The sequence below is a fragment of the Marmota monax genome, unplaced genomic scaffold (genome assembly GCF_021218885.2).
Source record: "Marmota monax isolate L192 unplaced genomic scaffold, Marmota_monax_Labrador192_F-V1.1 WCK01_AAM20220418_F8-fsc00066, whole genome shotgun sequence".
Lineage (NCBI taxonomy): Eukaryota > Metazoa > Chordata > Mammalia > Rodentia > Sciuridae > Marmota > Marmota monax.
This window is the reverse complement of record NW_026692805.1, coordinates 4,324,907-4,469,085: the sequence shown is the minus strand read 5'-3', so window position 1 is coordinate 4,469,085 and position 144,179 is coordinate 4,324,907. Positions and strand designations below refer to the sequence as shown.

Sequence of the window (144,179 nt, the reverse complement as noted above, 5' to 3'; positions counted from 1 at the left end):
TTGGGCCCCGGAGCATTGGGCCCCCCTGTCCATTTTTTGGCAACGGAGCCTGATGCCTTTCTCCACGATATCGTGGATAAACACCTGGTCCTTGTTCATTTTTTGATAATGGAGTACCCTCTATGGTGGTTTGAGAACGGCATTCATTAGTCCAATGTCTCCCTCCACGGCATCATGGGCAAACACCTGGTATTCCACTCCTTTGATACCTAGTTTTGTTAAACCCTCCTCCAATGGGGCAATTCCTTTTAAAATGTCCTGTTTGTTCACAATTGTAGCATGTTCTTGGCCTGGCATCTAAAGCCTTTTTACTGCAGCTGCCACAATTTGCCCTTGTTCATTAATGTCTCTGGCATCTAAAGCCTGTTTTACTGCAGCTGCCACGACTTGCTCTTGTTCATTAATGTCTCTACATAATTTAATATATGTGTTTAAATCTTCATGTTTCCATGGTCTAATGATATCTCTGTACCAACAATTCGCTTGCTCATAAGCCAGGTGTTTTAGTAATGGCATTGCTTGTTCTGTATTCCCAAAAACTCTGGTAGCTGTTTGAATAAGCCTATCTACAAATTCAGCATAAGGTTCATTAGCTCCTTGTATTACCTTAGATAATTGACCTTGTAAACCTCCATGTCCTTGTAAAGTCTTCCATGCCTTAATTGCATCTACAGCAATTTGTGCATATACACCAGGATCATATGCAATTTGTTGCTGCTGATCCTCATAAGGTCCCTTTCCTAACAACATATCTAGATTTCTCTGAGGATAACCAGCTGCTGCATTTCGCCTAGCCGTCTCCTTGCAAAATTCCTCATTGGCAACCTTCCATAACAGGTATTGTCCTCCATTTAGCACAGCTTTACACATATTAGCCCAATCTGCTGGCGTCATGTTCAAGTTGTTAATGGATTCGACCATGCTTACAGTGAAGGGTGCTTGAGGACCATAGGTTGTTACAGCCTCTTTTAGCTGCTTCACTGTTTTGAAATTTAAAACATGGTAAACTCGCTGCCCTCCTGCCTCAAATACAGGGCATGTTAATATTTGAGATCTTGTCTCAGGATCCCAACTATCAACTGCGGGGGTTGGGGGCCTCCCAGCATATGGAGGTGGCCTTGTTAGTTGGACATTTTCGTCCTCTGGTGATAGAAAGGTGTTAGTAGCAGTCTCCTGTAGAGGTGGTGCTGTTGGTTGGACACTTACACCCTCTGGTGATAGAAAGGTGTTAGTAGCAGTCTCCTGTTGTAACTTTCCCCCTGATGGCTTTTTCTGTTTTACACTTTCTTTCTCTGTCTGACTAGCTTGAGAGGCCTTCTCTTTTACTTGAATTTTTTCCTCTGTCTGACTAGTTCGAGAGACCTTCTCTTTTACTTGAATCTTTTCCTCTGTCTGACTAACTTGAGAGACCTTCTCTTTTACTTGAATCAATATGTCTTCTCCTTCCTCTACCATTGTCTGAACTGAAGGCTTTGAACTAAGCAAACAAGATATGAACGTCCACAATGGCAATGTGCCAACTGGCAGAGTCCCTGGGCTTTTCTTTTCTATTCTTTTAAATCTTCACCATGATGGTTCCATTGTGATATATTTAACAACTCCTCCTTAAAAAGCCGTGGGCTACATTTTTGTATTGTATCAACGTATGCCCTGACTGCTCTTGATTTTACTGGGATGCCTCCTTCCTCTAACAATTTACTTAACACTCTTTTGGTTTGTTTTTTACTAATTTCTGATCCCATATTTCTACTATAATACAACCCAACAAGATAACACCAAACAAAACCGTGATAGAATGAAATAAAAATGGAACAACAAAAAATCATTATAACCTTTCTCCCTATCTGTTCCTCAGATGCAAATAGTTTTTCCTCAGATGTGAGCGGTTTTTCTTCCATCTCACTCATCTCCAGGGACAGGCAACTTAAAACAAAAGTGAAGCAAAACAAAAGAGGAATCTTAAAATGGCTACCCATCCTCTCGCCCTGCCCTCAGGGGCGAGCAGTTTACCTTATCACTTACCCTCAGTCGCTCCCCGTGCGGGCCACCAAGTGCCGCAGTCTGGCTGGGCACAATCAGGAGCCACTTGTCAAAAGAAACTAACTTTATTTTTAGAACCACACACACCAAACAAAACAGCCTCTCAGGAAAAACCCTCAGAGCCCCAACTGCCACCACCAGCTTTCCACAAGCCTCTCTCTCCAACAACACAAACCTCTCTCTCCAACAAGCCTCTCTTCACCTCCCCAATCCTCCTGCTCTTGAGGCCGATTGGCTAGGTCATGTGGGCGGAGCCAAAAAAGTCCCCCAATGAGCAGCTCCGTGGTCTGAAAGGGCAGGGAAACAGCCCAATGAGCATCACCGCAGAGGAGCCAATCAGCTAGATGTTGCTGGGGCCACTGTGAGCCAATCATCAGCCGGCAGCTGGAAGTTTGCTGGCAGCTGGAAGTTTGCTGGTGCCCCTTCGGCTGTGGCTCTCAACATTATATAGTAGAAATTAAATCCCCCCTTATCCCTACATGTTAAGAACCTTTTTGTATCCTTCCACAAACTGTGTATGCCAGTGTGAGTTTTTGTGTTTTATGGAATTTGAAGTCATACTCTTTTTCCACAGCTTTTTTCATCAATATAATTTTAGCATATTTACATATCAGCATATAAAATTTGCGTCTTTTAAAAAATGTGAATAATATCTACAGTGTTCCTTTTAATGGTAGCATAACCTTCCAAGATAAGAAAATTTCATAATTTACTTAGTATTTTTCCTACTAATAGGTATTTAGATTGTTTCCAGCTATTTATTTTTATTACAAAAACATTATAATAAACATTCCTGAGTGTGTCAAATGTATATCTTTATATATTTGAAAGTATATGTTTTAAATGTTGTGGCAAGGGTATACTTTTTAATATTTCAAACAACTCAAGCCACACGTTATTTCTATGAATGGTCCTTGAGAACTGGATATATAGAAAGAAAAATAATGTCATTTGGAATTAAAGTAAGGCACCAAAATGAGAACCAATGGGTCTTTTAAAACAGGCAGAATATATTCAATGATGATAGTGTCAGACTTTAGTGGAATGAAATGCAGATGGGAAATAATTTACCCCTGCCCCAAGCCTCTAGCTAGAGAACCCATTTTCCCTTTAAGTAGTTATTTAAACTGTTACCATGCTAAATGAAGTAAGCTAGTCCCCCCCAAAATTAAAGGTTGAATGTTTTCTCTGATAGAATAAGATATACTCCATACTGTATGATTATATCAAAATGTATTCAGGTGTCATGTCAAAGAACCAATACATTTAAAAAATGTTTTATCAAATATTGAATGGATCAACAATTTAAAACTATACATAGTGTTTACTAATAAAATTATAACATATAATTGAATGATCAATTTATAATTCTAATAGTCAAGTAAAATATTTCTGCTTGATTCCTTCAAACTAGAAAATTTCATCTCAAGATTAGACCACATTTACTCTGAAAAGCCATCTTCTCTGAGTCATACTGTTCTAAGAACTGAGTGTTTCTTCTAATGGAGGATTGTGGATCATTTAAGTCTACACCTACTGCTGATAGTGGTTTTTAGTCTAACACCAGGACATGAAGACATCAAAACCTCCCAGAAATGAAACAGTGGATATTATATGTATCAATATGCTGTAAAGGTAGTTTGACTATAGATAGGACCAAATGAAATTTCATTATAGTCAACAAATTAGTATTCTGGATCCTAGTTATTCACCAATTTCATGCATCAGAATAAAACTTTTCCTTTCATATACCCAATGGTTAATAGTAAGAGAACATGAGATTTAGTGGAAATCTAGATAGCCAAATGACTTTTAGCCTTTGTGGATAAAAATAGCTTGTGGATAAAAATAGCTTATGTTTGAGTCCTATTATGGTCTTGGTGCACCTATTAGTGCTTAGTTTGTATTATTTCATTTACTTGTCATAAGAACATTATAAGCCCCATTCTACATACTAGAAAGTATGGAAAAGCTGGGCCTGGTGAATCACTGGCAAACATCACGGCTAGTATTCACACCCAGGTAATCTCTTTAACCATTTAGTTTCTCTCTACCATTTCACTAGAATGAGGCTTTGTTAGCTGCTAGGCAGGAAATTTTAGTGTCAAATACCTATGCTTGAGGGGGCAGAAGCTGCTGCCCTCCATGATGGATACTTCTATCTCTTCAAGTTGTTTTAATCATTTTAAATCAGAGAAAGCTACCCAGCCCATCTTCTAGGTGACCTAGAGTAAACTTTGTTCTTTATACTCTCATAGCACTAAAAATTCTTTCCCTGGAAGGCTTTTCTGTCTGCCATTTTTAAACATGTCATGTATGAAGTAGCAAAAACCTTGAACTGTACACATGTTGGCATGTGTACACACCTCTGCACAGGATGATAAGTCTCTCCAGTGTGAATATGCTTAAGTCTCCACAATAAAATCCATTGCCTCTTTTCTCCTAGGGGGATAGTGCTTGGGAATGCCCCAGTTCTCTCCCTACTTGTATCTTGCTACGATACAAACCTTTCTTCACTCTTATCTCCTGGTTGTGCTTATTGACTTCACACTCACCAAGAGATGAACCCATTGGATTTGGTTAAGGTTTTGTTTGGTTGTAAATTTCTGGAACCTTGGGTTCCATATCTTTTCCTCCTTTGCTCACTTCAAAAAACAGTCTTCAATTAGTCATAAGTTCCTCCCACCTCTCTGAGAGGAGGACTTGAGCAAAGGTAGATGATTCTACATATGTGTCAGTGAAAATTGTGTCAATCTTGCCTTTTTGCATGAGTTTTCATTTTTTTGCTGAAAGCCAGATAACTATATCTGGTAACAGGAACGAAGGTAATCAGGTTTTTTCCTGTGAGGTACTATGTTCATGTGGAGGAACTGGACTATGTTTGATGTTGTTGTTGCTCTACCAGGACACGTAGTGGTTTTGTCTAGGTTTTAGTTTTTGGCTTTTGGTGTTTTTCCCCTACCCTTATTGTCATTGAGCTTCCTTAAGAACCCCTTCTTAAATAAAGTCTGTCCTGCAGCTCTCTAAATTGTAATGCTCTATTGTTTTACTGAAGCTCTGTTGATGTGGTGGTAAGGCACTGGGGAATCTCTGACCTGTGACCATCAGAATTTCTTAGCATTCTCTCCCTTTCCCTTGATGTGAGAAAGCTAGAGGGGGCTTAAACTGTCTAATTGCCTTCCCTGAGTGAGATAAGGCTGTATTAAAGTAGTAAAAGTTTCTTTGAGAGTAGGCCTTCATTGAGAAAAAACTCTTGAAATCTATTTTAAAATGGTTATGGGTATATCCAAAATGCTTACTTGCCCCTTCCTCCTGCCTGAAACAACAGGGAATTTTTATTTGACCTTCACAGTGAGATCCTGGTGAGGTTCCAGGAGTTGAAACTCAGGAAGGTTTGAGGAAGCCCAAACCTAAGACTAGGGCCCCAGGAGTTTTTAACTTTCAAGCCAGTCCATACTCAGCCACTAGCAATTTCCAATTATCATTTTGGTGTTCCTAGTCCAGATGTTCCTGGACTTACAACAGGGATACATTCTAATAAACCCATCATAAACTGAAAATGGTGTATGTAAAGTAAGAATTTAATGTATTTAACATCATAGTAGCCTATCCTATGTGCCCAGAACACTTAAACTAGCTGTAATTGGGCCCTATGAGGGGCTGGGGTTGTAGCTCAGTGGTAGAGCGCTTGCCTAGCATATATGAGGCACTGGATTTGATTCTTAGCACTGCATATAAACAAATAAAATAAAATAAAGGTCCATTGACAACTAAATATATAAATATATATACATATATAATATTATATTACATACATATAATATATATTATATGAATAAAAGTATTATTTATATATATATATATATATATATATATATATATATATATATATATATATATAAATGTGGAAACATTTGAAAAAAAATTGGGCACTATGAGAGAGTTCATGTTCATATTACTAATCTTAGAAAATATCAAAATTCAAAATGAATTGAAGACCTTGATGTAAGAATTGAAACTCTAAATCTACTGAAAGAAAACATAATGGAAACACTTCAAGGTATTGTGCAGGCAATGATTTTCTGGACAGGATTCAAAAACACAGGAAATAAAACCAAAAATTAACAAATTGGATTAAATTTTTTAAAAAAGCTTTACACAGCAAAGAAAACATTCAAAAGAGGGAAGAAATAACCTACATAATAGGAAAAAAATCTTTTCCAGCTATTTATCTGACAGAGGGTTAATATCCAGAATATATAAAGATTTAAAAAACTAAAATCAATTCAATTAAAAATCTGCAAATGATCTGAGTAGACACATTTCAGAGTAAGAAATATAAATAGCCAACCAATGTATGAAAAAATGTTTAATACATTTAGCCATCAGGGAAAACAAATTAAGACTATATTGAGATACTATCTTAGCCTAGTTAGAATAGCTGTCCTCAAACAAACAAATGAACAAAAAATAACATTCTGGTAAGGCTGCGGAGATAAGGGAACTCTTACACACTTTTGATGGGAGTTTAAATTAGTAGAGCCACTATGGTGAACAATATGGAGATTCCTCAAAAAACTAAAAAATAGAATAACCCTGTAGTCTGGCTGTCCCACTTCAGAGAGTATATCCAAAGGAAATGAAACCCTCATACAAAAGAGATACCTGCATGCCCCTGTTCATTGTGGCACTATTCACAATAGCTACCATATAGAATCAGCCTAAGTGCCCATCAACAGATGAATGGGTAAAGAAAATATGATCTCTATACACAATGGAGTATTAGTCATCCAAATCCTGTCATTTTCAGCAAAATGAATGAAACTGGAGGACATGATGTGAAAATACAAGTGCTATATGATCTCTTTCTTATATAGAAACTAAAAGTTGAAAAAAGTCAATCTAAAAGTAGAATAGGGATTAGTAACATATGACCACTGCACACTGTATATATATATGAAAATATTACCCTGAATCCCGTTAATATGTACAATTAATATGTGGAACTAAAAATAATAAGAAATTCAAAGTATGGTTTCTGCTGAATGCATATTGCTTTCACATCATGATAAACTCAAACATTCCTAAGATGAACTATCATAATTCAGGAATTTCTGTACCTAGTTATTACAGCAACTTCTAATTCTTTTTTTTTATTATTTTTTAATACTAAGGCACTAAGCCACTGAGCCACATCCCCATCCCTTTTTAGTTTTATTTTGAGACAGGGTCTCACTAAGTTCTTAGGGCCTCACTAAGTTGCTGAGGCTGGCTTTGAACTTGTGATTCTCCTGATCCTCCTGCCTCAGGTTCCTGAGTTGCTGGGATTACAAGCGTGTCCCATAGCACCCAGCTTAGTTACTTCTATTTCTAATAAGATATAATCCTCTGTGTAATATAACTATCTTTCCAACTTTTGAGGCAGTGGATTGCCCTGTACCTTCTGTTTTCTGAAGGATCTAAGAAGAAATGTTGATTTTCAGTTTGTTCAACTTTTTTTTTTTTCTGGTAAGTAAATAGTGACAACTTCCAATCTCTTTTCCTCTGAGGATATGGTAAGGACGAACACATAATTTCACAAAATTTAGAAAGTATATTAGTCCACTGTAGTCCCCAGAACAAAGTACTGCATTGTTTATAAATAATATAAATTTATTTCTGACAATTGTGAAGTTTGGGAAGTCCATGATCAAGCCACCAACAGATTCTGTGTCTGATAAAGACTCACTCTAACTTCACAGAAGGCTCCTCTTGCTGTGTCCTATTGGAGAAGGGTACTGATCCCATTCACTACTTAAAAAACCTCACCTCTTAATACCACCACAATGGGATTAGGTTGCAACAAGAATCTTGGACAAATTAAGATCATAGCAGGTAGTATCTTCAAACTTGTTTTTATTTTTTTACAAATGGGAAGTCCTGTCATTTTGCTAATAATACATAGAGAGGAAATCTTGCCATCAAAATGATGGTTCTTAATTTTGACTGCATATTTGGAAAATTTTTAAATTTTTTATTATTTATTTATTTAAATGTTGATGCCTAGCACTGCTTCCTCCTGACCCATTCTGCGAGTGCACACGCGCATGCACACACACACACACTCAGCTTCCCACATGTAATCAGAGTTAAGAACCATGCCACAGAACAAGGGTTCTCAACCTTCAGCATGCATCTCAGAACCATCCAGAAGACTTGTTAAAATTCAGATTGCTAACCCCCAACCCCAGGATTTCTAACTCACTGGAGCTGAGGCAGAGTCTAAGTATTTGCATTTCTGACAAGTTACCAGATGAGACTAATGTTCCTAACATTTGACCAGACATTTGGAACCACTACTATGGGAGATCAAAACAAGTGATCACAGGATTTGATATTCATGGTCTGCTAATTTTCCTTGGAAAATGAGACAACATAGCTTCCAATTTTTCCTGCTAACTCCCTGGTTGACTAGTTTAGAATACTTAATCTTGGGCCCTCTTTTGCTTTCCCTTTTTTGGGGGGGGTGAGGAGGGGTGTACTGGGGATTGAACTCAGGGGCGCGCAATCCCTGAGCCCTATTTTGTATTTTATTTGGGGATAGGTCTCACGGAGTTGCTTAGTGCCTCACCATTGCTAAAGCTGGCTTTGAATTCAGGATCCTCCTGCCTCAGCCTCCTGAGCCACTGGGATTACAGATGTGTTCCACCTCACCCAGCTCCTGCTTTTACTTTCAGGATATTAAATTTTTCTCTTTCAGGGCTCTATCTGTGGGCAGCTTTTCTTTGCACACTACCTAACTTTTCCTTTGGGTGATCATATATATTCACATAGTGTAGATCCCATCTAAATGCTGATCACTCACAACTCTGTTACTCCAGCTGTATTTCTCTTTTAAACTATGTATTCAGCTCCACTATGATGTTCCCCAAGAACTTACATTCAGCTTGTCTGAAAATGGAATGTGTTTCTGCTCTAATGTTCCCTTTCTTTGTGAATAACACCAAGATGTACCCTATTTTTCAAACCAGAAAAAATCTGCATGTCAACCTTGATTTCTCTTCCTTACCCCTCACTCCAATTGAACCCCAAGGCCTACCAGTGCTATCCTAAATATCTCTCAAATCCATTTCATTCCATCTATGCCCATGCCACTGTCTACTTCATACCATTTCTGAAGAAATGCTCCAAAGAGATGATCTAATTTTGTAAATATAAAACTGGAACCCTGTCATGGGTGAGTAGCAATACAAACTCATTCAATTCTTCTCAGATGATCCATGAACCAGCACCTTCCAGGATGCTAATGTGAGAGAGGTTCCTAACTTGACCTATCATGTCCTCCCCTGCGGGGGCTGACTATTCTGGGGAAGGGGTGGGGCAGGCCCAACAGAGGTTCCTTTATGTGAATGACTGAGGAAGCTCCTGGGAAAGAATTCATTTGAAGAAAAGACACACAGAAAAGTACAGAGTCAGGTAGGGAATCTGCCTCAGTAACCAAAACTTTAATTATTGAGAGAAGGGAAATACTAAATATGGCAGATGACTGTTACTCTCAACCTCATAGCTCTATGAACTTAGGTTCTACATAGATGTTGAATCTACAGGTAAATTAACTAGAACCATGTGCCAGTTCTTAAACACCAGACCTACCCCCCTAGTGTGTTTTGTGACAGTAGGCTTTGTGGTGGGGCGAGAATGATATACAGAGCTTGGACGACTGCAAGGCTGTATAACAAAATACCATACATTGGGTGGCTTACAAAACCCAGAAATTTATACATTTCTTACAGTTCTGGCATCTGGGAAGTCCACAATCGAGGTGCCCACCAATTCAGTATCTGGCGAGGGCCCATCTTCTGGTTCATGGTGCCTTCTCATTGTGTCCTTACATAGTGGGAGGCGAAAGACAATTCTCTATGATCCCTTTGATAGCAACACTAATCCCATTCATGAGGGCTCTGTCCTCATGATCTAATCACTGTCTAGTAGCCCACCGCTTCCTAATATCATCACATCAGGGGCTAAGTTTTAACGCATAAATTTGGGGGGACCCAAATATCCAGACTATGGCAGAAATCCCTTATGTTAGATTCTCTTTATTTGAACAACTGGAACAGTTAGTTTCTTAACCAAACTCCAACTGATATAAAGCATTTCACTAAAATCACAATAAAACATCATGACACAGAAAGTACTTCTTTGGCTCTCGTCTATGATATTGCAGCACATGATAGGAAAAGAGGCCTTCTGTATCTCATGGTTAACTATGCATCTCTGTGGTGAGCCGCTTCTGCCGTTTCTGCAGACTATGGTCGCCATTACAAGATGGTGCTGGCTCCGCTGTGGTCTGTGACAAACAACTCCTTATTTGGGAGAGTTGGCGCATGGTTTTTCACCACCCTATGAGAAAGCTCCACGTGGCAGCTTCGCATTGGGGCTTGAGATGCTTTATTAAGGCTGGGAGGGGCATCCGAGGGGGGAGAAGAAGAAATATTAAGGGCCTGAATAAACTGCTGAAAGAAGATTCCTGAGTTGCGTCTTCCTTGCGGGCAAGGGGTCGCAACACATCTCCATACTGTAGAGGAAAGGACAGTGTCCATTTATATCCACATAGAACAGTAGTGCAAAGAGAACACACAGAGCAAAAGAGATTGAAATCATACATCATGAATTCCCTTATTGATCTGGGTTAAAAAAAAACCAGATTTGTTATAATCTTACCTGAGACAGTCTAGGAACTCCCAGAAACTCACAAGATCCTACATAACTTGGATGCTGTATTAGCAAGTGACAGATCCATTGAAATTGGATTACTATAGTTAGACATAGATGAGTTTTAAATTTTAGTATTAAAAGCCATAGCCTTGCCAGGCACAGTAGTGCACGTGGCTAAGAAGGCTGAGGCAGGAAAATCACGAGTTCAAAGCCAGGCTCAGCAAGGCCCTAAGCAACTCAGCAAGACCCTGTCCCTAAATAAAACATAAAAAAGGGCTGAGGATGTGGCTTTTGGTTAAGAGCCTCTGGGTTCAATCCCTGGTTTTAAAAAAAAAGCCATAGCCTTTCAAATAGGAGCTATTAAATATCATCTCTTATTTTTGTCTCCATATTTTTGCCATCTGAATATCCTTATTAACCACTTATCAAGTTGTTTCATTTAATCACGAATTAACAAAGTAGTTCAATTATCATAGTTTAGAGATCTGATCTGCATAGAAGGATCCACTGTAGAAGAGAACCAAGACTTCAAGCATGGGAAGTCTCACTATCTTTTCAGTGCTCTTGGCTCTGTGGGAAGCAAGCAGCATTCAAACTTTACCATTTTTTTCTGTCCCTTCCAAGAAGCCCTTTCTTCCTCAACCTGCTTGGGTCTTTTTAAGGGGTCCCGGATGTTCAAAATGTTGATAAGTGGTTTTTGCAACTGTGCTTCCTTAGTTTCTCCTTTATGAAAGATTAAATCCTCTGTTTCTAAAAAAATGGTTTGACTTTTTCATGAGTGTTGACTTAGGAAGCCAGTGAGTGTGTATGTTGTCTCCCCATCAGCCATTAACCACCTCCCCCAGTTCTCAAACTATGCACTGAGGTGTCCTGGGGCCAACATAGAGAACTCACAGAAGCAATGTGGGATATTTTAAATTTCAAGACAAACAAATTACATTTGTGGGACACTGCATGAACTACTATTACTAGGTTGCTTGCACTTGACTATGTAATGTAAGGAACAAAAGACCCATTTAATGTTACTTTCTATCTAGGGCACCATGAAAATAGTACTGAGGAATTAGGGGCACTGTGAACAGATGACATTTGGGAACTTCTGCATTACCCACTTCACAACAACTCTTATGTTTCTGTGTGGATCCATGTAAGTATGGGACACTCAATTTACCCCCAGATTTTAGAGATGATGCATGGGATCAAGCTAAATTAATCAGCACAGTCTATCCTCCTCCTGATAAGAAGTGAACTTATTAGAAATGATTGTGTGACTTGTTAAAATATGAAAATGTGATCCAATTCAGCCAAACCAGAGTAAATGCTGGAATGATCTCAATCCACCAATCTCTCTCTCTCTTTCTCTTCCACTCCATGTGTCTCTCTTTCTGCCTGAAAAAGCATGTAGTTATTGGATATATTAACAAACAACTAACAAAATGAGATGTTAACAAAACGAGAGCCAGCCTTTGAATGAAGTTGACACTGCATAAGTCGAGAGTGACAAAAACTGAAAGATAAGCTCTGCCTGAAGCCTGATATTTTTTTCACTCATGTGTATTACACTTAATATTATCGCTTATGTAATTTTCCATCAGTTGGAAACTCACAGGAGTTCTCTTATGTTATGGTTTTTAGTCAGATATATGTTGCAAGTATCTTTATATTTTTCTTACCTTATCACATTAACTAAGATCGCTACTACAGGCTCTAATATAAATGGTGGAAAAGGGCATATTTACCCCATTTCTAATCTCAGAAAGCTTTCAGTAATTCACCATTAAGTATGATGCTTGTTATAAGGGTTTTTTTGTTTGTTTTTTTAAATGCTTATTAGATTAATGAAATTCTCTTTTATTCCTATTGTTGTCATGAATGGGTTTTGAATGTTATCAGATGCATTTTCTGTTATCTATTGAAATAATTGTATCATTTTTTTCCTTTTTTTCTGTTAATGGAGTAAATTACATGAATTGATTTTCAAATGCTATATGAGCTCTGCTGTCCTCTAAACTCTACATACTTTAGTTTTTTATACTAACTGAATTTGACTAGCTATTATATGGTTTAGACATAATTTTCCTATAATGTTCTTGAAAGATTTTGAATTGTAGTATCAAGATTATTTTAGTCTCACAAAAGAATCATACTATGCCCTCTTTTTCTATGCTTTAGAAGAATTTGTTTATTGATGAAAAGTCTTACAAATTTTGGAAGACTTCACCAGTGAAGACATCTGAGTTGGGGTTTTATTCTGGGAAGATTTGTGGTAATAGACTTAATTATTTAATACACACAGACAAATATGTATATGTATATATATATATATATATATATATATATATGTGTGTGTGTGTGTGTGTTATGTATATAAAGATTGAATTCTTATATCGATTAAAGAATTTTAAATACACATATATTCAGATTATGAATTTATTTTTTGTTGGCTCTGGTAAGTTCTATTTTCTGAGAATTTGGTAATTTCATCAGAACTGGCAGATTTTTATGGTACATAGTTGTTTAGATTAGGGATGTCTATTTTTTATTCCTAATGTTTTAATTGGTGTATGATCTTGAATTTTTATTATTATTATTATTGAGGATTGAACCTAGGGCCTCACATAGGTTAGGCCAGTACTTTCACACTGGATTATATCCCCAGCCTGTGTATGTATGCTCTTTTTTAAAAAAAAAAAAAACGTGATTAGTTTTCATCATTTTATTCAATTGATTTGACTCTTGGATTTATTATTTTTTCATCTTTTTAATTTACCAAGGCTTGACATGCTTTTCTTTTTCTAGTTTCTTAGGGTTTTTAGCTTAAAACATTTCTTCGAAGCATTTTTATTTATTTTTTTCTTTTTTTAGTTGTAGATGGACACATACCTTTATTTGTTTTTATTTTTATGTGGTGCCAGGGATCGAATCCAGTGCCTCACGCATGCTAGGCAAGCACTCTACAACTGAGCCACAATCCCATCCCCTGAAGCATTTTTATTTTCTCATAAATGTATTAAAGATGTAGTTTCCCACTAAAGTTTTAGCATCAAGCCATGAGTTTTGATAAGTTATGTTTTCATTATAATTAAGTTCAAAATATTTTATTTTTTTGCACTTTTCTATACATTATTTAGTAGTGTGATTTTTTGTTATTGTTTATTGACATAGATTTAGGTTCAATATCAATTTCTAACTGAATTCCATTGTAGTAAAAAAAATATTGTAAACAATTTTGGTATTTTCATATTTGCTGAGACATCCCTTATGACTCAATATATGGTTGGATTTGGTAAATGTTCCATGCATATTTGAAAATAATGTGATTTTTATCATTTTTGCTATGTTAATTATGGCAGGCTTCTTAATTGCATTTAGATTTTCTACAGTCTTACTAAGGTTGAACTTGCTTGCTCTGTCAGCTACTTAGAGGAATGTGTTAAAAACCCTGCATGATTATTTAACCAAATTATGTTATGTGAATATATAACAATAAATCCTACTATTATGTATAATTATAACCCACCAAAAAGAAATGGAGTATCTGACAAAAAAATTTCTTTCTTTAGTGCTACTAATTTCTTTTCTTTTTTTTTTTTTAGTGCTACTAATTTCTGATGTATATATTTTGAACCTCTTTGAGTGCACATAGATTTAGAGTTTTAATATTTCCTTGTGGATGGAACTTGTGAATGGACCTTGTTATATTTTAAGATGTCTGTCTTTTTTATCTCTTGCTTCTTGTTGTAAATTCTATTCATCTAATATTAGTATAAGTAAAGCAGCTATTTTCAGTACTTTTACTTTCAACCTATGCTCTTATATTTAAGTATATCTTTTGTAATTGGAATATAATTGGTCTAATAGTCCTGGCCTTCTATTTGAAATATTTAGTTCACTTAACATTAACTTATAATTACTGATAATGCTGGATTTAAATATCTTCTCTTTCTGTTTTTTTTCTATTTGATCAACCTGTGTTATATTGTTCTTTGTTGTTCACTTTTATATTAATCAGTCTTATTATCTGGCTTTATCTGTTAATTTTTTAGTTATTCACTTTTTGACTCTTCTTTGACTATCCTAGAAATTGGAACTCATGTTCTCGATTATTATAACCCAAACTAAATTATTGTCTTTAATGCTTTCCAGATAATACTAAGACCTAATATCTTTTTAATTCCATTTATCCCCTTCTGCTTTTTATTTTTATATGCATTTAATTCTTCATAGAGTTTAACTCTGTAAGACATATCACCAACACCACACCATCCTCATTGTGTAAGTCAATATTCAATTATATTAATCCAAAATATTTCTTTGTTCTCTTGATTGTCAAGACTTTGTTGTTGTTGTTGTTGTTGTTTGGTGGTTTCATCTTGTGACTATTTTCTTTTTCCTCTGAAGAATCCCTATATTTCTTGAACTTCTGGTCTACTGACAAGAATTTATCTCGGGGTCAGTTTTTATTTTTTCTGAAAGGTCTTCATTTAACTTTATTTTTAAGACCTTTGCGGGGGCACAGGTCTAGAATAGCAGTTGTTATCTTTTAGCACTCTTAGTTATGTCACACTATTGTTTCTTGTTTTTTGTTATTTCTGTTGAGTAATTGTCAACAGAATCTGTCCATCATTTGAAGGTAGAGGGTTTTTTTTGTGGTTGCTTTCAAGACTTTTCCCATTGGGACTAGGAATTGAACCCAGGGGCCCTTTACCACTGAGCCACATTCCCAGCTCTTTTTAGTTTTTATTTTGAGACACGGTCTTACTAAATTGCCCAGGCTGGTCTCAGACTTGCAATTCTGCCTCAGCCTCTCCACTTGCTGGGTTTACAGGTGTGAATGCTGGGCTGGTTTTTTTTTTTTTTTAATTTTTTTTAAGTTTTCTTCTGATGTTCCAGGAATATTTATACCTCTTCATACATTTCCTTCTTAAGTTTGCAGAGCTTAATGGTATATGTCTTTTGCCTTTCATCTTTTGGAATAGTCATTTCTCTCTTCAACTATTGCTTCAGTTTTGTTCTCCCCTCCTGCTCCTTCTGAGATTCCAATTTCATGTTTTGGTCCAGACATTTGCACTTTGCTATACATATATTTCACACTTTTTCTTTGTCTTCCATTCTTTTTTTTTTCCTTACTCTGTTCCTCAGTATTGATGCCTGACAACGACCTGAGTTTTTTCACAACTTGAATCTTGCAGATATAACTCATTGTTAAATCTACATGTTGAGTGTTTTATTTCAGTTCTTGCCTTCTTGAGTATTGATTTCTTTCCTTTTTTTCCCATTTCACTGAACACAGTAAGAATAATTATTTCAAAATTTTTGTCTGCTAAGTCCAATCACTAAATCATAAAGGTGATTTTACTGTCTTGATTTCTGATCGTATGATCATTCTCTTGTCATCTGAAGTAGCTTTTTTACTGAGTTCTGGACATAATACATGAAAGCAAAATCATAGTGGCTCCAGGTCATATCATCTTTCTCTAGAGAAGTTTCGCCTTTTCCTTTCTGGGTAGACAGAATGAAGACTGGTCACATAAATAAAATCAGATGCTAGACTTTGTTCACCCGGGGTCAGGCTCTACTGTCTTCTCCAAAGCTGGAGTGTGCTCACAGGAGTTTCTCCTTCTGACCAGTTTTTAATTTTATTATTATTTTTTCTGCTCAATCAGAAACATATATTTTCTTTTCTGAGACTTTGTTCTTAGTTTCTCACTTCCTGCAGCTTCACAACTTAGCAAATCTCCCAGGCATAATCTACAATGTGCCAACTCTAGTGCTTTTTACTCACCCCTTTCCAATCAATACTAGCCCTTCAAATCTCTAATTTTCTATTTCCAAAACTGCAAAACCACCCCAAACGCTGCTGATGTCACTCTTCCCTATCAGCCCTCTGGCCAGGGAGTCCTCAGATTTTAGGACCCAGAATTGCCAGATGCACCTAGGATAAAGGTAGCTGCAGATTCTCAGCTATTCCCTTCCATGGTTGGCTTTTCTACAGAATCTTGAATTCCCTTCTTGATGGCTTCAGTAGATTTGGTGATCTACTGGATTGAAGTAGATGTTTTATGTATCTTTTGTGTACAGCTTTTTCCATGTTTTTTCCCCTCAGTGGTTGCATTGGTCTACTCTAAGCGACTCTAACATATCCTAAAATGGAAGCTGATTTTTCACATTACACACTGTCACTTAAGAGAACTCAGTGTGTTTCTGAGTAAGGTCAGTTAACACTATTAAATACTAAGTACTATATGGCAGACACATTATAAGTAATCCAAAAGGGGTCTAGAAGTAATTCTTCAAGGAAAGATTGTAATATTTTTTAATGTTTATAATTCAAAGAAGTCCTTTTAAAAATGTTTTTGAAATTATAAATCATGTCAGAAAATCTCTTTATGTTACAGGAAGCAGATGCTACTCAATATACAGAAAACATGTTCTCTCTTTTCCACCACGTAGTACCTCCTAGGCTTAGGAACAGGGAAACATCTGACCAGTTGCAGAAAGATAAAGAAGTCAGCTGACTCATAAGGATAGTTGTATTTCTAATGACCAGTACAGAAAATGCAGTATGAGGCTTTGCTGTCCTTATTAAGGAGGAACTAAAAAAATTAAAATCTGTCTATATTACAAGACCAAATTTTCAGGGAAGCTAAATTCCTGAATATAGATATCAAAAGAATAAAATGATATTTTACACTTAAGTCTTAAGTGTAGGTATTAAAGGTTAGAATAAGCTGTTTTTAGTACATGTAAGCAGCTGGAGAAATATATGGGAAATTTCCAATTTGTCAAGAAGTTTATCTAAATATAATGGAGTACATGACTCATACACTCCTGTTCTTAATACCCCAAACACACAGTAATATCATTTTACTCTTTTTCGGTACCAGAAATAAAACCCAGATCCTTGCACATGCTAAGCACACACTTCATTGCAACCCTCACACATTTATATTTAAAGTCAAGGTAATGTAAGGCTCTGGAACAATCCTGGGCCTGTTAGCAGAAAAGAAGGAATATGAGGTTGGTAAATCATCAACCTAATATCCAGTCAGTGAACTGAAGTCCCACTCTGAAGCTCCTGTCACTCACTCCCACGTGCCTCTTCCAGTCATGGATCCTTCTTTAACATTCAGAAGCCCTTTACGACTTCCTTTCCTGGATTTATCCTTCCCCAGCTCCTCTGCTACTGCTCAAACTCCAGCCTATACTAACCTGTACATGGCCCTCCATATCCACAGGTTCTTACCCACAGATTCACCCAGCCACAGACTGAAAATACTCAAAAAAATAGTTGCATCTGTACTGAACATATGTAGATTTTTTTTTCTTATCATTATTCTCTAAATAATAGAGTATAACAACTATTTAAGGAGTATTTACATTGTATTAATTATTATGGGTAGTCAGAGATGATTTAAAGTTAACAGGAGGATATGCATAAGTTATAGGCAAATACCATGCCACTTTATATAAGGGACTTGAGTACATGTGGATTTTATCTGCAGGGCTTCCTGGAACCAATCCCCAGAAGATACTAAGGAACAATTACCCTTGCAATTCTAGAAATGTGATATATATATATATATATATATATATATATATATATATATATATATATAGATAGATAGATATATATATATATATATCTCCATGCCTTTGTTTTTTTGGTGTCTTTCTCCTTGGATCATATCTTATTTTATCCAGCCTCTTTGCTCTTCTTTTCCCTTTCTTTCTGTTTATGGTAATCTTAATTATTTTTAGCACTCTCTCCCATGCTTTCTCTCCTATTAAATATTACCAATCCCAGCCAGATTTGACCTGTTCTTCCTTTAAACTGCTGTAATACTTTGCTTATCTCTCCCTTTCAAGATTTTTAGTATAATCTGCTTTGAAGAAAAATTGTTTGTGTTATCCCTCTTTTTAGACAGTCAGTTCTTTAAGGAACATAACTGTGACTTTTTTAAACCCATGGGTGGGCTCACCAAAATCTTGCAAATGCCCTTCAGTCAATAAACACTTATTCAATTATATACATGATATGTGGCTCCCTTAGGCAGTTTTATAACATGGATATCTGTTTTCTTCCAGGCCAGGTAGACCATATCCCTTGAATTTTCACCTTTCTTTAAACACTCATTTGCAAAAAAAAAAAAAAAAAAAAAAAAAAACTTTGCAAACTATAAATATGGCAAGGGATAATATTCAGAATAAATAGGATCGAATGAATCAACAGTGAAAAATCCAAACCTGAAAAATAGACAGTAGATCTAAATAGATATTTCTCAAAAGGAGACATGCAAATGATTTACAAATATATGAAAAAAATCCTCAACATCACTAATAGTCAAGGCAATGCAAATTAAAACCTCAATAAGATATCTAATAACCTTTTTCTAGATATTGCTATTATCAAAAACACAAAAGATAGTGTCAAAGAGAATATAAAAAGGGAACACTTACATACTGGTAGTGGTAATGTGAATTAGTACAGCCATTATGGAAAACAGTATGGAGGTGCCTAAAAATTAAAAATAGATATACCATATGATCCACCAATTTCAATACTAGGTATACATACCAAGGAAGCATCTTCTCTCCCTTGTTTATTGCAACACCATTCACAATAGCCAAGGAGTAGAAACAACCTAAGTGTTCACCAACTGATGCATGGATAAAGAAAATGTATATTTACACATGGAATACTATTCAGCCATAAAAAATATGAAATCATAGTATTTGCAACAACATGAGTAGAACTGAAATTCATTATGTTAAATGAAATAAACCAGCATAGAAAGACAAGTTTTACATGATCTCACTCTTATCCAGAATCTGCATAATAGAAAGACTATAGATAATGATAATGTACTATATATTTCCAAATGTTAAAAAATGATATATTTAAGGATATAGATTTTCTGACTTAAGTTTTATATAATGTATATATGTATTGAAATATCACAGGGATATATATATATATATATATATATACACATGTATTTTCACCCAAGATAATGTCTGTTTTTTGTTTTCTTTTATCTTTTATTGATTTTATTTTTTTTAATACACGACAGCAGTGGAATGCATTACAATTCTTATTACACATATAGAGCACGATTTCTTATATCTTTGTATATAAAGTATGTTCACACCAATTCATGCCTTTATACATGTACTTTGTTGTTTTTTGCATTAAAATTCTTAATACACATATATACCACAATTTTTCATATCTTTGTTTGTATATAAAGTATGTTGACACCCAATTCGAGTCTTCATACATGTACTTTAATAATGATGTCCATCACATTGCACCATCTTTGCTAATCCCCTGCCCCTCCCTTTCCCTCCCACACCTCTGCCCTATCTAGAATTCATCTATTCCTCCCATGCTCCCCCTCCCTACCCCACTATGAGTCAGCCTCCTTATATCACAGAAAACATTCGCAATAATCTCTGTTCTGATTATGCAAAGTCAACATCTAAATTCTGAACAGTTTTGCCTATACTCAAGGGAAGGACCCAAAGATAATGGGAACCCTTTTAGAATTCTGCCTGTTATATCCTTCTCCCATTTTTGTGTCTTTTTTGTATGTCTTACTGAAATGATATCCAAAGTGTGATCCCTGAACTATCAGCATCAGCATCATCTGAAATACAAATTCTCAGGCTCCACTCCAGGTCTCTTATGTTGGGAATTCTGGAAGCCCAGCAATCTATTTTAACAAGCCCTCTGGGTGATTTAAAGCACGTCAAAGTTTAAGAACCACAGCCTCACTCATTGGTCTTTTATTTTAGTGCTATACCATTAGTGATTTCTTTATTTGCTGACTTGATTAAAGACAAAAAGAAGCATTACCTTATTCTACTAGCTGTCTTAATCCTCAACTAATGAGGAACTCAGAAGGAACATAGATTTCCAAATTTGTCATGCGGGGGGCTCTCCCATATTGACAGTCACTCCCTGACAAGCCCCTCTTTCACCCTCTTATCCTTGTTTTCATTTGCATTGCAAGAGGAAGTACAGTAGTAATCCTGTGTATAATAAGCTAACTGGATTAATTGGGTGATTCTTTGCCCAGCCCTTCCTAACTCTTTACCCCCTTTTAGTATCTGAATGATTGTCCTGACTCTGGGTTTACTGTCCTTTTCATTGTTATTGTTGTTAATGTTGTCGTGTAGAAATAAATGGATAATTTTCATGTAGTAATATGATATCTCCTAAAACTTATATTAGTTGATTAATCTCAAACATTAGCACTGAAATTATATAAAAACTGTGCGGGGGGAGAGAGAGGTAGATAGATAGATATCTGACTACAGCTAACTAGAACTGATTCCTTGGTTATAATATAGACATTGGAGTATAAGATAACCCTTTATTTCTTGCTCTCCATGGAATAGGAAGTTAGATATAACCACTACATGTGTTTGATACACAATGAAATATATGATATGGTTGAGTTTCTGCCTAACTGAATTTCACGATGCTTTCATGAAATTTTAACCACATAAATTAACCTACCTCCAACCTGAAGTTTTCCAAATCAAGAAACATTTTAAAAATCAAATGTAAATTTCCTGCATTTTATTTTTAGAAAAAACTTTGCAAAATTGGCTGACCAGCACATTTGTATAAAAAGAAATCTACTTTAACATCAACTTTCCTGTTCTCAGTATTTTACAACCAAAGTTTTCATGAGGATAGAGCTGTCTGGATATTCTGACCTACAAGATGGTGCTTAACAAGAACTTGTTGAGTACATGTACTTTTTCTATCATTTTATTAGCAAGGTCTCCCCATAGTGGAAGAGAGGGGATAAAGTTGATTGAATTGCCTGAGCAATGTCCTCTATGACAAACAAGGACCATTGGCTGTTTAAGTAAAAACCAATTTTTAGCAGAACATGTGCTAGATCTTAGTAATAACTCAATCATCTTGATTTTATGCTAAACTAAATATACAAAAATTGGTCTAGCTCCTCCCCTTGTAACCAGGGGTTTCCTAATGCAAGTATCTCTTCCCCAGAACATGGATGTGTATCTAGAGGAAAGACATTTTATGTACTTTCTATGTTCATGTTTGTTTTCAATCAAACTCAATGAAAGCAGTTAATTCATGTGGTGCTTTTGGCAATAATCAGCCCCCACCAGGTTGTTGGCAGACAGGAGCTATCTGAGCCTGGTAGTCAGCTGGTGAAAAGCAATGGCAAGACAAAAGCCAAGTGAGGAGAGCAGCTAGGAACTCTGGGAAGGACTCTTGTCTTGCCCTTTCCCTTCAGAGGACAGAAGCTGTATGTTGGTTCCAGAACGTAAGGTAAAAGAATACTCCAGATGTGGGCTATGTTAATCCTAGAATTCTTGTGACTGTAATTAGAAATGTTTTAAAAATAAATCCAATGTGAATTGTGGAATAGGCAGTCAATGTCCTTACTAGCCTTATAGAAAAACTAGTACATTTTTTTTTCTTTTCAGTTTAAGGAACTACAAACTTCTAGTACCATAAACAATGGTGACCTCCAAATGGCAAGTGTAGCTTCAGCACAATCTACCTGAAATCTACAGTTTCCACAGGGATGCACAAACTTTCAAATTTCACATGCATTAGACAAATGGAAATGAGGCTATATAATATATATTGTTTCCAGAAACATAGAACAATTGGAAGTATACGTGACACAAGTAGCATTAAAGTATAGAAGAAGGAAAGGATATTAATTTAGAGTCAAACTTGTTTGCAATTAGGAAAAAATAGAACCCTCCACTTCTGAGTGGCCTTTCCCCCAGTTTTTTTAATTGCCCTGATTCTGCTCTATCCCACAGAAGATAGTGTCCAGCTTGGGTATCCTGTTACACATGAGGAAAGAGCTCTCAGACTCTGAAAATGTCCCCTCCCCCACCAGTGTTGTTCTGTTCTTTTAAATATGTATTTTCATAAATTTCCTATCTAAGGCTCAAAAGAGAAAAAAATGAATCTTTTTAAGTAGCCAGTTTCATATCAATCACTGGTAATTTTTTTTAATTTACTTTTTTCCACCTTTTTTTATTGGTGCATTATGCTTGTACATACTGATGGGATTTGTGGTGACATATTCATACACGTTCACAATACACAATGTAACAATATCATTTGGCCAATATCACTCCCTGGCACTTTCCCCTTCCTTACCCACTTCCTGCTCCTTGGTCCCTTTCCTTTACCAGTAATTTTTTTTTTTTTTTTTAACAATTGGCTGATTGCCTGCCTTGAGACCTGTCTCTTCCTGTGGCCTGGGTTTGTGCACGTGGATGACCAGCAAAGTCTCTTTAGTCCATCTTCCTCCCCTTTCCTACAGAATCAATGAACTTCTCCATGATTCCCTGGTTTTCATTCAACTTCTTTGTTTTTTCTTTAGCTTTGCCCTCTTTCCTTTTCACCCTCTTTGTGAATTATCTCATTCTTAATATCCCTGCTTAGTTCTTTTGCTTTTGGGAATGAGAATTAACTTCCTAACATTAGGTGTTTTGTTTTTGAAGAGCAAATTCTACTCTTTAAACCCTGATATTGGAATCACTTAATGTGGTTCTAAAACCAGTTTCTTAAACTTAGAAGTACGTCTGATGAAGTTACCCACTAAAGATGAGTCTTTTAAAACTGTGATTTTTAAAACTTTTATTACATAAAGTAGCACATAAATCTATTTATACACTTGGAAATTAAAAAAAAAAAAAACTAAAGTCTTATTGTTAAAAACATACCCTGCCTATCCCTTTTTACCCCTGAAACTGACTACCCAGAGGCAGCCAAGTTCAACTATTTCAGCTGTCTCATCATATTTTTAAATAATATTTACTATACTGTTTCTTGGTTTATGAATTTTAACAATGTCAACTTGGTATTAGGGTGGGTTAGGCTGTTGGTGTCTTTATTCCCCATTCCCATCTGCCCGATAGTTAGTTCTTAACATTTGGCTAAATTTGAAGTCATTGCAATTTGGACTTTATACAGCTTTCATTGCTCATTCAGATAGTATACTTTATTTCCTTTGTTGGCACAATTTTTCTTTCTTTCTGGAATTAATAATTGTCTTCTTTATAGTTACATTTGCTTAGTTTCTGTGTCTCTATCACTGAATTTTTTTCTGAATGCTGGAACGTATCTGTCATACAACTAAAAGTAATAAAAGCTAAGTACAGCAAATCAGCCTGTTCCATTTTCCTTGTCTTTGGAGAGTTCTCTCCCACAGTTTTCAATCCTCTTGCTCAACTACAGACTTACTATCCAGGGATACTGCACAGCTGTCATACTGGAACATTCTTTCACTGTATCCTGAGAATTTCCTTTGTGTCCTACATCTTCAGTTTCTTGTATCTTGAGACTTCCTTTTTCTTTAAAAACTTCCTCTTTTTAGTGAAGCACCTTCTCTAGTAGTTTCCTGAGAAACAGCATTCAGAGGAGGCGATTTTTTGAGCCTTTGAATATGACAGAATATTAAAATGAATTGATAACATTTCTGGGTATGGTATTTTACATTCAAAATGACTTAGCTTTAACATTTCAAAGAGGCTTGTCTGTTGCCTTGTAGTTCCCTGTATCGCTTTTGGGAAGTTTGATGTTTTTGTCATGTGTGTGTGTGTGTGTGTGTGTGTGTTAGCAGTTTTTCTTTGCTAGTCTGTTCCCTTTGGGAAGTTTTCAGGATGTTCCATTCTTTTTGGTGTTCCTAAACTTCACTGTTGATGTGTCCTGGCACGGGTTTTTCCTTGTTCATTATAGTAGCCTCTTTCAACCTGGAAACATGTCCTTGAATTTTAGCATTTGAAAAAAATACATTTTTTTATTCTTTCCTCTGTCCATTTTCTCTCTTCTCTCTAGGCCTTGCAAATAATTTCAGCTTCTTATCATATCTTTATAGAGCTCTTTAGATCAGAAGGCTTATTTAGGGTGAATAGTTTTCTTGATTACTTATCTTTATGGAGAGAGAAGCCTGGAGGAAGAAACCAACCCAAATAATGATTCATCTTACCCCTACTCAGTGTTTTCCTACATAAATCTTGCTTTTATAATATTTATAAGTGAGGAAATTCCTGTTGGTTTTACTTCCTTTTATAGCTGTTAATATTTTTAAATTGCAACAATATTAATGAAATTGGTTATTAATAATAATGGCTCCTAGTACGGCTGTCACTGTGGGTCAAGATCTTTATTGTGAATTCAGGATCATGATAAAAGTTATCTCTTAGTATTATTTTGAATATTAAATAAGTGATAGCACAAAGCATTGTGAGCAAATAATATCATGATATATACTATATAGTATTTATGTGATATATATACTGCATATAATCAGTGTTGAATAAACCATAGTTATTTTTATTACTATTTATGATCTCATTTTAGTCCCATTTTGTAGGACTAGTACTGTCCTCATTTTAGAGATGAGGAAATTGAGGCCCAAAGAGACTAAATTACCTTTAAGGTGATACAGCTAGCAAGTAGGTAGCAGAGCTGGAATGCCTTTGCTAACTGAAGAACAAGCTCTTTCTACCACTAATGAGGGTGGTTCTGTCTTTCTTGCTATGCCATTTTTTTTTCCCAAAGGACAATGGTGTGTACAGTCAACACAGGATTGCCTCAATACAGGACATCATGGACTTTCTTGAACAAAAAAAGCACATAGAAAATACTCTGTCCTGAGTAAGTTAAATACTTGCTGTATGGAAACAGAAGCTGGAACAATATATTTTCAACCTGTGTTAATTCATGGCATCATGGAAAGATCAGAGTTTGGCTAAGTGAAAGCTGTGGTGGCTTTCAGTCAGGGGTATGGGGAAAGCATTGCTAATTGACATATGCAGCATGTGTTGAAACAAGCAAGACATGTTGTCTTTGCCAGAAAAAGTAAACAGATTGGCTATCTGTGTGCTTTAGGACATTTTCCCAAAAGAAACAGTTTTGTTTGTGATTATACAGGCAGGAAATACATTTTGCCCATCAGCCACACAAAGTTCTGTCTCTTGCAGCTCTCCTGAAATGTCCTCACATGGTGACCAAGAGCTGTGAGTGCCAAATACCTTCCAGTTCCTCAGACCTTACCTTGAAAGAACCAGCTTCTTCTGCTGAGGAGTGTGAATGCTGGGCAGAGCTGGTACAATAGGTTTCACCTCTGATTTTGGAACTGCAGTATGCTCTTTTTTTGACAATCTCGGACACACTTTGGATAGGTCCAATAGAGACAACATTTAAACTAGAAATAATAACACAGATTAGCTTGAATAGAAAGCTAATTGGTATTTTTCACCATTTTAAATCTTTTAAAATTTTTGATAAATGGACAAAAGAAGAAGCAGTGAGGAAGTTGGTAGACTGTTAGTCTCCTGGCTCTGAGCATATGTCATAGAAAGGAAGCCACCCAGGACAAACATTCTAAGATTTTGAGAGTATGGAAATAGAATGAAGCAAAAATACACAACAAAAACTTAAAATACTGCTCATCTTTTTCTTCTGTCTCATCCCTTTGCCTTTGAAAATATAGTTCCTCAAGACTACTTTTGTGTTTTTGAGACCAGTAAACAACTGAGTCAGGAAACCACAGAATCGAATTAAAAAACAAACAAACAAAAAGTCTGTCATTTCCCATGGTATATTCTAATTCTTCTTGTCCCTTAGGATTTACATTAATGTAAATGGACTGATCAGATCAGTCAGATTAAGTGATTGGGTCAGAACCAGAGGGAAGAGAAGGTGATAACTCAGTTTGGGTGCCTCCAATGAATCTCACACACCTAGGCCCTTTCCAGATGTTTTCTTTTAATTCTTCAAACTCAGTGACAGATTCATTTTTGTTCTCATTTTATTGGTGAGAAAAACAAGTCATTTAAGACTTTCCAAAGGCTACATAGCATAGGGGACAAGCTAGAATAAAACTTACTCTTGAGGTGACTTTTGCATCTATACTCTTTTTACTATACCATACCATACACACAAGGACAGACGCACATGTATGCCCCTGATGCAGACTGGCTGGCTTCAGAGAGGTAGTATAAAGTCATGAGAAAGAAATAGATGCAAACCCAATTCAGACCTTGGCTCTGTTAGTTACTAAGTGTGGGGCTGTGGACCAATAATTGAACTTAACCTCTGTTTCTCAGTTTCTTCCACTGTATGATGGGAGCAAATCATAGCTTACCTCAGAATCTTATTGCAATTTATAAGTGAGTTTTATATGAGAAATATTTTAAATAATGCCTGCACAGGGAAACAGTCAATGAACAAAAGTAATTTCTAAAAATCGCACATAGGGAGAGAGGTACTACAAGATGACTTAGGGAGAGTAGATACTGAAACACTGGGGCGAGACAGTCTCAGTTTTTAGTCAATTTCATTTTAAATATGATTGGTTGCCATGTTTATTTATTAAAGAGAAATGACATCCATTTCAAAAAACTTGAAAACTTTAAATGTGGGCAGAATTGTTGGCAGTAAGTTCATTGCAGGTCTCAATAAGACATGGCCACTATAGTGGAAGTTGTGGGTGGGGGGACTCCATAAATGCCACATTTATAAGGACCGACTGTAGTGGCAGTGTAGGAATTTAGGCTTCTAACTGGAAGAAAAATTTTAATACCTGAACTAATTAATTAATTAGTTTGACAACACACCTAGGTGAATAATTCTGAAGCCATCCAATGGCTGTAACCTTTACGCACCATCTTTTCATAGAGCTGGAGATTTCTCTCCATCTACTCCCTTGCTAGCCTGTGTGAGGGACAGTAAAGAGGAAAGGAAGTAGGAGATTTGGGGAAAGAGAGACAAGAGCTTAAAAGTCCAGAACAAGCTTTCTCAGATGGCCTGAACCAGGGAGCAAAGAATTCAGTGACAATGCAGGGAGCAAAGAATTCACCTCCCCACTGGCCCTGTTGCGCTTGCATGAATGTAGAGCAAGACCACGCTGCAATTGGGACCTGATTAGGAACACTGTGTCTCACGCGGATGTGGACTTGGGGTCATGGGAGTTGGATTCCTAGCTTAGCTCCTGGCTTTATGATAGCCAGGCACGGCATGTGAACTATCTGAGCTTCCAAACATCAGGGCAGTAACATCCATAGTTACTTTCACTCTTCACATCTTATTACTCTGTTCTAGGATTCTTTTGCTCCTTGGGCCTGGAATTAATCTGGTGCATCCAAGAAAGCATCTGGTTCTACAAAGATATACAGGCGACATCCCAAGAGCCAGCAGCCACCCATCATTGCTCCTAATTGCTTCTGTCAGTTCCAGGTGGCGTGTTCTCCCCCCCAGGACAATCTGTCCCTCGCAGCCAGTTCAAGAGCGAGCAGCACTGCCTTGGAAGACATGGGGGAGGGATGTTTTCACCTTGACCTTCCTGCTCCCTTCTGGCATGTCTCCATTCCCATCCCTTCCAACTGTTACTCCTCTTCCTCTTCCTCATCCAAGAGGCAAGTAGAATCAAAGGCAAATAGAGGAAGACCCTCCAGCAATTCCTTTTCACTGTGATTTATTACGTTACACAATAGTTTTCCAAGTCCCAGTGACCCCCCAGGTCAGGAAAACTGGCTGAATTCCTCACAGAAAAATAAAATATGAAGAAAAATGCAATCCCTAAGGTAGGCAGGGGGGATAAAAAGAACTTTCCATTTTCAATTTTAAATGTCAAACAGTCATTCTAGTTTTTAATGTAGAGCAAATAATTGTTATTTGTTGAAATTCTGCTTCAAATAGCAGTCATGTTAAGTCTTTTTTGAAGAAATTATTTGGGAAATGTATTTAACTTACTCTACTTAAAATTCACACTAGGATAACAATTTTAAGTACAATGAAATGCCATTTTAATAATTCCATGTAATATTGTAGTGATGGATAGCTACTTTAGATTTACATGCCAGTTATGTAAATAGCCATAAGTGGTTTTTCATTATCCTAAATGGTGAGTAGTTGAAGATATTAATGTAAGTGCAATGCAGGCATAACATTTACAGTTTATTAAACTAAAAGGATGCTAATCAATTAATATATTTAAACAATGCCCATGGGAAAAATAAATTGATTTGCTAAGATTAAAAAAATTGTGTTTTAGCGTTAAAAATAAGTCAATTAAGGGTGAGAACATACAAGTATAACTTCAGATGATTAGTTTGACCTTAAGAAATAACTCTTTTTAGGAGTTCCCAGTGGGTAGACTGGCAATTGCTTATCTCCTGTGCATAGACAAGACCAAGATGCTTCCTCATTGTGGAAGTCCTGGTGTTAGTCAGATCTCCATCATGTAATAAAATACCTAAAGGGAAAAAACTTATTTTGGCACATTGCTTTGGTCCTGTGACAAAGCAGCACACCATGGCAGGAGCACATGTCAGAGAAAATCACTCACCTCATGAGCTGGGAACCAAGGAGAGGAAGAAGAAGAAACCTGGGTCCCACAGTCCCTTTCCAGGGCATGCCCCCAGTGACCTAAGGCACCCCTACTAGACTCTACATCTCAAAGGTTCCTCCCTGGAGCATCACTTGGCTTGACCAAGCTTTAACACATGGACCTTTGGGGGGACATTTAAGATAAAAATTATAGCAGCAGTAAAAGTCAAAGTTCATATATCGGCATCTAGACTCTACACTGTATTTCTTTGTATTTTTTAAAAAGACTTTCCCACCAAAACTTTGACATCAGAAAGAATGACATTAAAGTAGTAATTTAGCCATGAGCAGCAACACAACCTTTCAAAATCATATTTGTGAAACAATATGAAATTGTATTGACCTCTCTGCTGTAAAAAGTTTGAAGTAGTTATTTATGTTAATTACAGTGACAAATGATAAGGTGCATTTAAAAAAATAATTCTATTTTTTTCTCACTACTAATTTTTCAAAGGAATGCAGGATGGGTTTATAAATTGTCTTGACCAGATATAGTCAACAAGAAATCAATATTTTCCCTTGGGGGAATCAATCTGTACTTTTAAATATGATTTCTATTGGTTAATTTACATGAAACATATATTTCCAGTTAATTTCTATAGCTATGTTTTAGCTTATTTGGAAGTTAATAACTTTTCTTGGAAAGGAAGAAGTATACATTAGGATACCAAATTTGTTTAAATGGTCATCCACAATTCATCTTTAATTGCATTATTTTATGATTCTATAATAAGAAAACTAAAAATAAATAAAGCATTATGTATTTGTTTTTATAAACCACCTTTATAAATCATTCCCTTTTTGTGCTTTTTATATTATCAACTTTAATTTTAGGCACATTATAATGTGTCTACATCAAACTGGTAGAACATATTTAATTTGATGCCACTTAAAAAAATAAAAGTTATATGGGATTTTAAGTTTTAAAATATTTCTCTCAGAGCAGGGTGCACTCATGTATACTTGTAGTCCCAGATGGTTGAGAGGTTGAAGCAGGAGAATTATTTGAACCCTGGAGTTCAAGGCCAGCCTGGGCAATATGTCTTTAAAACAGAATAAAAATTAATAAAAAATATTTCTCTCAAGGTAAACATTATACATATATGAAATTCATTTATTCAATATTGATTTAATAAATAGCCACTGAAAACTTATTCAATATAAACCACTGGGCTAAGTCATAGTGGGCTTACAAAAAGGAATAAAATATAGCCCCTGATTTATGTATAACATATTTGTTATGTTAATTACTTTGCTGTTATAACAGAGATGCAAAATGCAGTGGCTTAAATCAGATAGACGTGTATTTTTTCCTCTATAACAATCCTTAGGTGAGTGTGTCCAAGTTGGTGGGAGTCTACTTCACCCCAAACTACAGAAAGTGGTTTTAAGTGAAGACTACTGTACTCATATTTCAATGGACAGAATGGGTCAAATGATCATATTTCAAGAGACACTTGTAATTTTAGTCTTCTTGTATGTCTAGAGTAAGAGCAAAATGGTTAGTGAATATATAGCATTGTAAGTTTGTACCACAATTCAAAAATTTTTGAAAACTAAAAATAGAACATTTGTCTTTAGTCTCTAGATGGAAACTAATAAGAATTAAGTTCATTTGTCTTCTAATTTCTTTACATACTTTAAAATTTTTATCATGTATGGATTATATTATAATTTATATTCTTATTTTTTACTAAATAGTACTATATATTTTTTCTGTCATTAAAAAGTTCAGCTCCTATCTCTGCAGCATATCAAGTTGGGCAAATTTGGAGGAGTTTCTAGTCCTTAGATTTGTTTGTCTGTTTTTAATTATAAAATGACCATGCAAATGATATCTACTAAACAGGGCCATTTTGAAGGCTGGAGATTATTCACCACATTGCATAGTGTAGGGCTTAACACAGTAGGCACAGAGTGATTTAATCACTACAGTTTTATAATGTTTGTTGTGGTCTGGACCTGGAATGTCCTCCCAAAAGCTCATGTGTTAAGATTGGTCCCCGGTGCAGCAATGTTCCTAGGTGGGACTTTTGTGCGTAATTGGATCATGAAGGCTTTGACCACATCAGTGGATTAATCCATTAATACCTGAATGGACAACTGGGAGGTGATGGAAGCTGCAGGTGAGTGGGGCATGGCTGGAGGATGTAGACCACTGCTGGTGTGGCCTTGGGGTCTATCCCTTCCTATGGCCCCTGCCTGCCTGCTGATTCTTGGCTACCATAAGCTGAGCAGCTTTTCTCCACTATTCTATCTCACCTTCCGCCATGCTCTTCTGCCTCATCTCAGACCCAAAGCCATGGAGCCAGCCGACCTTAGACTGAAACCTCAGGCCATGAACCCAAATAAACTTTCCTACTCCAAGTTGTGTCAGGTATTTTGGTCACAGTGACAAAAAGCTGACTAACACAATGCTTTAATATTTTACCTAGTCTTTTGTTTTAAAAGAACTTTATTTTTAGAGAAGTTTCAGTTTCACAGAAAAACAGAGAGGTGCAGAGATTTTCCACATCCTCCTACCCTCACCTGTGCACAGCCTCCCCCATTATCAACATCTCCCACCAGAGTGAGACATTTGTTACCATTGATGAAATCACAAGGACCCACATTATCCAGTCTTCTTGTGATAATAGAATTAAACACTGTTTGGAGAAGAAAGCTTATTCTTCCAGGTGAAGTAGAGTGTAAATTATTCTTGTGAAAATGTGTCTTAGCCTGGCTTCTCCAGAAAGCAGAGGCAAGACAAAAGATTTAAGCTCATCAGGGTATACACCCCCAGGGGCACAGTCAGAGGCAAGATCACACACAGCAGGGAAGCAGAGACTCCTCCAGGTATTATCTAGTTGGTTGCTGCTTTATGCTTTATGCAGCTTATACATCTGTTCTACAAGACTGTTCTCTGAGAATATGTATGAACAGCATCTTAAGGAGTCAATCCCGATGGTGGAAGTGGAGGGATTTTACCCACTGGCTTTCACGGGGTAAAGTTTCATCTCACTGGGGGTCCACTCCACATGACTCAGTGCCTAATGTGTCTGTCCCAGGGTGTGTCATTCCTGGGTATCAGGCAGAGCTCTAGACAGATCCCAGGCAGAGCCAGTGCAGGACAGTCTGCAGAGCTGGACTGGAACTGGAGCCAGAGAGGTGAAACTGAGAGCCTCTCACCTGATCTCAAGGGAATGTGAACTTGGAATAAGTTCACATCTTTACATTACGCAGCTTTACATTCTGGAACATGGTGATAACATTTGCAGAGGGAGTTGTCCCATTTACTCCTAAAAGCATGTTGTTTACATTCTCTTTGGTTTGCTTCCCTTAGGAATAAATTAGGAAAAAAAATGTGTATTATGAAGAAGGGAGAGCAAGAGCCATCAACTTAATGAAGAAAGACTGTCTCCCAGTGTTACCACTAGTCTTTGTGAGGTAGCTTCACCCAGTTAAAGGGAAAATGCAGATGATTTGATACCATTTTTAAGGCAAAATATTTGCTACTGTCTTTAAAGGAGAGAGCTCATTCATTCCTTGGCAAAGGCACATAGGGATTAGAGGGTTAGTCAGCCTCCTTTGGCTTCTCCCAAGTCCCTTCTGATCAGCCTCAAGGCAGCTTCTATTCTTCTTGGATGCTTATTAAGATCCCTTAGAATTCCCTCCATAACCTTCTTATTCAAAAAATAGGTTGAGAATGGACTCTTCCAAACTACACCATTTTCCTCACCACTCCCTAAAACTCATAGGTACTGCTTTAAGCAACTCCCGTGACACATAGAAAGTGATTTGCCCCATATTTTGACATGCTCTGAGTCTGAAAGTTAGTTATAGGTGATCATTTTGCACTGAAGAAGATGGTCTCTATGGGCCTAGTTTTCCTCTCCTGCTCAAAGGACTTTTATTGGGAACCAAGTTTCTGGCCTGTGATGCTGAGCCGTACACAGGGGTTTTAATACGTGTAGCCCAAGGTCCCAGTTATTTGTCATGATGATTATTCTGAGCTTCAGGTTGGTCCTTGTCTAACTAACAGAGTTGCTATGTGCCCTTTGGAGGTACCATACCTTTGGAGGTATCTTACTCTGATCTTCCACCTAGATATACTCCTATTATTATATAATATCAAATTTCTCCATGAATTGCCATTGCAATTGGCAATTCATTTGTGTGCACCACCATTATTATTTGCTGTACTGAGTCTGTTTTGTAGTATTTAGTGACCTTCAGCAGGAGTTCAGCATTCTTGGCAGGCATTTCTCTACTTGGCCACAGAGGAACCCTGACTTTTCTGGATTCTTCCAAGAGAGGAGAATGCAACCGCAGCAGCTGGGCATATGAAAATAACTGGGAACAAAATAGACACAAATTCAGAAAAAAAATACTGAAAAAGACTTCCTGTAAAAGCGGTTTTCTTTTGACCCTAAATATGGTGTAGAATTCAGTGATAAGTTGGCTACCACATGACTATTTTGAAGAGGCAGAAAATCAGAGGTAGGTGGACATGTGATTTCAGATTTCAAACACAGATGATAGAATTCTCTCAGTTTTGCCCTCAGATCCAGGCAGGTGATTGATACTACAGTTTAAAATATATGGATATATAAAGCAGAATAGTCATCTAACTTAGCTCCCTTCATGATGAACCACAAATAAAACTTTAGGACTTCTTGCTCAAAAAAAAAAAAAATGAACCTAGTGGGTGGATGATGTCAGTATCTAAATTTCTGTTAATAATTTCAGAGTGTACTTTTTTCATATTTTTTTAAAAAAATAAGTTTCATCAATTGGAAGACCAAAGCTCAATGGGATACACAAAGTCTTTGAGTAAGCATTCCAAAAAAATGAACGTCTCCTTCTGGCATAGATTGTTCTCTCTTCAGCATTCCTAGTTGACACAGCCACAATTCTTCAGTTATATGTTCTCTTACCCGTGAGACTCCCGGGAAGTCCCATCCAAAACATTCATGTTGCTACATTACCATAAAAGTCTGCCCTGTGAGTACAATTGCAAAAGAAAAACAAACGGACTTCATTTAAACAAATAGCAGCTCTCCCCATCTGAGTTGAAGAAAATGCACCGTACACTCTGCTTGCTGAAGCGTGAGTCTTATGGAAAGGATGTTGACTTCCGAAGTGAGGAGAGCCTCACCACAGTGTACAGAGACTCCCATGGGTCTTTCTTGCTTTTTTAATTTTTTACCTTGGTATTTTAATGCATTTTTTTAAAATCTCAACTCTGAAGCTGTCTTTGAGATCAGGGGAAATATTTAAACATTTATGCCTTCAGTTCATGATTCAGAGATTTATTTATAAGACCGTTGATTTTGGGACACCCAACTCTTGCATTTAAGCTGCTTAAGTGAGTCATGTTTGTGGGAGGTAATTACTACCAGAAAGTACAACTAACTTGTAAGCTTCTCTTTAAAATGTCCACTTGCAATCTACAATTACTTCAAATAACAGGCTACCAGGACCTGTGCTGTGTTTTACGGCTGTATATATTTATTATGAGTGCATTAGGCAATACCCAAACATACTTTTGTCACAGAGGGGTTTTTGTAGGAGAATTGAGGCCCTTTATTAGTATCAGTATAGATTTCTGTGGATGTAGGATTGACAAGGTATAATCTCAAGGTATCCCTTCTATTATAGGGAACAAAGCCCTGAGAACAGCTGGCTCAAAAGAATAATAATGGATTCTGGTTGGTGGAAAAATATATATAATTTGTGTATCATTAAAGATCAGATTCAATCACTGAAATTATAGCAAACAGTTACCTCTTTAACACCTCAGTGTGTCTCCCAGGCTGCCCCTATGTCCTCCTGGGAGGGTCCTTGATTCTCCACTTAGCAATGAATGAAACCCATCAGACCAGTAGCAGAGCAGGTAGCCTTTTATGGGTCAAAACCCAGAGTCTCTGAGAACATTCTGAAGTTAAAATAATCCATGACTCCTTCTATACCAATCAGTGCTTTAAATTCCACAAATAAGATGTCTATAAAGATGGTGTTGTAGAAAGGAGAAAGACAAGGAGGGAATTTGATGCTTGGTGTCACTGAAAATAAGGCACCGCCATTTTCAGGGACTGGTGAAAGCACCAGAAAGGTAAAGCTGGAATTTCTAATGACAACTCTGGCCACTTGATGATCTTAACCTGCTTTTGACTTGCCATTTCTTAACACAACCCTGCAGTGATACTGAGGTCTTCCACTCATCTCTAAAGTTCTGTTACCTGCTGAACCAAACACACCCCCTTCTTTGTTACTATTGAGACAACCAACTGCATAATCATGCCTCTTAGGCCGCTGTGTTCCAACTGTCTTCTTGGACCTGCCACATTCATTCAGTCATCACTCATTTACTCATCACTTATTCAGTAAGTGTTTACCAAGTGTCTTCAGTGTGTCAGTTGTTGTCCTAGGTGCTGGAACACATCTGTGAACAAACCCCAGTCCCTGTCTTTGAGGATAATACTGCCTGGCTGGGGAGACAGCCACAAAAGGTGCCAACTTCAGGAATATATGGTAAATGCACTTATCTAGTAAATATGTGCTGTGGCATGAAATTCATCTGGAAAAATAAGAGACCCAGAGTAGCTAAAGCAATCCTTAGCAGAAAGAGTGAAGCAGGTGGCATCACTATACCAGACCTTAAACTATACTACAGAGCACTAGTAACAAAAACAGCATGGTATTGGCACCAAAACATACTGGTAGACCAGTGGTATAGAATGGAGGACACAGAGACTAACCCACAAAATTACAATTATCTTATATTAGACAAAGGTGCCCAAAACATGCACTGGAGAAAAGATCGCATCTTCAACAAATTGTACTGGGAAAACTGGAAATCCATATGCAACAAAATGAAATGAAACCCCTATCTCTCACCATGCACAAAACTTAACTCAAAATGGATCAAGGACCTAGGAATTAAACCAGAGACTCTGTGTCTAATAGAAGAAAAAGTAGGCCCTAATCTTTATCATGTGGGATTAGGCCCCAACTTCCTTAATAAGACTCCTATAGTGAAAGAATTAAAACCAAGAATCAATAAATGGGATGGAATCAAACTAAAAAGTTTCTTCTCAGCAAAAGAAACAATCTGTGAGGTGAACAGAGAGCCTATATCCTGGGAGCAAATTTTTACCTCTCACACATCAGAGAGAGCACTAATCTCTAGGGTATATAAAGAATTCAAAAAGCTAATAACTCAAAAAAACAAATAACCAAATCAACAAATGGGCCAACAGACACTTCTCGAAAGAGGATATACAAATATATGAAAAAATGCTCAGATCTCTAGCAATCAGAGAAATGCAAATCAAAACTACTCTAAGATACCATCTCACTCCAGTCAGAATGACAGCCATTATGAAGTCAAACAACAATAAGTGTTGATGAGGATGTGGGGGAAAAGGCACATCATAAATTGCTGGTGGGACTGCAAACTGGTGCAGCCAATATGGAAAGCAGTATGGAGATTCCTTGGAAATCTGGGAATGGATCCACCATTTGACCCAGCTATCCCTCTCCTTGGACTATACTCAAAGGACTTAAACACAGCATACTACAGGGACACAGTCACATCAATGTTTATAGTAGCACAATTCACAATAGCTAAACTGTGGAGCCAACCTAGATGCCCTTCAGTGGATGAATGGATAAAAAAATGTGGCATATATACACAATATAATTTTATTTAGCAATAAAAGAGAATAAAATCATGGCATTTGCAGGTAAATGGATGGCATTGGAGAAGATAATGCGAAGTGAAGTTAGCCAATCCCAGAAAACCAAATGCCAATGTTTTCTCTGATATAAGGAGGCTGACTCATAGTGGGGTAGGAAGAGGGAGCATGGGAGGAATAGATGAACTCTAGATAGGGAAGAGGGGTGGGAGGGAAAGGGAGGGGGCAGGGGATTAGCAAGGATGGTGGAATGTGATGGACATCATTATCCAAAGTACATGTATGAAGATATGAATTGGGTGTCAACATACTTTATATACAAACAAAGATATGAAAAATTGTGGTATATATGTGTAATAAGAATTGTGATGCATTCCACTGTCATGTACTAAAAGAAATAAAATCAATTTTTAAAAAAGTAAGTGCTGTGGAATCACAACAGAAAGGCACTATACCTGGCCTTGGGGAGGTGCAAACACTTCCAAGTAGTGCCTGTGTTTAAGCAAGTCTCTAAAGGAAAAGTAGAAGATGATTAAGAGACCTAAGAGGGAAGAGAAGGTAAGGAGACAGGACAAAATACTCTATGCAGAAGAAAAAGAATGGGCCAAACTCTGTGAGAATCATGAAAATTTAGTTCAGAAAAATATGATTATTTCATAGATGGAGCAATAACACAATAATCATACAATGATGATGGAGGAGGGAGGACAGGTGGAGACTAGAGCATGAAAGACCTTATCTGCCATGCTAAGTAGTATTCTGACTGGAATTGGCACCTGTTGAAGGATGTACCCTACATGTCATGTTTCTATTAGAGCAGCCACCTACAGATGCTTCATATACTTTATCTAAGCATCTAAGCTTAATCCTGAACCAGTTGGTATGCCCCCAATCATTTGGCCAGCTTTACTCTTGAATCTTTCCACAATTAACCTGGGCTGTGTCTAGAACAAGAGCAGTTTGCATCCTCTGTTTGTACTATTACCCAATTTGTTTTGCCTTTGTTTGAGATGTATACTGCCCCTCAATATCTGTGGTCCATCTGGGCGCACCATATACTGCTGACTCTCCCATCTTATATAATTTTCATGGAAATATCTCTTTTTCTCTATTTTAAGTCAAACTAAGGTTTGGAACATAAAAATATATGAACTCCATCATTAACTCAACACATACTTAAGAAACTATATATTAGGAAATATTCCAAGCAATATAGTAATGACCCAAAAGTCTCTACCCTTATGGAGGGACATTTTAGAAGAAGAATACCAAAAAATAAACAATATATCACACAATCATTATATAAAAATATAATGATTATTATGTAGAAAACTTCAGGGACTCTCTAGAGTGTGACATTTTGTAGAGGATATACATACTCATACACACACGCATATATATACAAATACATATATGCATGCATATACATGCATACATTTATACATATATGCATGTATATACATACTTGTATAAACAGACACAAAATATAGATACAGGCTATACAGGTTATTTTACTCTGAGTATGTATCAGTAAGTTCTTTAATGACTTCAGATTTCAAAAATTAGAGAATTCATATAACTAGTTTGAAGTCATAAGTAATGTCACAAGTTTCAAGACTCAGGAATTTTTCTGATTTTTAGTTTATCAAATTCAGTGTGTAATTTTATTTTTAGCCTTACAGTGTGATAAATGTGATTTTGTAATAATCTAATTTATAGTCTGATTGCTCCTGGTTTAAAATAATGTGATTCAGTATATACCTAAATTAACATTTTGCTTTAAGAAAAGAATAAATGCTTTCCTATTTGTATTTTATCTTAGTTTCTCATTTGGAATTGAAATTGGAAGGACATTATTGTCATAATCTTGTGTGCATAGTAAGTATTTTGACATAAATTAACAGAAGTTCTATATTATATGCTGAATAAGAGATTAAAAAAGGGAATGGAAGAGCACTGTTTAGATATACTGCAGTTGAGATTTTCCAGAATTGTAAGATGGCATGAATCTTCATATTAAAAGTACAGTAGTAATATGCAGAATGACTAAGTTTATAACATAGTGAAATTGAATATTAGGAACAAACAGAAAAATCTTAAAACCTATCAGAGACAAAATACAGATTCTATGCAAAGGGGCCCTCAATAGATTGTCATCAGACTTGTCATTATTTCAATAGATGGAAGAGGACAGTAATGTGCTTAAGAACTCAGAGAAATCAACTTCAATTTAGAATTCTGTACCCATCAAAACTACAAAACAAAGACATTTTCATAATTACACAGTCTTAAATGATTAACCAATTATAGGTTCTCATTGGAGAATTACTTTAAAATAGGAGGAAGCTATAGAGAAAGTATGGAATCTAAGATTACAGTGAACATAGACATCGATAGAAATAAAAGTCAATTAACTACTGATTAATTACTGTTATATAATTTTGGTGTAATACTACCTTTAATCTTAATGATCAAATTGATAAAAACTACAGCTCTAAATAACAACTTGAAATGCTTAACAGGAAGAGGTTAAAATCCTGAACAATTTTAAATTTTGCTTAAAAATTTATAGGTAGGAATTTATCTTAAGATTTAATTGTGATCGCCAAAAGAATAGCATCAAGGAGACAGCAGTGATGCAGTGAGAGGAAGTCAGGACCGCCACAGGTCGCTGTCCTCTGGCTTGGGTTAGAGGCTTAGAATGGGGCCAGTGGCCTGAAGTAGCCAGTGGGGAGGAATCAGCTGGAAATTTAAAATTTTTTTGAGGCAACATTGATTTCTACCATGGGTTTGTCACCCTCTACTCCTGCTGTTCCTGTTCAGACCTCAAATGATTCAGATCATCAGATAGCATCCTCAAATTCAGGATGGCTGATGCATGAAGGGAAAATGAAAGGTTGTAGGAAGAGCACAGAACCCTCTGGCCCAGCCTCTGAGAGCAAAGCATACTCTGCCTGCCCTCCAAGATCCTGCCTATGAGTACATACAGGGTCCCATTGCCAGCTCTGCTGCTAAGAATAAGGAGAACATGAATCCTTCAAATCTGATACCACCACCTAACCAAACACCAGCTCCAGATCAACCCTTTGCACTGTCTACCGTCAGAGAGGAGTCATCCACTCCATGAGCAGATTCAGAGAAAACACGGGTTTATCCTTCCTAACAGATGCTCAGGAATGCAATGATAAGGAAAGAGTGGAAGTGGAAGGATGAGGATACTAATCAGAAAGATACATGTAATACCATCAGAATTCACAGTCAGAACAATGCACAGGCGTGGAGGGAGATTTTGAAGTGTCCTTGTGGTCCATTGTTGATCTGATTTGAAGGGAAAGCAAAAGACTATTCACCAAAGGCAAGAATTTGTTCCTGGATGGAGTATGAGTTGCCTTTCGACAGGCATGATTGGATCATCGACGTTTGTGGCATACAAGTTACATATGTGATTGAGTAGTACCAGGGGGGGCCAAGTCATTAAGGACTACCCGTTCGCCGTCCTGGATGGCCACCCCACCTTGGATTTGCTTTCAGCAGTATGGGACAGAATGAAGACTGCTTGGTGGCACTGGGTATCATAAGCACTGTTTTGTTTGTTATGCAAAGCTTAAACTATTTTGTTTCTGAGAGATACATTGAACCATTTTCCCAAAACTGAATTGCACTCATGATGTAAAGGGAACTTGAAGTGGGTAATCACACTTCGTCCTTCACTTAGCCAAGGAACCATGCTCTGTTTAGTCTTGAGGTGCATTTTGCAGTTTATAGCAGATTGTTTTAAGTTTTCTTCCCATTTGGTGTAAGTAAGAGGGATTCCTCAGTTTGACCTTTAACTGCAATATTGCCTGTGTATTCATCTAGAAAACTGAGGTGAGGAAAGCTGCGTTTTTCTTACTGATTTCTCAGGAAATTTGAGAGGTAAAACCTAAAGTCAGTGTGATACTCCTGAGCTTTTACCTGGCCAAATCTTTTAACTAAAATAGTTTATTATAAATAAGCAATATCTTTGTAAAAATAGATCATCATTTCTGAAGTCCCTACAATTTAGTAGTGACACTGAACAAGATGCAAAGCCACACCCTTGTATTCAGCAAGACTAAGGTGTGACTTGGTTCTCTAAATTCTCATTAATATGCATTTTTCATACTGGGAACTTGTTAAAAAAAAGTTTCAACCCATCATGAGGTTCTGATGCATATTCTTTGAAACATATATTTTCATTTTAAAAATATTTCTGTTCTGATATATAACTCTGCTCCCTCAAAACAGTTCTCCTCATTGTCCCTGGTATTTCAGCTTATCCCAATGTTGAGTCCCATTCCCTCTTCCATTGGGAACTCCCCCCACCCCTATTGGCCTAACCCAAATTTAAAAGCCTGGCTCAAGTCACAGTACCAGTGATTATATTTTGCTGAGTATTAATATTTACAAGAAGAATATTTTCTGAGATGTAGTATGTTTGCATCAATTCATTGTCTCAATTTTTATGTTTTAAGGAGGCTCTAAGATTATTGTTGAAATTCTTGTATCAATAACCCCAAAACTGGTTGTTCTAATTATACCAGCATGTTACAAATGACTGTTTTTTTAAACTGTTAATAATATTAAATCCTTTAATTTATCCTAAAAAAAAACACAAAAAAATACAACAACAACAAAAATAATGGCATCTATCGATTCCTAATTGAAAGACAAGGAGAAGAAAAAGAAAGATCAAAAACTTTTTTCAATCCAATAGAAAATAGCAAAGGAGAAAAGTGCAAAGGATACAGTATTAAAATTGTAACTGTTAGCAATATATACAGTATGTCAGCAATCATAATAAATATGCGTGGATTAAACTAGGAGCTGGCAAAGGACCAACTTTTCTTTAAAAGTTGATTATAAATATTTTAGGCATTTTAAATCACATACAGTTTTTGCAACCCTTTAAAAATGTAAAAACCATTCTTTGCTTGCAGGCCATATAAACACTGGTTTCAGGCCAGATTTGGCCTATGGGAGTAATTGGTCAACCTCTGGATTAAACTTTTAAAAGAAAAAAATTTCCAGGTTGATTTTTTTTTAAAGTGAACTATGTACTTCTCACAAAAGAAGAGGAGAAAATATATAAAAATTATAATGAAAAGTGGGAAATGATACATATGACCTTATTAACCAAAGGAAAGTTAGACTTCTTGGGTTGGTTCTCCCAAAAGCACAAATTGGGAAAACAATGCAAGGGCAGATAGTTTATTCAAAAGGTGATCCCAGGAAACACCAGCAGGAAAGTGGAGACGTGATAAAAGGAAGGGAAGAAAGTCAGTTAGAGATGTGTTATCAAGCCAGCTACCACTGTGGAAACGGGTGCTTAGTCCCACTGAGGAACATTGGGAGACTGAGGAGAACATGCCTCAGGGTATCCACTGGCAGCACAATGAAGCTTGAGTGTTTATCAATCAGTTACTTAAGTTACTTATTGTTCTCTTCTGCGATACTATAGAATGTACCCTTGCCTACAAGTAATGGGTTCCAGTCATTTTTTTCTATTATAAAACATAAAATTAATAAGCTTTATCTAATAGTTTTACATAGAAGACTGTGTCTGCACTCATAGAAAATATATATTCTTTTCAAGAACCATAAAATACTTTAAAATATTGGTCATGAATTAAATAATGAAGTAAAACAATAAGTTTTAAGGAATTGTTAAATATAGAAAATTTTTATGACAAGAATAAGTTTAGCTTCAAATCAACCATGAAAGGTCAGGAAACATGTTTGGAAACTTAAATTGTTAAAGAAGAAATCATACTAGAAACTACACTTAACACTAAACAGCAATGAATGCACTACATAAGAAACAACTAAAGTTAGAGGTTAATTTACAACACAAAATGCCTTTTTAAGAAATAAAATATATTGCCAGGCCCAGTAGCACACACCTGTAATCCCAGTGCCTTAGGAGGCTGAGACAGGAGGATCAAGAGTTCAAAGTCAGCCTAGGCAAAAGTGAGGCACTAAGCAACTCAGTGAGACCCTGCCTCTAAATAAAATACAAAATAGGGCTGGGGATGTGACTCAGCAGTCAAGTGCCCCTGAGTTCAATCCCTGGTACACACACACACACACACACAAAAAAAAACAAGAAATAAAATATATTAAAAATAAGTGATTGGATTATCCTATTTTGTCCCATTATTCCAGATGTGAAACACCTATAAAAACTTAGAAGTAGTACATATAATTATATAATATGATATGATTATACAATAAGAACAATAATATAATATGACAAATATATTAACTAATATAATTATATATAAGCTCTAGATTGTGATTTCTAACATATTTTAATAAAACACTGTCAATTTTATTGAAATATTACCAGAATTGAAAACTTGGGGCTTAATGGGTTAAAAATCTAGAAAATGGAAGAGCAAGCAAGTCCAAGAAATGTAGGAGAAGAGAACTCATAAAGAATAGAAATTAATTAAATAAAAGCAAAGGAATAGAAGAGGGTATAAACAAAACCAAAACCCATTATCTGAAAACAATGAATAAAAAAGATCATGAAATTGAGAAGGAGAGAGGAGGGGTCGGAAAGGGGAGGAAATGTAGAATGAATTTTTAAAAACCATGCTAGGGGCATGTATAAATATACCACAAGGAATTCCACATTTATGTATAAGTAGAAAGAACCAATCAAAAATAAATCAGTAGCAGAAGAAGAATGGGGAGAGAAAGGAGGGGAAGTAAGAGGGAGGAAATGTGAACTGAAATCCAATTCCATGCATGTATGATTTTCTTGGGATGAATCCAACTACTATGATATTCTAATAAAAAAGTTAAATTAATAAACCAGTAACTTGCAACAACTTTTAAAAATCACCAAAAAAGACAAAAGGCACACATTTCTAGTAATAGCATCCAAATAGGTGAATCTAATGGAGAAAATTATGTTGTATGCATTATAAATGTCCAAATGAATCTCACTATTAGGATAACGATAATGCATTAATAAAAACATTAATAAAGGGGGATTTACTGCAGTCTTCTTTTAAGTCAAAAAAAGATTACTTATGAACAAATTTAAGCTCCAAACTTAAAAATATAGATAAAATAAATTATTTATTTAAAATTGTATCACAAAAGTTAATGAAAAATTGGAGAACACAAATTGTCTAATAGTTGGTAAAGAAATTAGATCAGTGATTAAAACTGTCTTTTCCACCCAAAATTTACCAGGCACTAATGATTTTACTGCCATGTTTTACTTTCAAGTTACAGATAATCTCTGACTTATATACATTATTTCAGGGAATGGGAAAATAGGAAAATCCATATAGCTTCAAACTAAGTGTAATCTTGAGATCAGAAAAAAATACAACTATAGACTCATTTTGTTGATAAACCCAAATATGATGCATTCTTAATCAACATTTACATTTAGAATGCACTACATTTGGGCTTCAAAAATTGTGTATGTTCATGTTGGGTTCCTCGCAGGAAAGGAAAAATGGTTTCAGGCAGGGATTCCAATATACTACCTTATGAAATTAACAAGAATGTTATTATTACCCCAGTAACTCCAGAAAAAGTGTTTGATTAAAAACTCATAATTCATTATCATTTTTTAAAAATAGTCATTTTTTAGTTGTACACAATATCTTTATTTTATTTATTTATTTTTATGTGGTACTGAGGATTGAACCCAGGCCTCCTATGTGCTAGGCAAGTGCTCTACCACTGAGCCACAACCCCAGCTCTCATGATTTTTTAAGAAATCAACTAACTAGGGATAGAAGTGAACTTTTCTTAACTGAGATTTACAGCCTAAAGTAATCATGTTTATTGACAGGACTTGATCATCAAAGTCAAGGAGAAGATATATTTTATATCACCACTGTACTCAATAATGCACTAGGTGTTCTACTCTTAATGCACAATCGAATAAAACAAAAACCTAAGCAGTATGAAAACTGGGAAGAAATGTGAGGCATATTTATATATACACAAAATCTAAGAGATAATATTACTTCTGATAATGAAACAATATAAAATGTAAAGATCAGTTTGTGAGGTGGTTCATATTTTTGGATATAAAGCTGAACATAATCAATAAAACTCCAAACAATCAGGAAAGTAATACAAAAACCAGACTTTTTATAACAATCACAAAAACAGTAAATCCCCTAAGGATAAATCCAATGAAAATGTACGAGATAATTTAAAAGAATATAAAGTATCATTAAAATGAAGAAAATCCCAAATAAATGAAGAAATTCTGAATAAAAATATGTTTTTGGATAAGAAGGCTCAGTAAAGCAAATATAAACATTATCTCCAAATTGATTTGTAAATTAAATGCAGTTCCATTTTAAAGTCCATAAGAATTTTATGTAGAACTTGAAAAATATCCTTAATATTCATGTTAGACAAAAGGAAAAGAATAGCCAATTTGTTTTAAGAGTTGAACTAGGTGAAGAAGGAATCAATAATTTTTGTAAAATTACAGTAATCAATACAGTGTAATTTTGGCATTGAAACAGGCAATATGACAAGCAGAACACAATACAAATCTCAGTCCTTGGATAGAGGGAAAGTTAAGGTTTATTTGTATTATAGATCGGCAATGTAATCAAACTATGGAAGAATGATTAATTATCCATGTGAAAAAAATAACATTTAATTTTTACCTCATTTCCCAGGCTGGATTCAAAACTAAATGTGTACAGCAATATTTCAAAAAACTTTGAAAATAGCACAGGAGAACATCCTTAAGACACAAGGGTGGGCAGAGAGAAAGTTCTTAATATATGAAAGAAGTTAAGGAAAGAATTGATAAATTTAGGTTCATTAAAATGTAAAAGTAGAATTCATCCAAATTCTAGATAGGGAAGAGGGGTGGGAGGGAAAAGGAGGGGACAGGGGATTAGCAAGGGCAGTGGAATGTGGTGGACTTCATTATCCAAAGTACATGTATGAAGACTCCAATTAGGTGGCAACCTACTTTATATATAAACAGAGATATGAAAAACTATGGTATATATGTGTAATAAGAATTGTAATGCAAAAAAAATCCCCAAAGTACATATATAAAGGCATGAATTGGCGTGAACAGACTCTATATACAAAGATATGAAAATATGTAATAAGAATTGTAATGTATTCCACTGTCATGTATTTAAAAAAATAAAATCAACAAAACTAAAAAAAGAGAATGGTGTGACTCTACTTTGTGTTCAACCAGAGACATGAAAAATTGTGCTCCATTTGTGTAATATGAATTGATTTGCTTTCTGCTATCATATATAACAAATTAGAATAAATAAAAAAAATTAAAAAGAAAAAATGTGAAACTATAAAAAGGTAATATAAATAACATTGAGGTAAAGCATAAAGCTATTTACAATGTACATACCTGACAAAGGATTAATTGCTAATGTATATAATGACGGCCTACAAATTAACAAAGAAATAGCTCAATAAAAACTAAGCAAAGTTATGTTGGATGACAGCTTATAAAAGAGAATTGCCTAAAAACTAGTAAACATATGAAAAATGGTTTAAATTTTCTGGTTGTCAGAGATATTTAAAATAATAGTAAGCTCTTACTCACATCATGAGATTAGAAAAGTATTCAAAGCCTGAAAATACCAAATGGTGTCTTGAATGTGAAGTAAGGAGAGTTCTCAAATATTTCTGTTGGAGACGTTCATTTATACAAAATATTTGGAGAATAGTTTGACAATATCTAATAAAGACAAAACTATAGAGGCTAGGGTTCTAGCTCAGTTGTAGAGTGCTTGCCTAGAACATGTGAGGCACTAGGTTTGATCCTCAGCACCACATAAAAATAAATAAAATAAAAATATTGTGTTCATCTACAACTAAAAAATAATTTTTGAAAAGACAAAACTATCTATTGATGCACTAACATGCATCAGCATTAAGCCCTAGACAGGGATCCTTACTAGAGGAACATTTTCAGACTGTCATGCAAGGGAATTTTCATAGGAATGTTCATTGTAGTGGTTCTAGTAATGGTAAAAATCTCAAACCATTTGAATGTCAATCAAGAGAAGAATACACAAACTGTGATACATGCAAGCAAAAATGAATATTATATGACTTAAAATGAATTGGAGCCATAGGTATCAATATGGACTGACATAAAAAATCATAATATAGAAGGAAAAAGTTGTGAAATGATATGTAAATATGATGCCATTTATATAAAGTTAATCTTTCAAAATGATGATGCTGCCTATTATGGAGATCCCCACATATGTAGTATATCAGCTCATTTTGTGTTGCTATAACAAAATACCTGATGCTGGGTAACTTATGGAATAAAGAGTTTTATTTGGTTCAGGATTCTGGTGTCCAAAGGGTGTAAACAGGACAATGCTGACATTCTGGTAAGGACCCCTTTGGCTGTGTCATAACATGGTAGAAAAGCAGAAAAGGAAACAGCTGTGTAAAGAAGACAAGAACCTGGAGCAGCACACTTTATAATAATCTGCTCTCAAGATAAGCATTAATTCACTCATGCTCATAGGGTGGAACCCCCTAATTACCTTTCACTGGGTCCACCACCTCAACACTGCTCTACAGAGGACCAAGCTTCCACCACATGAGCCTTTTGGGGACAAACCACATTTAAACTATAGGACACAGTAAAGTACAAAAATTTACGTGGAACACCAAATGATTGAGAGCAACTATCATTCAGAGAAGAGAGAAGTGCATAGGATCCAGGGAGGATTCTAGGGAATGACAACTTACTTATCTGTGATATTTAAAACTTTTGTTATCAAAGACACTATCAACAGAGCAAAAAGGAAACATAGAATGAAAAGAAATATTTGCAAAAAATGTATTTGATAAGTGATTAATACCAAAGTATATAAAGAACTCTTGAACCCCCCCCCAAAAAAAAAAAACACCAAAAAAACCTTGATTCAAGAAAGACAAAGAACTTAAGGAGTTATTTTTCCAATGAAGATTTACAAATGACAATAAACACATGAAAAGATGCACAACATCCCTAGTCAATATGGAAATGCAAATCAAAACCATAATAAGATACCACCTCATACCCATGTGGATGACTGCTATTAAAAATTAGAAAATATCAAGTGTTATCAAGGATTTGCAGTCATTGGAAGCCTTATGCACTGTTGGTGAAATGTAAAGAATACAGCCACAGTCGGTAAAAAGTATGGTGATTAAAAAAAAAAAATACCACACAATCCAGGAATTCTGCCTCTGAGTGTATGTCCGCAAAGGATTGAAAACAGATTCATGAAGAGACATTTGTCACTCATATTTGTTGCAGCATTATTTAGAATGACTTGTACATGGAGGCAAACCAGATATCCATTGAGAGATGAGTGGATATGCAAAATGTGGTGTATACATATGATGGAATACCACACAGAATCCAAGAATCAAGGAGGAAGGGATTTCTAATGTATACTGCAACACGGGTGAGTCTGGAGGACATTATGATATGTGAAAACAGCCAGTCACAAAGAGACAGATACTGGCATACCTTGAGTAGTCAAAAACATAGACACAGAAAGAAGAATAGTGTTTATCAGGGACTGACAGGAGCAAGGGAATGAGCAGTTATTGTTTAATGAGTCTAGAGTTTCAGTTTTGCAAGATGAAACAAAGTCTGGAGGTAAGTAGTAGTAGTGATGGTTGCCACCAACTACAACAATACAAATTCACTTAATACCAATAGATTCTATTCTGGGAAAAAAATGGTTAAGATGGTAAATTTTATATGTGTATTTTACCACAATAAAGAAAACTGGGGAAATAAACTAAAGGTATAAGGGCCAAGGAAGTTTTGAATGTATGCAAGAGATTAGTTGAAGCAATGGGCCATGGAATCCAAGACGCATTAGGTAAGTGCCAAAAAATGGGAGCGAGGCATGGAGAGGTGAGTTAATACACAGCAAGTGAACAGAGAGCAGGCAAGCTGGACAGACAGATGGGAGAGGTTTGAAGTGGTGACAGTTTGGAGTGAGCATTATCATCCACTTAGTGAGATGCCGTGATGCTTTCCCATTTCAAAAGGTAGTTCTAGTTCATGCATTTCAGTATAGTAGTCCATTTTATAGATGTACCATAATTAAGCCAATCCCTTACAGATTGGTAAATATGTATGTGTGTATAGGCAGGTAGATAGATTAGTGTTATTTTAAATCATAGTAAGAAATACTCCAGCTTATTTAATAATGAATTATAATCCTCACAGAAATTCTCACCAAGAAGTTTTTGGCCTTCTTAAGACCAGTGGAAGAACCTCAAGACCAAAGCCACCAACTGTTGCCCTCTCTAAGGAGAAGCACAACGGTAACTACCCTTGAGGTGGACATCCTGGAACTTGTCTGCACGCACAATCATATAGGGACAAGAGCTCAGGTCATTCCAACTTATCCATTAATGTAGATGGTTTACTTAATGCAACAAAAATTACTGAGCAGTCTTCCTGTGAAAAGAACTCTCTCAGGAACTGGAAATGTAAAAATGCTCTTGAATATAGTGTGCATAATTAGATGCATACATAAATCTTATAATAGAGAGTAAAAAGCAGAAGCAGATTTTCCATGAAGTGAATGGAGCTCAAGTAACAGTGTCCCTCACTTAATATGGGCTCCTTTCAATGCTCAGGGGGAACCCTAGAAATATATTTATGTAGTCATACATTTTTGTAACATTTGCATAATCGAGATTATTTTTTTTAAAAATTGCAATTAGTTAAACTGCTGTCTTTCGCCAGTGACTTTCCTAGTGTTGGAATGCCCACGGACATTTTTGAGTTCTAGCAAAGAAGTTGTATTGAAAGTCACTTTGATTGAGCTTATTGAAATATATATATATATATATATATATATATATATATATATATGGCTCATAGATATTTCATTGTCAAATAAAGTTATTAACAAAGGCAAAAATAAGTAAGTGTAGGAGGACACACAGGGTTTGAAGTGTATGGGGCCAGAAGCTAGTCTGTTGAAAATCCTTCTAATCAGTCACATAAAACTAAACAGAGAGTTTGGTTCCCATGAGCATCTGATTAAAACAGAAGTCACTGAAGTCAGGAACAACACTGTCTAAACAGTAATACATGCACTGTACATATTTTTTTACTTTGTTAGTAATTCTGCAAAATAGGTTTTCAGGGTAAAATCTTGTGGCAGTACTACAAAGAGTAAGTACCTCTGTTCCATGAATTGTATGCTTTATTCATCCCAATTACAAGCAATAAGAAAATTATGGACAATCCTTACATAATATGAATTATCTTTCCAACTTCTAAACAAAAAATACTACCATTAAAGGCCAAAGGTATGGTGGTGCATGCCTGTAATCCCAGTGGCTCAGGAGGTTGAGGCAAAGTCAGCCTGAATAACTTAGCAAAGTTCTAAGCAACTTCATGAGACCCTGTCTCAGAATAAAAATAAGAAAAGCATGGGGGATGTGACTTAGTGGTTAAGTGCCCCTGAGTTCAATTTCTAGTACAAAAAAAAATAATACTGTTAAGTAACTGTGATGGGTAGTTAATTTTATTTTTCTAGAGTGTATATTTTTTATATTTTAACTTTTTAAAACTTCATTTTTGTTGTAATTCTTATTATAAATAAATATCCATCTTCATATCTATTTTGGTATCAATCACTTCAATTATTTCTCCTAAAGAGGTTTTCCCTAACTGCTTCAGCTTCAGGCCCCACAGAGTCTGTATGTACCCCATACAAAGTAATGATTGGAACAAGAGAGAAACACATGGGGTGAGGGGTGGGGGCAATAGGAGTTCTAAGAAGGAAGAAATTATCAACAACAATGATGATCAAGGAAAGGTTTCGGCTAAGCTATGATCCACTGGAAAATTTTTAATTCAGAGATATGGTGAATGATTTTTTAAATGAAGAAAGTAATTCTTCATAACTTAAATTTCTATACCTGGAACTACCCAAATTATCTCAGTTTGTTATTGACAAATCCTCTTTTCTGCAGTTACATCCTTTCTGATACAATTTCTAACATCCTTGTCTGCTGATATCTTGCAGACATAGGTTCACATAACAAACAAGTGTGAAGCTGATGGGTGTTCTCCTATCAAACCAGGAGAAATAAGACACTGTGTAATGCAGTCCAGACCCTATTACACGAGTTATGTGGAGACAAACAAACTTCCTTTCCCACTCTTCAATTATGGTAGAATTGGTGAGTTGGAGTCAGAGAACATCCTATTTTTAAGTTTAATGCTGGACTTACCTTCATTCATTCATGAGAATTCATGAGAAGGAATCAATCAAATATTACATTTAGGGGCCAAGAAGAGTTTCTCCTGTGAAGCAGTATTGCCTAAGTTCCATTATGTTACAGCAATAACTTGTACGGTTGTGTGTGTGTGTGTGTGTGTGTGTGTGTTAGAGAGAAAGAGGAAGAAAGAAAAAAAAAGGGAGAGAGAGGGAAAGAGAGACAGAGACACACAGAGAGAGAGAGAGAGACAGAGACAGAGACAGAGAGACAGGACTGAGAGACAGATTGAAACCAATCATGCCCTGAGAAGCGGGGTGGTCTCCAAAGGAAGTGATGGTGCTCCGCGTCTGCAGTTACTTCCTTCCCCATCTGGGACTACTACTCTGTTAGCAGGCTCACCCTCCCGGGGTCTGCTGACTCATTGGGCAGTTCAAGGGGCCCTGGACTTGGATGACTCAGCATTGAGTAAGCTTATTACCAACCAAGCTGACCTCAGCTGGGAAGAGAGCATCAGGAGGAGCAGGGTCAGTGCTGGGGATCTGAAAAACAAGACTGGAGACAGGTGGGAACAACTGAGGAGTTGCTCAGTCATGAACGGAAGAGCTGAGAGCCATAACTCCTAGAGCTGGGAATACAGGAGCAGTCAATCCTGAGAAGGACAGCCTGATTGCCAGGGTGGATACTCTAGGGCCTGCCAAATATCAGCAGTGCCCTTGTCATCTGACCAGTCGTGGCTAACCTCAGATAGAGTGACTGGGCTTCCGCTTGGTGCTCATGACTGAGCTCCTGCTTTCCACTCACTCCTGACTTGGTGTTCCAGGCGTCTCAAGATTGCTGGCAGAACTCTGGATTTCTGAGGCTAGCATGTCCCATGTCACCTCTTTCCAGCCAGGGATTGTTGTATGTTATCCTGCCTAGACTCCTATACCTGTGTTTTGCCAGCCTCTCCAGGCTTCCTCTACTTGAATAACTTCAGATGGAAACAGAACACACACAGTTAACAAACCTTTCCAAGTGTCAAACTCTGTGTACAGACTGTAATATTCACTATTAATGCAATTTTTTCTTTTACAACTCTCCTCTAAGACAGGTATAATTAGCCATTTTACAGGTTAAGGAAACAGACTAAGAGGCTGTACCTTAATAGGTCACACAAATGCCCATCTTTGCTCTGGTTTTATTCCTTTGTATCCTGCATTCATGAAATGTGATTTTCTTGCCATTCTTCAGAACTGGGGATAATAATATTTAAAGGATAATTTCAAGAATTAAATAAAATCCTTAATATGGAAATGCCTAGCATGTGGTAAATACTTAGCAAATAGCAAAATTTCAAAAAATTCATCCTATCCTGTCTTCTGTTTAGAATATCTGGCTCCCCTGATGGAATCTGGGCCTGGTACATGTCTAATACAGCACCAGGGTACATAGTATGTTATAGTAAATGTTGGATGGAATAATTAATAAAGTATCAATGGAAGCATTAACTTTCACTTAAAGGGTCTGCAAGTGTATCTCAGTGAAGTGCCCACTTAGCATGCACAAGGCCCTGAGTTCATTCTCGAATACACACAAACACATACACACACACATACATACACACACACACACACACCATTTAGGATTTGTGAAAAACCTGTTTGGGGTCTATTATTCCAGATCTTCTCTTTTGCTAGATTTATCTGCAATTGAATCTCTTCAGTTCACCAACCTCCCCCACAGCCCCACACCCCCTGTCTACAAGAACACACGTCTCTGTTTTGCATGTGCCTGGCTGAGGCATCTCAGGCTCTCCCAGCTTGCCAGTACCTTTACCTTCCAAGCCACAACCCTGAGATTCTGGACTAAGGAGGCCAGGGTGAGTCGACGCTTATGTGAAGTTAACACTCCACTGCAGTGTGGTTAGTTCTGGGCTGAGTGAGCCTACCTGCTAGGTCAGCACGTTTTCAAATAATTGAGCAGTCTACTGAGAGCCTGCAGTGGGAATCACAGCAAAAGCTTTGGAGAGAAGTCCAAGTTAGAAGTCTATAGATGCTTTCCCTCTAGCCAACAGTTCCATTAAGGAGATTCATTTTAGTGCTTTGGATGTGTGAAGATTTCAGTTCAGTCATGGCACATCCAGTCATTATTCAATCCTCAGATTCACTTCAGTCAGCAGGTTCAAAGGAAATTCAGAAGGAAAATCCCAGGGAAAAGGAAACTCAGGACCCTGCTCCAACTATTTTGAGCATCTATTAGAAATCACAAGAATGATACCTGACATTCATGGCAAAAATTGTCTCTAGATCTCGGTCAATTTCCAAAATTAAGGCTCTTAGAAAAAGATAAAGTCCACAGGATAAAAGTTCTTGAAGTATAGAGGATGTAGTGACCTAGAATATTCCATGCTTCTAAAGGCCTTTTGTCCCATGGCTAGAACTACCTAGTGACTACCTGGAGACTCACCTCTGTCCCGGGCTCTATGATCAATTCCATTTTGGCCCAGGGAGAATGTAGGAAGACTTTAGGTGTCCATGTGGAGCTTCAGCATGGAGTCAGCTCCGCTGTAGTGCCTACATTGATCATGACTCCCGAATCTGGCAAGTGTATTCTTACCTTATTCTTTTCAGTCAGGTCTCACTTTGTGACTCAGAAGTTCCAGACCTGCATCCTTCCCTTACTCTTGCACATTGTTTTCAGAACTAGAAGCTAGCCTTGCTATCACAAGAACTTGCAAACAACAGGCACCTCGGTTGCTTTTTGAGTGTAAAGTTAATTTAGCTCACTCTCTGCTGAAATTCTCTAGGGCACACCTCTCTAATTCATTGCATCAGCCATGTTTTGCAATTCAGTCTGCTCAGATCTGATCTTGAGAGAATAGAGTTGGGTAGATTAACTCATTCATGTCCAACATCTCCATCTGAAGATAGAATCATGCACATGGGTGACAACTGCTAGGGCAGCAGTATTTACAGAAATCCTAGAAATATCACTGAGCATGAAAGAGATCCCCATTTCTGCCTCTGAACTGAAACCTACCAACCATCCCCAAAAGCTTGGCTTCCAGTACCACGTGTATTCATTCACATCAACCTTCCAAAACCTTGGTGCGATCTCATATGCCTGCATTTCAAAGAACTCCCAATTAAAGATCTTAAACTGCTGTGAAGCAGTAAAAATTTCCCTAAACAATAACTGTACAGAGGATCACTTCTAAGAGTGAGATTTTTGTTATTTCATTTCAGGCATTCTAAATTAAGCCCTGGAGAAACATTTTACTGCTAATAAATAATAGGCTTGTTGTAATATGCATTATTGCTGAGATAATAGGCTACATCAATATCTATTCATGTTATTGTAACTGGGAAATAAGAACTGAGAATACTATTCTATTTCCCAGGATTGAGAAAAAACAAATGTTAATTCTAATACTGTCATGTTTGGTTTAAATTATCTACTCTAAAATATAGACATGTATTCACTTTCAATATAATGAATTCATTTGTTACTCAGGCACATTTGGTTTTTATCAAATTTCTTTCTAAAATAATTTTATATGGTAGGACACAGAGGAACAAAATGGTCCAAGACTTAGCAGTTGATATATAACACACTGAAACTCATTAAAAGAGAATATTGGTAAAATCCTACATTTCAAAAAAGGTGCTATATAATAAACTCTAAATTATATATCTTCAAGACTTAAAAAAATCTTAGCTCAGAGTCTTATGTATGTTTCTTCCCTGGTAGGTTAACATTTCAGAATGTGTTGATTTTAAAAATTTAAATCTTCCAGATGCACACCAATTTTTAACAAATATTAACAATTCTTCAGGTGGAAACTGTCTCTGACTTTAAGGTTTGAGTTTTAATCTGCAAGAAGGATTGCTGAAAAGTTAACCATTTTTCTCCTGTAGCTATTTTAAAGCTTAATTTTAAAAAGGCATTTATTATAAAATAAATTCAGGTAGTATGGGGATTATAAAATAATTGCTTTGGGAGAATCTAAAGCTGCTCCAAACCTTTTGTTCCCAATTTCACAACTATTTAAAGCTGTGCTACTGAGTAGATACTAACAGGAAGTGAATTAGCCATAAACAGTCAATGAAAAGAAAACAGTTTAGTAAAATCATTTTAAATCCAAGCTAACACTTGGTGTGACCACAGATAGTCCAGTGAAATTCATGCCTAAGATATATAATTTATACACTAACTTTAAAAAAAAACTATGTTCTAGAGTTAAAAAGGACCTTGAGTTTGCAGAACATTGTAAGGATGGAATGAGAAATGTATTAATAAGTAGAAAAATCATTCTACAAGTTTTGGAGTTTATTTTCAAAACTTAGAGTAAAATTTGACTTCTGTAGCTGACTGAGGCTCCCACTGAAACATCTGAAAATTGAGGGAATTGATTTTTAAAAAATTGAATCTTCCAGATGGATGCTAATTTTTAACAAATATTATCAATATCAACTCAACAAATATTATCAACCAATATCCCAGAGAAAAAGGATATTGAAGAAAATTTATCATTAAGTTTCTCTGTAAACCATTTAATGAATCTTAGGCTGTGAAAGACAAAAGCTAGGAAACTAAACAGAAACAACTGAAACACAGTGGGATTTTTGACAGTCTCATAGAGAGAGAGAGAGAGAGAGAGAGAGAGAGAGAGAGAGAGAGAGAGAGAGAGATTGGATTTCAGAAACTACCAGAGAAGTTGAGAATAAAAATACTCATTTTTTTAAAATTTAGGATTCTTGGAGCCTATATAATCCCCTTGGTTTTCCTTCTTAGATCAAGAATGAAAAAAAGATCTCTAATTAATTGCCACTGTTACTGAATATTGTAGTAGAAGTCCTAGCCAGTACAATAAGACAAGAAAAAAGATAGAATGGTTAGAAAGAAAGAAACTGTAATCATGCTTAGAGAATTCAAAATAATGTATAGACTATTCTCATTTTATACTATAAAACAAATTTAGGTCAGGCTCCTGCTACAATGGAGTGTGTTAAAATTCCTCTCTGCCAAAAATTTTACTAGAATGCATTTTTAAACTGTATGTTTGCAGCCGTCAGGAATGTTTGTATTTTAAAAAACAACTAACACTGGTTTTTAAAAAGGCATTATTGGTTCATAAATAAATGAATTTAATAAGAGCATTAGATAAAAGTTCAATACAAATATCTTTGGAAGTTAGGGGTGTTGCTCAGTGGTAGAGTACTTGTCTAGCTCATGTGAGGCCCTCGGCTCAACTCCCAGTATTGCAAACAAGAAAGAGAGAGAAAAAGAAATAGAGAGGAGATCTTTTGTATGTATATATACTAGCAAAATAACTTTAAAATAAAAAATACCATATATAATAGCATCATAAATTATCAGTATGTAGCATTTCATCTCATGAAAAATGTACAAGACTTCTATGCAGAAAATTACAAAACATGGAAATAAATTGAAGAAGAGCTAAATAACTGTATGCTATAGTCATAGATTACAAGACTAATATTATTAAGATTTCAAGTCCTTACAAATTAATCTATAAGCTAAATGTAATCTCAGTCAAAATATCAGCAGATTTTTTTCTGGGGAGGGAAGTGAAAATAAAAAACTGACTCTAAAATTTATATGAAAATACAAAATTCCAGAAATGTACAAGATATTCTTGAATAAAAGCTAACTTGAATAACTTATACTACTGTGTGTTAATACTAGTACAAGATGATAGTAATTAATTACTATGTTATTTTCACAAGAAGAGATAAACTGAGAAATAAGTCAGCAAACAAGCAAACAAATCACAATTGATAAATAGGACTACATAAAATTAAAAAACTGTGGGTTTAATAGGATTAAGAGGATGAAAAGGAAAGCCAAGAAGATGACTTTTGCAACACATATAACCTAAAAAAGAAAACTCTTAAAAAAGAGAGAGAGATGGCCAATATATAATTGGCAAAATACATAAATAAGAACTTCATATAAGAAGATGGCAAATAGACATTGCACAGATGCTCAAAGTTAATTAGTTATCATTTAATGAATAAGTAACCACTACATATCTGCCAGAATGGCTGAAGCAAAACTAGACTAACAATATTAGATTTTAGCAAGGTTGCAGACTCATATACTGCTAGTGGGTGTGTAAATCAGTAACAGTCACTTTTTTTTGATAAATAGGACTATATCAAATGGTGTAACAATAAAAGCAGAATAAATCATGATCCAGTAATTTCACCTCTTGAAAAGATTAGGATAATAATACCTAGCAAGAGTAATAAAATGGACTTGAGCCATATCATAAGAATAAGAAGATATCACTTAAGCTATTTAAGAAGCTATTTCATTATGAAAGAATCTTATACCAAAATTTTTGAAAATTGAGATCAAAAGGCACATTTCTAAAAACACCACAACTTTTCAAAACTCACATCAGAAGAAGTAGAACATCAGAATAGTCCTATAATTAGTGAAGGTGTTGAATCTTTAATTTAAAAGTTCCACACAAACAAAACTCTGAGTCTACATAGGATCACCAGTAAATTCTATCAAACATTTTTTTTTAATTTTGAGCAACTGACAGAATTAAGAAAGAATATATTTGACTTATTTGGTGCTACATCGTTCTCTTTTAAGGCAGAAGGCACTGTAACCTTGGAATAGGGAGAAGAAATTGGACTCTAGAATGAAAAATAATTATGTAGTCATGATAATATGAACACTGTTAACTGAACTAAAATGTTTGAACCAATCCATAGGCAAACCTTGAAATACTTAAGTATGGCTAGAGATAAAATGTGCATTTCACTAGGTTTGACAATGTAAAATAAGATCTATCAAAGGTAGGAGTTAAAAATCATGGGAGAAGGTAGAGACAATATTTTCATGTTACACAGTAAGAAATCAAGACACACTGTTGAAAGTTTATGGAACAGGAAATGGAAGTTTAGAAATAGTGTTTTAATTCAGAAAGGTAATAAAAAGGGAGGAATAAAAACAACTTTAAAACTATCAAATACCTAGAAAGGAGGAAAAGGGGATCAAATAGTATAAATGAGTTAATTCATCATTTGTCATAGCAGAAGTTCAATGGAGTAAGAAGTTCAATGAGTAAGACCTTACTTTTTTATTTGGTGAGGTAGAGTTAATCCAGAAAAAAAAAAAAAACAGAAAAGGTTAAAATTATTTGTTTCTGATGAAAGGACTATAGGTAGGAAAGGGAATATTGGAGGACTATTTTGTATTGGTTCTTTTTAAAATTTTTTTTAATTTTATTTTTTAGGTGTAGATGGACACAACACAATGCCTTTATTTTTTATGTGGTGCTGAGGATCTAACCCAGGTCCCTCCCGTGCTAGGCGAGTTCTCTACCGCTGAGCCACAATCCCAGTCCTGTATTGGTTCTTTTTTAAAAATATTTTTAAATTATAAATAGATCTTTTATTTGATTTACTTATTTATATTGGTGCTGAGGATCAAACCCTGGACCTCACACATGCCAGGCAAGTGCCCTACCACTGAGCCACAACTCCAGCCCCTTATATTGGCTCTTTTCAGTTATATATGACAGTAGAATTTGTTTTGATATAATAATGAAAGCATGGAATACAGCATGTTCTAGTTCAGACACCAGTACCTTTCCTTCACCTTCCCTTTCCCTAAATGGCAGAAAGATCAGTAGAGGGAAGGGAGCAGGGGGTGAGGGACTATAAATTTTTAATATTAACACTTTCTCTATTATGAATTTTAAATAATATAATTATGTTACAATAAAGTTAAATAAAAAAACATTAAACTGGCATGAGAATAAATAGAGAAAGAAATAAAAGAACCTAACTTATGTCAAAATCTCACATATGAAGATAAAAGACATCAAACAACAATTTAGAAAAGAAGGAATTTTAAAATAAATGCTGGAACACCTTTTGTCTGCTAGGATAGACTTGCTTTGATCTCAAATCCAGGTGATTAATGAAATAAAGGTAACAATAAAACCATGAAAAACTAGAAGTAAACAAATGTGTCTTCTTATTTCTTCTTGGAGAAGAAGCTTTCAAGCATAGAAGATATAAAAAAAAAGTTTTCAAAGGAAATATTTGACAATATAAAAATGGAAAGCCTTGCTATTTGCAAAAGCCAATCTAAATTGGGCTAATGGGAAATAAGTAATTGTGGGGAAATAGTTATAGTAATAAGAGAAAAGCCTACTATTTGTTAACATATTCATTCGAATTAATAATACAACATAAATTACAGATTGTTTTATCTGTAAAACTTAAGAGAATGTTTGAATAGAAACCACGAGGTTTGAATCTAGTACCTTCACATAAGGATGGTCGGCATCAACTTGAAACTTCTTAGGAAGCAATTGTCAATATGCATTATAACCTCATAAAGGTCTGTAACTTTTAATTTCATGTCTGGAAATTGGTCTTACAGGCAAAAATCAGAAATTATTAACAAAGATTTATATATTTAAAACAAAATGTCTAAACATGGAGAGAGATGGCTAGTAAAATAGTCACACTCACACATTCAGCAAGTATTTATTGAGCTTTTATTGAGCCTGGCACTCTTCCAGACAGTGGTAATGAAATAATGAACAGACAGACAAAACTTCATTCTCTTATTGAACTTCCACTTTAACAATATTTGACAGTGGAGGAAATGCTTCAAAATAAACAGAAATATGTCATAATCTCAATTATGCAAAACAGTAGGCAAAGAGATATACCAAGTATATATACCCTGATATACCAGTATAGCAAGTTTTAACAGAGTATTTCTCTACAGGGTGAGTTGCGTGATATTACTTTTCCTGCTAGCACTTAGTATTTTCCAACTTTTCTATCATGAGCATTGTGTTAGCTTTTCATTACTGTGATTAAAATACCTGAGGAGAGAAGGAAAGTTAATGTGGGCTCATGGTTTTGTAGGTTTAGTCCATAGTTGTCAGAGGCCATGGCTCTGGGACCGAGGGGAGGTTTCAGAACATCATGGCAGAATGAAGTAGCTGGTGGCCAGGAAGCAGAAAGAGAGAAGGGAGAAGAGGCCCCAAAGAAGATGAACCCTTCCAGAACACTCCCCAGTGACCCACCTCCTCCAGCCATGCCCCACTTGCCTACTGTTACCACCTAATTAGTCCATTCAAACTAGGATGAACTGATTAGGTTGCAGCTCTCACAATCCAATTATTTTAACTCTAAACATTCCTGCATTTATTAACATAGGAGCTTCTGGGAACACTCACATCCAACCCTTAAAAAGTATATATATTTTAGCAATTAGAAAAAGATGCAAATATGCATATATGTATGTATACTTACAGGATGACCATGACAGTTAAATGAAATAAAGTGTAAGTGCTTGGCAAAGAGTAAATTTTCAATAAATGTCAGTTTCCTCTCATTTTCAATTTTAAGATTGATTTTGTCCCTTGCTGTTCTCCCTTTTTATTATGGATGGCTTGGTCTCTTGCCATCACACTTTTTGCATTTCTTTGCAGTGAGTATATTTAAACTTTTAATCAAAATTACCATGCTTTTTATTAATAGGTTGCCTATTATTTTTAGAGAATTACAGTTGCTTTAAATAGTTCAGACCTGTAGGAGAGAGATCTTTAGGTAAAAGAACTTGCTAGAACACCTCAGATCATTCCATGGAAAGAGTCACTTTCTTTACCAAGGAAATTGATCAATGCTGTGTTTCTATGGTTACTATTCTTCCTTTATTAATGCAAAAAGTTTCCAGTTTTACTCTCCTAAATAAAAATGAGGAGATATGCTGATCTCTAATGGCACTAGTGGACCACTGACGTTTTCTAGGTTCTGGTTACTTAATGTGCTATTCTTCCTACAGTGTGGTTAATACTGTGTCAGACTTGACACATAAACTTCAATTTTCAAGGCATTACCAAGAAATGATAAAATTACATGGCTGGCAGGAACTTGCCATTATAGAATATGTCATATATGGGGGTATTTTAGCTTTATTTAGACTACAGCCTGTAGATTGCTTGTATACACAAAGCATTTAAAGTAGAGTCACTCTTTTGGACCTGAACCAATTTCCTAAGACATTTGTTTATTGCAAGCTCCTAAGGAGATGCATTATGTTGCAGCCTGGAATTCTTGATTCAGATCAGCTTCACCTCTCATCTACTCACATACTAGTTACCTGATAATTTTAATGGCGAACTGATTGGCACATTGGGAGAAACTAACAAGAGTCTGCAGGGCTAACCATTATATTTACATGCTGGTTAGGGAGTTGGTTCTCAGGCAGAGAACAATTGAGGAATGGTGTCAGGACAGCATGAAATGCTGCACCTGGAAACTGTCCTGGCCCAGCACACAAGGCTAGGTAAGCACTGGCAAGACAGGTAAAGTTGGTTTTGAAAGGAATCTCAAAAAATATTCACTAAAATGTGTATTTAAAGTTGTTCATTTTGATTGAGCACAATGTGCCTGTTGTGTGTTGCTCTCTTAATCCAGAAAAATCCATATGATGTGGGTGTGTAGTATCTCAAATTTATCTCAGATTCACTGAGTCACTAATTTGTGCCCAACTCCTGCTTTCTCTTCACAGGTTACTGGCCTTTTGAGCCTGGGGCACCCCAAGAACACCATCAAAGGTCTCCGTATTGACAAGTGAATTACACTTTCAGAGACCATGATGGGGAAAAAAATCACCATATAACCAGAAATAGTTTGTAAATATAGTAAAACATACAGTAGCGAGTTTATAAAACTGGATATTTACAAAATCCCTTACCTTAGAAGTATGACACATATCTTTTTTCTTCTGTCTTCTCTTAACCAGCAAACACTAACCACTTGCCTCATGTGCATTTGTACACTTTTACATTTGCTCTGAGAAGGATCTAAAGTTGATCACTGTTTTTTAAAAAAGGTGGCACAGTGCTATCATTCCAGTAAATTAGGTGTGATTTTTCACACACCTCCAGCTAAATGGAGCTGGAATCACATGGGAGCAAAACCTTATATTAACTTTTTTTGCCAAAAATTTCAAGGAAATAATATTTTTTTAAAAAAAAAAATTAATCATAAAATCCATAGCAAAAGAGCAGTGAAGATTTCATTAAGTGTTGGAACTTTGTGGATGTGAAATAAAGTCAATGTTATGAGCTTTGTGTTTTATTTACATTTTAATCTTTATTAGTTTCCCATAGAGAGAAAGTTCACAACATTGCTGGACTCCTAAGAATCACTTTTTTTTTAAAGAAAGAAAAAGACCAGAGTCATAGCAGCATATTCTTCATAGTAGCAAAAACTTGGAAATAACTCCAATGCCCATCAGCAGAGCACTAAATAAAAACTATGATATATTAATGAGATCAAATACTCCACAGAAATAAAACAAAACTATTGTTATATGTAATAACATGTGTGCATTTCACTGGCCTAATGTTGAGAGAAAGAAACAAACCAAAGGTGGCATATTACGTGATGCCATTTATATGAAGTTCAAGTACAGGCAAAACCAGTCTATACTGGTGAAAACCAGGCTACCAGTGTCCAGAAATCAGCAGCCAGTTTAAGGGCACTTCTTTTGAAAATGATCTATCTTTTTCCTTTGGCTGCTTTTAAGATCCTCAGTTTTTCCTTGGTTTTAATGTGACTTTTCAAAAATGTATCCTGGTTGAAATTCATTTGGCTTCCAGTATCTAAAGTTGATGTCTCTCAATGGCTCTTCGCTTGAGTAGTGCCTCTTCCACGTTCTCTATATTATCTCTCCCTGAAATTCAGATTGGCACATGTCAAACCTTCTTTCTTCACCCCCCCCCCACCCCTTGTCTCTGAGCCTCTTCACATTTCTTATCCTTCTTTTCTTCATTTCCCCATTTTTCTTTTCTTTTTTCTTTATTCACTTTGGATTTGTCTTCCATCTAGTTTTTTTTTTCATCACCAGACATGTCTAATTTGCCACCAAAAAAAAAGTAGAGTTTTTTTTTAATTTCAATTATTATATTCACTTCAAATATGTTACATGAGTTATTCTGTGTCTGATATTTTCTACATCTGAAGTATTTATGAGTTTGTGTCTGTTTGTTTCTGGTGAATTTTGCCCATGATGTCTTTTCTTGAGTGTTTTGGGAATTTTGCCTGATTGTTCTGGAAAGCTAACTGTGTGGGAATTCTTTGAGGACTGAGGAGAACTTGAATTCCCCTAGAGATTTGTCCCTGCTTCTCAGTGTCACCAAACTGCAGCCACTGTAAATTAAAGTTTCAGCCCAAATTTTTCTGTTACCCTGTACCAGGTAAGGATGAATTTAGACTTGTGCTTACAAATTCTCTAGGGGAGGACAAAGATTTATGCTTCCCACCCTCAGTTCAAAGTGGAGACAGGTAAGTTTCATTTCTGACTCCTGAAGAGTTTGCTCTTCCTTCCTCCTTACCTTGACTATAGCCTTTAGGATTCCAGATACTAGGGGTCCTCTTACTAGACTGTCCCCTCAGGGGCAGACCTCAGCTGTCCTCTGAACCTTGTGCAGTTATCCGAGCAGAAATAATATCTCCAGGTTCAGCCACACCTTGAGGACATAAGTGGGATTTGGTATTCTCCTACCACCCAGGATTCCTGTGGGGTTCTGCACATGCCTTAATTTAGAGCCAGCTCAGTAATGCATTTAAATCAGTGGGAGTGTTTTCAAAGTTAATCTGGGTTTTAATTTTTAGTTCAGAGGATCATTCAGAGTATATTGTCAGCCATATCTCTCTGGAAATGGAGTACTAAAGTGTCTGTCAAATGCTAAGCCTAGAGTTTCTATAGTGCCCTAATTTGATTACTTCATAGTTTTATGAAGAAAAGTGATGCTTTTTTTTTAACCTAACATAAAGAGGTTTATTAGGCAGATGACCAAGACTTATTGGGGGGATGTTTGTGTGGTAGAGGCTTCAATTATATTGGAATTCCATCCTTCACATTTTAAATCAGTCTAAACATTCTTCACTATTTATGTTGTTGGAGCAGTAGGCAGCTTGGAATGGGTTTTATAATGCAATCATTCTTCCAAATGCATAACATGGCATCAGTCCGAAAAATAGTCACCATCTCCAAAATGAGCAAAATGAGGCCAAATTCTGCTGTAGCAGTCTGACCTGTGGGTACATGATCTATTGATTTATAGGGATGAATGAAGTTTGTTTTTTAAATTATCTTTTCTTCCTCTCCCTCCTATTTCTTTTTTTTTTTTTTTTTTTTTTTACCCTTTGGTAGTCCCTCAACACTCTTCTCCCCTGTCCCCTGTCCCTAAGCAACTTAATCCATTTTCTTTTTTTTTTTTTTTATTTTAATATTTATTTATTTTTTTTAGTTATCGGCAGACACAACAGCTTTGTTGGTATGTGGTGCTGAGGATCGAACCCGGGCCGCACGCATGCCAGACGAGCGCGCTACCGCTTGAGCCACATCCCCAGCCCCCTCCCTCCTATTTCTTATTTCTTACTTCCTTCCACAGTATATTTTTATGAAAGTCACAGATTTGGCCTGAAACATTCCGATCGCTAGAAGAAAACATAGGGTCAACACTCCATCGTATAGGTGCTAGCACAGACTGCCTTAACGAGACCCCAAAAGCACAAGAAATAAAATGAACCATCAATAAGTGGGATGCCATTAAACTAAAAAGCTTTTACATAGCTAAAAAAAGATGATTAAGAGAGTGAAGAGAAAGCCTACAGAACAGAATAAAATCTTGGCCAGCTACTCCTCTGAGAGGGGATTAATATCCAGACTATACAAAGAATTCAAAAAACAAATAACCCAATCAATAAATAGGCAGACGAATTAAACAGAAACTTCTCAATAAAAGAAACATGAAAGGACAATAAATACAAGAAAAAATGTTCAACATCTCTAGCATTAAGGGAAATACAAATCAAAACTACACTAAGATTCTATCTCACTCCAGTCAGAATGGCAAAGATCAAGAATACAGACAAAAATAAATGCTGGTGAGGTTGTGGGGAAAAAAGCACACTTGTACATTGTTAGTGGGACTGCAGACCAGTGTAACCCTCTGAAAATGAGTTTGGAGATTCCTCAAAAAACTAGGGATGGAACCACCATATAACCCAGCCATGTCACTCCTGGGTATTTTCCCAAAAGATCTAAAATCAGCATACTATAGTGACACAGCCACCTCAATGTTTATAGCAGCAAAATTCACAATAGCCAAATGATGGAATCAAACCAGATGAATGAATTAAGAAATTGTGGTATATACATACATTGGAGTTCTACTCAGCCATCTAAAGGAGTGAAATTATGGCATTTGCCAGTAAATGGATAGAAATGGAGAATATCATGCTAAGCGAAATTAGCCAAACTCAGAAACTCAAGGGTCAAATGTTTTCTCCTACATGTGGAAGCTAGAGTAAAATAAAGGAAAGGTGAAGGAAGGACAAGATTACATAAAGAACCAGGACGGTGGTGCACACCTGTAATCCCAGCAGCTCAGGAGGCTGAGGCAGGAGAATCCAGGGTTCAAAGCTAGGTTTGATTTATGGGGATAGACGAAGTTTGTTCTGTAAATTATCCTTTTTACAAAAAGTGAGGCACTAAGCAATTCAGTGAGACCCTGTCTCTAAATAAAATACAAAAGAGGGCTGGGGATGTGGCTCAGCGGTGGAGTGCTCCTGAGTTTAGTTCCTAGGTAGACCCCCCTCAAAAAAAGATTACATAAGGAACCAATCAAATATAAATTAATAGATGATAGGAATGAACTTTAGCAGAGGAGGGAGAAAGAGGAGGAATTTGGAGGGAAAAGAGGGGATCATGAACTGAAAATCGATTTTCATACATGTATGACTGTCAGGATAAACCCAACTACTCATATAACTACTAATCTCTAATTAAAAGAGAGAGAGAGAGAGAGAGAGAGAGAGAGAGAGAGAGAGAGAGAGAGAGGAAAAAAAGAATCGCTGGTTTGGAAATTTAGAGATCAATAACAGCATTCATAAGTGAATCAAACTAAAGCAACATATCCAAGATAGTTGTTTTCCAGAATTAGAATTTTCTCTTTTGTAAGGAATTGGTTTCTAAACAGTTATTCTGTAATTATAAGTCTGACAGGCAATTGGATTAGAAAAAATGAAAAACAAGTATTTTATAATACTTCTCTTTAAATGCAAAGTGAAATGTGGGACACAATTAATGTTACTATTTTAGATGTTTTTTCTTTTTTATTCTTCTGAATACCTATGAACTCACTATTAACCCACTACTTATTTCTTGTGTTCTAGCTTAATGAACAATGAGATTCTATTATCATCAATGCTCTGTGGGCAGTGGTAAAACAAATGCTCTGAGATAAGTGCAGCCTAATTCTCTGAGAATTATTTCAATGTTTCCTAAAAATTCCTCATTTGAAAAAGACAGGTCTTACATATTCCTCTTTATTGTAGCACAACAGCAGGTGAAATAAATGTGTGTCCTCTCTGGGATCAGACTTCCCTGTTGTATCTGTACCAATGTGCACTTTACCTTTAAAGAGGTAAGCTTGTGGCTTAAATTGTGAGGCTGGCAGGCTAGGAAACTTAGTTGTTTTCTTTTCTCTGGAAATGATCACAAAGTCATTGTGTAGAACAAATGCCTTAGCTTTTGTCATTTGAATAACTATCCTTGAGAATAAAAGGCAATACCTCTTCAGAGTCTCAAGATGTCAGTGAATTTTCTGTTTTAATTTTCTGTTTTAATTCACCAGCATTGAAAAAAATTGTAATGACTGACTTTCTCATGAGTAAGAATCCTACTAAGAACAAGCATTTAAGGAGCATTTATTTACCTCTATTCATAAGAATTTACTCTTTTTTTAAAAGAAAAAAATCTTCACAAAAACCTTAAGAGGCAGCTGTTATCCTCATCTTACACAGGAGGAATTGAAGAAAGAGAGGTTAAGGATGTGTAGTTTGTAATCTTAAGATGGGAGGGACCTGCATTCCCACCTCCTGTCCCTTGACATGAGCTAGTTTGTAAACGCCCTGACAGTGAATCCTTGGGCTCAGTCTGAGAACTTTTGGAGACCAGATGGTTTGGAATGTGTAGGAATCTCACATTGGGGGCAAGTGATGTGTCTCTGGTGGGAGGCTGCAACAGGCCCAATCAGGGGACTCTGAACACAGGAAGGAGCCTGACTCCTGACTGCGCCCCCCTAACCTTCCCCACCCACCAATGATGGAAATGGTGTAGTGGACTGAGTTGTGTTTTGGTTGTTCTTTTGCATTAACTTTCTTTCAGTCAAGCACTGAAAGAACTCGGGGCCTTGTAAGTTCACCCCAGGAAGACAGGTAGTAATCAGGCAGAGAGGAAAGGTTTCCAAGAGCACTGATCAGTCTGGAATTGACCCTGATCTGCTGTGACCTTCTCTGAAGCACTGATAAACTGAGCCCTTGCCTGCCCACTCCCAGCCTGCCTCACCCACCTAAGGGCTACCTGACCCGAGCGGCTGTCCTCACTGCTTATTGTTTGTGTCCCTCCCCCCCCCACCCCGCAGTGCCCATGGGGGCTGAAATTGTCACCTAAATGGAGTGGGGGGGGGGGGCTGCATAAAAGCCGAATACTGGCCCTGTAAGCATCCTGACCAGGAGCTTCGGTGTATCAACCCCCTGTTTACTTTTTTCCCCAGGCACTGTCTCCCAGCAGCTCTCAGACATCTGTGTCATTTCCAGGGATTAGGCACTAAGCAGATTCACTGCAAGGCAATAATCACGGAAAAGAAAGTGAAAATGTCCTTGATTAAAAGCACTAAGAAACTCTCCGTTCTTCTTTTTACAAGTCTTTTGGGTTTGTTATCTTCTGCTGTAGATAAGAATTCCTGCAGCAACCAGCAGCCAGGGGGCCAGGGTTCCCCTTTAGAAGGTTTACCTTAAAGGATGGAACATTTTGAATATGTCAACTTTACTGCTTTTGGCACAGAGCACTAGTTCTCTCCGAAATGTAAACTGGAGGTTGTGACTCTAAAAAAAAGAAAAAAAATTAAAAAAAAAAATTTTTACCTCTGAGCAAGAATCTGCAGTTGATATGTGCTAAGGTGATAGCTTCCATAGGACTTTCTCTGTCAATTTATTAATGTCAGTCTTCAAGTTTTATTACGTTCTGTTTGCCCATGATGCTATCCCACGTGACAGTTTTGTCATCCATCTGGAAAAAAGATGCCAGGGTTTTTCTTTGGGGATAAACTAATTTGTAAACTACTTGCCTTAGACAATCACACAAGTAGTTGCCAATAAGCCATGGCAAAGAAATGGTTGATAGAAATGCTTGAATTAACTGAATGCTCTGGAAAAGAAATTTGGCATCACTGTTTGTACCAATTTTCAAAGCATAGGAGCTCCAGACATAGCAAACCTGTGCCCAAAATCATGCAATCATGCATTGATAGGATCAGGAAATATTTGAGGAGCTTGCTGTGAAAGGCAGTTCTTTTTGTACATGCATATAGCTGTAGAAGTGGGTCAATGCAATGAGGTAAATGACTGCTCAGAACCTAATGGTGACTATCAAGAAATAATTATTTGATGAAGGAGGAATTTTAGGAAGCTTTGAGAAAGGTGATCAGTCATCTTAGATTTTATAATAGCCAAGAACAGGATGTAGTGTGCAAAGGAATAAGCTGCTATAGTTTGGACCCAGGTGTTAAAGATTTTGTCCCTAACATGGCTCTATTAGAAGAGGTGGAAACTTCAAGAGATGAAGCCTAGTAGGAAGTCTTTAGGTCACAGGGAGTTTGCCTTCAAAGGGAATTATGGGATCTGGTCTCTTCCTCTTTCTTTTGTGCTCTGGCCATGAAGTGAGCAGCTTTGTTCTGCCAAGTGCTCCCTCCTTGATATTCCACCTTGAGAAAAGCCTGAGAGCAACGGGGCCAGCCAATCATGAACCAAAAACCTCCCACACTGTGAGGAAAATATAAAATTGTCTCTTTTATTTCAGGGATTTTTTTAATAGTGGTAGAAAGTTGACTAATTATGCAAGCTACCCTTGGGAATAAGGTGGGGAGTCAGAGCCTGGGAACTGAATGATGGGAGGAGGGTAGGAATATCCCAGGTCCCAAGGAAAGGCTGGAGAAGAAGTTGTGGAGCAGTCAGTGTCCCACGGAGCATCCTATAAGGAAAACCATGGAAACCTGAGTAGTTGTTGGGACCTGTATGTGAGCCAGGCTCCAGAAGCTGAGGACTGAAGAGTGGAGGACAGGGCCAGTTCCATCCCAGATGAGCATAGACACTTGTGCGTGGGCTCTCTCGTGTCCACCGAGGAGGTCCACGGAGCAGGGTAGAGGAGAGTGTGGCTATAGAGTCACTATTCAAGACCTCCAGAGACCAAGTAGGAAGCAGGTTTGATTTTACTGTGCAGTTAACATGTACATATACTCAGTCAGTAGCTACGCAGATTATAGGCAGCCACCAATACAGTTTCTGGCCAACTGTCCTTGCAGCGACCAATTGAGGAATGGGCCATGGAGCAAGCACAGGGACTCCAACACATGGCCTCATGCCCAGGGCTGTGCCTACTGAGTAAGCAGTTTGCCGTCCACACGCCTAGCACAGGCGAGTGGCTTTTACGCCCTTAGCATATACCATGTAGGCAGTACTCCATGCACTTGTCCCACACACTTGGATGGATTCCAAGAAAGAAATGCAAGCATGAGGCCAAATTGGGCAAAGAGTGCAATGAGTGAAAGGGGTATTGCCCAGATAAACTGACTTGATGTAGAGGTGTAGGGCATAAGCATGTACTGAAGGAGTGCACAGTAGGGGCAGATGCACAAGTGACCATAAACACAGTTGATCTCTGGGACACGGAGGAGTCAGGTTGACTCAGGGTAGAGGTTTGGTACACGTTATGCTGTTGCCTGAAATGCTCCCTACCAGATGGCAAGGGCTTCAGGTGGGAGCTGTGCAACTTCTACCGCTGAAATAGGTCAGCAGAAGGGGCAGAGAACCAGGCAAATCATTACACAGGAAAGAACACACTCACAGCTAAGGAAGGGATCACAAAAACTCAAAGGTCTAGAGAGACCAGGTGGTAAAGAAAAGGCATGCAGTAGGGAGATATGACAGAAAATAGGAAGAAATGGGATCAGATGAGGGGCTTAGATTCAAAATTCTTTAACATTTCAGCCAAATCAAGTCTTGTGCAAGCTGGGATCAGACTCAGGCTGTGGACTAAAGTACACAGCTCCTAGTAGTCTTCAGTGGCCCCAAAATGTAGGAAAAGAGAATTCAAAGATTCAAAACAAAGATGGCAGACTCCAATAGCAGAAGCCCTGAAAGAGGAAGTTCAGGAGAAGCCCTTAACCAAGTATTTACAATATAACCACAAATTGGAGAGAGAAAAACCAGAAGGGAAGATACCTAAGTGAACCATACGACTGCAGAAAGAGCTCATCTATGAGTTCATTTGCCAATGGGCACACAAAAATGATGCAAGTCAGGCAAACTGACAAAGGTGGAATATAACAAAAGAGTGGCATAAACCTGCAAAAGTCAAAGTAGAATGGTAAACTGGAACGAGACTTGCAAAGATGTTGAAGGCAAAAAACAAAACAAAAACCCAGACTTTTATAAGAGTAAGAAAAAGAAAGGGATAGAAACTTTGTAGGCCCAAGAGTACTGATAACAGAAGATCTAGAAAACAGATAAAAATAGAAACTACAATCCCTATTTCACTTTTTTCTTTAGATTTAGCAGAATATTCTTCACATTTAGCATGGAGATACAGACTCCCACACTGTCGAGCAGGACATAGCCTAAAATAGGTAAGGATCTGCCAAGGCACAACAACATGCCAGCTCACACTTTCCAGGAGCACCAGAGCGGCTGTGTAGTGCCCCATGCCCCACCCTCAAGCTTACCTCTAACCAGACATCTGGGCTTTGCATGAGAATGAGCGAAGGAGATGAGAAGTTCCCCTGAACATGGACCTAGGCAGTGGCCAAGTCCCAGAACCATTCTGCACCTCTCCAATCTTGGAGCCTCTCCTTTTCAAGCCCTGCCCAGCTGTGGCCCCTTTGTGGCTTTGCTCCATTAGTTCATAGGTCACAAGTGTGAGGTCTGGCACTTGCCAGTTCTATGGAGGAACTATGGGCAGCACAGTGTGGTACAGCCACCTTCAACTTTGGCTGCCCATCAGCTTGGTGGTGGAGCTTGCAAAAGGTACCAAGGATGGTCTGCCACCCACACATTGAAACACAGTCTCTGGGATGAGGTGTGGGCCCAAATCTTTTTATTCTAATACGTAGTCAGGGATGGAAACTATGAGGATGTTTTAGAAAACTCAGGGTTTTAGAAAAGGCACTTTGCTATATTTTCCATTCATGTGACTTTAGGAAAGTTGTTTAGGCTTTCTCTGCCACTTTCCCCATCTTAAAAATGGATAAGAATGATGACTTTGACTATAGTAAGAGGTTGTTGTGAGATTACCTGAGATAACATCTGTGAAAGTCATTTGTGAATTGCATAATGTTTACTATTATAATTGTTACAAGTGCCTTAGAACTTGGAAAGAAAGAGAGAGAAAGGCCTCCAGAGAAGGGCATTGCTGAGCATACGCAGCCTTGTCCCAATCATGATACGTTTCGAACACCCAATTGAAATATTAAAGGTCTGTGAAGGTAACTTAAAGAAATTTAATTGTACAAAAATATGGGGTATATATACAATGAGTCATCCAGGAACATTTACATCTCCTTTATGGAAAAGATGTTAAACTTATTCTATTGTTTTTAGATGGTGAATCTTTCTAGAATGAGCATAGAATATTAACTACGCCATTTCCTCTGATAGCTAAGTACACCAAAAAAGCTCTCCAATGTGGCAGGACACTTAGGATTTTATGACCAGTGTAACTTTGTGTCTAAATATGAGGGACATCTTGGTTAAAAGCTTCTAATATTTCATGTTTCTTTCTGTTGAATTTGGACTCAGCTAAAGTTTCACTGTTAAAATGAAGATATGAAAATTTGAATAACAAAGGACTTAAAAATCCATAATTTAAAAATACATAGTATACTTGGGTCCTGATTTCTAAATGCTATTTTCCACTCAGAGGAACCAGAGCTCCTTGGAAAAAAAAATAGTTGAGTTTCAAGTGTAGGAAAAGGAAAGTATACTATGTCAGAAATATGGTTCCTACCAGCCAATATGGGACATTTTGAACATCAAAATATAGAAGGACACATACATATTGAAACACAGTAAATCAAATAAACTCACATAGATAATCAAGGAGGCAAAGCTATTCTTTACAATAAAGGGCCAATTAATAAAGAATGAATGATGGGGTCAGTAAAATCACCATTTGATAACCTATCATAGCAATAATTGATTGAAGCAAGAGTTATTAAAGACTGCTTAAACTAGACGATTTTCACTAGTGGATTTGATGAGGAAGAGGATATCTATATAATCTAAAAATATCTCCCCACAAATTACTTACTAATTACAAAGGGGAAATTAATCACTTGCCAGTAGAAAAATCTGGTGGAGACCTTCTTGATCAGGACATTGAAGTTAACCTGCTCCATAGACAGTCCAGCAGAAAATCCAGTAGGCTCTGTCTTCAAAACACATCCAGCCAAAACATTGTCATCTCTAAAGAGAGGCTGCATTTCACCTCCCCAAGGTGTCCTTTGTAGACCCACAGTCTATGGTCAGTCCAGCAGCCAATGGATCCTGTTCCAATGTGAGTCAGATGGTGTCACATCTCTTGCCCCCATCTCATTCAGAATCAAAGGCCCATCCTTACACTGGCCACAGACCTTTGGGGCTGGCCACTGTGTCTCTACCTCCCTTGATTGTGACCTTGCTTCCTCAATATTGATCTCCTTTCTGCTTCACGAATGCATCTGACCTGCTCCCATCTACTAGCTCCTCTTCCTGCCAGGAAAAGTCTCCTTCCAGGTATCTGAAGAGCACGCTCCCTCTTCTCCTTCAAGTCTTTGTTCAGAGGTGATATTTTCAATGCAGCTTTCTTCACAAACTACTTGAAACTTCAGTTGTTTCCATGTCTTGGTTATTGTGAACGATGAATAATGTTGTAATGAAGGTGGAAGTGCAGATGTCTCTTCAACATGATTTCATTTACTTTGGATATGTACCCAGAAAAGAAATTGCTGGATCATATGGTAAGTCTATTTTTATTTTTATTTTTTTGAGAAAACTCCATAGTATTTTCCATAATGACTGTATTAATTTATGTTCCCACTAGCAGTATCTAAGGGTTCCCTTTTCTCCACAATCTTGTCAATTCTTATTTTCCTTTACTTTATAAGGAAGTTGTGAGATAGATAGACACACATATAAATAAGGGAATATTATCCTGCCTTAAAAAATGAGATCCTGCCATTTTTGACAACATGGATGAACCTAGAAGATATTATGCTGACAAGAAATAAGCCAGACATAAAAAAAATACTGTATCATCTCACTTACCTGTGGAATTTTGAAAAGTTGCAAACAGAGAAGCAAAGGATAAAAGGGAGGCTGGGTTGGGGAGGTGGGGAAATGGGAGATGTTGGTCAACGTGTACACAAATTGCAGTCATGTAGGGTGAATCAGTCTAGAGAGTTAATGTTCCATCTGATGACTAAAGTTAATAATACTAGGTTAAATACTGGAAATTTGCTAAGAGAGTGATTTCAGGTGCTTTAGTTATAAAAGAAAACAAGATAATTATGTGAGAGATGGAAATTTTAATTTGCTGGGTTGTAGTAATCATTTCACTATATACAGGTATATCAAAACATCATGTTATACACTAAGTATACAGTCAGCCTCCTTTTCTACAGGTTCTGCACCTGTGAATTCAACCAACCATGAAGCAAAAAAGAAAAGAAAAGAAAAGAAATTTAAATTGTACCTATACTGAACATGTGCAGACATGTTTTCTTGTCATTGTTCCTTGAACAATACAATCTAACAACTATTTACATAGAATTTAGATTGGATTAGATATCATAGGTAATCTATAGATGATTTAAAATATATGGGAGAATGTACATAAGTTATATGCAAATAGAACATCATTTTATATAAGGGACTTGAGCATTCATGGGTCTTGGTAACCACAGGGGTTATTGCAAGCAATCCCCCATGGATGCCAAGGAACAATTATATACAATTTTTATTCAAAATAATAAATAAATAAGTAAATAAAAGAAAATTGAGGTTTCCTTATGTCCCCAACCTGGCCATTCCTATCATCTTTCTTGCTTTATTTCTTCTGTTTCTGCTAATGCTTTCTTACCTAACATATGATTAATCATTTACTTCTGATAATTGCCTATAGCCCACACTTGCAGTTAGTCTGGGAGAAATATATTCCCAACCCTTAGAATAAAGCAGATGACACATGTTTGTTGAATGCTGAGTGAATCTTTATACTGATTAAGTACCTTCTCTATCACCAGCATGTGATTGCTATACAATGGGAAACAAAAACAAATGCAATAATAACTAAACTGAACAAAACAAAAATCATTTTGCATGGTCTCCAGTTCTCCAGAACCTGACAATTTAGTTGAGGACAGCAAAGTAGACACAGAGTGGAATTACCATAGCATGGAGTGCTAAGCTCTTGGTACCTTCTGGAACACAGTGTAGTTTACAGGAAGGAAATTGCTGCAGTTGGAGAGGGAATTCTAGGGGGTGGAGGACTGTCTTGGGTAGTCAGTGGGGTGGAGGATCCAGTACTCAGTGCTTCCTCCAGAAGACAGGGAGGGAGACCCTGGGAACATAGGAGGAGGGTTTCAGAGCATGTATCTAGCCAGAGTGGAGGCATTTGCTGACACTCAGTGTCCTTCATGCACCCTCCAGGACCATACTTGGGGCAAGAAATTAAGGCTGGTGACATGTTAAGGAGTAATCCCAGGTTGCAGCAGGTAATAGGAAATGAGACAGAGAAGGGAAGGAAGCTGATCTTTATGTACAAGTGAGCAAGAGACCACAGCAAGCAGCGAATAATCCTGCCAGGGGCCTGTGAAAGCATGTGGAGCGTCTCAGAGTGGGCTTCCCAGAAAAGCCAGGATGCTGGTGGATTCTTTGGAGAGTGCTGCTGGATTATGGGGGCATTGGCTTGCCAGCACCTGCAACCTACCCCGTGCAGGGTCCCAGGGACAGTTGTGGGGCTGAGATCTGCAGGTGACCAGGAGGAAGCTCAGGCATGAATAGGAGCAGAGGACTGGGTCCTAAAGGCTGAAGTCAGACTCAGATGCACACGTGGTAGTTCTTGCATTGCTCTGTAAGTAGAAAGTTAAGCTGTACAAAACCATAGCATGCTTTTTTTTTTAATAGAGGGGAGTAAGAATTTTATTTGGAACCTAGTCCAATTTAGATCTCCCCAACCCCTGAAACTTTATAAGGACCCAAGAAAAGTTGGCTCATCTAATAAAGAGGACATATCAATGTCATTATAGCATGTTCACTAAACTATCATGCTAGTGGCTCTGTCAATCAGTATCATTTAACCTATATAAAATATTTCCCCCCATGAAGACAGACTATGGGGCAAAAAGCAAACCAACCAAACAAACAAAAAACAAAAACCACACCCCAATTCATTCACAAAGGCACTTGTAATTTAGTATTTAAATTTGATTCCATCATTTCTGGGCAAAAACATGGAGCAACCCCTGAGTGTCTCCTGGATATCTGTACATTTTTTGAGACAATGCAAGCAAATTCGCGAGGCCTCCATCAGGGTTACATAGGGAGGGAAATAGCCTTGAACGTGGGCTTCTCTGTGGAAATCATTCCAGTGCAGACGAAAGGAGAGGGAGACACACAACGCCCTCTATTGTCACGGCAGGTCAACGGTGTGGGCACAGTCCTCTGAAAGCAAAAAGAGCAACAACCCAATGAGAAAGGGGAACCTATATCCACAAGAATGAAACCCTGGGTTTCTGAGGACCAGCCACTGGCATACAACTCTGCCTACCAAGTGGGAAACACCCATGAGTTCTGGGGATCTGTCAAAACCATTTCTGGTAGAAGCAGCCCCACCTTCCACCTGCTGGTAACTGGAGAACACTGAGACATTTCTGGTTCTGGTGGATTTTTTCCCTGGACCTGCCAGGAATGTGACTTTAGGGGGCAGCCAGCCAGGGCCAAGGCGTGGGAGACCAAGGCATTTCAACAGCTGCTTGGGGGTGGGGGCGGCAGCACATTTTAATTGTCTCATGGCAATCACCATGGGGCTTAGTCTACCCTCCCTGCTCTGGCCTTTCAAGAAAATAGTGTAAACGCGTCCTTTATGACCCTGTTTGGAAAGTCCAAGAATTGGTTGTTAATTAGGACCACTCTGCATAATCTAGGAGGAGGGAAGAGGTAAGGGAAGAGAAACATTTTTGTCTTTCTCTTGATTATCTGTGGGGTCCTGCCCAGGAATTTCCCTCCTGTCGCACAGTTCTGTATCTAGAAGTCTCTCGACTCCTTCCCCAGGAGCTCCTGGAACAAATTAAGTTTCCCTGAAGAAAATGGCTCAAGATGACATGGCAGTGTCATCAGGACGGGCCCTGGGTGTCCTTCTCATGGGTCAGGGTTTCAGGAGGTTCTTTCCTCCAGGCAGCCACACAATGCCACATCATCCTGGGCTGGGTTCTCCCCGCCTTCATTGACTCTCCCCGCCTTGCTGTTGCTGCAGAAAAGAACCTTGCCTTTCCTCTCCCTTTCACACTCAACATCTTGCTGGTCCTCAGGGAAGCCCTGGGGCTCTTATCCAGGGAGGCACAGAGAGGTTGTAGGGCATTCAGGGGCACACAGCTGACAAATGCAAGGCCAGGATTCAAAGTTGGGTCTTTTGTCTCCAAACCCAGGGCTCTTCCCTTTTTATTCCAGTGTGCTCCTCCCAGGCAGTCACAGAAACAACTATTTAAAGATACAAACCTGCTTTCACATATTAATCAGAAAGGAGTGTACGCCTGCCCTCATTCATCCTTGTGCAGACTGTCTTACCAAAGGCAATTCTAACTTGGGAAGTGAATTCCAGATGGGAAAGATGGTGATGATAATGACAGTGGCCACCGTTCATTAAGTGTGTACCAAGTCACAAAGCTAAGTAATATATCCATCCCTATTCACAGACCAAAAAAAAAAAAAGAGGCTGGGTTAAATACCACACTCCTGTAGGTCCCAAAGCCACTATGTGGCCAACCTGGGGATTCAAACCCACCAGAATGCTCCTGACAGCACCACCTTCTCTTTTGTGGCACAAAGGACCTCAAGCATCTGAGTCACTCTACACATTGTGATCAGCAAACTCCTCCACCAGTGGACTAGAAGTCCTGCTGCTAATGTCAGTTAAGGCTTAGGAAGGACAATGAGGTGCTGAGGACTATCCTAACCGCTTTCACATATTAACTCATTTAGCCCTCAGTGACCAATGAACTGTTATCACTTATCCCCTATTGCACAGGCCAGCAGCCTCAGGCCAGCCCTAGTCACCAGCAGAGTCTCAGTTATTTGCCATCTCAGGGTACAAGCCACGAGAGCCAGAGGGGGCCAGAGTTGGTGACTGACCACTTCCCCATGACTCTGCTGAAGATTTGGCAGATGACAGCTCTCTCTCTTCTTCCCCTGGTTCAAAGGATGAAGGTAGATGGTGTTCAATAGATACCTGTTCATTCTGGCAGGGCCTTAAAAGTTAATCTGCTTGACTCAGCCTGAAGCAACTGCGGCTTATGGAATTGGGCAAAAGGGCAGTGCAGACAATGCTTTGCCAAAAGTGCTCCTGCAGCCCTGCTGTGGCTGGCAGCGGGCCCCCCATGGGTGTCTGTTATTAGCACACCTTGTGCTGTGCCATGGGAAGATACAAGCCTCCAGTCTGGCAATGATTTCGTGCTAGGACAGGGAGTCACCTAATGCCAACTGAAAATGCTGCCTGACCTGGGGATGGCAGAAATGACCAAAGCATGTCTTTGTTTGGCACCTTGATGTATGTGTGACCTGGTTTTGAAGGTTGTGTTTACAATGGGTAGTTCCTTAGACACAATCCAAACATTTTCCTCTTTGGCCATGAGCACCAGCAAAGCAAGGCTGTCTGGTGTCATTGCTGACCTGTAACGTCCGAGGACCTAAATTTGAACGGTGACTCATGCATTTCATGGGAAACATCAAGCGTTTCTCACTGCAGACACACACACACAGAGTCCAGGAATGCCATGCCCTCAAAGACAAACCTGCTTCCTTATTTACCTCCCTGCCTTCCTCAGGAATGGCTGGGAGCCATTTGCTTTCCTGGGAGAAGGGGAGAGAACCCCACATCGTCAATGTCTCCCATGGGCCACGTGAAGTTGCTTTCTACAACATCGCCTCACTTACTCCTCACAGAATTGCCTCAGTTGATTCACACAGAAATCTGTTGACCTGGCAGTTACGATGCCTACTGTACAGAATCAGAAAAACGAAGCCACTTATCCCAGGTCATGCAGCTAAAAAGTGGAACCAGGATTCAAACCCAGGTTATTTTGACCACATCCCCATCTTACTTGTGGGCCTCCTTAACTTTTTAGCTCAGAAAATTATCTTCATGCACACACACACACACACACACACAACCTGCTACCAGATGCCAAGAGCAATGTAGGTGCTTAATTAAAGATTGTTGATCCAGGCATAGTAGCATGAGCCTGTAATTGCAGCTGAGGCAGGAGGATGGCAAGTTCCAGGCCAGACAGGGCAACTTAGCAAGAACCTGTCTCAAAACAGTAAAGTGAAAAATGGGCTGGGGATGTAGCTCAGTGGTAAAGCACCTCTGGGTTCAATCTCTAGTACAGCAACAACAACAAAACTTGAATGAATGAATGATACCATTTTTAGTTAACACTCACTTTGAAATAAACTCTTCTGAGAATACTCTAATCAGGTCATCATCCATTTCTGACTGCTTAGTGTCTCCCAAATAGCTATCCGTACTGTATACTTTACTTTCACAGTAGACTTAAAGTTCATTTTACCCTTTTCCTCCCCCTTGTCCCTCAGTTGAATCTTTCAGGTTCACCTGCTTTGCTCCCACTGTCCAAGTCAATGCTGACAAGATTGCAGACCTGGCGAGCCTCCAAATCGGCTGGTCTGAAAATAGATTATGAAATCAGGAAGGGTGTAAGACACCCTTATAATCCTGATGCTATTAATACACAATGAATGGAATTCCTAGCACACACAGTGGCTGGTCAATTGTCATATAGCATCATTCATGCACTTGAGAGTAACAGAAATGATCTAACTTATCCGCCAGATAAGAACCCTTAAATTTGTCACTAACACATTGTCTGAAGCCCTAGCAAACGTCAGTACCCAGCCCACACATCACATATGCTGGATTTACTTTCACTCCTCCATGTGAAGTGATTGATAAACATAATACAATGGATGGTTTGCTCAAAATTCCAGTTTTCCACGCTCCAAAGTGTTCTCTCAATCCAATATTTCTATAACTCAAGTTTCTGCAGCAACTTGTCCTTTCCTTAAAACAAACAAACAAAAACCAGGAAGGGAGAAACTCCTTTCTGCTCATGGCTCTGATTAGCTATGAATGGCAAACATTTCCTTGTGAGAAGATGGAAATGTGGAATAGTTAAAGCTGAAGTCAGCCAAAATTACCTAGCCATAACTGCCTTAGAAACCCTTAAGTTGTTGAAGCTTTAAGAAAAATTGAAAATGAAAGAGAAAAAATTTACCCATCTTAATTTTTCTAGGAGTGTGTAAATTCAGATATAAATTATATATAAATATAAGAATGGCATTGGGGCAGTGCAATCATTATATTGCTTATTGAGCAAATATGATTTTTAAATGTGTTTTCAGAATTGAGCTCTTGCCACCCACAATGGGGGAGGCAGTGCTTTTCACCCTGGTAAGCTTCTCTTAAAATAAAGGCAATGATTTTCACAGATATCAAAGAGCATTCATTCACTGTCAACATCAATAATTAACTTTGCTGTCATCCCATAAGAAGGGTGCATTTAAGGGAAGATTATCAAAAGACAACAAAGAAATCTAGGTAGTGGTGACATCACAAGATTCCAGGATGTCCCTAGAGAAGATGCCTCTTGAGGTTGTAAATTTGCTAGGTAAACTCTCTGGATCAAGCTTATCAATATCCGATAAAGGCTTATGCTGAGACAGGCGAAGGTAAGGAAAGCTCATGTTGCCTGCCCTGCTGCCAAACAGCCCCAAGAAGAACCACAGTCCAGTCTATGCAATGAGTATGCAATTTTACTTATATTCACTCAGTCTCTCTTTCTTTCTTTCTTTTTCTTAAAAAAAAACAAAAAACAAACTTATTCAGTTATACATTAAGCATTTTTCTAGATACTGGAGGTAAGGAAAAAAAACAAACTCCCTGCCCAGATGGCATTTACAGTTGTCACTCAGTATCTTCAGGGGATTGGTTCCAAGGTCCCCTGCAGATACCAAAATCTCAGAGTCTCAAGTCCTTACATAAAATGGTGTAGAACTGAGGATCTAGCTCAGTGGTAAAGTGTGTGCTTAGTATGCACAATGCCCTGACTTCAATGTCAAACACCAAAAAAAAAAAAAAAAAAAAAAAGAATAAATAAAATAGCATAGCATTGGCATAAATAACATAGCATAACCCGTGCTCACCTTTCTGTATAGTTTAATTTAATTTTCTGAGGTGTTAGGGATCAAACCCAGGGCCTAGCACATGCCAAGCAACTGCTCTGCCACTGACTGAGCCACATCCCCAACTCCTTCCATGTACTTTAAAGTATCTCTAGATTACTTATAATACCTAATATGATGTCAATTATATGTAAATATATATTTGTGCTCTATTGTTTAGGGAATAATGATCAAAACATGTTTAGTACAGATGCAACTTTTTTTTTCACTATTTTCAATATGAGGTGGAGTCTTTGGACAAGGGACCTATGGATACAGAAGACTATATATTTTGCTGGATATATATGGATACAAATATATACAGATATAACATAAAATTATATATTACGCCAATATAGTATATACCAGGATATAATCTATTATTGTATGCATATATATACATATATATATACATACATACACTCTGTGATAGGGTCATGGGGAAAAATGTAAAGTAGGATAAAGAAGATGGGGGTAGAGACCAGGTTTGGTATTCTATCACATTGGATGGTGTCAGGGAAAGCCACTTTGATAAGTTGATGGTTGAGCAGAAACCTGGAGGAAGGAGGGAGGAAGTCAGGTTGACTCCCGCAGGAAGACTGCTCTAGACAAGGGGAACAGCCGGTGGACAGGATCTGTGAGGGAGGAACCTGTTTCCTGTGTTGTGCTAAGACTGGAGTGCAGTGAGCACAGGGGAGTAAGTTAGCAGGGGAGGGCAGGGGCATGATGAGCCAGTCCCACAGAACTTTAAGGGCCACTGTGGGAAGTCTGGCTTTTACCTAAGTGAGCTAAGAAGCAATTGGAGGATTAGCTGAGTAGTGACACTTCCTGACTCCCTGAAGCCAAAATGCATCAGAAATGTTCCAAATGTCTAGTAGAAAACAGATGGTAGGGCAGTAAAGGCAGGAGTTGGGGTCCATTTAGAAACATTCTGCAATAATTCAGGCAAGAGATGGTATCAGATGCTACTGATTGATCAACTAAGATGAGGACCGAAAATTGATCAGTGGATTTAGGTTTGAGGGATCCTGGGTGACTTGGACAAGAGCTGTTCCTAAGGAAAGATGGGGATGAGAGCCCAGCTAGAGCTGAGTTCAGGAGAGGGTAGAGGAGAGGAGTACAGATACTCTTTCAAAGGGCAGAGGAGTATGGCAGTTTAAGAGAGGGCTGTGGGGGCCCCTCTAAAAATAGAGTGGGAAAGGGATTCCACAGGAAGACGACAGGAGCTGGAAAGATGTGAATGGATAGGTCTTCTGTACAATAGAGGGGCAGAACTTCCACAGATGCCATCAGGGATGGTTCACAGTTATGGGAGGAAGTAGACAGTGGGAATGTGGGTAGAAGAGGTGGTGGGGAATTGAGGAAATCCTCTTCTGACCATCTGTTTTCTCAATGGAATAGAATAAAGTCTCATACACAACATCAGCAGAGGTTGAAGAAGGCAAAGGAGAATTTGGATAGATCCAGAGAGAAGGGAAGTGAAGAAGTCTTCTAGGACAGTAGGTTGGTGAAGGGATCATGGAATCCTAGCAGGGATTTCCAGGCACCTTAAGGTTCCACTTGTCATTAATGTCATGAACATGAAGTGAGGCTGTCAGGTTGGCTGGGTGTTTTCTCCAGCCCTGTTCAGGTAGCAGGTTCAAGTACAAATGAGATGGAGGGTTGGACGTCATTGGAGTTAGGATTTTTATTCATGGGAATAAGATAGAGAGAAGGGGATGCAGGAGCTGGGAGTGTATATTTGAGAATTGCAAATAAGTGATTATGATGCTAGGTTATGGAATCTGAGCTGCATAAGTAGGAAGGAGCAAGCATGAGTTGGGTAAGGGACAGAGAAAAAAGTTATAGCATCAATGGCTTGTGGGTTTTAATGGGATTGAAAAAAATATTGGAGCTGGGTACTAGAGGAAGTGCATGGCAAAGAAAGGAATGCGGGTTGAGTGGAGGCAATTTTGACTTCATCTACTCATGGAAGGAAGGTGTATTAGTGTCCTACTGTTGCTGCAACAGCTTATCACAATTTATTGGCTTAGAACAACACAATTTATTATTTTATTGTTCTAGCTATCAGAATTTTGAAATAGGTCTCACAGGGTGCTAAAAATTAAGGCACTGGAAGAACTGTGTTTCTTTCTAGAGGTTCTGGGGAAGAAACCATTTCCTGGTCCTTTGCAGCACATAGAAGCCACCCACATTCTTTGGTCAATGGCCCCCTTTCTTCATCTTCAAAAGCAATAGCACGTAGAGTTTTCCTCACAGAGCATCATTCTGATCTCTTCTGTTTCTGCCTTTAAGCACTGAGAATCATGACAGTAATACTGTTGGAAAGAGCGACAATCAGGAAATAAAAATCCTCAAGGAATGGAAAGTAATGATGGGGTGATAAAGCAATTTTCATTAATTAGCTAGCTGTTAGTGAGAGGTGATTTCAGAATAAAAGCAGTTGAAGTTGGAGTCATTTGGAGACATTTCGTGTGCCTTGTTTCTGTAGAAGATTTAGAATAAAATCTCAATGATTTCAATAAAAATGATAAGGCATTCTGAAATGCAGAATTTCCTCTTGCATGCCTATCATATCCATAAGGTATTTTTTAAAATTTTTGAAAATTTTATACATCTTATTCTCTTTCTATATGCCCATAACAACTATGAGATGGAAACATTATTTTCCTTCTTCTACAGTTTGGAAATTAATGAATTAACTAATAGGAAATGAGTGAAACATTACATATATCCTGTGCTCATTTAATTACTTATCTGGGTTATTGAAGACATTGTAGGAAATAAAATAAACTATATCTTATAGTTACTTTCTTCCAGGAGACAAAATTTATAAGTTAAAATTCCCTTTGAGAATCTGATGAGCAATAAAGATGTTTACCTTTAAAAAGGCACATAGGCACATATATAAAGATTTTTACAATGACTTCATGATGTTCCTGGTTTCTCCAAAGTCCTAAGGGGTCTACACATCCCAGAATAAGAATCCCTGGTCTAAATACTGAGATAAAACTATAGACAGTAGAAATTGACTAACAATGAAAGTGGCAAGAGAAAGTATAATTAGGCACCAAATGAGCGATATAGAAAATTAGTTATGAGTTCAGATCAGTGCATAACTGAACTTGGGAATGATTATGGGAAGGCTATATAGAATCTTGAATAGTTGAGATGATTGCATGGAGAAGAGGAGATTGTGTAGGAAGAAGAGGAGAAGTTGGAAATTAGCTGAGAAAGTTTGGGAAACAGTCTATTTGTGAAATGGGGACAAAAATTACTTCCAAAGCATATTGGAAAAAAATAATCATTAAGACTTTGGTGAAATGTACCCCCCAAGCATTAGTAATATGGTAGATGAGTTCATTTCAGGAGGAACAGTACTTGAAATTATTATTGTAATTGATTCAATAGGGATTTCTAAATGTGTGCTAAACATTTTTAGAAGGTACCTCTTTAAAAGAAAACACTAAAAGCAGAAAAAAAGTAACTTGCTCATCTTCTGATTGAGGTTTTCATAAGATCATAAAATAGTTACTTGAATCTTACATGTTTTCCTGGGAAATGTTCTTAACACTTCAGAAAGAAAACTTATTTATGAAGATAAAACAAAGGGCCTTCTTAAAAGTGCTTCCATTATTCCAAGAGTTGGTGTGAAATCCCAAGCCTATCTCCTCACCCTCTTTCCCCCAACCCTCTTTTTCTGTCTACAGCTCCCAGGTGGAAAGGAGTAAGTAAAAAAATGTCAATACATTGTGGCTAGATTGAGAGCATTTATACAGAGTTGAATGTTTTAAGAACATTTAATATTAAATGAAAAACAGATGAATGATGATAAATAATTCTATCTATAGCCCTGAGTTGCCACATTGGAATCTAAATCTGAGACATTGCAGGAAAAAACCCTGTGCACAACTCATCAAAGGGCTGAATTCCACCAAAATGAGATCCAGGTTAGGAATGTGGAGACTGTGGAGAAATCTCCTGAAGCAGATTTTTCTGAGCTAAATTCCCCTTGGCAATATGTCCATACAGAATAATGATTGAGTTTCACAGAATCATTGAATCATAGGACTAGAAGAAATCTTCATGTTCGCAAGTCTAGCTTCCTAATGGATGCTTGAATTTCCTCTCCAACATGCCAACCTCTTCTCTGGCTGAATATATTTGATGATGGGCAAAGTCAGTGGTGTGCTGATAAATGCTCAACAACAGAATCTCCATAGGGGGCATAAAAAAAGACTCCTACTATAGCATGTGCCAATTTCCATGGTGTAAATACCCACATCAATACCAGCCTCTTCAAGCTACAACATGAATCCCCATTATGTAGCATTTCCACCTTATGGATATGGTAGAATTAAATGGCCCCAGAATCATAGGCAATAATAAATGTGCTAAAATAATTTGAAAGTGGTAAATTTTAAATATTTTAGCTTTCTAAAATAGTATTTATTTAATGGTAATGTTAGAGGAACTAACTTATAATAATGGCTGTACATAATAAATTGGTTCTATGAGCTAATACATGCTAGCTCTGACTAATAACAGGCTTCGAAAATGACTTCAGACCACCCTCCCATGATGGCGGACCCTTCCACAGGACCCAATCAATGGGAAATCTCCCAGATCACCATCTAAGCATTCAGACTTGTAAGTCAGTCCTGTCTTTTCTGCTTTACTCCCGTTTCCCTGTAGTTTCCTCCAAAAGCAAACACCCTTCACAAAATTTGATGTTAGATTGATTAGTGATGTGAAGTAAAAATAAAAGAACTAGTAAAGAACTAGGAGAAATACGTGGCTGAACATTTTTATAAAATTGGGTCAGAATAGAATGATTTAGTATGACATGCAATCCCAAAACCAAGGGGAAAAAATGAACAGAATTGGTGTGATAAGTTAAAACCTTCATATGAGAAAATATTTTATTATAAACAAAGTTAAGGAAAAAATCACAGAATGGGAAAAAATATAAGTACCATATCTAACAGGTTAATAGCCATATTCTACATAAAAACTCTTAGAAATCAAAAGAAAGATTAAAAAATCCAAAAGAAAATTCAGTCAAGGCTATGAACAGATAATTCATAGAATCATGAATGTTAATAAATATATGAAGAGATGCTCAAAGAAGTGCACAATAAGATGATGAAGTGCTTGTTTTACCTACTAGATTAGTAAATATTAAAGTGTTAGATAATTCCAGTGTTGTGGAATATGAAGGGCAAAAGGCATTCATACACTGTTGGTAGAAGTGCAAATCAGTAAAACCTATAAGAAAAGGGAAAAATAGCAATATCTAACAAAGAAAAATAATTTTGTTATGATTTTATTAAAAATTTTAATGATCTAAAATATATGTGCAAAAATGTTTGTCATGGGATGGTTGTAACTGCATAATATTAGAGATAATAGAAATGTTCTTTAAAAGGGGACTCATGGTGTGGCCATAGAGTGCAAGGCCACTAAATAGGTGGAGGTCTGTGTGTGCAAACGTAAAAGCTCTTGAAGATAAATCATTAAAGGAGAAAAGGCAGAAATCATAGTGTTTAGAATTATGCCATTTATGTAAATTTGATAATATATATTTGTATGTATATACATACGTGTTTGTATAGTGCATATATACATACATGCATCTATGCACGTTTGTATGATCACATCCTTTTCTGAGAAAAATAAAGGAAATTATTAATAGTCACTATTTGGGAGTTCAAAGACTGAACATTAGAAGACAAATACAGCATACATTTTATTTTCTCTTTATACTTTAAAATATCACAGATCCATGCCTCAATTTTATTTAAAGAATAAATTTATTTCATAAATAAAGAAGAGTGTCTTAGTTTGGGTTCTCCAAAACTCAGAGACAAGGGTTTGAGTACAAAGGTTTATTTGGGTGGTGATCCTAGAAAACATCAATAGGTGGAGACCAGGAAGGGAAGGAAGTAAATGAAAAGTGTGCTGTCACTCAAGCTGCCACTGTGGGAAATTCTGTGGTCCAGTGTAAAGCACACACCTCAGAGTTAATCCACCAAGGTTAAGGAACTAAGAGACATGTTCAGGAACCCTTGCAGGTCGCTGGAAGCTGCTCTGGGACATTTAACTCATGGCTCATGCACAGACAGAGAAAGCTCTGCTGATCACCAAAAACCTTCTGGCAAAGGGCCTGTACAGATGCAGGAGATGAGAAGGGGAAGGAGACATGGGTGGGGACATTAAGCACATCTGCTACAGAGACTACAGCCATGCCAGATTATATCAAATAAATGAAAAGTGCACATAATGCTGATCTAGCAATGTCACACTTAGGAATCTCCCTCTTGATTTACCAATGTACCTGAACCCTGATCAACAATATAAAAGGACAGATATTTATTGCAAAATATTTTATAGCCAAGTAGAAACCAAACTAAAATCCAGTGCGAATATTGATCAGTGGGGAATAGATTAATACAAGAAGGTGCCTCCCATATTTGCAGACAAGAAAAACAATGAGGTACACCTTTATTAACTTTCATGAAAAGAATCGTAGAGACAATCATAGAGTCACATCATACTCTGTAACAATATATATGGTGGGATCTCATTTTTGTAAAAACCAAAGCAAGTCCAAAAAGAACAAAAAGCAAGTAAGTAAAAACATACACAGTCTCCTTATGAAAGATGTGTACACTTATGTGTACACAGAAAATCAGGAAAAATAAAGGAGTTGTGAGAGTCAATGTGATGAAAGTATTTACTATCTTATGCTTCAAGGTGTTACTATCTGTTTTAATTTACTGTAAGAATCCACATTATATTAAAAGAAGGGACTAGAAATAGTGCCTACTCCATATATTCTGAGACAATACGTATAAGAAACAGTATGGCAGCGCACACATAGTAAGTCTTCCAAAAACATTGCATGATTGCTGTTTAAGGGGACAACTTTTCATACCACGAAGAAACTTCAAGTGTAAAGTACACTTTGGTCTCCTCATACAACACTTTATTCACCCACTTATTTAACGACTATCACTGAGAGCTTTTTGCCAGTCAGGCATGGGAAATGCAAAGGAGACAAGACAAAGTCCCTGCCTCCTGGAGCTCATATTTGACTTGGTAGATGGTAATCCAAGAATCATACAACATGTCAAGTGATGCTCAATGCTGTGGGGAAAAATAAAGCCAGATAACGGGCAGGGGAGTGACTGTTGGAGATAGCTTGCTATTGTTGATAGGATGGTGTGTTAGTCAGCTTTCAATCTCTGTGACAAACTACCTAGGAAAATAAACTTAAAAAGAGGAAAGGTTTATTTTGACTCACAGTTTTGGAGGTTTCTATGCATGGTCAATCGGCCCATTGCTTGTGGGCCTGCAGCAGTGCAGTACATCATGATGGAAGAATATGGCAGAGGACGCTGCTCTTTTTATGGTGGCCAGGAAACAAAGAGAGAGAGAGAAGAGGGGTCAGGGTCTCACCATCCCCTTGAAGGGGACATCCCAGTGACCTAACTTCCTCCCACTAGGCCTCAACTCTTAAAGATTCCTCTACCTATAAATAGCACAACAGGATGGGGGCTGTGTCTTAACACATGGGCCTTTCGGGGACACTTATCCAAACCATACCAAATGGTGTCTCATAAAGTGACATCTGAGCATAGACCTTTAGAAGTCAGGGAAGACAACTGTGAGTGTTTGGAAACAAGCTTTCCATGGGAGGGAAGAGTAAGTACATAGGCCCTGAGGTAGGAAAATGCTTGATCTATGTGAGGAAGAGCCAGGAGACTAGTGTGGGTAAAGCTGAGCAAATAAGGGGTGAGATGGGGAGGTATGTGGGAGGGTGTGAGTGAGGTGTCAGGTGACTGGGGGAGACGCGGGGCTTGGGTATCTGAACACCACTGCCATTGCAGCATAGAAAGTGGGCTGGGGTAGGAGAGAACGGGGAAGGGAGAGCAAATGAGGTTTTCCTGTGCAATAGTAGGAGAAAGAATATCAAAGGTGGGACCATGGCAGCGATTGTGGGAATGGAAGGGACTAGATGGTGTAAAAAATAGTTAAAAGGTGAAAGCAGCAAAGACTGGAGATTCGCTATGTGTGAAGGATGAAGAAGAAAGAAAGAAAGAAAAAAGTTGTCAAATAGGCTGAAGGAAAAGTGCTGTTGGGACCAGTCTTGAGGAAGTCCTGAGAGAAAGGGCCCCGGGGATGGAGCCTCCAGCCTCCTGCCCAGCCACACCCCCTTCCACTTGTCACGTAATTGGATGCTTCAGTGGCACCGTATTCCTGAATTCTCCAGAATGCCTGCTGTAGTTTGGACTTTCCATGTTCCCACGGGCATATGTGTTCAAGACTTAGTCCCAAGCCCATGGTGCATTATGAGGTGGTGGAAATTTTAAGATGTGGGAACTACAGCTTTGGATCATTGGGGATGCACCATTGAAGGGGATATTGGGACCCCACCACTTCCTCTTTCTTTATTTTATTGCATCCCAGTCATGAAGTGAGCAGCTTTGCTCTACCATATGCTTCCTGCTGTGATGTGCTGCCTTGCCACAGGCCCCAAAGAAATGGGGCCAACTGACCATGGACTGAAACCTCTGAAACTGTGAGCCAAAAGAAATCTTCTCTCTTTGTAAGTTGATTATCTCAGGTAATTTGTTATGGTCACTGTAAGGGAAAGCCGACTAACACAATGCCCTTGTTCTATTTGGCTGCCCAGATAACTCCTCTCCATCCTTCCAAATCCAGCTCAGGAATCATCTCCTGCCTGATGATACAACTCAAATGAATCACTTCCCAGTTTCTTCTTTACCACTTCCAGATTCACTCACAGTCTAATGCACAGCGTTCCAACCAATGTCAAGTGGCACCTAGTGTGTTGCAAACTTGATGGTTGTACCCTTAGGCCTCAGGTTTCTCTGGGTGGGCCCAGAGCAAATGGAGCTCCTGCTGGGTCACCTCTAGCCTTGCAGAACACATACATTTATTCTTTAGCACCACACAAATATTATTTTGTATGTGAACTCTACCCTGAATTTTAAAAAAAGGAGGGGATCCACTACATTAGTTGCACAGGATGTTATATTGGAACTACTTTAGTCCCAATTTTGATGGAGGTCCCAAGGCAATAGATGGAACATTCCAAAGCAAGATGCAAGATTTGCAAAAAGTGCTTATGAAAATCAGTTTTGTACTCTCAGCCAACCACCCACCTCCAGACTGTAAAAGATGAAAGAGAGGCTGGGAAAAGAATTGGCATTGATGGTAGAGAATTTTTTTTTCCCTTTGGAGAGAAAGCTACGCTGTGGGTCACACCTGGAAGAATGGGAACACCTGCTCTCCATCAAACCAAGCTGCAGGGGCTTTGAGGAGGCACAGAGGGAGTTAACCTGTGCCTACTGAAGCTTGGGGGACAGAGCAGGTGGACTCTGACTGACAAGTCTGAAGGGGAGAACCTGCCTGGTCAGCTGCCCTTTTGTGCTGGGATTGTCTTGCACTCAGAGATGGGGCACAAATACCAGTAGGGCTTCTAGCTGGGTTAGGGGAGGGCTGTTCAGGGGAAAGAGAGAGCAAGGGCAACACCAGTAGGAAGCCCAGCAGGAAGTGACCTCAGGCTGCCAGGGGCTGAAGAAAAAGCCATAACTAACCAACCAGGGGAGATGTGTTCAGCACATTGAGAGGGGACAGAGGAGGCCTTCCCAGGATTGAGGCCCCAGCTGGGAACAGAATTTGTGTGGTGACACCCATGCTCCAGAGAAGAACTGCCACCATAGTGGCCTCCAATAAGACCCATCTTGCTCCCTGCCTTTACTCCCCCTCCTCTTCTCCCACTCCAACACTAGAGGATTCAGAAGCCACATGGTGGGTGGGCACCATCTTCCTGCAACCATCAGCTTGAGGTCAATTCAAGGGGCACAAGCTTTGAAGGTTTTGATTATTGCACTGAACTCAACATATTAATTATTAAAATGAGCTGATATTTTGAGATTTAAGTGGCTGGGACAATTTTAGTATCTAAGATCCACCAGGAAAGTCATGCTCCCCTGAGTTTTCCCCCCAAGACTGAGGAAGGAGAGGCCTAAAGGAAGGTGGGGGAGGGTAAGCTGTGGGTCCACAGCTTGTTCACCATAGCAGGTGTGTTTCTGTCTCCAGTCTTTCTCCTCTTCCTTACCACTGCAGCCCCTGAGGCCAGGAATGGTCAGGTATGCCTGTTGGCGCTCTGCAGTTCAGTGTGGGTCTTGGCCCAGAAGGGTTGATCCAAACTCCATCATGTCACACTTTGATTTTGTTTCTTCCTTCCCAGTTTTCTTCACTGAGCTCCTCTGCTCTGTGCCTTGAATTAATTCCAATTGTAAAAAGATAGTGACCACCTTGAGCCCCCAACTTCATCCCTGGGACTTCCAGGCAAGCCCTGAAGTGGCTGACACCCACCTAGGACCAGTGGCCTTCTTTAGTGGCCAGCAAACCTTTCTCCCAGGGTGTTTTCCAAAAACATCATTTCTCTGAGTGCCATGATCAGAAAGGGGGTGGGAAGTGTATCTCTAAAATAGCTCCTGGAACCTTTGCATTTTCTGCCTGACTCTTCTACTCTAAATATGAGGGTTTTTTTTTCATGTCTCCCCCAAAGTTCCCTGGTCTATTCCACTGCTAGCTCCCCTTACCTTATGAAATGATAGTTCTTCCTTAGTACAGGAGATATATTTTAAATTCCTTCTTTATATCTTTACATGTGGCCCATCTAGAGTTTCGTATGTTTTGGGTATGCAAGCATGACTCTGGTCAATGAGCAGAAGAATGAAATGAGAGCAAGAAGGCTGGTGGGTATCACCTGGGAACTGTGGTACGTGTATGAAAGAGTGAAACTGTGTCACTCCCTCCCCTTGGGTCTTTGTCAGGTGCTTGTTGCTCTGGACCACTTCATGGTTTCAGACTCTGGGGACTGTTTGTGTTCCCCATGGGCCCCACCCCACAGGGGGAATTAATTCCTTTCAGCCATGATTGGAAGCAGGTGAGAGCCACAGGTTACACCACGCTCCAATCATCCATGGGTGTCCCGGGTCTTTTCCAAAGCCTCTGCTTATTCCTGGATCCCACATCCCAAGTTTGCTCTCAGCTTTGTCTCTGATGTCTAGTTTCCTAGACTGTGGGTGGTGCTCTCCCAGGCTTGCAGCTGGGACCAACTGCCCTGGGCTCTGCTTCTCCTATGATAGAGCCACAGTCCCTGGGCTCTACCTGTCAGAGTACTGCAGCACTAACTTCTGCTAACCCGGCTTCTCTGTTCCCGAATCTCTCTGGCCATGTTTATTCAGTTGAAACTCAACTGTGGTTGAGTTTCCTTTTTGGTCCTCGAATTTTGATCTGAGGGTGAAGGAGTTGAGCTTTTTCTTAGAAAGTATGGGGATAAAGTTAGAGGGTGAGAAAAAGCATCCGATGGCCAAAACTGTGAGCTGAACTGGAAAAAGGGGTGTTCACGAGGGACTCCTAAGAAAGCCTTGCAAGCAGTCTTGGGATTTGGGTTGTATATCTCCCACCATGACACACTGGTGATGACAAATTAGTTGTACCATTGTTTGGAGACTTGATAAAGACTACAGATGGAAGAAAAATAAAGCATAATTTACGCTGATAAAACTTTGGAAACAAGAAGGGAACTTCGCTGATGAGTCTGGCAGACATGTCACTTTGAAATTACCTAAACAATCATAAATGAAAACCATGATCCCTGAATCTTTCAGCTATGTATGTGAAAAGCTCTAAATTTCATAGTTTGTTGGCAAGGGAGCAATTACTTTTGATATGTGAATGAAATTACATTGTCTTTGCCAAACAATGTGCAAGGAAATGAGAGCCCACCTTCCTTATAGCATATTTCATGTTTTCTGTCTCTGCAAATTGGCCATCAGTATTCCTTTATTTTCTCATTATCCTCTCTGGGCGTTGCCAGCTGCTGCTCCACTGGGCATGACTCCTCAGAAACCAGGCAGAGGACCGCACCCGTGGGAGGCTGCTGCAGGATAGGGGAGAAGCTCAGCAGGTCTGGGCCAGGAGTTGAGTCCCAGGGTTGCTCCAGCAGCTTCATGAGCCCATGTTCTAGAATCTGTGGGAGGTGACACAGGGGTCCTGCTGGTAGCCCTCTCGCCTTACAGAGAGGGAAGGTGCTTAATGGAGAGGCTGGGGCCTCTGTGCATTTCCATTTCCTTCCTCCCAGCACAGGGCAGATACCCTGGGTACCTTCCTGCATGAGTGGCACCAGCCAGAGATTGCCAAGCTCTCTGGACGGTTATATTCCTCCTCCTTTCCTCTTCCTTTTCCCCATTCTTCCCCCCTTCTTTCTTTCTCCGCTTCCTCCTTTCCCTCTTCCTCCACCTTTTCCTGCTCCTCCTTTCCATTCTCCTCCCCCCTTTCTTCTGTCCTTACTGTTTTCCCCACAATAAGAAAATACAGCAGTAGCCTATACCAATGATCCAACCCAACGACAAGAGGTCAGGCCCACTGAGAAGGTCCTCAGGCCTTCAATGAGGGACAAAAGATTTCATTCCTCCATTAGAGATGGTGCTGCAGTGTGAACCTGAGCTCCCTTACCTTTGCACAAACTGGATTAACAGGTGCATTGACAGGTGGATACCCTCAGAGCTTAGGTAACTGAGTGGGGCTCAGAAGCCCCTCTATCATCCTGTCCTAGGCCAGTCTCTTCCACCCTTGAGCTGTGGTCCCAGTGAACATACACTGCCGTACAAACACTACCATCTCCTGTGACATGAAAATGGTTGACGATGGCTGGTACAATTGACAGCAGATCCTCCTGGTGAGTAGATGCCAATGGAAGGAAAGCTCTGCCATGCACAACCTCCACCCACGACCCATCTTTCTAGTCAGCACATACTGCCAGTCCAGCAGGAGGGGTAGCCAGCTCCAGGCTGGTGAGCATGCTCCATGCGATGAGGGCTGAGCAGGGCTTAGTCCTGAGGGAAAGCCAGCTTATGAAGTTGATTTCCCATTATTCTAACTGCTCCAAATTCTGGCTGCATTTTCTCCCCATTCCTCCCCCTCCCCAGTTTAGATCTGCTTCTGCAAACTTCTTGCCTTTCCCCTCATCTCCCCTCATTGAGAAGCAGGTTGGGAAGTTCATGGCCGTACCCTTTGGCTTGTGGTCACCGAAGGAATGGCCTCACTTTAGTGTTCAGTAGAAAGACTTCAGAAATGACAACCACTCTCAGCTTTGGGAGGTTTTATAAAGCAACAGTCTCCTCCACATGCATACACATACCTAAATGTGGGCATATTTTTAAATTAAAATGTGTCAGATTTTCTAAGCAAGAACTATACTTTCCCCAATGGCAGTTTCCAACATCTCAGAAATGTTAAATGGTAAGTCAAATCTCCCTTTATTCTTCCTGTTTTCTCTCACTCTGAAAATATATGTATATATATGCACACATTACCCTTACAGGCATATTTCCTAGGGTGTAAATAACAAAGGAAAGTGCTGGTGTTCGGAATTCTGGTACTTAGAGAAGGTGGATGTGTGTGCTTTGCTTCAGCATATAATTGAGCACATTGTTACTTATCCCACACACATACACATGGGGCTGTTCATCTTGACCTCTGCCGCCACCCTTCTTCCTGTTTTTGCTGATCTGATGAACTCGATATTCGGACAAATATCCCACCGTGCCACCACCACCATGCTCAGAGCATTCCCAAGGCCAACCAATGAAACTTGGGGTCAAGCCATTGTATATTTCTAACAAAATGTGCTCTTACATACTTCAGACCTGTCTTATTATTCAATATAGCTTTTGTCATGGAAAAATGAGCAGGTTTTGGTACCACAAAATCAGAACCAGATTAATATTTGAAATCTTAACATACTCTTACTTAAAATTGTAAGAACCTATTGTAATTTCAGGACTCTTGTGCTAGCCTTCAATTCCACAAAATCCGGGAGGAAATCTTCCCTTCTACTTGGTGTTCTGGTCTTGGCCTTGTGATGTATAATCTCACTCCCCTCCTGCATGGGCAGTGTCCCTTGCACATCATAGAATTGTACCCAAGAAGGGAAGCTTGTGTTGAATGGCAAATTCCATTGCGAGAGTTCTCCTAGCAACACAGAGACAATCAGAAACCCACAATAACCTATTGTCTTTACTTCTATAAAGCAATGTGGCCATTAGTCTCACCAGAACAGTCAAAGGATATTTTGCAAATGGAGAGTGATTTCTAGCAGAAGCAATGAATTAAAGCCCCTTGGTTTCTTTCCTTCAATCTGCACATACCTAACTAGGATACAATAGATTTTCATTTCAGTTGCAAGACACCCCCAAAGGGAGACTCTAGGTACTGAAAAGATGGGACTGAGAAGATTCTAGTTCGGGATCTGATTAGTGAGCTATCTCTATAACACTGACCAAACCACTTTACTAGTTCATGGTGCAAGTTCAAAATCCAGATTGTTGCGTCTATACTCATTTGGCTCAATCAAAGTCTTTGGAGCTATGTTCCAGGAATGTGACTTTTGGCCAAAGGCAAATGGAAAACTTTTCTGAACAGCTATAAAAGGTTTATGTCATCAAATGTCCTATGTTGCTTGCTTGGCAATAGAGGATCAATGTATGTTCAGGATCAGTATGCTCTGTTTATTGTGGATTTTATAAAGGGCCAAACAGACAATTTCCTTTGCTGTTTCTTGAGTGGCTGTCCTCTATAAAAGACTCTATATTATGTCTTCCATCAGAAAAATCTTTTGAACATGTGTCTCCAATATATTTACTTTTAAAATATTAAACATCTGTATATATTTATATGTTCTACTATGCTTTAACATAGTATGTTAAATACCCACATATTATGAACATTATAAAATATGAACCATATATGTTTTTAAAAGAAAAAGTGAAATATGATTTTAAGAATTCAATTAGGGAAAATCTTGGTTTAATATTTCATGGTACAGCAAAATAAGAAGTTTTTTGGATTGATTTTGAATTCACTGTTTTATACTTATTTATAATAGATGAGAATATGCTTCTCAAACATATGTAGATTTAAGCACAAGAAGTGACTTTTTAAACTTGTATTTTCTAAATTATGATACTGATTTTTAAATTCCATCTGCTAATTATGCCAAAGTGTATACTTATGGGCTAGTAAATTTCCATTTCTCTGGATGTCAAACAGTTGTTATTGCAAACTAGTTAGAAGATATGGCATTTTTTTTCTATTTCTTACAAACATATTCAAAACATGACAAAACTTTTCATTTGAAAGAAAAAAAATGGAGCATGTTAGAAAATTGTTTCCAGTTTTCTTGCAAGTGCAGATATAAACTTTCACATTATTTTTGAAGATTGAAACCACATATATCTGAAATATTTCTAAGCATCCATTTCCAATATGCTCTTTCCATCGCATGAATTTTTTTTAAAAAAATATGATTACTTTCTCACTCATTTCACATTATTTTGTCTTCACCTATATCTCAAGTGGATAGACTGAGTATATTTCTAAAAATACCTAGTGGATAATATATCAGACAGAAAAAGTCAGCATATTTGGAATATTTATGTTCATTAAAATATTAGTATCCCATGTTTACTAATACTTTTAAGTGCTTTGCCATGAGATAACATATACCTCTAATGGCCCCAAAATTTTTATTCTGTCTCCATCTCATTAAGATTGTACTCCTATTTCTCTTAAATAAACACATTAATGCTATCATATAACATGCTGTGCATTTCAGGTTTAACATTTTTGTTATAATGTCCATATGACTGATATGGTAAATGAATATCACAGGAGGGATATGTCTACGCCTTTTCCCTGGCATCTTTTCATTTTTAATTTTTTCAAACAGCCAGTCTATGATGGTTATACAAATATCCCTCCACACTCCACTTCTTTTTTAATTCAATAAGTCATTTACCACTAAGACTGCATTTATCTTGGGAGCATCTTTTCTTTAAGAGACCATGTAACCATGTTTCCATGTATTTCATTATTGAAACAGAATCTAGCAGCTTGGCTGTGGGATCATGTTGGAAGCAACTCTCCTGTCACTCATTCAGCAATTATTCTACAGTTTATGGTTTTTACTAACACTTTGTGCTTTCTGTCTTTTGAAAAGAACATTCGGCTTTCACTATTGTTTTATGTTAATTATTTCACTGATTTTTTTTTTTACTGAAGCACTTTCTCCAACAGTATAATTGCTATTATACAAGAAATTGTGACTTCTAAATATGTGTAAATATGTCAAAAGATGTTTAAAATTCTGGATTGACAATCCATACAGCTTTACACTTCAAACAAAATCACAGGCTTTTTTTTAATATTCTGGATTCTTTCAAATCATGTTCTATCATTGCAAAGGAATACTAAGTTAATCTTCATTGGTAACAATGGAAAAGCTGTATTTTAAATAGATTTCTAAGCACTTTTTCATTTGAAAGAATTGTAGGTTTACAAAATCATCGTAAAGATAGAACAGAGAATCCCCGTACACCCTTCACCCAGTTTCCCCTAATGTTACCTTACACAACTACCTTACACAACTACCTTACACATACACTTTCCTGTGTATGTGTATGTGTGTGTGTGTGTGTGTGTAAGAAACTAACATCTGTGAAGTCCTATTACCTAAACTACAGATTTTATTTGTATTTCTTGGGTTCTTCTATAATGTCCTTTTTCTGTTTCACGATCCAATTCAGAATACCATGCTGCCAAATAGTCAATAGTCAAAGGCACATAATACTTTTGTGAAGATTTGTTTATATAAAACTAAATAATTTTGGCATTCTAGTTTGCTAAAATAAGTGAATTAAAAATATCAGAAGACGTTAAAAGTGAGAATGACTTGGTCATTCTTTTTTGTGTTGTGAAGTTGGGCTTCTTAACTGAGGCTCTCTTTTCTATTGTACATGAAATGAGATAGTCTGGCTTGTGGACTGGGTAAGAGAACCAACCACAATATGTCTATGAAATACTGGGGAATCTTTATTTCTTCTTCATTTTTCTTTTCCTAAAGGCAACTGTATTAGCTTTTCTTCACTGTGACAAAATACCTGAGGAAACCAACTTAATGAAGAAAAGATTTATTTTGGTTCATAGTTTCAAAGGTTTCAGTTCGTGGTTGGCTGATTCCATTGTTATGGACCTGTAGTAAGGCAGAGCATCACGGAAGAGGGTGTGGCATAACAGTTATTCATCTCCTAGTGATGAGGAAGAAGAGAGAGAGAAGGGAGAGAAAGAGGAGAAAGGAGCTAGGGACAAAATATACCTTTCCAGAGAGCTATGGTTTAGATATGAAGAGTCCCCCAAAAGTTCATGCATGAGACAATGCAGGAATGTTCAGACAATGTAGGAGCATTCATAGGTAAATGATTAGTTTATGAGAGCCATAAACTAAAGGGTAGATTAATCCTTTTGATAGATTAGTAATTTGAATGGATTAATGGATGGCGACTGTAGATAGGCAGGGTGTGGCTGGAGGAAGTAGGTCACTGGGGTTGTGTCTTGGTGGTTTAGATTTTGTCTCTGGCAAACAAAGCTCTCTCTCTCTGCTTCTCAGCTGTCATGACTGAGAAACTTTCCTCCTCCATGACTGTCTGCCATGATGTCTGCCTCAGCTTAGGCCTAGAGCTACGGAGTCAATGGACCAAGGACTGAACCTCTGAAACTGGGAGCCACAATAAACTAAATCCAAAAATTTCTCCTCTAAGTTGTTCTTGTTAGGTCTTTTGGTCATAGCACCGAAAAACTGACTAAAATACAGAGCATGCCCTCGGTTTCCACTTCTTCCAACTAGAACCCATCTCCACAGTTTCCACGGCGTCCCAATAATGTCACCAGATTATTAACCTGTCAATGGATTAACACACTGATAAGGTCAGAATGCTCATGATCCAAACACTTTTCAAGAGCCCAACCTCTGAACACTGCTGCATTGAGGACAAGGTCTTCAACACATGAGCCTTTAGGTGACATTCCAGATCCAAACCATAACTGTGCATATATGCGTATAACTACACACACATAGACATGTACATGCTTATATATATGAACATACATATATGTATATATACATGCATATGTGTGTGTATGTGTGTGTGATTTCTTAAATTCCCTTTTCATAGCTAATGTCTTTGTTATCAGGAAGGACAGGTGGATGTCTTTTCCACCCCCTGGAAGGCATTCCATTTTGTATGTATGTTGTATTCATGCTTCTGTGTTGTTCTGAGAATCTATCCTAAGTTCCCACTAATATTAGAAAGTCTAAACTAGGCAAACCGGACAATTACAGTATTTTGTTGTCTATGGGTCAATTCCATATCCTCCTGAATTACTCATAGGTGATAAATAATTATTGAGTAACCTACTAAGGCAGTCATGTGCACAAATACGTTTCTCCAAGAAGAGCTGTGTTAACCATCCCTCCATGAAGTGTTCAAACTTCATGTACTTTTATCAAGATAGGGCAAGTAAACTTGAGGGGAGGGCAGATGGTCCCAAGGCTCCTCTTAAGTCATACCACAAATGCTCCACGTTTTCACTGTTGAGACTAGAATTCAAATGCTTGAGAACAATGAAATTCATTTATTGACAGACCTGATGATGGAGTGATGCTGAAATGTACCACCTGCTCTCCCTTCAGCAAGGAGGGACTTGTCCCCCAGCTGCTCCAAGGTTACTGAAGAATCCTCTCTTTGGTGATTTTCTCACTCAAGATCTGCCTCCTTCCAGGGACAGCCTGCCTCCAGTGATCAACTGGAAGAATGAAGGGCTGTCCCCTCCTACCATCTTGGGACAACTCTAAGGATCCATTCCAATGTCAGAGCTTCTGAGGTGTCACCTGATGGGTTTTTCAGAGTATCATTACAGGTCAACTTCTCCCTCTGCCCAATCTTCTGCTTCCTTTGCCTCTCATATATAGGTTTTCGTTCCAAGAGTATCCCTCAATAAATGTCTCGCACACTAGTCTTGACTCATAATCTGCTTTCCAAGGCTGGAGGGTGTTGCTCAGTCGTGGAGAACTTGCCTGGCATGCCCTGGGTTCCATCTCCAGTACCACAAAAAAGAAAAAAAAAAAACTCTGCTTCCCAGGAAACCAGCTCCTACACACTCAAGTGGTCAAATTCAAGCAGGACAAACAGTGTGGAAAGGAAAACAAGCAGACCACTGCCTTCCAAAGGGGGTCTTGTGTGTGTGTGTGTGTGTGTGTGTGTGGTATGCATGTGCACATGTAGATGTGCAATAGAAAAATATATGTGTGCATATTTGTGCTCATATTGGTCATTTTTAAATAAGATTTGTAGAACATGCTTTTTTTCATTTACATCTTATATCTTTTTCTTTATATTGATTTGTAAAGTTTTTAAATCATTGCCCAATATTCCACTGTATGACTACACCATAATAATAACTACCATCTGAAGGCCAACTATTTGCAACCTTGTTTGTCAACTATTTGTCACTCTTGCAACCTCTCTGTATTATCCAGCACATATTTACTGAGTGGCTGTTATGTACTGTTCTAAGTACTAGGGGACACTAACAACTATTGTCTCATGCTTCACTTCAACTTTAAAATAAGCTAACTATTATTATCAGTTCATCACAGATGAGAAAACTGAGGTTCAAATACTTGGCCAAGATTACGTGATCAGCAAGCAGTAGAGAAAAGGTCTGTGATCAGGTGGCTGGTTTTCAGCACCTTGGCTCGTAGCCCACTTCCTGTTCTGTAACTTATTTCATCAGACCCTCCTGATGGATAGTTAGGCTGCATGAAATTGGTGGCTATTATAAACAATGCAATAATGAACATCTCCTGTTTATCTTTGGCTGCTGTTTACCCAATTTTGAAAGGATTTGAGACTCAGTTATCCCACTCCTAGGTATATATCCAAAGGATTTAAAATCAGCATACTATAGTGACATAGTCACATCAATATTTATAGCAGCTCAATTCACAATAGCTAAGCTGCGGAACCAACATAAGTGACCTTCAACCGATGAATGGATAAAGAAAATGTGGTATATATACACAATAGAATGTTACTCAGCTAAGTGAATGACTTTTGCCAGTAATGGGCATCTGGAGATTATCATGCTAAGTGAAATAAGCCAATCCCCCAAAAACCAAAGGTCATATGTTCTCTCTGATATATGGTGACAACACACAACAAGAGGTGGGAGAGAAAATAGAAGTTCTGTATATTAGACAAAAGGGAATGAAGGTAAGGGAGGGGACAATGGAATAGGGTAGACTCTGGAATGATTCTGACATATTTCCTATGTACATAGACACATATACCACAATGAATCTCCACATCATGTATAACAAGAAGACTGGGATTCTAATTAGAATAAGATGTACTCCAGTTTGTATAAATATGTCAAAATACATTCTACTGTCATGTGTAACTAAAAAGAACAAATTTTTAAAAATAATGAGAAAAAGGAACAGATAAGCTCATTATTTAACAGGATACCTGTTAGCAGACTCAGGTCATTACTCAGGCCATTTTAAAAAGTGTTTTTCTTCAAAATCAAGGTTTTTAAGGAATCAAAAGATCCTACATTCCATTCTTAATATGAAAATCGTAGGTTAAGCTTATAAAATACTTCCAGGCAGGCTCTGTGTGTTAGATGCATATTTGCAGATAGGGTAATACCTGGCTTACTATCACCAGTGTCTCTTGTGGGAAGTGGAATGTTTTTATTGAAATTGTTCTTGTTTGTGTTTAAAAAAAAAATGAAAGCTGAGCTACAACCTGGGTCTGGTTTTAATCATAGTTCAATCTTTATGAGACGATATAAGGCTGAAAATTTTTTCATCTGATATTTCTAAAGAAAAATCCATGTTCAAAAATGTTACAAACCAATAAGCCCTAGAAGAAGGATGTGGGGGTGGGGGATAAAAAAGAAATCTCTTGCTTAAAAGAGAACTAGGAAATTCCAGAGAAGTTTCACAGGGAGGAGGGAGGAGCCCAGTCCGCATTGCTATTTATTAGGCTGTTATTTCTTAGGACAGTGTTAATAGCTGGTTTAATTGAACAACGAAAATTTGGGTTAGAGAACAAATTGGACAGTTCATACTCAATAAAGTGAGAACATATTACCATGAACATATTACAAATCCACAATGTGTCCCACGATCTGTCCCCCCTTTGAATAAATTGTTTCATCATCTTCAGAGAGTCTTCCTGTTCTGGTCATAGACCCATCTTAGATTAGATGATTTAATGCCTATGTAATTTTGGATGTGTCTATGGATATTCTTGAAATTTTCATTTAATAAGATATTCTACTAATTGAGGGGAAAAAGTAATTTGGCATGGCTTCAGGGTCACTTGGTTGAGATTTTAAAGCATTTTCACATAAGGCTTTTTAGAGTGGGAATAATAAAATCTCAGTCTTCCAATAAACTGCAAAACTATTAGTGGATTTCTAGGTAATGTTGTTTAGTGTCAATACTCAGTGGAATATATTTTTCATTAAAGATGAAAGTAGTCCAAGTGTGTTGTTTCATACCAGGTGTGACAACTTTACTGTTTCCTCTAGTGTCCATAATTTTAAAAGTAATCTAGTCTTCTTTTTTATGTTTTTGGCTGAATTTTGACTTTTTTCTCAGCAGTCATAATGATTCAACTGCAGAGAATAAAAACTGGCAAGAAAAAGCCAATAAAAATACACAGAAAGTAAAAAGCTTAGGAGGAAATCAGACTTACTAAATGATGTACAATATAGCTCCCTCTTTACCAAAGCTTTCAATCTTAGATTTATTCTAAAATGCCTCATTTAGTGTTTATTTGTGTCAGTTTCATAGCACGAATCAAGTCACGAAGGTTAAATGAGTAAATCAAGCACCATTTTAAAATTCATCCTTGGGTTATAAGTGTCTCTTTTCTTATTCCCATTGTCTTGTCTCTTTCCAAAGCAAGAAATTTAAATTTTTATGTGACTGAAAATAGTCACATGTCAGAATACTGTAGGATTTAAAACTTCAACTGCTTTGCCTTACACATTTTAATTTCCTAAATCCACCGTGAAAAGAAAAAGAACATTGAATAAATTAAAATATCTCATATTTTCCCATTATTATTCTCTATTTCTTTCCCTCTGCTATAAATTATACATGTTTATGAGAATGAATACAGTTGCCTTTTTTCCTGTTGCTTAAATCTCTTTGTCTACTGAAAGTGGCAAGAGAGCTCATCCATTATTTAAGTTACTATTTCTATCACTGAATTAATACATACATCTACTCAAGCAAATGGGTTGATGAAGTGAAGCTCCATTCAGATTTTCTCCTTAAATAGAAGGCAAATAGATAAGTAAATAAATAATGTCCATCTAGATACATAGTAGTGAAAACATATTGCCAGAGATACCAGGTTTTTACGTTACTTCCTTATTCTCTTAATTCTGTAGGACCTGGAGTGGGAAGCCATAGCTCTTACCTCCTGCTTCTAAGTCAGGCTGATGTGTATGGACTGCCTTGGATTTTTAGTGTAAAAATTGGGAGTTTGATCTTCATTTCATTATAAATTCAACCTCACTCTGACTCTGCTTTGGAGTCCCCCAACTTTAGTTTCTTGGTATTGACCTCCAAGATTTTTTCACTCTTCCCAGAGGCTGAATTCAGGAAAGAGAGGAGGTTGGAATGACAGAGAATCCAAGGACATCCATATTCACAACATCAGTGAACAAACTTGAAGTTTGTAGTAAAATAGTATCTGTCACTTGCCCACAGTGCCTCCCCTGGTGCACTTGCATAGATTGTGTTTCCTATATAAATTCTCATACTTTAGATTTACTTCATTTTGAAAGATTGACATGTCCACTGCCATTTATGCACCACAGCCTTCTGTAAGTGATAAAGTGGAGTCGCTCACACATAAATTGTTTGCATTTTTAAATGAATATTTACTTTTAAATGGTAGGGAGAATAAGGGGGAGAGATTGGGAGGGAAGAAAATAACTAATAATCATAATTGTCCTGCTTACTGCAGAGAACCCGCTGTCTCCTATTGAACTTGCCCATGCCTGGTTTAAGAAATTATCCCCAGAAGGCCCCTGTGGAAATATTCGATTGTTAATTTGGAGATAATGAGAGTAAGAAGGCCCTCTTATGCTCTCATTAGTTTATTCAAAAAATATTTATTGAGCCCTTACTATGCACGTGGCTCTGCTTAGATGCAAGGACAGAAGAGTGCAAAGAATAAGCATAGTTCTTTCCCTCAGGGACCCTGCAAGCTTATAACAGGACCCCCTGCTAACAAATTTATAAGAATTATTTATAGAACAATAATAATGTCAAATACCATTTCCTGAACACTTACCAAATGCCGGGTGCTTTATACCCACTACAACTTTTAAGTCTCACCAAACCTCAGCAAGAGTTAGAGGTTCCATGTTGAGCCCCAAATCTGTAGAGTGGGATGGCAGGATGGAAACGCAGGCAGAAGCTCTGTGTTAAGGCTCTATTGTGCTGGTAGCTTTGTTTGGTTTGTTACTGGGATTATAACCCAGGGGTACTTTCCCACTGAGCCATAGCCTTAGGCTTGTTTATGTTTTTTGTTTTTTTGGGGGGGTGGTCTTTTTTTTTTTTTTGAGACAGAGCCTAACTAAATTATACAGGGCCTCACTAAGTTGCCAAGGTTGACTTTGAACTCATGATCCTCCTGCCTCAGCCTCCAAGTCACTGGGATTACAAGTCTGTATTAGCATCTTGAGGAGAATTTCTTCTCTGAGAAAATTCAGTTTAAACTCTCTACTGATTGGATGAGTCCTGCCCAGATTATCAAATGTAATTTCCCTAAATCAACCAAATGTAAACATTAATTATATATATGCACATATATAAATCTTCACAGTAATTAATATCTAGGATAGGATTTGACCAAACAATTGAGCATTATAGTTTAGCCATGTTGACAAATAAAATGAAATATCACAATACTGTTAATCCCCTAGATGATTATTGAGGAAACAGAGGCTCAGAGAAGGTAGGTAACTTGCTCAAGCTGAAACAATGAGAATGAAATAATACTGAGCTTTAGCATATGTAACTTCAACATTTATGTTCTTCCTCACAAGCTCTGGCAGCTTTCTTAAAATAATTGCTAACTTAGAAAAGAAAAAGGGCCTAAAGGAAATATACCTGTACCTGACAAATCTTGATTCAAGGCAAAAGCTGTAAAAATAGGGCAGTCAATATGGAGTAATAAGGACCTGATTTACCCTCCTACCTGTAACAACTGGAACAAAGATAATTGCGTTAGTTTTCCATCACTATAACACTTATCTGAGATAATAAACTTATACAGAGAAAAACTTTATTTTTTTTTTTTTTGCTCATTGTTTTAGAGGCCTCAGTCCTGGATCATTTGGCCCCATTATTCTGGGTTTGCAGCAGCATATGGTGACATGAGTGTATGGTGAGCAAAACTCCTGGCTGAAAAACAAACTAGTGAAACAGGAAGAGGTTAAGGTCCCACGATCCCCTTCAAGAGTATGTCCCCCCAGTGATCTGAAGACACCCCCAGTAGCACCCCCCTTATGTTGCTGACTATAAGGAACAGCAACCACAGGCTGCTTAGCAATTCCTGGAAGTGATTGATAAGGACCATCATCTGGAGACAGAGAGAGCAACACTTGAGTGTGATCAAACAGCACCCAAGGACGTGACCAGTGAACACCATCTTAGAGCTGCATTTAAACTGCTTGTCCTGCCACATCAGAGAGCTTTGGTCTGAGGACAACAGTAAGATGGACCGCCTTGCTGTCCATTCCTGGACCGACTCTGCCATCCCCTGACATCCAACCGTCAACCGTCGGCTGGAGAGAACCACCGGTCGAAGACACCGTTTGCTCTTTGGCTAAGAGAAGTCGCAAAGCATCCAAGGTATTTTGGGACTGTTGGTTGCCCTGGGATTGTGTGATGTGCTTGCTGTGCTTAATTAGTATGAGTTAGCAGCTTGTAGTTAATGATTGGTATGATCGAATATACATTTGCATTCAAAGACAATCTGCCTCTGAGTAATTATTAAAGCTCTGCTGGCGACAAGATCCAAACTATATCAATAATAAATATGAAATAAGAATTTGAAAGACACTGGACATCAGACAGTAAAACAAGGGTGATCCTTGAGAGCTGATAAACCAACCAACCCTACAAGTGGCCCAGCCCCATCAGAGTTTCTGGGCAATGAGGAAGAGAAGGGAAACCCATGCAGAGCTCAGTCATTGGTTACAGTTGGCATAGACAAAGGAACTTTATGGATAGAGCATTCCAGAAACACGCAGTGGTTCTCCCATGAGTCTTCGGCTGACTAATGTTCACCCATGTGTGAGGGATCTCTCAAGACCAGGGAGAGAACTGCCCAAAAGAAACAAAGCTAGGGCTGGGTTCTGGTTCAGTGGCAAAGTGGTTGCCTTGCACATGTGAGGCACTGGGTTCGATCCTCAGCACCACATAAAAATAAATAAATAAAATAAAGGTATTTTTAAAAAAGAAAAAGAAAGCTAAATAACTAATTAGAACAAATTTTAAAAATAAACAAAGAGAAGACTTTCCAGAGATCACACAGGGCCAGGCATAGTTCTTATTCCAAGTGTCCAGAATAAAAATTGCCATAAGCCAAGGAACATGATGGAACACACTTGGAAATATTTTGCCTCAGTGGTGGGGCAAATTAGACCTAGTCTAACATTCTCTCTGGTTCTGCATAACAAACCTGTAAGAGGTAATTGTTTCCAAGTAATTTAATGATGATCCAGAATAGCATTTAAAAGAGTTCTAACAGTACAAAGACAGGAAGCATCCAAAAAGCTAACATTGGTGATGTCTAGCATCCAATCAAGCTTCTCAGGTACCTTGGTTTGGATATGGTTGATCCTACAAAGGTTCATGAATCAACGCAGTACCAAGAAGTGGGGAATCTTTAAGGGGTGGGGCCCACGGGGAGGTGATTAGATCAGGGACACCACACTAGTAAAGGATTAGTGTCTGTCTCCCAGGAGTGGGTAGGTCTCAAGGGACTAGAATAGTTCCCATGAGAGCAGGTTGTCACTCACTGAGGCACCTCATGGTTGGTTTCCTCTACACATACCACTCACCACTCTTGCACACAATCACACCAAGTGATACCGTCTACATGTTATGTTATCATGCCACAGTGGCCACCTGAGCCCTTAGCCTTCAAAACTATAAACCTCTTTCCTGTATGCGGTACTCAGTCTTAGGTATTTTCTTTTTTTTTTTTTTCTTTTCTTTTCTTCTTCTTCTTCTTTTTTTTTTTTTTTTAAGTTTCACCATGTTACTTTGAGCTTCTGGGTTCCAGTGACCCTTCCACTTCAGGCTCCTCCCTCCATAGCTGGGATTATAGGTTCCGGTATTTTCTTATAGCCACACAAAACAGTCTTAAGACACTAGGCATGGAAAGAAACAGGAAAACATGACTCATAACCAGTTAATTGAAATGAACCTACAAAAACATAACTAATAGAATTAGTAGAAAAATAATGTAAAAAGGTATTATATCTGTATTCCATGTGTTCATGAAATTGGGAAAAAGTAGAGACACAAAAATATAAAATCTAAATTGAAATTTCATGAGAACTACAATATCTGAGACAAAAAATGCATTGGATGGAATTAAAACAGGCTAGATATTATAGAGAAAAAGATTACTGAATTCCAAAGCAAAGTAATAGAAACTAAATTAAATAAAATGCAGCGAGGAACTGGGTGCAGTGGTGCACACCTGTAATCCCAGTGGCTCAGGAGACTGAGACAGGAGAATCGCAAGTTCAAAGCCAGCCTCAGCAAAAATGAGGCACTGAGCCACTCAGTGAGACCCTGTCTCTAAATAAAATACCAAAGTGGGCTGGGGATGTGGCTCAGTGGTCAAGTGCCTTGAGTTCAATCCCTGCCCCCCACCAAAAGAAAAAAAAGTGCAGTGAGGAAAAACACTGAAAAAATAAATGTCATCAGTGATCTGTGGAATGTCTCCAAGTAGCCTGATGTGTGAGTACGTGGTGGAATTCCTAGGTCAGAAAACTAAAAATCAGAAAGAATTCCCTCAATTTGAAAAGGTTATCAATGAAAAACCTTTAGCTAAAATCATACTTTTGCAGCAATGGATACTTTCCTCTGAAGAAACAAGGCAAGGGTATTCACTCTCACTACTTGGTTTAGTATCATGCTGGAACTTCTGACTAAATAAATAGAGAAAAATAAAAGAAATTCAGATTGGAGAAGTAAAGTCATATTTATTTATTTTTAATATTTATTTTTTACTTGTAGTTGGACACAACACCTTTATTTATTTATTTATTTACTTACTTACTTACTTACTTACTTATTTTATGTGGTGCTGAGGATCAAACCCAGGACCTCGAACATGCCAGGAAAGTGGGAAAGTGTTCTACTGCTGAGCCACACCCCAGCCCCATTTTTATTTACTGATGACTTGATCTATATATATATAAAGTCTTATGGAAACTACCAGAAAAAAAAACTCCAGCAAATAAATGTCTTTAGAAAGATTACATGATACAAAATGAATATAGGAAGAACAGTTATTTCTAGAAATCATCAATAATTGTCAATTTAAATGTTTCAAAAATCTATTTGCAATCATATTAAAAATGTGAAAAATTTGGAGATTAACCTGGAAAACCAGGCACAAGACCTGTATGCATGACTATAAAACTCTGTTGAGAGAAAAGAAAGACCTAAATAAATTCTGTGATTTACCAGCTAAATGTGTCAGATGACTCCATACAGCTATGCCAAATTTCTTCCCATTAATTTGTAGAAAAATGTGTTCTCAATCAAAACCCATGTTGTAAAAATTTTTTGGTTGAAATCAATAAGCAGATTCTAAAATTCATACGTAAAGGATCTAAGAGTATCAAAACAACATTGAAAAGTAGTAACAAAGATTTCACATTGTCTTGCTTCAATATTTATTATAAAGCTATAGTAATTAAGGATATTGCGGAATAGCATCAAGATAAAAAAATAGGTTAATGGCAAAAAAGGTAAGGACTGAGTAACTAAAGTAAGTATGATATTGGTGTCAAAATGATCAATAGAAAAGGAAGAGAGAGAGAGAGAGCACAGAAATAGATTACATAAATGTTAAATAGATTGTTGACACAAGTATAAAGATTCATGGAAGAAAGTATGATGTTTTCAACTAATGAAGATGGACAATTGGATATCTGTTGTGGTTTGAATCTTTTCTTCTTCTTCTTAAATTTGTCCTTTTTAGTTATACATGACACCAGAATGTATTTTGACATACACATACATGGAGTATAACTTCCCATTGTTGTGGTTGTACATAATGTGGAATTACACTGGTTGTATATTCATATATGAACATAGGAAAGTTACATCTGATTCATTCTACTGTCTTTTCCATTCCCATCACCCCTCCCTTTCCCTCACTTAACTCTGTCCAATCCAGTGAACCTCCCATTCTCCCCTCACCCACTTATTGTGAGTCAGTATCCACATATCAGAGAGAACATTTGGTCTTTGGGGGTTTTTTTGGAGTTGGTTTATTTTACTTAGCATGAGAGTCTTCAGTTCCACCTATTTACCAGCAAATGCCATAATTTCATTCTTCTTTATGGCTGATTAATATTCCATTGTGTATATGTACCATATTTTCTTTATCCATTCATCTGTTGAAGGGCACCTAGGTTGGTTCCACAGCTTAGCTATTGTGAATTGAGCTGCTATAAACATTGCAGTGGCTGCATTACTACGGTATGCTGATTTTTAAGTCCTTTGGGTATATACTGAGTAGTGGGATAACTGGGTCAAATGGTGGTTCCATTCCAAGTTTTTGAGGAATCTCCATACTGATTTCCAGAGTGGTGGCACCAATTTCAGTCCCAGCAGAAATGTATGAGTACCTTTTCTCTCACATCCTCTCCAACATTATTGTTACTTGTATTCCTGATAATTGCCATTCTGACTGGAGTGAGATGGAATCTCCGTATAGTTTTGATTTGCATTTCTCTAATTGCTAGTGATATTGAACATTTTTCATATATTTGTTGACTATTTGTATTTCTTCTTCTGTGAAGTGTTGGTTCAGTTCCTTAGCCCATTTATTGACTGGGTTCTTTGTTTTTTTGCTGTTAAGTTTTTTGAGTTCTTTGTGTAATCTGGAGATTAGTGCTCTCTCTGAGGTGCAGATGGCATTCTGCTGCTCTCTCTTCGCATCCATTGTTGTTTCCTTTATTGTGAAAAAGCTTTTAGTTTGATACCATCCCATTGATTGATTCTTGATTTTACTTCTTGTGCTTTAAAGTCTTGTTGAGGAAGTCTGTCCCTAAGCAGACATGATGGAGACCTGGGCCTACTATTTCTTCTAGTGCAGGGTCTCTGGTCTAATGCCTAAGTCCTTGATCCACTTTGAGTTGATTTTTGTACAGAGTGAGAGATAGGGGTCAAATTTCATTTTGTTACATATGGATTTCCAGTTTTCCCAGCACTACTGAAGATGCTATCTTTTCTCCAACATATGTTTATGGCGCCTTTGCCTAGTATGAGATAACTGTATTTATGTGTGATTTGAATCTTAAATGTCACCCCAAAGTCCCATAAGCTAATGGCTTCATCTCCAGTCTGTGGTGTTACATGGAGGTGGGGCCTAGTGGGAGGTCTAAGGATCTAAGGATCATTGGGGGTGTGCCCTTGAAGAGGATTTTTGGGAACTTGGTCACTTTGTCTCTTCCTCCCCCTTTCTCCTCAACACCCCCCACCCCCCCATTATGAGGTGAGCATCTTTGCTTGACCATGCTCTGTCTGACACTATGTTCTGCTTCATCACAGGATCCAAAACAACAGAGCCAGCTGACCATGGACTGAAGCCTCTGAAACAGTGAGCCAGAATAAACTTTTCCTCTTTCTAGTTGTTTATCTCACCTATCTGTCATAGCAATGCAAAGCTGACTAACACGTAGCCATATGCAAAAGAATTAGCTCTGTTTTAATCCTTGTCCTATGTATGAAAACTAAGTCAAAGTGCATCAGGGACCTGTGAAAATGAAAACTATAAAATTTGCAGAATCCAAAGAAGACTATCTTTGTTAGATAAATCTTTGTATTAGGCAAAGGTTTCTTACTTACAGCACCACATATATATTTGTATATACATAATTGTATGTATGTATATATATATATATAAAATATGGCATATATATTATACACACACACACACAATTTTTTAAAATCCACAAACAGAAATAAACCATAGTCTATATAACCACATAAGCAAAAATGATAAATTGGACTTCTATTACAATTTCTGCACAGGAGAGAATGGAATCAAATATTGATTATATATTTTTTTATTTCTCACATTTTTCATATAAGAAACTGCTGCCAACCTTGCTATAGTTGTTTCAGACACAGCTAATGCCTGAAGTTCAAGCTAGTCGTTCCAGTGATTTAGCTCAGTCTACTTGTTAACGGCCTGGAGGATCAAGTGAATGGCAGTGTAGAAATTTGCTGATGACACAAAAGAATTGGGTTGGTAAGAGCTAAGGAGGATTGTGAAGAACTTAAGGTGGATCTAATAAAGTTGGCTGACTGAACAAACATGAAAAAGATAACATTTCACAGAGAAGGGCAAAAGGTAATAGACACTGAGAGAAATAATTTAAGCTCTCTATAATTTAAGGAGTACCTACTGATGGATTTAGAATTTATGTGAGTCTCAAAGGAAAAAGACTTGCTCTAGGAATCAAATTAATGAAAATATTTCAGTAAAATCATCTGCTCTGCAATGGTCCCAAACAGAAGGCCCAAACAATCTGAATATGTACTCAAAAAATGGAAGGGAAAAAATACAGGAAAACATTGTGCATTAAGCTGGGTGCCTACCTAATAAGCTTTCTTCCACTAGTTTTGTTCTAATGTCTTTTTCCAGTTCCCTGAACTTTGACTCTGCATTTCCCAGCCCCAGAAAATGAATCAAGATCAGTCCGAGCCATAATTCTTAAAGTGTGATCCCCAGAACAGTGGAGGTAAAATCATTTGCAGCTTATTAGAAATGCAGATTATCGGGTCCTATCTCCAAAATACTGTGGAGCATGACATTCTGTATTTTAATACCTTCCCTTCCAAGATTCTGATTCATGCTAAAGTTTGAGCACCATGGGTCTAAACCAATCATGATAATTTCATTCCTAACGATTTTATTAGGGATAAGTATCAACCTTCTCCAGCTCAGTGAGATACAACTGGAAGTCTGCTGAGAGAATCTAACAAAGGTCTTCTTCTCTCTTTATGGAGAGGAAAGAGTTTGCTGCTTTTGGCCGTAGTTACATGAACATATTATGTCTAGAGCTTCAGCAGCCATCTTGTAATTATGATGGGGCACACATAAAGATTATAGAGTTAAAAAAATCATATCTTTTAGGATATCTGGGTATATGAGGAGGTAAACCCCACATTTGTTCAGATATTCTGTTCCTTGCACCTGAAAACATTCCCCCCACAAAATCACCTGCATTCCTTCTTCACTGTGGTATGGATGAAGAAAACCTGAATGGACAAATGTTCAGAAATAGTGAAATGGTTTCCTCTTGTTTGAATACTTGACAGCTGCATACCCTAGTCTTAAATCAAACGTATTTTTCAGCCTTGCTGTTTGTATATACCACATTCTCGTACAAATATTTACTTCTCTCACAGTTATTTGTAAGGCATCTTTTTTTTTATTATTTCTTACATACATGACAATAGTGGAGTGCATTACATTCATAATTTTTTTGCATTGCAAGTCTTAATACACCTTTATACCACTATTTATCAAATCTCTGTTTGTATATAAGGTATGTTGACACCAAATTCACATCTTCATACATGAATTTTGTATAATGATGACCGTCTCCTCCCACTATCCTTGCTATTCCTCTTCTCCCTCCCTTTCCCTCCCACCCCTCTTCCCTATCTAGAGGTAATTTTCCACCCATGCTCTCCCTCCCTACCCCACTTTAGAGCTAATGTAAAGAATCCTTCCTGGGGTCAATACACAATCTACCCAGCAAGGACTCTGTGATTAAAGAATACTTTGTGAAGAAAGTGGAGAACCATGTTACTTTTTAATTTCAACCTCAGAAAGTTAAAATTGCATACAAAACACTTCAGTTTCCCATAAAACCCATTATGGATTGTCCACTTACAAAACTACCCAAGTCTTAATATTGCCCTTTAAATTGTGAATTGAGAAACCAGATGGTAGAAGCAATCCTCATCTCTAGGATCACTTTCCTGGGAGATGAAATGCCAAGGAGGAATGGATGGGGGTCTTCACAGCAAGAGGGACAGAGCCATTTGGCTGAATGAGTTTTGGGTGCCCTGCCAACCTGCATTGCTTGGTCCTGGAACAGTCATAAGAAAGAAGGCAGGAAGTGGGATGACCCACCAAATCATTTATCTTTTTCTGTGAACCATCTCAACTTAACTTTAGAAAGACATTTTAGAACAAAGCCTCTTGACCGACTAACTGCAAAAAGCATGTGTGTTTGTCATCATGCCCCATAGGTCAGGAAACTTGGGCTTTGCAGGACTGACAGCCGAAGTTGTTCCAAAATCAACTGTCCTCCTCTGAGAATTCCCCATCAACTGTCAAAGAAGCCTGTGTCCGTTGGAGGCAGCCCTCTAAGAGAGCAAAAGGGGAGAGCAGAGCTCTCAGAGACGAAAAGCAGACCTTGTAGGATTCTAGGGATTAAGACCATTACCTTCCATTACACTCTGAGCCCTTACGGAAGCCAGCGGCATATGGATCCCAGATGTTCCAAGTGGGCCTCCCTCTTCGAAGAGGCTGTCCTAGTCTTCCCCAGAGCTCAGAGCAGGTCGTGAGAGAAGGCACTCCAGATACCCAACAGAAAAGTGCAGGCCTAGCTCCGGGCTCCAGAAGAAGAGGACAGGTTTCTTTCTGCAGGCTGGAGTCTGGCATTCAAGGCTTCTGTATTTGTACTTCTACCCCTTGGAAGGCAAAACTGTTCCTGTCTCATATGGTAGAATAAGGATAAACTAGCGCAAGAAGTAGGGAAAGGCGTTTGGTCATGTAGAATTTAAAGTCCCAGTGGCAGAGACACTGATGTACAGGCTAAAACCTGTTCCCAGGATCCTTTGCAGCTAGGTGGTGCCTCTGAGTTCTGGCCAATGGAATGTAGGCACTTCCAGCCTAAAAGCAGCCTCAGCCCTTCTCACAGTCTCTCCCCTCTGTTTACTGGTCATAGCCATAGAATCCGGCAGAGACTCCCTGGGGACCTAGGAGATGGTGGAGCCACAGGGTGGACGAAGCCGCCTGCCTCCTAGTCCATGTTGGATTTGGCATGAATGGAAATGTTATTGCACTAAGACTCTGGGGCTTGTTTCATTATCAAACATGACTTACCCTACATAATCCAGGTCCTGGATAAATCCTAGGTAAAGGGATTGCCAGAGTAACTGGACCATGGAAAGGGAGTCAGAGATGGAAAATACATTTAGACAGATTACTCAAACCATCCAGGCACTCCATTAGACCACTGCAGAAAACTCCCACAGTCTTTGTTGATGCAGACACCAGCTGTAGAACTGCTCAGAATTATGAAGCCATTCCCTGGATCTAGAGCCACTGAGCACCATCTCTCCTCCTGTAGTGTCAGAGCCTCCATGCACCTCCTAAGGCTAGCCCTGCTGAGGTCAGGTATTCCCATGCATGGGAAGCAGTGCCCTCTGCAAAACCCACATGTGTGTCCCATCCACTTACGGATCTCTCTCGCCAATGCTTGTATGCTGGATGAAACCTCTGTGAACTTGCCTAGCTCTAGAACTGAGTGGGTAGAGTAGGCTCCCCTCTACTCCTGCTGGCTGTCAGGGTCTAAACACACAGACAATGACACCTAGTAGACTTTAGGTATCCCAGGTTCTGGAAAAAACAAAAGTGAGGTCAGGCCAATCGCCACAGTTTTCTTTTTTAGAAAAAAGCAACAGTTGTAAATAAAACCCGCCATTTATTTGCAGTTTTTATCCGTAATTAAGTTTTGGGGGAGGAGAGAGTACTGGAGATTGAATGCAGGGGAATTGTACCACTTACACACACACACACACACACACACACACACACACACACGTTTTTTTTTAGACAGGATGTCTCTAAATTTCTGAGTCAACCCTCCTGACTCAGCCCTAGAGTCACGGCACCACTACACCCAGTTTATCCATAACTGATATTTAACTAGTGTGGGGAATTCCACATGAATTAACATCCATTTTCATTGACTCTCAGCCTGAGAGGTCTTTTTTTTTTATCTAAATATGCTTAGTGTGAATGAGCTCCATAGAATTTGTATTTCAGAGGCTGTGGCCATTCTGATGAACACTCTCATGTAAAAATCCTGCTAGATATTTTTATACATGAGTAACCCTATCTGGACAAATTCACTTCTTCTTTTTTTTTTAGAGAGAGAGAGAGAATTTTTTAATATTTATTTTTTAGTTTTTGGCGGACACATCTTTGTTTGTATGTGGTGCTGAGGATCGAACCTGGGCTGCACGCATGCCAAGTAAGCGCGCTATCGCTTGAGCCACATCCCCAGCCCCTGGACAAATTCACTTCTGATAGTCAATTTTACCTTCCTCCTTTTTTGTATGGTCTAAGTGTGGTAAGATGTCTATAACACAAATTTACCATCTAACTATTTAATATTTCTAAGTGTACAGTTAAATGACATTAATTACATTCATAATGTTTTGCAAACATTATCACTACTTTCAAAACCTTCCCATCATCCCAAGCAAAAACCTGGATACCATTAATTCCTCATTCCACCTCTCTTTCCTCAGCCCTAACCTCTAATTTCCTTTCTATTTCTATGGATTTGCCTATTCTAGATATTTCATGAAAATGAAATCATAAAATATTTGTCCTCTTGTATCTGGCTTGTTTTACTTAGCAAAATATTTTCAAGGTTCACCCATATTGTATCATGTATCATAATTTCATTCCTTTATAGGATCAAAAAATATTCCTTTGTGTGTACATACTAAGTCGTGTTTACCCAGATATCTGTTCATGGGTACTTGGGTTTTCACTTTCATGAATAATGCTGCAAATGATGTACAAATATCTGTTCAAGTCCCTATTTTCATTCCTTTCGGTATATACCTAGGAGAGGAACTTCTGAATCATAGAATAATTCTATATTTGTTTTTTCAAGAAACTGCCAGCCTGTTTTCCATAGCAAACCTGCAAGACTTTTACAGTCCAGATTGAATTAAAAATGTAAAAGAAGTCTCCTGCCAAGCTATAGGCTGATAAGCTGAGTGATGAGAACTCATTTGCAAAGAATAGGACTCCCTAGTCCCTTAGGGCCTCTCTTGCTATTATTATCATGCTCACTCCTGAGGGACTTCTAGATGCAGGGAAGAATTGGCCATAAAATAATGAACCTTGAGCTTCAGGGCTCCTCACTTTCCCTGCCCCTTCCAAGGCTCTGGAAATAGTTCTTAAAACGTGTGTGTCCATGTGTGTACTTAATTTTCAGAAGTAACATATGTTAAGTAAAATCTGTTAAAACCATTGCCTCCTTCCATGCTAACTTCCATTGTATCATACCTCTTCTTCTGTAGTACGAGGTTGGAATGCCCATTGCATTTGGACAACTGGATAAAGAGAAATTGAGTTGGGGATACAATTTCTATATAGATAGAGATTGTAATTTATTTTGAGCACAGATAAATTATCACAAATCATTTCAGTCTGTGAATACCTCTAGCTCACCAATATTATGACATGAAGGAGATATAAATGGGTCTGTTATGGTTTGAATTTTGAGTGTCTCCCAAAGGCCCAGAAGTTAAAGGCTTGGTAGTTTGGCACTACTGAGAAGTCTTTGGGTCACTGAAGTTGTACCCTTGAAAGAGATTTTGAGACCCTGCATCCTGCCCCTGCCCACCCCCTGAAGTGAGCAGTTTTGTTCCACCATGCATTCCTACCATGATATACCATCATAGGCTTCAGAACAACAAGGCCAATTCACCATGGACGGAAACCTCTAAAACTATGAACCAAAATGAATCTTTTCTCTTTATAAGAGGATTATCTCAGGTATATGTTATAGTAATGGAAAGTTAAGACAGTGCCCTGCACTATCCAGCAGGAGATAAGGTTTGAAATGTACAGAATTATAACTAGTCTGGAGTAAATTATTCCAAACATCATATGAAAAAATTATAAGTGGAAATTTTGCTTTTTATCAGTATTGAGCCTTCATCAGAAAATCTCTCTTATTAAGATTTATATTGGATAATGTATCATATATTTTGTTCCTTTTTAAATAAGAATTTCACAAAAGAGAAATGAGAAACATTTCCATGGTTTTAAGGCTAGTTTTAGTATCACAGTGCTATAAATGAGGAGGGAGTATATTTTCAATTGGTCATATATGAAAATGAATTGAAAAACATTTTTCCACATTTTATAGTAATATTAAACATTTACATAGCATTATAATAATGGTTGGGAATATGAAAGAAATGTCTCTAAACTGCTGATCATAAAAAAACACATTTTGGTCAATTGTACTAGAAGAAATAACCGAATTGTCTCTTTTCTCTGTAGTAAATATTTCAAAACTATTGTTTTGCAAAGAAGTGTTCAAAATTTACAGACAGCAAATTAGGAAGAAAATATAGAGTAGCATATAAGTAAAGAGATTTTTAAAAATGTGTTCTTATTAGTTATACATGAAAGTACAATGTATTTTGATATATTATACACGCATGGACCATATCTTCTCATTCTTCTGTTTGTTTATTTTGCCTCACAGTTTTAGAAGTTGAAGTTCAAGAATGGGCAGCCCTGGCCAGCATGGTGGTGCACACTTGTTAATTCTAGTGACTCAGGAGGTTGAGGCAGGAGGATCACGAGTTCAAAGCCAGCCTCAGCAAAAGCAAGTAAGCAACTCAGTAAGACCCTGTCTCTAAATAAAATACAAAATAGGGCTGGAGATTTGGCTCAGTGGTCAATTGCCCCTGAGTTCGATCCCCAGTACCCCCCCCAAAAAAATAGACTGCCTCATTTTTGGACCTCTGATGAGGGAAGCACATTATGGTAGAATTTAGTGGTCAAGCCAATAGATGACTGGATTAAGAAAATGTGGTATGTATACACCATAAAGAAGAATGAAATTACAGCATTTGCCAGTATATGGATGGAAATGAAGAATTTTATTCTAAGTGATATAAACCAGACTCAGAAAATCAAGGATTGAATGTTTTATCTCATATAAATGGAAGTTAGAGCAAAATAAGGGAACTAAAGAGGGAGATAGAGATCAGATATCATAAAGATATATGAAAGATCAATGGAGTAGAAAGAGATTGAGAAGGAGGGGGAGGGACAGGAAAGGGCAGAAATGCTGACTCCATATAACAATATCATGTTATGTGCATATATAAGTACACCACAGGGAATTACATCTTCATGTGTATATAGAAAGTACCAAAATAAAAAATGAGCAAAGTAAAGATCAGTAGAGGAAGGAGAATGGGGGAGGGAAGAGGGGAGGGAGAGGCAAGGGAAACAGCGACTGAAATGGAGTAAATCAAATTCCATGCATGTGTGATTTTGTCAAAATGAACCCAACTTCTATGATAACTATAATGATCTAATAAAAAAGAAAAGTAAATGAGTGGTCACATCTTAAGTGAGAAATAGAAGGAAGAGGAAGAGGTTGGAGTCTCACATTCCCCTCAAGGGCACACCCCCAATGACCTAATGACCTTCCCACTTCTTAAAGGCCCAGAACCTCCCAGAACCACCACCTGAGAACCAAGATCTTAAACATGGACCTTTGGGAGAGTGTTCTTTTTTGGATCCTATAATGTGCGTGGCATTTATCAATTTTTCACAATTTTTAATTTATTTTGACTACTCATTCTAAAAAATAATCACATTCTTACTAAATTTTGTAATGAATTCTTTTTCTTAATAAAGGTCTCAGAATTGTTCAAGCTATAGTCCATACAAAATCTGGATCCACCTCTGTCTAAATACAATCTGTTTTATTACCAATGAATCATTTTCATGCAAATCCTTACACTTTTGTGTGCTTCTCTGTCATCTCGGAATCTCTGTTGAAGTACATTGTTCTGTACCATAAACTATTTGATAACCTTCATTTCTCCCTTCTTCTCCCAATCGACACTTAGTCAGCCACCAGTGTCTCCCACTTCCAAGGCGCCTTCACCTCACAGAGGCACTCCACATCATTCCATTTGATTTACTGCTGCTTGCTTTTCTTTAGCAGCCTCCTGTGGTGGGTTAGCCATCCCCCAAAGATACTTAGGTCATAACCTCTGGAAGCTGTGAATGCTGCTGTCTTAGTTAGTTCCGGCTGCTATAATGAAATGCCATAACGTGGGTGGGTTATAAACAAGAGAAATTTATATTTCTGAGGTCTGGAAGTCTGAGTCAGCATGTTGGGCTCTGGTGAGGGCTCTCTTCCAGGCTGATGATTTCTGACTTTTAATTATATTCTCATATAGTAGAAAGAGAGTAAGAGAGCTTTCTGGAGACCATTTCAAAGGGCATAAATCTGATTCATGAGGGCTCGACCCTCATGGTCCATTTACCTCCCAAAGGGTTTCCCTTCAGTTACCTTCACACTGGAGGTTAAATTACTACATACAAATTTGGGGAATGATATAAACAAGGCTAAGTCCTTTACTTGCACACAAAAACAATGATAAAGTCAACTTGGCATGAATGAGGATAATGCTGACAGAACCCCAGAGTGCAATTGGGGAGAAAGAGAACTTAGAGGAGTGAAATGACTGGGAATGTATAGAAAGGGACAGGAAATACTATGCCTGCATCACTTTATTCCCCAGGCTGACACAGTAATGCACAGGATCATGAGTTCCTCCCAGGGGGGAAGAAAGAGAGTGGGAAACCTCAGCAGTCCTTGACATTGAGGATCCCAGTAGCCCTAAATACCACTTCAGAAAACTCTTACAGTTGTTGTTGCTGCAGACACCAGCTGCAGAACTACTCAGAATTATGAAGCCATCCCCTGAATCTAGAGTCACAAACACCATCTCTCCTTTCTATAATGTCAGAGCTTCCATGCACCTCCTAATGCTAGCCCTATTGAAGTTATGTATTGCCATGCATGAGAAGCAGTGCTCACTGCAAAACCCATGCCCATGCAGCCCCTGTGCCTGCCTATGCCCCTGCATGTGCACATACATGCCCATAGCACCAGGTATGGATTGCAGCTATATATATATACAACTGTAGGACCAGGTGAAACTGTCTACCACCCACCAACCCTGGCTCCTGTACTCACTACTTCTGAAGAACTTTTCCCTGCATACCTACTGAACCAAATCTGCTCCAGCTGCATGTGTGCCATGTCCAGCAGACCCAGCCATTGAGAACACGTCTGGAACCAGCATCTGCTAACATGGAACCATGTTTGGAGCCACTACACACATTACCTGGTCAGTGTCCTTGTGCCCTTCCATATAAGGAGGTCTTTCTTTACCTAAGCCAGTCTATGAAATGTGCAAAATTGGATTGCTTTTTTAAATGCACAAATAACAGCACAAGGCTATAACAAACATGAAAATACAGGAAAACATGACACCACCAAAAGAACATAACCCTGCAGTAACCAACCATACAAAAAATGAATATCTATGAGATAGCTGGACAAAGAATTCAAAATAATTGTTTTGAGAACACGGATAAACAACTAACTCAGTTAAGCAATTTATGAACAAAGTGAAAAGCTCAAGTAAGAGATATAAATCATAAAAAGAGCTAAAAATAAATTCTGGAACTGAAGAATATAATGGCTGAAATGAAAAATACAATTGAGAGTTCAGGATAGAAGGGCCATTCTCTAAGATAGACCACATGGTAGGTTATATAAAGTAAGTTTTAGCACATTTAAGATCAAAACAATTCCAAGTATCCTTTAACAACATGATAGAATAAAATAGGAATGAACAACAGTGAGAAAACTGTAAGACTCACAAATTCTGGGAAATAGAATACTACTGGTTCAAAGAAGAAATCAAAAGGGAATTTTAAAAATATCTTGAGACAAATAAAAATAAAAATGTATCAAAACTTTGGGATGCAGGAAAAACAGTAGGCACAGGGAAGTTTTAAAGCAATAAATTCTTGTTTTCATTAAATTAAAAAAAAAAAAAAGATCTCAAACAACCTAACTTACACCTCAAGGCATTAGAAAAAGAAGAACAAACTAAATCAAAAGTTAGCCTAAGGAAGGAAATAATACAAACTAGAAAGAAGTAAACTATTAGAGAATAGAGAAACAACAGAAAAATCAACAAATCTGAGAGTTGATTTTTTGAGAAAAAAAAATTGACAAACTCTTAGCTAGACTAAATCAGAAATTAAAAGAGGAAAGCTATTACAATGGATGCCTCAGAAATAAAAAGGATCATGAGAATGCTTTAAAAAAACTTTAGACAAATTAAATTTAGCAGAGTTTATTTGAGCAAAGGAACCATTTATAAATCAGGCAGGAGTCCAGATTGAAAATGATTCAGAATGCCCCACCACAGCACATTTGCAGGGCAATATTTTTAGCCAGAGTAAAGGAAGTGACATACAGAAACTATCTGTTTGGCTGCAGTTGGCATTTGCATAATATGATCATGTTTTGGTTCTTTTCAGCCACTGATTGGCTGGAAGTCCAGCTGCTATGATTGGCTGATACTTGGCTACTTATTGAAAGAATATCCTTCCAAGTTAGGTTACACTCTATTTACAAATTAGGTTAGAATATAGTTCACTATTTAGGAGAAACTGTTAAATATATATGGAGACAGCTGTAGGCAAGCTTAATTCAAGTTAACAAAAGACTTTTATGAAAAAAGTGAGCTCCAAAATTTGATAACTTGGAAGAAACAGATGAATTCTGAAAAATATACAAGACCAAATCAAGAATAGACTAGAAAAATAAGGAAATTGAATTGATAATAACAAAATGTTCCAACAAAGAAAAGCACAGGACCCCTTGCCTTCAAATATGAATTCTATAAAACATTCAAAAAATGAATAAAAATCTTAAACTCCTTCAAAAAACAGTAGAAAAGGAAATACTTTCAAACTCACTTTATGAGTCCAGCATTACCTTGATACCAAAGTCAGAAAAAGATACCCAAATAAAGAAAACTATAAGTTACTATCTTTAAATACATATAGGTACAAGAATACTTAATATTAGCAAACCAAATTACTAGCAAACTAAATTCAATAACACATTAAAGGATTATACAACATGACTGAGTGGAGTTTGTCTCTGGGATACAAAGTTGCTTCAATATATGCAAACCAACCAACGTGATATACCACATCAAAAGAATGGAAGTTAAAAATCACATGATAATCTTAATAGATGCAGAGAAGCATTAAACAAAGTTCAACATCTGTTCAAGATAAAAATTTTCAACAAAATATGCATAGAATGAACTTAACACAGTACTTAACACAGTAAAAAGTATTTATGAAAAGCCCACAACTAAACTTATAATCAACAGGGGAAAAACTAAGAGATTTTCCTAGAAAATTTGATACTTGGCAAGAATGCCTATTCTTACCACTTCCATTCAACATAGTACTAGAAGTCCTAGCCAGAGTGTTTAAACACGAAAAAGAAATAAAATACATACAAAATCAGAACAAAAGGAATGAAATTATTTGTTTGCAGATGGCATGTTCTTATATAGATAGAAAATGCTGAATGCTTCATAAAATTTTGCTCAAACTACCCAAAAATTCAGTAAAGTTGAAGGATACAAAATCAACATACAAAAATTAGTATTGTTTCTTTATACCAACAATGAATAATTAGAAAAGGAAACCAAGAAAACAATTCCATTTACCAAAGCATCCAAAAAATTTAGGAATAAACATGTTCACAGAGGTGAAGATCACCTTTTAGTTATACTGAAAACTAGAAGACTTCAGAAAAAAATGAAGAAGACTCAAATAAATTGAAAAATATGTGTTTCACAGATTAGAAGAATTAATTTTGTTAAATAGCCATACATCCCAAAGCAATACACAGATTTAATGCAAACCCTATCAAAATTTCAGTGGCATTTTGCAAATAAGTAGAAAGCACAATTCTCAAATTCATGTGTAACTACAAAAGATCCTCAAGAGCTAAATCTGTCTTGAAAAAGAATAAAGTTGGAGTCATCACACTTCCTGATTTCAAATTATATTATAAAATATAGGAAATGAAATGAGTAGTTTGAAGAGATATATGCATGCTCAAGAGTTCATTACAGCATTTTATTCACAATTAGCCACAGTATAGAAACAACCTGTATCTGTCAATGGATGAACAGATAAAGAAATTATGGGGGGTGTGTGTGTGTGTGTGTGTGCGTGTGTGTGTGTGGATATTATGCAGCTTTAAAAAGGAGATAATACTTCTATTTGCAACAACATGGTTAGCAAGACAGACTCCCACTTACATGCAGAATCTAAAGAAGTCAAATGCATAGAAGAGATTGGAATACTTGATGCCCCAGTGGGTAGGGAAATGGAAGAAATGGGGATTTATTGGTCAAAGGGTACAGACTTTCAACTATGTAGGCTAAACACATTCTAGAAATATAACATGCATCATGGTGACTACAGTTAATAATACTTTTGCTCAGAGGATAGATCTTGTGTTCTCACCATACCAAAAATCAGTAAATGTGAGGTAATGGATGTGTTAATTAGCTTGATTATAATAATCATTTTAGGATATATGCATATCAAAACATCAAGTTATATCTTTTTAGAAGCTTTCATTTAAAATTTTTTAAAATACAAATTTTGGGGGGAAACAAACATGCATCTATTACAGTTAGTTTTTATGGCAAAAAAAATATTTTGTAAATGGAATTAAATTAAGGATATTGCAAAGACGATGGCCCTGGATTTTTATATGCATAATAAATATTCATATAAAAGGGAGACAAAGAGATTTGATCCAGATAGGAAAGAAGGCCATATGACCACAGAGACAGATTGCAATGTTGCTGCCAGGAGCCAAAGAATGGCACCAGACACTAGAAACTGGAAAAGACAACGAAATGGGTTCTTTCCTAGAGCCTCCAGAGTGAGTATGGCCCTGCTGACACCTCGGCAGGGTGAACTGCTTTTGGACATTTGACTTCTAGCTTTTAGACCTGTCAGAGAAGAGGTGTGCTACGTTACCTGGTTTATGGAAATTTGTTACATTGAAAACTAATGTATCTCCTGTGTTAATCAGTTTTCCTTTCAGGTGACAAAGCACCTGTAATAATCAACTTAAAAAGAGGAAGGACTTATTTTTGCTATGGTTTCAGAGGTTTATGCCCCTGGTTGGTCGGCCTGTTGCCTTTGGGTCTGTGGCAAGGCAGCAAATCATGGTGGGAGACACGTGGCAGAGGAAGCTGCTCATCTCAGAGCATCCAAAATCATCTCACAGCAAGGTTCCAATGTCCCCTTTGAGGACACAGCACTAATGACCTGACTTGCTCTCACTAGGCCCCACCTTTTAAAGGTTCCACCACCTCCCAGTAGCACCACAAGCTGAATATCAAAAGTGGGCAGAGGGGATTTGAGGCCTCATGTCGTTAAGGTTTATGAACACTCCCTGCTCATGTCCATTGGCCAGCCTAGTGGTCACAGCATCTTTGAAATGGCTCACTCTAGCAGACCCCTAAGAGGGTGGGGGATGCAAAGACCCCTTTGGGGGATGCAAAGACCCTTCCTTTTGCATTCTTCTGGTCCCAATATAACCCTTTTCTGAAGAATCTCTTATATGAAAGCTGTACTTCCCCAATCACTTATCCAAAACAAAACAAGAAACACAAAGCAAAATTCTTAAAACCTTCTTAAGGGAATATAAGTTGTAGTCATTTTCCCACTTTGTCTTTCCTTAAGGGGGGAATGTTGATTTTTCTGCCAGAAGCCACTGGCTGAAAAGGCTCTCAGTTTCTGAGTCACGCAAATCTCCACATTATCTATTAATTGACTATGTTCAGGCATATCTGGGGAGATGTAAAGAGGGGCAAGACATAGTTTTTGCCCTCAAGGAGCTAAATGCTTCATTTAGGAGCTTAGGGACTTGACTAAGGTGAGAGGGAGATGCAACCGGACATATATTAATACTTAAAATAAAAATCAGAACACACAAAACCACATAGGATGATGGGATGAAAGGAGGGAAAAATCACATTGGAACAGGAGTCAGGAAAGCCTCCATGAAGAGGGGTTCCTTGAGATGGGCCTGAGGGGTATATTTCCCCAAACAGAGTGTAAATTAGGATAAGCCAAGGAACTAACGAGAAATCCCAAGATACAAAGAAAGGAAACTGAAAAGAACTTTGGAACTATATTTTAGAGCTGGAGTCAGCAAATGTTTTCTGTAAAGGTCCCTAAAGTTAAGTATTTTTGGTCTTGCAAGCTGTGTGGTCTCTGTCACCATGACTTCACTCTGCTACCATAACACAGATGCAGCCCTAAACAATCCATCAATAAATGAATGTGGCTATGTTCCAATAAAACTTTATTTACAAGAACAGACACTGGGCCAGAACATTAAAGAAACTCTGGGCCATGAAAATCCATGGGAGATCTGTGAGCAGGAAGATGACAGCATAACATCACCAATGCCATGGGTTTGGAAAAGTAATCTGGCCATAGAATAGTGTAAGAATTGTAGGAAATGAAATCGAATGTAAAAATAAGAGCTGGCGATGGGGGCTCTTATAATAGTGTTTTGGGTAAAGAGGCCTGAATTAGGGTATTGAGGGCAGAAATGGGAAGGCCATAATTCTAGGATATGGGAATCTATTAAATGTAAAGAGGAATGGAGAGAGTTGAATTAAAAATGGCTTCACTTTAGAGCTGGGAGGACTGGGATTGGGGGAAAGAGGGAAAGCTCCTTGAACAATATAATAAGGGAGGTGGGGAGCAGGGGTTGGCTGTGCCTCCGGATACTCTTTGTCCTCTGAGTAAATAAAATCAAAGAAATCAGACGGACAGCATGGTTAGGCAGCTTGTGTCAGGTCCCTTAGTCTCTTTTGTACAGAGGCCTCCTCACAGCACATGCCCAGAGGCCATGTGGGACTCAGGGCTGACACTGGGCTCCAGTGTAACCCCCAAGGCTTCCAGCAGACAGCACCTGGTACTCTCTGAGTCTAGCCAAGCCTGAGCTCCGAGCTAGTGAGGACGAGGAGCCGCTAGACATCTCGGAGGAAAGCCAAAGCAGAACAAAACCAGCCCCGTCAGAAGCAGGTTGAGGCTGTGCCAAGTGACCACGGAAGCTGCGTGTGTGGGCCAAATTGCTGTCTAATTACATTGCTCTCCAGACAAGACAAAATTGTGTCTCTCAAAAAGCATGTATGTGGAGTCAGGGTAAGCCTAGGGGAGGTCAGGCCTCATGGAAATAAGGAGCAGGGAGTCATGTTTCAGGATTCATTAACATCCCCTTGGCTTGGAAAGGCAGATCATGGAGAAGAGGTAGGGAAGAGGCTGTGACTCAGTGGAACATCACGGACAGGTTCTAAAGAATTGAACTTCAAATGGAGTAGGTGAAAAGAAAATGTGCCTCTGCACCACACATATCTCATCATTTCTCTCTCAAACTTAATATAATGCCCTCCTGGAAAAAATAATATAAAGATTGGTTTTTTGCCTGTGTCCTATAGCAAACATTCTTCCTGCTGCTCTGCATGCTGAGACAATTTAGCTGAAAAGAGCTGCCTTAGAATTTGCCACATTTATGTTTGACAAAGAGGCAGTTTACTCACTAGTTACACATTTTCTTGCTGAGATGCAAGTGCTCAGGATTGGCAGATATTGAAAATGCTATTTTGATATTTTATGCACTTTCTTGGGAATCTATTTCAGAGGCAGAGCAATAAGGGAAATATTCCTGACTCAGAAATATAAATATAATGCTACCATTTGGGGTTATTTATTTCCCAGGCAATCAATCAGGAAATGTTAGGAAATCTATTCTGAGTTGTTTCAAACATGGTTCCAGTCAAGCAAGTAATCTTTCCATTTTCTTTTCATCCATTACATAATTCTTTTTAAAAGATGGAACAGCAAGAGAATTAAAAGTCACTTGAACTCTAACCAGAAATATGAATATGACTTGTCAAATTTTTAAAGGAATAAAATGACAAATTGTGGCGAAACAAATATTGATAGTGAAACCAAATATTGCTCATGATAATGATGCACACAATAATATGACTGGCGATCCCAGGACATTCAGACAACTCTTCTAATTTTGTCATGATGAAGGGTCAGTCAGCTGATGTCTAGAGTCTTTAACCAGGTTCCACGAAGTCCAGACCAAGAGCACCCCTGGTCATTTCAAACTGCCACTGTATTTACACACCATGTGCTCTGCATCAGTCCTCGCCATTTGGAGACCCGGGTTGTTCATAGGCTTCGAGGTGCCTACCCTCGAATGTGCATCACGAGCAAAAGATTGGAAACCCCAGGACCAAGTCACTCTGCCTCTCCCCAGGGGAATGAGAACTGGACCTCACAGCCAAGTCAGCCATGCTTGGCTCTGCTAGGGATGGGCCAGCCCAGTTCAGGGGAAATTGAGCATAAACCCAGCTGTATGCTGTGGGCCTTGATACTAATGGAAGCCCAAAGGGGTAAATGTCTGTAAGCATTGTCTAGGAAAAGAAAGGCAGCCTCCCTCTACTGGAGTCCTGGCACACAGGACAGGAGAATCACCAAGGCTAGATTGGGAGAGTTGTGGAGTGGGTGACGTTGTCTTCATTTTCGCTGCATGTCTCTTCACACACTTCCAGACCTCGTCATCCACTGCAGGAACACCACAACCTCATGCTCTTGACCACCCTTCCCTGTTCCCATCACCAACTGCCTAAAAAGCTTAGCCTCAAGCACGAATCTGCAGGATTCATTAAACATTTAGTGGGAAATTTTCAGCCAGCATTTTCTCCCTTCGCATTGGCATACAGTCCTTATATCAGATGGTATAATTAAAGATTTTGTTTCCCGTTTAAGGATTTCAGGCAGCAAACTGGTGGAGAAGGACATATGAGGAACATCTCTGCATGCAGATGGCACCCCAAGTTTGGCCCTGCTATATACACACCCTGGGCACACGTAATTGGCAATATTTGGAGACACAAAATAGAAATACGCTGATTCTTAGAAAAGAGAATTGTATGTGAAAAGCTAGTTCATCATTGCTAATTTTGGTGAATTATATGATTTGGAGCACAGCACGTGACCCTCAGAAATAGAAGGGGAATAGAGATATTTCCGAAGTCTCTCTCAGCAGACATGAGGTATCAATCTCATTGTAGATCACAGACACCTCAAAATAAACTCTGCATGATTTCCTTCTCCAGCCAGTTCTATGTTGGCCTATTTTCCCTAGCCCCAGCTGACCCAGCCTGGGGGCTGTAGCCTGAGAAAGGAAGTGACCTGCTGTGATGAGAGATTTTCCCTGGTGACATTCGTCCAGCTGGCCACAGTTGGGGCTTGTCTGGGGCCCATACATGCAGGATGTCAGAATGTGCCAAGATCAGCAAAGATAAGATCTTGGCACAGAATTCTTCCATCTGAGGTACAAGGAAGTGGGACTGAATGACAGGTCTGACCCCAGAGCTTGCTTCTAAGATCTTCATCTAATAGAACCAAACGGCACTCGGGTAGTGGCTCGGTTGAAGAGAAAAGAAGAAACAAGTCCAGGTCAGAGCTGAAAAACTTTAAAGCAGTTGTGTCAGCTGCCCTGGAAGGTCAAGGCATCCTGTAGATAAGCTCCAAGAAGTTTCGACTTTGGAGAATCATTTCTATGTGATAGCTCAACTGTCATTCTCCAAGTGACAGTTTTCTCTGTTCATCCCCACATACTCCTAGACATGAGCTTTATTTTCTTCTAATTGGTCTTGATGCCAAGCTTAGGGTCATAATGAAATTAGAAAAAGGAATTCTAAAGACAAAGAAGAAAACCAACTCACGGACTGGCATTTGCTGAAATGCCTTCCCTAATTGAATACAGAGCTTGGATCTGGTGTTGTCCTGATCTACCCACAATCACTATGCAGTTCTGAGGTGGAGATTCCCTCACAGGCTCCCTAGACTCCCCCCAGAACAAAGAGTGAAGATTTAATCTTTATGACCTGGAGAGGTGTCTCTCCACTTGGCATCTCAAACTGGTTTGACATCTCAAACTTGGTTAGTTGCAATGAATGCATACACCTTTAGAAGGAGAAATGTTTAGTCAGGCTGGAAATATGTGAAAAGATTCTTGCTCATTTAAAGAGCCAGGATGTACTTTCTCTGTTTATCATCATCACAGAGGGCACAATTATGGCCTCCCCTGGTTGGGAGATGGCCTTGGGCTGTTCAAGTATCATTGTTGACATTTCTCAGTCAGTTCCATTGTCAGAGGGACCCATTACTGTCTTGTTCTACTAGGCAACCAACCTGTTTTTCATTTCCACATCCTCAGGCTCCACGGGGCTGCCTTGGACCATTTACTATGCATCAGGATCTCTGTGCACATTAAAGACCCCCACGTTGCCTTCAGTTAGTGCTGTACTGTACAAAATAAGGACTGAGACAGTTGGAGAAATTGAAGATTGTTCCTTAACTTTCACAGCAGATGCTCCTACATTTATTCCCCGCTCCCCTAGGAGGACAGTGAATGCAAATTGTTCATTTGAGCAATTTCTATCCCCTCTGGATGGTCTCGATCCTCTTGGTGTGAAATGTGTTCAGCTCTTCAACCAAATTGTACGGGATGGTTGTGAAGGAAGAAAACCTAGTTTGCATACTTCAAATTAGAGGAATGCATTAAAGTATTCAGGAATCAGATACTCACAGCACCCAAATAATATCCAACTTAGGCCCTTAGGGATGGAGCTGCATGAGGCTTAACAGTTCTGACACCTGAAAGAAGGAGATTTAATGGCACTCATAAAAAAAAAGTAAAAATTATTATAAAATGTTTTGAAAATTTAAGTTGAGAATCTTTCTTAGGCAAGTATGTTTTTAGGGATCAAAATGTAAAAGTGTCCACCTCCATGCAGGCTAGCTCAGGCCAACTCCTGGTTTTAAGAAAGGGGGAGGAAACCTAATTAGGTTTTCCTTTCCTTCTGCAAATGAATTGCTGGCACTCACTTCCTCAGCAAGTTCAGTTTCCCTGGAATTCCTAGGCAAGCAGAAAACTCCGGAAACTGAAACCATGAAACCTACAGAGTTCCCAGAGGACACTGGACCACCCGGAACCTTTCTAAAACCAGTGATAACTGACCAAATTACAAGTCAGGAAAACGGTCTTTGGTGAGTGAGCATTTCTGAGGTCTCAGGATGTTTTCACTTGACTGAGGACATTTGGATTCAAGTCTTTGGTTTTTGCATCTGGATTGGAAAAAATGTGTGGTACAATTTCCTCCTCAGGGGGACGATGCAAAATGACAGTGACTGTCCTTCAGAGAAGGCTGAGAAAAGGGAAGCCGACACTCACCCCTACTCCTCTCACAGCTATTTCAGGGTCCCCTATGACTCTTTCTCTTGGCAACCACTACTGCAGGACAGTCACGTCACAAATATTTACCTCTCAGTTTGCTCTCCAGAAGTTCCATCACACAGACTTCTGGAGACAAGAGATTTTTTAATTGAGCTAGTAAAGTTTCATTGTTTTTCTCAGAGGATTCAAAAGTCCTGACATCTTCTGTTTCTAATTAAATACATCTGCAGAAAAGATGGCTGGCTCCTTCATTTTCCTCTGAGTCGAAGAGTGTGGCCTGATGGCATCTCAATTTGTCTGCCACCAGTTTGCTGGGCAGTTTAAACAGGCCACCTAATCTCTCTGCAAAACTGAAAGGAATATGCATCTCACTGGTTGGTGTCCTGTGCTATTTCACTGTTTGTTGATATCCAGTGGTAATAAAAAAATAATATAAAGTGCTTTAGAAGTGAAGCTTTGAGTTGTCAAAATGCCCATCCATCACCATGAGCAAATTTATTCCATAACACTTCAGGTCCTTAGAGCTAAATTGAATAGCTGAAAAAAGTCTCTTTGAAATACAAGGAAGAAAGATCAAGTCATAGCTTGATCCAAATGACAAGTTAACTACCTTCTGGGACTCGAGTTGTTTCCTTGAGGGGTCCATGACTCTGTGAGGGCACATATTCTCCTAGGAACATGTTGCTATGCCCCCCACAAGGCAAACTATTAGTTGGTCATATGGAACACACTTTGTGACTTTTCCTCAAAAATAAACATCAAAAGAAGTCACTGTTACAATGTCATGTGATCTCTCCAGACGAACTGAGATGTTTGCTTCACGTAGTAGATGAATAATAGGTCAATCTTTCTAAATGAATTTAGGTGTTTAATTAATGTAAGGTGTTTTCAGATCTATTGGTTGTAAAAGATAATAACAATAGGAGGAGAAGGAGCAAGCATTTATTGAGCAATTAACCTATGCCCAACATTGTACTAAATGCTTGCATGTTAGCTCATTTAAATGCACATAAACCCCTGAGGTAGTCATTCAGTTTCCCCATTTTAAAGAAGAAACTGAGCCATGAGGAGATTAATTTTCCCAAAGTCACATTAGCATATGACCCTGAGCAGTGTGACCAGGCTAGTTTTATTCTTTCTTTCTTTTTGTTCTTTTTAGATATACATGACAGTATATTTTGACATATTATACATGTAGAATATGACTTATTCTAATCAGGTTCCCAGTCTTGTGGTTGTACCTTATGTGGAGTTCACTGTTGTGTATTCATATATGAACATAGGAAAATTAAGTCCGATTCATCCTACTGTCTTTTCTATTCCCATTCCCTACCCCTTCCCTTCATCCCCCCCTTGTCTAATTCAATGAACTTCTCTATGCATCTTACCTCTATGCTTCCTATGCTAATTTGATAAAGTTGCCCTGCCTGCGTTAAAATTCTACTTCTCCAGGGCCATCCTTGACCTGGAATTCAGTAGTCACTCAGAAATAAAATTCTTTCTCCCATCTTTTTCCATCAATCCTATCTTACAACCATAAAGTAAAACTTATTTAAAGACCAGTTCTTTTCAGGGTCAGGAAAGAGTAAGAGGACAACATATTTGAGAAGATCTTTGGCTCTAAGTTACATGAGGATTTAAAAGGGTAGAGCATTTCAATATTTCTAAATGTATGAGTCTCTAAATGTTGATGATAGCTGCATTAAATATTCTGGTAAGTATCTTTGTCAAACTCTAAAACACTAGTCCCCCTTAGTATAACTCATGAGAAATGTGCTCAAAGCTGCTCACATTGAAGTCACTGGGAAAATGGCTCATCCATCCAGTTAATGGAAGATCCCCAAGCTGTTCCCTGGCGATTTAGATGTGACTGTGTTGTCACATCTCCTAGGAGTGGTGTTTTTAAAATTTAATTTATTTTTTTTCTGGAAAGAGGTATGAAACGATGAGTAAGTACCCTTTCTTTTCTAGAACCAGTCAAATCAGGATTGAAAGTTATTGTAATTCCAACCACTTTGGCCCTGAAATGAAACTATCCCAACTTGCAGTGGATTGTACAAACAGTTGGAAGGACAGAAGGAAGAGATACTGGCACAGAAGGGTTAGTAAAAGGACTCATATTGCCAGGTACAGTGGCACACATCTATAATCCCAGTTCTCAGGAGGCTGAGGCAGGAGGATTGCAAATTCAAAGTCAGTCTCAGCAATTTAGTGAGGCCCTAAGCAACTTGGCAAGACTCTGTCTCAAAATAATACAAAAAGGGCTGGGAATGTGGTTCAGGGGTTAAGTGCCCCTGGGTTCAATCCCTGGTATTAAAAAAAAAAAGAAAAAGAAAGAGGACTCATGATAATCATGCACCCCAGCTTGACCAGGATGCTTGCAAATCATGATGAAAAGTTGTGGTTCTGGGTGTTGTCTGATGATTCATGAACATAAACCTGGAGCTCATGTAGCTTTAACAGAGTATATACATATATATAGTGTATGTATGTGTGTGTTTCAGGGTCTTGTGGATGACTGTCCATGCTTGGAAATCCTGAGTCCAAAGTGGCTGGCCACCCACTATGAGAACTATCCCAAATCCTAGGTGCCACTGAAGGAAACTAAAGCAAAGGGTTGTTTGGGGCTCTGTGTGTGTGTGTGTGTGTGTGTGTGTGTTTAACTGGTTAGCATGGTTCACAAAATACTTAGGAGGATTTTTGCTCTGAGCCTCTCGGCCCTGAAGCACACAGCCCCTCCACCACATCCTGCCTCTCCACTTCCTCCTCTTCTTTCCCAGCTCAAGAAGCCAAGATGGGAAGTCTCTCACGACCCTGTGGCTTGGCCGGGAGGAAGCCTGAACTTGATACAGCTGGCTTTCCTGGGGCCTGGTAAGAGCATTTATCCTTGAGTCTGTGCTTCTTTGCTTACCTATTTTTAGACTGGCGCTGCAGACCTCTCCTGAGGGCTCAGATAGAAGTTTCCAGTGAGTCTGGTCCAAGCCAGGGACGACACCGGTGCTAAGTCTGTTGCACAGAAGTCAAAAGAGGAGAAATCAGCAGCCTTTGACAACTCCTTTTTCACCCCCCACAAGAAGGTCTGTGATCTCCTTTCCACCTTAGCAGCAAGCCAAGGAAGGTGGCTGAGCACGTGACCTGGGGATCCAGACACACCAAAGAGGTAGCAGAGCAGGAATGTCACATTCAGTAACCCCAACCTCTACCAGCCAATCACAGAGCACTCCGGCCAGGCCTGGGCAGAAAGCTGCCTCTTCAGTCTGCTCTCCCATCACACCCTCTCCAAAGCACCCCACTCACTTGACTCCAGGTTTTTGTACCTGTTGCTTTCACAAGAATCTTTTCACTTACCTGCTCTTTGTTCTTCATAATCTGTGTCAGGTTACCCCATAGCCTTTACCTCCCCAAAAGTTGAGAGCCAGGGACCTTAACTTAGTCATCTCTCTTTTGAAGATATGCCAGAAAGTAGGCATGTGAGGTGGATATGAGGTGGATATATACGGGGATGAGGCTCAAGGCCTGATTTGGGGCCAGCTCGTGAAGTATTGCAAGTAATATCACATAATAAGTACTTGGTAAAACTGAAATGCATGCATGAACAAATAAAATGGAACAAAAAGATGTTTACAATTCAAAGTCAAGAAGAAGCAAATAGCCCGAAAAAAACAAAACAAAACATAAAACTAGCTAATTCTTATTCCTGGTTTTATTTGTATTTACTTTCAGTAGGACTTTATGAATTGACTCTATTTTTCAATTCAGGAGACTTATAGTACCTAAGCCTGAGCTGTGTGGGCCAAATGTTATCCATATAAAATTAAAACATGATTGTAAAATACTGAAAATATCTTCTCTGACTTGTCACCAATATCAGTCATATTCACCAGAATATCACACCTGAAATAATTTGATTTGACATTGGAAATTTAGAAGAAAAACCAGAATTCGCAAGCTGGCAAAGGGCTCTCTGCATGAGGCAAAACTATTGTCAGTAGCTCAAAAATGGTATTTGGTGATGTTCCTGTGGGTGTCTGCAGAGCTCACCAGAGTTTAATCACATTTCGTCCTGGACAGGATTGATCTGGATTAGAAAATGGAGGAGGAAGGAAGCAGCTTGACTGGAGACTAAGCTGGAGAGGCAGTGGTAGGAAGAGCCCTGTCCTTTCTTTTAGTTTTAGTACCAGGGATTGAACCCAGTGGTGCTCAACCACTGAGGTACATCTCCAGCCCTTTTCTATTTTTTATTTTGAGACAGGGTCTCCCAAAGTTATTTAGGGCCTCACTAAGTTTCTGACAGCCTCTGGAGTTGCTGGGATTACAGGTATATGCCATTGCACCTGGCTGAGCCCTGCCTTTTCTGAGGCTGGCTTTATGGTCATACCTTTAACTGTTTCCTGCACCCCACCACACCTGTGGGCACTTGATGACAAGAACTTGTCCCACCTGCCACTCTCCAATGGAAACACTCTGACAACAGAGAAAGTTCATTCTCTTTCTCTGGGGCACTGTGCTGAGTTCTCCCTTCTGTTTATCTTCTGTGGGTAGCTAAGCCCTCTGCCTATCTCCTCCTTTTATATTTGACACTTCCCTAAGGGCTACTTTTGGTTTCTTAGTCAACTCCTAATGCCTCAGCACATAGGAAAGTAGTGAACTTGGCCCAGGTGCCTAAGGTCTGCCGTCTATGACCTGATCGCCACTTGATTAAGAAGGGATAACAGGGGGCTGGGATTGTGGCTCAGCAGTAGAGCGCTCGCCTAGCATGGGCGTGACCCAGGTTGCACCACATAAAAATAAAGGCATTGTGTTGTGTCCATCTACACCTAAAAAAAAATAAGTATTAAAAAAAAAGGAAAGGATATCAGACGGGCATGAGGTTGAGCTACAGAACCAACACCAGAAAGCAGGCCAATCTCAAGACATGAACCAACTTCGAAGGAAGAAACAAGGTAAGTTCAGCATTGATGCAGGGGCTCAAGGGGCTCCTGGGCTACACAGACTTGCAACTGTCCAGAGTTGACTTGGGAATAGGTGCCAGAGCAGGGCTGACCTTAGGACTCAACAGCCCCTCAGAAATGAGCAGATTATCTTGGCCAGGTTTGGTTGAAAAGGGGCTGACACCCATGATAACCAACAGAAAGGAGCTGAATTCCACAGAGTTCTGAAAAGATCCCAGACCAGTGGTTCAAACCCCAAGGACATAATCAGAATTTCCTCAGGAAGTTTTTCAAGATCTATAACCCCAAACCTTATTTTGAACCTGAGGATTCAGATCCTCAAACCAGTTTGGGGTGGGGTAGGCAGGAACAGTGACTTTAGAAAGCTGCCCAAGTATTCTGGTATCAATACCTGCCACACCCTGCCCCAACATGGTCACCATTGAAGTCCTGTAATTTTTCAATGCCAGAGAGCATGTCTTTTACCTCATACACAATACAGTCTTAATACATAATAGGCCTAAAGTCAATATTTGTCTATTGATGGATTGAATGAAATGAATTAATGAACACTTCCTGTCTATGTATTGATTGCATTAATTATTAATAAACATGCAAAATGAATGTGTACGACTGAAAGAATTGTGCACTATGTCAATAAATACAAGGAAGGAACAGACTTTCTCATAAGTGATTCTCACTATAGGTGCAAGCTAGTCTTTGGTTGACTCATTCAGAACAAGAGCTAAATATGACAACACTGATGTGCACGTTATCAACGAGTGTGGCTCAGCAATACTTGGTAAGACTGAAGGGAACGGGATTTGTATTAACATCACAGGGAGTGTAAAATAAAAGAAGGTACTCCACCTAACTCACAATTAATTATATAATCTGAAGCTTAATTCTAGCTTTGGAAACAATGGGAACCATAATTACATGTCCAAAGCCCAAAATGGAATCCCGCAAGTGTTTGACAAGTAGAACATAAGGATGATGGAGTGGTTTACCCATAAATTTGACCACAGGTCAACCCTGGTGAGTCATGAGTTCAGGTCGTGGTAGGATTTTTCATTATCCTCCATTCTTCCGCAGTGAGTATATTGAGCTCTGAGCCACTTGATGGATGTGAATCGGCTTGTGAATTCAGGCTGGCCTGCTGTCTATGTGGCTCTGACCTGTATATAGAATAGCCATGCAAATTAGCATGGGCCTCGGGCCAGACAAAATTAATCCAGCCCTAAAAGCAATCAAGTAAAAAGTGTCAAAGGGCAAAAGAAGAGAAAAATATGGCTGGGAGCAGTGATGCTCTATTTTTCAAGTTTCTCTAACTTACCACAGTGCGTTTTTTTTTTTTTTTCTTTTTGTCACAAGTAAACTTGAAAATGTAGGAAAAGCTGGTGGAAATCTTTATGAAAAGAAAAAGTTCATGTTGGAAGTTGAAATAAGGGATTCAAAAAGGCTGTCCTTGACATGGAGTCTGAAGTGGGTCCCTTCACCAGCTCCTTCGTCTCCAGCTCAGCACCTTCTTGTGCCTAGTCACATTATGCATCTGTTTTATGATGTTTGTCCGTCTCACCTATCCGAGTGTAAGTTCCTCAAACCTAAAAATTATGTGTGTGTGTCCTACCTCTGATTCCTAACATGTGGCAGACACAGTCAATAAATACTCATTTAGTGAATGGGTAGACACTGCATAATGATCTAAAAGTAATAAAAGCAGACCACAGGGTTGTCTGTGGTTCTCAGCCTCCAGTTCACAGTGGTCCTGTCCTCCACAGAGCTCCCTGCTGGCCCTACAGCTCTGGCCCCCACTCCTCTTACACAATTCTCTAAAAAAAAAAATTTGAAAGTGATACGATGGACCAAGAGTTAATGTCTTTACCATATACCGAGCTCCTACAAGTCAGTAAAAAGAAACAAACAAACCAATAAAAATGGGAAATATCAAGTATAGGTTGTTTATAAAAGAAGACATACCAAACACAGAAAATGACATTCCACTTCAACAATATAGTAATCCAAATAAAACATAAAGTATGTGTGTGTGTGTGTGCGCATGCCTATCAAATATAAAGAATAAAGAGAAGGAGAAAACCTAGTGTTGACAGTGTTGGAAAGTAGGAATTGTCATGCACTGATACTGGGAATGCAAAATTGTCATAACTCTTCTGCAGAGACATTTCAGAATACATGCCAAAATTTAAAGTGCATGCTTACCTTTAGTCCAAGAAAGAAGAACTTGTTGATAGTTCTTGTGGTAAATTTTTAAATTTTGCAATAAAATTGACCATTGTAATCATTTTACAGGCATATGTAAAATAGTTTTTATTCTACTTTTTTATTTCTTTAAAAGTACTTTGACATATTTAAAAGTACTTTGACATATGTACCTACATAATTCTATCTCAGACACGTTTTTTTAAAAAATTAACACAGCTTCAGTTGTATATGTTCAAGACATGAGACAATTAACATGTTAAGAGACAATTAACATTTTTAAGTGTATGGTTCCGTGGCACCAGATAGAATCACATTACTATACAACCATCATTATGATCCATCCTTCTCCAGAGCTTTTTTACTCTTCGCCAACTGAATCTGTCCTCATTAAACACTAACTTGCCACTTCTCTCTGTTCTTTACCCCTGGTAACCACCACTCTACTTTATGTCTCTATGAATTTGACTATTTCAAAGATTTATTTTAAGGCCATAAGAGTACAAGAACAGTGTGTGTGTGTGTACACTACACATACATACACGTATGTGTATGTACACATACATACACATGCTTACATCCACACACACACACACACACAAATATGCATTAGTTAATTCAAAAAGCTTTCCTGAGGATATACTGCATGCGAGATAATAAACAAGAGAAGATGAAGTTATTTATCTCATATACTAGTAATGACCTAGAGAAGGAGGGTAGACCATAAACAAACGTGTGAGCAATGGAGCATTAGGTTAGGATAAGTCTCATGTAGAAAAATAAATAGATCAATGTGATAGTGATTTTAGGGGGTACGTTAGATTGGGTAGTGAGAAGGTTTCTCTGGAACTGTTTACCATAACAAAAAAATTAGAAAATAACTAAATGTGTAAGCAACATCCTTGCTAGGCTAGAGTTCACCTGGCCGGATGTCAGAGCATGACAGTTCATCATAGAGAGTAAGAGCCTTTCTCAGAACAAATTGCACTACTTCAACATGCCTTTTGTGGAATATTTTCCTGGAGAGAAAGTGTTTCCAACATTTTGGGGTAGAAAATAATTTAGAAGAGAAACATGCCAATGCTTCTTTATTCTAAAAAGGAATGTATAGATGACAGTTGCAAGTGTTTGATGTCCAACCTCCTAAAGCTGTAAAATAGCAGCAGAGTGATCAAGAGAATGATCTAAATCTTCTTTTTGTGGTTTTACTTTTGTTCTGGCAGGCTGAACAACACTGGGAAAGAATGACAGTGTGTGCATGTGAAACATATTCTTCCCTCCTTGACTAACTGACAAACTGGAGAGGAGGCACAAATAAGGGGCAGTGGCATTGCTTGTGATATAGCTGGAATACATGGAAAATTTTAAGTAGCATCATGGGCCTGGCCTACCCTTAGCCGAGGCAGGAAACTCAAGAGTAATATAACACTTTGCTGGTAAGTAATGCCATTGGAATAACAGCATGTTTGGGATGACTTTTGGCTTTAACAGGGAATTTCTGTTTTATTTGCTTCCAAAAAGAACTTTTTTCCCCCTCTCTTAAGTTCTTAACTTTTATTTTAAAAGTCCATGTAGCTACATAAATATGATATATGCAAACTGGCCTTGAATAAAAGTTGTATGCTGTAGAATATGCTGAAAAGCAAATTCAGGACCTCAGTTTTAGCCATGGGACTTTAAGACAGAGGTTTTGTATATATGACACAAAGTGCACAAAACAGGTCAGAGACCTCACTCTATTACCTATCAGCTGTGTGATCTTCCTCGATGGATTATTTGACATCTGAGCTTTCAAAAGGGGAATAACAATAGTACCTACTCAGTGGAGTTTTGTGACAATAAAATTCAAGAACATGAAAGGCTAGCACACAGTAGGGCTTTCCTGTTTGTTTTTTCCCTAGACTTCAAAACTGGATCAGCCATTCCTGACTCAGAGTAGAAAAGGGCTAATATGAAAAATCAAAATTTGTCTCTGTTTGAATAACTTGAACATAATCCAACTAATTCCCCCTTTGATTTTAAGCCATGCTCCTCCTTTGCAACCCAAAAAGCTGAGTTGTAGCATGAACTGAATTACTGTCTTCAGTTTCAAAGGGACTTGAGCTAACTGGGGCATCTCTAGATAACTCAGGGGTGGTGTAGGAGAATCAGACCCATGAGAGAAATTGCTGAAGGATCTGCAGATGTTAGATGGGTGATGACACTGTGGGGATATGGGAGCTGTTTCCAAATATTTGAAGAGTAATGTCATGTGGAAGAGAAATTAGAGTTATTTTTCATGACTCCATAAGTGGAGACAGATTCCTGTTTTATATATAGAAAACCTTAATTAAAAAATAAAACGGTCAAGGAATGATGCTATCTTCTAAGGTAGGGAGGGTCCCATCTCTAGAGGGATTCTATCAGAGAACAGCTTTCTACTCCTGGAGAGCTGCACAGGAAATTCTGTACCAGAGAAGTGCTGGGAGCAATGACATTTAGGGATTTGTTCCAGGTCAGGAAGGCAACAATTCAGATATCTATATAAATGTAATGTTTTATAGCAGGAACTTAAGGAAGAATAGCCATGAAGCAGTGTAAGGCACACACAGGCGTATGCAGGTTGTATTAATGTATGAACTTCAACCTTGTATAACAAAAGAATGTTGTGCCACATGGTGGGGGATGTTTAACTGCTAGAAATGAAAACAGTCATACTTTACCCTATCGTATTTTATAGGCTCATGTAGACATCGGGGCCAAATGAAACTGAACCAAGATCTTAAGCATTAGGTTACATTTTAATTTTACCTTCTCCCTCCCCTGTGATTTTGACATAAGTGATTCAAAATGAACTTGGACCTTTGACCTGTCCATTTGATTTTGGAGTTTTTTGTATTTTCTTTTTTCCTGCTCACCTGCGAACCTCTGCTGATTGTTTCATATCCTTGGTCAACTGCTTTTAACAGCTAAACATTAGAGCCACAGAGAGCATAAACAGGAAACTGGTATTTAGGTGGGAGTTCCCAGGAATTTTATACCACTGACCACAGAGGCCAAGAGAGAAAGGAAATAGGAAAAACAGTGTAAATACCTGGGTGACTAATGACTCTGTGCAGCTCAGCTGGCTGTTCTGAACATTTAATGGGAAGTCTCTTGCAGGGGAAACACCCTTAAGATGTTGCGGACACCATGTGGCATGCAAGGGCCAAATAGGGGTGTTTACTGCAGAGTTGGTTGGTTTCCTTCATCCACTGGCTACCGGGCAAAAAGGAGTTTTGGCAATTTGGCCAGACGAAGTCTCCAAATGACTGACTGCATTTGCATGCGTGGTGCATTTTCCTAGCATCGGGGTTCCCAGGCCTCTCCAGGCCTCTGATTGTTAAGGATTGTAAGGCCACCCCTCTCCTTGTTCACACGGATAGCGCCTAAGAGGATTTAGAATCAAGTGGGCACATTTGCACTGCCTTGTTCTGAAGAGGCAGCTGGAGCGCGGGCCGGCAGGCCTGGCGCAGCCCACCGAGAGTCCCCGAGGACTGCATTGTCCTCCGAGGGGCCGCCACGGGGGCTCCATTGTGCACGGAGCAGGCCTTTTTCTCTTGCCCTCTGTCTCCCCCGGCCTCCTCCTCCACCCCCGCACGCAGACCTTTCTCTCAAGCTGCCCGGATCTCCCGGCTGCCGCATTTCCAATGCAGAGGAGCAGGCAGGGCTTCAGGCTGGCCATCTGCACGCGGAGATTGACAGCAGCCCCGGAAGGTCAGCGCCTCAACGATTTCAGTCTGAACAGCAGGCCACCCAGGCCTCCCGAGCAAAACAGGGACATCTGCTCCCCTTAATTTAGAACACTGGTTCTAATTTCACCAGAGCCCCTTGCTTGAAGCTCTCCTAGGGCTCCAGGGGAGGAGACAACGGGGCGGGGAGGGGGACAAACAGACGGCCACCCGCCCCGGGCTCCCTAGTTCCCAGGGAAAGCTGCTGAGATGAAGGGGGTTGGGGGTGGGGGCGTTGGGGTGTGGAGTCTGGTCACTCACGTGACCAGGGTGACGTCGTGTTGGAGAGAGGCGGAGGCGGGAGGGGCGCAGAGTGGGCACAACAGTCCTGGATCGCGCCTGGGATGCATGGTGCAGACGCATGCATTCATGCATCTGTATCTTACACGGGCAGGCTGTGCTGGCCCTGGGAGGCCAGACTGGGCGAGTAGGGTCAGAGGCTCCTTTGCTCTTTCTTGCCGAAAGTACAAGTGAACCAGCAGAATATATTGCTACAAGACCAAGAGACCCAGCTCTGCCCTTCCTCCTACCTTGTCCCTGGGCCAGGAGTTTAAAGATAGCCCTCTGTGGCCAAAGACTAAATCCTGCCTGGACAGTTGACATCAGAATCCATCCTTTTCATATTTGGGCAAAAGGATGAAAGAATAATGCTTCTGTGGAGTTTCTACCCCTGGGTCATAAGCTCCTTGAAAACAGACAGCGCCTGTTAGTCACCCTTCTGTCTCCGGCACCTAACACAAATGTTTGGAGACTAAATTAATGTGCGAAGGGGGAGGGGTAGTCCTTGTGAGCACTGAGTGCAACTGTTCTCTTTTTCTGTGTGAGGGAAAACAAGACAATTGGGGATAAAGAAACTGTGCCTACAGCAAGTATTAATTACTTTGTTCTTTCTTCCTCATTCCCTTCCTCCCTTTCTTCCTTTCATGTTTTATTGAGAGCCCCTACATGCCAGATATCAGGCACTGGACTAGGAATACATGGAAAGGAGCCTTCCAGCCTTTACTCTTCACTTTGTGGTGGGTGCAGTGTACAAGTCAATAGCCCATCAGGACCCTGAGGATCAGTAAGTGCTATTGAAAACAATAGGAGGATCTTAAACCTAACTGCTAGGAGGAAGGAATTGGGTGGAAGCTAAGAGGCTGAGCAGAAGCTCACCATAAGGGCCCTTTGTCCACACTCGTCTTTCTTCAGGGATTCCCCTCTTCCCACATCCATACCCATGTAGCCTCACTCTACCTCTTGCCCATTTTTCAGGCCTCAAGTGAAATGTACTTCTCTGGTGCCCTGACTAGATAAGGTCCTCCTAGTAAGTGACCCTGTAGCTCTTTGATACTTGTCTGACGTAGTGCTCACCCCCACATACAGTTGGGTCAACTTCATCAACCCCATGAGCTGCAAGCTTCTGGAAGCAGAAACTGACCATTCTATTCATGGATAGAGTCACCACACCCAGTACAGGGTCCAGCCCATCATGTTCCCTAATATTTGTTCCATGGATGAATAATCAAACTGAAAAATAATCTGACTTTTCTTTAGTTAATGAGAAACCCATCCATACATTTTCTATTTGAGGCCAGATTGTGACTGCTCTCTCTAGATACCAGTGGGGAGTAGCTGGAAGGAAAAGGATATGATTTAGAATTTATTATCGTCTGATATATTAAAGCTTGGGGATTGAGAAACTATCCTCTGCAGAATGGCCATGAGTCTGATGCTCCTCAAAAAAAAAAAAAAAAAAAGATATCTTGACAAACAGGTTTCTTAAGTTATAGATTTCACAGAGCCTGCAGGCTTCTCAGGGAACTGTACAGTGTCCCAACACAGATTGTGTCTGAAGAGTTTCTAATAACATTTTGCAGCCAGGAAAGGGATTAAGTTAAATGGTAACTTTGCTGCACCATTTCTCCCAGTTCTCCTGAGACCCTGAGAAGGGGCTAGAAGGGAGCAGCTGAGCAAGGTTGGCTAATGAAGGTGGGCTCCTTCCTCTCATTTCTTTGTTATGCTGTTTGACAAATTTGTTTTTGTTTTTTTTAAACAGTAGGAGGATCGGATGGAGGATGTAAAGAGGCATTTATAGCATAGTAGTCTCCCCTTGTCCACAGAGAACACATTCCAAGATCCCCAGTGGATGCTTGAAACTTCAGATAGTACCAAACTCAACCTATACCATGTTTCTTCCTACACACTGTTTGCTTTATAAATTAGGCATAGTGAGAGAGTAACAACAATAATTCATAATAACATAGAACAATGGTAACAATATGCTATAATAAATGTCACCCAAAACTTATGAACTGTTTACTCTTGAATTTTCTATCTAAAATATCCAGACTGTAGCTAACCATGGGTATTTGAAACTGAAAAAAAGAGAAGCCACAAATAAGGGAAATGATGGTAAAGAGTTGCCCGAGTTTGAACCCAGCTCTATCACTTCTTGGCTTTATGACTTCAGAGAAAATGCTGCCTCTCTGTAGGCTCCAGTTGCTTTATCTGTGATAGAGGTAATAGTATCTAACTTAACAGTGTTGAGATGTTTAAAAAGCTCTTGTATCTGCTGAGAATTATTACAAGTATACATTTTTAATGCTAATATTTTTAACTAATTAACATTAAATATCTGACCTCTAAGCTTTAATTTGTCTCATTAAGGCTGGCACTAATGGAGAGGGCTCACAGAAGACTAGACTGAAGGCCTAGCTTTTCTCTGCTTGCAGCCTCCGAGCTCCATCAAAGCATTGTGCACCTTCACCATGATTTTTCGAATGAGAAGGATTCCAATTCTTTTAATAGCCCTGAATGAGTTCTTCCCTCTAAGGTTAGTGTGGAATTTCATTGTACTTTATTCTCAGAGAGCAGTGGAGCAGCTATATGCCAGGATTAAAACAAACAAACAAACAACAGCAACAAAACCCGCCTATAATCAGTTTCCCAGGGACTGGTTTTGTAGCCCATGGTTGTCTCCTTAGACAACAGGTCTATGATCCAAGGGACCCTATTATTTAGGGTCTTTT

The 144,179-nt window shown here is 38.4% G+C and overlaps 1 long non-coding RNA gene and 1 pseudogene across 1 annotated transcript; one reads left to right on the top strand and one right to left on the bottom strand.

Moving 5' to 3' along the window:
- Positions 1-39,609: 39,609 nt before the first annotated feature.
- Positions 39,610-40,403, top strand: LOC124095137 (holocytochrome c-type synthase-like; annotated as a pseudogene).
- A 35,297-nt stretch (positions 40,404-75,700) lies between these two features.
- On the bottom strand, positions 75,701-141,370 carry LOC131424319 (uncharacterized). The gene is made up of 3 exons (XR_009227103.1): positions 141,045-141,370; positions 133,180-133,274; positions 75,701-75,911 (listed from the first exon to the last, which is right to left on the bottom strand). It is a non-coding gene; the product is annotated as an uncharacterized LOC131424319 (long non-coding RNA).
- Positions 141,371-144,179: the final 2,809 nt, after the last annotated feature.